This window comes from Oryza brachyantha, chromosome 4 (genome assembly GCF_000231095.2).
Source record: "Oryza brachyantha chromosome 4, ObraRS2, whole genome shotgun sequence".
Lineage (NCBI taxonomy): Eukaryota > Viridiplantae > Streptophyta > Magnoliopsida > Poales > Poaceae > Oryza > Oryza brachyantha.
In genome coordinates, this window is record NC_023166.2 from 15,647,699 (window position 1) to 15,768,198 (window position 120,500).

General features: G+C 43.0%; 18 protein-coding genes, 2 non-coding genes and 1 pseudogene across 24 annotated transcripts in view; 12 read left to right on the forward strand and 9 right to left on the reverse strand.

Moving 5' to 3' along the window:
• Nucleotides 1-1,144, reverse strand: part of LOC102703679 (probable plastid-lipid-associated protein 11, chloroplastic) — a 2,056-nt gene extending 912 nt beyond the window's left edge. Inside the window, exons 1-2 of the mRNA XM_015836048.2 lie at nucleotides 603-1,144; nucleotides 393-458 (exon numbers count right to left, since the gene is read on the reverse strand). Of these exons, the coding sequence (XP_015691534.2) occupies nucleotides 393-458; nucleotides 603-1,117 (581 nt within the window). The 5' untranslated portion in view covers nucleotides 1,118-1,144. The remainder of the gene's footprint in view (nucleotides 1-392; nucleotides 459-602) is intronic.
• Nucleotides 1,145-1,297: 153 nt separating this feature from the next.
• LOC102713265 (T-complex protein 1 subunit alpha) lies at nucleotides 1,298-7,194 on the forward strand. Its single transcript, XM_006652551.3, has 17 exons — nucleotides 1,298-1,464; nucleotides 1,593-1,657; nucleotides 2,044-2,133; nucleotides 2,225-2,311; nucleotides 2,407-2,466; nucleotides 2,563-2,613; nucleotides 2,694-2,789; nucleotides 3,527-3,592; nucleotides 3,997-4,214; nucleotides 4,434-4,530; nucleotides 4,942-5,028; nucleotides 5,241-5,375; nucleotides 5,468-5,572; nucleotides 6,009-6,137; nucleotides 6,217-6,320; nucleotides 6,614-6,704; nucleotides 6,792-7,194. The coding sequence occupies exons 1-17, from the start codon at nucleotides 1,392-1,394 to the stop codon at nucleotides 6,873-6,875; spliced, it is 1,638 nt and encodes a 545-aa protein (XP_006652614.1). The 5' UTR covers nucleotides 1,298-1,391; the 3' UTR covers nucleotides 6,876-7,194.
• Nucleotides 7,195-9,301: 2,107 nt separating this feature from the next.
• Nucleotides 9,302-16,087, forward strand: LOC102713540. The gene is made up of 9 exons (XM_040523231.1): nucleotides 9,302-9,572; nucleotides 9,665-9,777; nucleotides 9,905-10,098; nucleotides 10,302-10,625; nucleotides 10,731-10,736; nucleotides 14,541-14,779; nucleotides 14,878-14,990; nucleotides 15,077-15,270; nucleotides 15,382-16,087. Exons 1-9 carry the CDS (start codon nucleotides 9,410-9,412, stop codon nucleotides 15,734-15,736), a joined length of 1,701 nt encoding a protein of 566 aa, XP_040379165.1. The 5' UTR covers nucleotides 9,302-9,409; the 3' UTR covers nucleotides 15,737-16,087.
• A 4,047-nt stretch (nucleotides 16,088-20,134) lies between these two features.
• LOC102713818 (cyclin-P2-1) lies at nucleotides 20,135-21,435 on the forward strand. The gene has a single exon (XM_006652553.3). It carries the CDS (start codon nucleotides 20,500-20,502, stop codon nucleotides 21,175-21,177), a length of 678 nt encoding a protein of 225 aa, XP_006652616.2. The 5' UTR covers nucleotides 20,135-20,499; the 3' UTR covers nucleotides 21,178-21,435.
• Nucleotides 21,436-25,866: 4,431 nt separating this feature from the next.
• LOC121054203 (PE-PGRS family protein PE_PGRS17-like) lies at nucleotides 25,867-27,035 on the forward strand. Its single transcript, XM_040523232.1, has 3 exons — nucleotides 25,867-25,870; nucleotides 26,414-26,445; nucleotides 26,547-27,035. Exons 1-3 carry the CDS (start codon nucleotides 25,867-25,869, stop codon nucleotides 27,033-27,035), a joined length of 525 nt encoding a protein of 174 aa, XP_040379166.1.
• Nucleotides 27,036-29,844: 2,809 nt separating this feature from the next.
• Nucleotides 29,845-31,860, forward strand: LOC102714091. Its single transcript, XM_015836049.2, has 2 exons — nucleotides 29,845-29,989; nucleotides 30,100-31,860. Exons 1-2 carry the CDS (start codon nucleotides 29,966-29,968, stop codon nucleotides 31,708-31,710), a joined length of 1,635 nt encoding a protein of 544 aa, XP_015691535.2. The 5' UTR covers nucleotides 29,845-29,965; the 3' UTR covers nucleotides 31,711-31,860.
• A 1,395-nt stretch (nucleotides 31,861-33,255) lies between these two features.
• On the reverse strand, nucleotides 33,256-33,328 carry TRNAE-CUC. Its single transcript has one exon. It is a non-coding gene; the product is annotated as a tRNA-Glu (tRNA).
• Nucleotides 33,329-36,844: 3,516 nt separating this feature from the next.
• Nucleotides 36,845-38,225, forward strand: LOC102714368 (zinc finger protein ZAT1-like). The gene has a single exon (XM_006652555.3). It carries the CDS (start codon nucleotides 36,936-36,938, stop codon nucleotides 37,875-37,877), a length of 942 nt encoding a protein of 313 aa, XP_006652618.1. The 5' UTR covers nucleotides 36,845-36,935; the 3' UTR covers nucleotides 37,878-38,225.
• A 5,824-nt stretch (nucleotides 38,226-44,049) lies between these two features.
• LOC102704240 (protein TRIGALACTOSYLDIACYLGLYCEROL 1, chloroplastic) lies at nucleotides 44,050-45,439 on the forward strand. Its single transcript, XM_006653593.3, has one exon. It carries the CDS (start codon nucleotides 44,112-44,114, stop codon nucleotides 45,147-45,149), a length of 1,038 nt encoding a protein of 345 aa, XP_006653656.3. The 5' UTR covers nucleotides 44,050-44,111; the 3' UTR covers nucleotides 45,150-45,439.
• A 2,562-nt stretch (nucleotides 45,440-48,001) lies between these two features.
• On the reverse strand, nucleotides 48,002-49,514 carry LOC107304030 (acyl-acyl carrier protein thioesterase ATL4, chloroplastic-like). Its single transcript, XM_015836050.2, has 5 exons — nucleotides 49,222-49,514; nucleotides 48,993-49,093; nucleotides 48,789-48,898; nucleotides 48,546-48,641; nucleotides 48,002-48,109 (listed from the first exon to the last, which is right to left on the reverse strand). The coding sequence occupies exons 1-5, from the start codon at nucleotides 49,512-49,514 to the stop codon at nucleotides 48,002-48,004; spliced, it is 708 nt and encodes a 235-aa protein (XP_015691536.2).
• A 7,023-nt stretch (nucleotides 49,515-56,537) lies between these two features.
• LOC102714639 (acyl-acyl carrier protein thioesterase ATL3, chloroplastic-like) lies at nucleotides 56,538-58,422 on the reverse strand. Its single transcript, XM_006652556.3, has 5 exons — nucleotides 57,975-58,422; nucleotides 57,535-57,635; nucleotides 57,225-57,334; nucleotides 56,986-57,081; nucleotides 56,538-56,753 (listed from the first exon to the last, which is right to left on the reverse strand). Exons 1-5 carry the CDS (start codon nucleotides 58,229-58,231, stop codon nucleotides 56,637-56,639), a joined length of 681 nt encoding a protein of 226 aa, XP_006652619.2. The 5' UTR covers nucleotides 58,232-58,422; the 3' UTR covers nucleotides 56,538-56,636.
• A 2,761-nt stretch (nucleotides 58,423-61,183) lies between these two features.
• Nucleotides 61,184-63,432, reverse strand: LOC102704514 (probable pectinesterase 68). The gene is made up of 4 exons (XM_040523368.1): nucleotides 62,982-63,432; nucleotides 62,679-62,868; nucleotides 61,760-62,205; nucleotides 61,184-61,639 (listed from the first exon to the last, which is right to left on the reverse strand). Exons 1-4 carry the CDS (start codon nucleotides 63,251-63,253, stop codon nucleotides 61,486-61,488), a joined length of 1,062 nt encoding a protein of 353 aa, XP_040379302.1. The 5' UTR covers nucleotides 63,254-63,432; the 3' UTR covers nucleotides 61,184-61,485.
• Nucleotides 63,433-66,805: 3,373 nt separating this feature from the next.
• On the reverse strand, nucleotides 66,806-71,996 carry LOC102714912 (putative glucuronosyltransferase PGSIP8). 2 transcript variants are annotated; one of them, XM_006652557.3, is made up of 5 exons: nucleotides 71,470-71,996; nucleotides 69,371-69,626; nucleotides 68,475-68,676; nucleotides 68,258-68,405; nucleotides 66,806-67,766 (listed from the first exon to the last, which is right to left on the reverse strand). In XM_006652557.3, exons 1-5 carry the CDS (start codon nucleotides 71,751-71,753, stop codon nucleotides 67,229-67,231), a joined length of 1,428 nt encoding a protein of 475 aa, XP_006652620.2. In that variant the 5' UTR covers nucleotides 71,754-71,996; the 3' UTR covers nucleotides 66,806-67,228. The 2 variants fall into 2 exon arrangements, with proteins under 2 accessions (XP_006652620.2, XP_015691640.1); XM_015836154.1 differs by lacking the exon at nucleotides 71,470-71,996 and adding an exon at nucleotides 71,272-71,288.
• A 2,452-nt stretch (nucleotides 71,997-74,448) lies between these two features.
• LOC102704798 (probable trehalose-phosphate phosphatase 5) lies at nucleotides 74,449-78,247 on the reverse strand. 3 transcript variants are annotated; one of them, XM_015836306.1, is made up of 12 exons: nucleotides 78,198-78,247; nucleotides 76,958-77,046; nucleotides 76,492-76,864; nucleotides 76,270-76,410; nucleotides 76,106-76,177; nucleotides 75,902-76,000; nucleotides 75,534-75,590; nucleotides 75,300-75,401; nucleotides 75,154-75,231; nucleotides 74,920-75,060; nucleotides 74,734-74,826; nucleotides 74,449-74,624 (listed from the first exon to the last, which is right to left on the reverse strand). In XM_015836306.1, exons 3-12 carry the CDS (start codon nucleotides 76,744-76,746, stop codon nucleotides 74,565-74,567), a joined length of 1,098 nt encoding a protein of 365 aa, XP_015691792.1. In that variant the 5' UTR covers nucleotides 76,747-76,864; nucleotides 76,958-77,046; nucleotides 78,198-78,247; the 3' UTR covers nucleotides 74,449-74,564. The 3 variants fall into 3 exon arrangements, with proteins under 3 accessions (XP_015691792.1, XP_015691790.1, XP_015691791.1); XM_015836304.1 differs by having other exon boundaries at nucleotides 76,492-76,888; XM_015836305.1 differs by having other exon boundaries at nucleotides 76,492-76,888; nucleotides 78,190-78,237.
• Nucleotides 78,248-79,732: 1,485 nt separating this feature from the next.
• LOC102715200 (vesicle-associated protein 1-3-like) lies at nucleotides 79,733-83,539 on the forward strand. Of its 2 annotated transcripts, none has more exons than XM_006652558.2 (8): nucleotides 79,733-80,046; nucleotides 80,147-80,217; nucleotides 80,338-80,419; nucleotides 80,534-80,649; nucleotides 80,734-80,910; nucleotides 80,981-81,028; nucleotides 81,572-81,649; nucleotides 83,092-83,539. In XM_006652558.2, exons 1-8 carry the CDS (start codon nucleotides 79,998-80,000, stop codon nucleotides 83,203-83,205), a joined length of 735 nt encoding a protein of 244 aa, XP_006652621.1. In that variant the 5' UTR covers nucleotides 79,733-79,997; the 3' UTR covers nucleotides 83,206-83,539. The 2 variants fall into 2 exon arrangements, with proteins under 2 accessions (XP_006652621.1, XP_015691751.1); XM_015836265.1 differs by lacking the exon at nucleotides 83,092-83,539 and adding an exon at nucleotides 81,298-81,460 and having other exon boundaries at nucleotides 81,572-81,650.
• Nucleotides 83,540-83,747: 208 nt separating this feature from the next.
• On the reverse strand, nucleotides 83,748-84,798 carry LOC121054290. The gene has a single exon (XM_040523689.1). The coding sequence runs from the start codon at nucleotides 84,655-84,657 to the stop codon at nucleotides 83,965-83,967; it is 693 nt and encodes a 230-aa protein (XP_040379623.1). The 5' UTR covers nucleotides 84,658-84,798; the 3' UTR covers nucleotides 83,748-83,964.
• An 841-nt stretch (nucleotides 84,799-85,639) lies between these two features.
• On the forward strand, nucleotides 85,640-86,014 carry LOC102715474 (14 kDa proline-rich protein DC2.15-like). The gene has a single exon (XM_006652559.1). It carries the CDS (start codon nucleotides 85,640-85,642, stop codon nucleotides 86,012-86,014), a length of 375 nt encoding a protein of 124 aa, XP_006652622.1.
• Nucleotides 86,015-95,685: 9,671 nt separating this feature from the next.
• On the forward strand, nucleotides 95,686-97,454 carry LOC102715752 (14 kDa proline-rich protein DC2.15-like). The gene is made up of 3 exons (XM_006652560.2): nucleotides 95,686-96,152; nucleotides 96,750-96,949; nucleotides 97,024-97,454. The coding sequence occupies exons 1-3, from the start codon at nucleotides 95,761-95,763 to the stop codon at nucleotides 97,062-97,064; spliced, it is 633 nt and encodes a 210-aa protein (XP_006652623.1). The 5' UTR covers nucleotides 95,686-95,760; the 3' UTR covers nucleotides 97,065-97,454.
• A 5,434-nt stretch (nucleotides 97,455-102,888) lies between these two features.
• Nucleotides 102,889-103,459, reverse strand: LOC107304118. The gene is made up of 2 exons (XM_015836501.1): nucleotides 103,280-103,459; nucleotides 102,889-103,149 (listed from the first exon to the last, which is right to left on the reverse strand). Exons 1-2 carry the CDS (start codon nucleotides 103,457-103,459, stop codon nucleotides 102,889-102,891), a joined length of 441 nt encoding a protein of 146 aa, XP_015691987.1.
• Nucleotides 103,460-105,879: 2,420 nt separating this feature from the next.
• Nucleotides 105,880-117,198, forward strand: LOC102705068 (annotated as a pseudogene).
• LOC121054329 lies at nucleotides 107,422-107,560 on the forward strand. Its single transcript, XR_005811733.1, has one exon. It is a non-coding gene; the product is annotated as a small nucleolar RNA Z247 (small nucleolar RNA).
• Nucleotides 117,199-120,500: the final 3,302 nt, after the last annotated feature.

A 120,500-nucleotide genomic window follows, 5' to 3' on the forward strand; every position in this document is an offset into this window, starting at 1 on the left:
AAAGGGTGTCACAAGATAGATAATGGTTTGGCTGTGTGCCTGTGTATATCCATATGTGATTTCAACTCATCATCTAAAAGAGATAGACAATGCTTTGGCCATCTAATAACAACAAGAAAAATACTAGTAAATTGCTGGTTATGCGATGGTTATAGAATCGACTCATAATTTGATAACCACAATATAAATCACCAACTGCTAGAAACAATTACATTTCTTCAAAATTGTTCAAACAATGCATTGATTCAATTAATTGGCTCAAGATTTGATGAACATGATATAATCACGAAATGCTAGCAACGGTTTATCAAATCAAATTGTTCAAGTGCTTCAAGATACTATTTCAAGTGAATCGAATGCTGCTACTAACTGTTTGAATATCTTCCACTCACCATCCTTTCCCAAAGGGCGGAAAAGGGACCTCCCAATTGTTCCCTCTCAACACAGCGCGCGTAAACCTGCAACACGCAAACAGAAAATAGAGCAATCAGCAGTTGCTCCAATCACCACAAGCTCAACAAATGGTGATGGGTTTTTCTTTCTTTCTTTCTGAAAGAACAACGTATGATGATGTTAAGCCTAGACAAAAAGAAGAAGCATGCCTAAAATTGACTCGTTGGGGCGGCTGAATCTCGATGGAGCCGTTAACGACGAACGCGCCGGCGGGCGGGAAGGTGATCACGTTGTTGAGAGCACCACCGGGGACGTCGATTACCTGGAGCACATCGCCGGCGGCGGTGCGGAAGAAGGGGGCGTTGCGAACGATGAAGAGCTGCTCCTGCTCGGTGGTCCAGAGGAGGCGCCACGTACCGGAAAGCTTGTCGGCGTCGGAGACGGTGTCTGCTCCGGGCGCGGAGGCGGCGAGGGCGTCGATGCAGGAGACGATGTCCGGGAGGCGGGCGGGGTCGGACTGGGTGTCCAGGCCACGGCGTTGGTCGGCGATGAGGCGGAGGAGATCATCCTTCGCTGGCGGAGGGCGCGGGGCGCGGGAGGGGAAGAGGCCGCGGAGGAAGCCGGCGGCGGCAGGGGGCGGCGCGGGAGCGAGGCGTCGGTTGCCGCGCGGGAGCGGCGCGAGAATTTGCGCGGCTGCGTGCGAGTGGGAGACCAGTGGCGCCATGGGCGAGGATTTGGTTTGGGTGGTGGTGGCGGGGGACGGGAAGGAAGGGGGAGGCGAGCTCGCAGCCTTTTCGTTGTTTCCCGAGCATTTTGGGCCGGTCTGATGGGCTGGCCTCACTGAGGCCCATTTAGTCCCAGGTCCATTTCACAACCGCATCGAACCCTAACACCCGCCGCTGCTCCACCAAAACCCCCCCATTTGCAGGCGCCGAGCTCCTCCTCGAACTCTCGAGTGCTGCCTCCGCATTCGTCGCCCCGCCGCCGCCAGCGCCGCCATGGCGATCACCGCCCAGACCCCCGACATCCTCGGAGAGCGCCAGTCCGGCCAGGACGTCCGCACGCAGAACGGTAACCCGTCTCTTCCCCTCCTCCTCCCCGTCCCCCGGATTCCGTGAAGTCGCGGCGGGGTTTTGTAAGATCTAGTGGCTCGAGCCGCTGTCATGACGCACTGATTTGATTCCCCTCCCTGGTTGCAGTGGTGGCGTGCCAGGCGGTGGCCAACATCGTCAAGTCCTCGCTCGGGCCCGTCGGGCTGGACAAGGTACGGAGCTTCCGATTTGATCCACTTATTTGTGCATAGAGATTTGTTAGTATGTGTAAATGATGCAAACTTATAGGTTTTAAAATTGTGTGATCCGTGTGTTAGAATGACAGTATTTGTGTGAGATGCTCATGTGATCTAGTTGTAGACTTTGCAGTTCAGTCGTGCGGGTAGTTATTAGTATTATACGTGTTCAGCTAATTGCTAAGGTTGTTATGTTCTCGGAATAAAGTTCAATATCACTAGGCTTTGGATGAAATCATGAAACGACAACAGTGTGTTCTGTTAACTGAAATTGGTGAAGTCAGACTTAGATCAGTCTTGTACCTTGCAAGTAATTTTGAAAGGTTGTCTGGAATGATCTAATTTAGTGTATCTACTTGTAGATGCTGGTCGATGATATTGGTGATGTTACAATCACAAATGATGGGGCAACCATTTTGAGGATGTTGGAGGTTGAGCACCCAGCGGCAAAGGTGATGCCAAGCTGCTAAAAAACTGTCATCTCTTTTTTGCTCCTGATTGCTGTCTCATGCTTAACTTTTTTCTTTGTCCTGTTATTGTTAGGTTCTTGTGGAGTTGGCTGAGCTTCAAGACAGAGAGGTGGGAGATGGAACGACATCTGTTGTGATCATCGCCGCAGAATTGCTGAAGGTAATGAAATGGAGCTTTCTTGTTAGTTTTTTCTTCCCTGTGTATTTCCTACCATTCTATACATGCATTTATGATGTGCTGTTTCTTTTTACTAGAGGGGCAATGATCTTGTGAGAAACAAAATCCATCCAACATCTATTATCAGTGGCTACAGGGTGAGCTTTGTGATTTGCAGTACAATTTCAGATTTAGAATAAAGGCTTCAGCTGCAAGCCCAGTACTTAACATTTTTCACCATCATTTGCTACCAGCTTGCTATGCGTGAAGCCTGCAAGTATGTTGAAGAAAAATTGGCGGTCAAGGTAAGAGAATACTATCTGCTTAAAAAATAGCAGCAGATTGCTACTTGACACCTGACACTAGTATCTACCAACATTTTCAGGTTGATAAACTTGGAAAAGATTCTCTTATGAACTGTGCGAAAACAAGCATGTCCTCAAAGCTGATTAATAGTGACAGTAATTTCTTCGCAAATCTGGTTAAGTTCCTATTGCCATATCTTTACATTAGTAGTGTTAGCTATAAATTTGATTTCAGTGACATTTATTATATCTAATTAAATATGTATTCCCTCTGTTTTTTTTATTTGACGCTCTTGACCTTTGGATCTATATTTGAGTGTACTCAATTTTTTTGTGCAAATATGCAAATTATATGTCATGCTTAAAGTACTTTTAGTAATACATCATATCATAACAAAATAATTAATAATTATGTAAATTTTTTCAATAAGGCGAATAGTCAAACGTAGACCTAAAAGTCAACGGCGTTGAATTAAAAAAGATGCGGGGGGAGTAGTTGATACTCAATTATTTGTATGTATAAGGCCGCGTTTGGCAGCGCTGCTTATATACCCATATTCCCTCGTTTTTTGCGTGCACGCTTCCCGAACTGCTAAATGGTGTATTTTTTGCGAAAATTTTCTATAGGAAGTTTTAAAAATCATATTAATCCATTTTTAACTTTTTATAACTAATATTGAATTAATCATGTACTAATCTATTAGTACGTTTTTCGCGCCGGACTACTTCTCCCTAGATGAACGCAGCCTATGTAGTTCAATTTAACTTTTTTCCAAAACAGTTGGATCCTGAAATGCCTGCTTGTTATATGTAACAGTTTAATTATATTTGTAGCCAAATGTAGTCTTAATTCTTTTTCTGTGAACTTTGCTTTAAACTGTGCTGTATGATTGACTTGGCAGTTGTTTATTAGGTTGTCGATGCAGTTCAAGCTGTTAAGACCACAAACGCTAAGGGTGAAGTGAGGTATCCTATCAAGGTGAGTGAAGTGCTTGTCGTTCTAAACTTTGTTGTATTGTATGCAACTGTAATACAGTTAGTGAGACATCTTGAATAGTGCACTTGGTCTTGTTTGATTGTTCTTGTCTGCATGCACACATAGAACGTTAGTATGTTACAGACTCTTTGTTTGGGAGTTTTTCTTATTGTTTGGAAACTGTAGAATATTACACTTATTTGAAAGATTTTCTGTGTGCCCTTTTTTCTTTCCTCCTGGTTATAGTTATGTTTAACATATTGGGCACCTTGAGAGCTAATATATTTCAACTTAATGGTATTCTGTTTGTCCCTGGCTTTCATGTTAACCATTCCTATATGATTTGTTTTTTATCCTCAACAATTGAAACAAATTTGCTTGTGACTATAGCTTTATCTGATCTGCAGAGCATTAATATTTTGAAAGCCCATGGTAAAAGTGCTAAGGACAGTTACCTGCTGAATGGGTATGCGCTAAACACTGGCCGTGCAGCTCAAGGAATGCCTACTAGAGTAACCCCGGCTAGAATTGCATGTCTTGATTTTAACCTACAGAAGACAAAAATGCAAATGGGTGTTCAAGTTCTTGTAACTGATCCAAGGGAACTTGAGAAAATTCGTCAGAGGTACGTGCATTTTTTGTTTTGCAACGAATTATGATTCATTTCATTTTTTTACTTAATGAATCAGCAGTTTATGTCTTCTCTTATCTGATTTGCATATCACCCCTTCTGTTATTTGTGCTTGTTTTCTGTGCTTTTGTGAAATGTTGTTGGGTCTATCTGTAATTCATATTACAATTAAGGTCTCCGATAGTGAACTTAGCATCCTACTTTTCATGGCAGGGAATCTGACATAACAAAGGAGCGAATTGAGAAAATTCTGAAGGCTGGTGCTAATGTTGTATTGACCACTAAGGGGATTGATGATATGGCACTGAAGGTATGTTTTCAAATTCAAGTAGAAACATTGTGTTTTTTATTTAGGTATAAACTATTTATGCCTTTGGTTGGACTGGTAAGAGCACTGTTACTTAATATATACTGACATGCGCATTCCTGTGTTCGTGTTGTTGAGTGTGGTCGACTTGTATGTAGGGTGCACTATTGATTTTTCTTTCATATAATTGAATCTTTTTTTTTGTCCTCCAAACTGAGTTTCTGTTTAATTGTTTTAGTTGAATTTTTTTTAACTCTGAAGAGATCTGTTTCATGATTGAATTGATTTTGATTATTTCGAAAAGAGCTACTTGGTTTATGCGGTTTTATATGTTGATCTTTATATATATGACGTCTCCTTCTGGTGGCTGTTGCTAAATCTACTTTATGGCTGTTCAACAAAACATCATTTCAGTACTTTGTTGAGGCTGGAGCAATTGCAGTAAGGCGTGTGCGTAAGGAGGATTTGCGCCATGTCGCCAAGGCCACTGGTGCAACTATGGTATGCATCACATTTTGCTCTTTTAGTTGTTACAACTTTAGAATACATAAGTGATAAGTGTATACCTGTAAAATCTGGCCCATCTAGTGTGCAGATGACTTATAGAATTAATAAATGAAGCAACTTCACATGTGATGGACTATTTCTTCTAGTTCTAATATTAATGCTACACAAACTGTTTGGTGCTATCCTAATATGGTGGGAAATTGCAGGTAACTACATTTGCTGATATGGAAGGTGAAGAGACATTTGATTCATCATTCCTTGGACATGCTGATGAGGTTGTTGAGGAAAGAATTGCCGATGATGATGTAATTCTAGTTAAAGGCACCAAGAACACCAGCGCAGTATGCATTTTACTGTTCCAATCCAAATTTAATATTTTGTTTGACAAAACAGTGAGTTTTAGAGGGATCACAACTACGTTTTTTTAATGCAGGTCTCAATTATTCTTAGAGGCGCAAATGACTTCATGCTAGACGAAATTGACAGATCGTTGCATGACGCATTGTGCATCGTGAAGAGAACGCTGGAATCCAATATGGTAAAACCTTTTGCTGCCGATCCTTGACCTGTGGGTTCCCTGCAGTTGAATACAACATAAAGTTTACTGTCATATTAATATTTTGGGGGGTGCAAGAAAAAGATGTCTTTCTTTTTTTTTTCATTTGAGCATTGTTCTTGTCCTGTTACCGCATGAGACCTTATATTAAATTTTAACATGGGTTGCCTAGTTGTATTTAATGCGCCATCGAGGTTCTCTTTTATTTTGCTTGTGTTGTACAATGCTAAATGGCCATGATTTGCTGTTATATTTCATCACATGTTAAAATATGTACAAAAGCACTTGGAGTAATTCTATTTGGTGTCACTTGTTTTAGTCATTTATGCCTGCAGTAAATATTTCTTATTAGTCGTGAATGTAGTTCTGCCACCAATACTTTGGTGGCGCTTTGAACATGTATGTATTGGTCATGCAGGTAGTTGCTGGTGGTGGTGCAGTTGAAGCTGCATTGTCTGTATACTTGGAGAATCTTGCTACAACACTTGGATCCAGGGAACAGCTGGCTATTGCTGAATTTGCGGAATCTCTGTTAATCATACCAAAGGTTTCATCATTTGTGTTGTATTTGTATACATAATGGACAACATAACATATTAATGTGAAGCATGACCTTGTGATGGTAGGTTCTTTCTGTCAATGCTGCAAAAGATGCAACTGAGCTTGTGGCAAAGCTTAGGGCATATCATCATACTGCTCAAACAAAGGCTGATAAGCAGCATTTTTCAAGGTAATTGCAGAACTTCATTTGTATCTGAATGAGACGTGGTTGTTTATATTATGATCTTTGAAAACTTCAGGTGATGCATTTATTCTGGATTATTGAGAAGTTCTAGAGATATTTATATGATATTGTTAGCCAGCCATCTAGGAAAAGGAAGATTTAATGTGTTCCTGGATGTGTGTAATTCTACCTTTACATGTAGTCCTTTGGTGTACTGTAGTGTAATGCAAGCTACCATTTTAAGTTTCTGCTTTCAAGTTTTTTTTGGTCACAAGTAAATTTGCTTATGTTCACTGCAGCATGGGTCTTGACCTTTCAAAAGGTATCATTCGCAACAACCTTGAATACGGTGTCATTGAGCCAGCAATGAGTAAAGTGAAGATTATTCAGGTGTGCAATTAGCATGTCCTGTTATGATGTTTGACTGAAATGTGAGGCCTGTTACACTAATTCATGTATTTTTTTTTCCCCTTGCAGTTTGCCACCGAGGCGGCCATTACTATCCTGAGGATTGATGACATGATCAAACTTATGAAGGAAGAGAGCGGCAATGAAGAGTAGAGAGCATTGAGCCATTGACACTGCTATTTTTTGTGATCACGAGTGAGCTGTGTTATGGTGATTAGATCCCTAGAATGTTTGTAACGTTTTTGTTTCTCTTTGCTATAATTAGACATTCACTTAGAATACTGTACCAAGAGTTGGGAGTGATTGTGTATCCGTGTTGTGTTGATGCTATTTTGAAAGGACAGGTCACGGCTTACCCCCTTGCATAGTGTTGCGGGCAAATCGGTTCTGTTTTTAAACAGGGAGTAATGTCGCAAATGAAATTCATTCCGCGTTTGTTATCATCTGGGCAACTGATTAGCTCCCATGTCTCCATGTTAGCTTTGGTTTGAAGTGTGTTCAGTGCCATCCGAAATGGGTGCTTCGTGTTCATCCTCAGCACTTCACTCTGGTCTTGCGCTGCGGCCTAGAACTTGAGGCCCCTCGTAGTGGCCCGCTGCCTGAGAACCGCACCAGCAGCGTAAAATCGTGAAAATACGTCACACCATACGTGCCGTGCCGATTCACCGGGATCCACGAGCTGATGGCACAAATCAAGGGCGGACAAAACTGGATACCCACCCGGGCACTCCAGCGATTTTTGACCCGACCACAGTACTCAACGGCTGCACCCCCGCAGTTAACACTGCACGACGACTCGTGCAAGTTACACTTACACACACACACACACACACACACCGCCCCGTCGTCGTCCACACGCCGACATACATGCATGCACATCCATCCATCGATCGCTCGCTAAGTCGTCATCGTGAACGATTGACTGGCATCCGTGCATGGCACCCGGAGCCGAGCCCGCCGGCCAAGGCCCACGTTGGCGTCCGCCTAATTCTCGCTGAGGCTGAGCTAGCTGATGTAGAGAGGCCGGCCGGCCATCCCCGGCAAAGCTGCCCCGAATCGTGGTGTCTGCTCGCGGGTAACTGGCGGGCGATTGGCCGCTTTTGCTCGTCAGGACTCAGGAGTTGACCGGGACGAGATTGGCGGATTTGGGGATGCGGGGCGGTACTGATGCATGAAGCTCGAAGCGGTCCATCGGTTGACCCGCGCGGCGGGACAGAGAGAGGGGATTGCACTGATGAGCTAGGGGAGACGTCTCGGGATGCGCGTGCGGGCGTGTGTGCAGTGGCCCAACCGAAATAACGGCCAATCTCCTGTGCGCTTTTGACTTTCCAGGAGTAGGATAGCTCATGATGCAGAGATGCAAGTATCGTCGTCGTGCAAGTTATTGACAATGTTGTGCGCAGATTTTCGTCGTACAGTTTAGTATGTTAAATATTAGGGCAGTCTCAAAGAAACTTGTGCGTACGGGTTCATGTCACTTTAATAAACTAGCGAAGATACCGCCATCACAATATATAATGATGCGTTTAATTAATAATCCATATGTCCACATATGTAAGAGATTATGTTATTTTTAAAGAAGTTAAGAAACTAGCAGAAAGACAAATCATAGCACAAAAGGTGATAATTTAGTGAATAAGCAAGTACAAAAGGTGATAGTTGGAGGAATAACCTTATATATTTTGGGATAAATCTCTTACATATTTGGATGGAGGGACTATCTGTTTCAAAATATAAGCATTTCTGATATTTTAATCTTATACAAAAATATAAACATTTATATCAGTATTCATAATACTACTTGTCTCATTAATCACCTCCCATTCAAAATTATTCCTATTTCATCCCCATATACCCTCGTATTACCATTCATTCATCATTTATTAAGTAGCATCCTTGTTTTTTTTTCTCAACTTTAAACTCTGCTAAATAGTCCAGAAATGATTATATTTTAGGATAAATATAGGATGTTTTAGTTGCTTATCGACTACCGGAATTACTTATTTCCCTATAAAGTTTAGACAATAGCTTAAGGTTTACCGGTGCTAATTTGCTTGTCTTCCCATGTGATTTTGAGCCAAAGATGAGTCTCATGTATATCTAAGCCTTGCCCCTCTATCTCCCTTAAGCGCCACCTCATATGTCAGTATCATAACATGCATATATGTTTGTTAACTATGGTGTACTACATCTAATTACCAGCTAGAAATTAACCAAAGATGGGCTCCAGGCAATGGAGTGGCTTCACTAGCTTGCTAGATCTAGCCAGGCAGGCAGAAACTGAAAGCTAGCAATACCGGTAACTGCCATGGTCCCGATCGATCAAAATGAGGATTGGACAAGTGAATCACACACAAAAGGACCGGCCTACTACTACGTAAATAGCTAATTACTTTTCGATTGTGCTTAACATGTTGACCTAGCCATGTGCATAAGCATGGATATGGAACTGTCCAACAGAGCAAGCAACCAGAGAGATTTGTCTGCATATAAGCATGCATGCATGGAAAGATATGCTTACACTTACACAGCACATCGTCTGCTGCCTATAAATAGAACACCTCCTTTCCCTAGCTGCCACACACAGCCCACACCACCTCTCAACTGTTTGCATCCTCCCAATCCTTGCAAAGCAACAACAAACCTAGCAAGTTTAGCTGAGCACCTCTCAGTGAGCAATAGCAGCCATGGCTTCCAAGTTCCAGCTGATCTTCTCGACCTTCGTTGTCATTGCTGCTGTCACCTTGCTTCCACGTCCCTGCGCTTCCATTGAGTTCCACCGCAAGCTCTCCAGCTGGTCCAATGGCGGAGCCACGTGGTACGGCGCTGCTAATGGCGCCGGAAGCGATGGTAAATATGTAGTCATGAGACGAGTGTGTTCATCGAAAAGAGAGTATTTACGAATACCTCAGGTCTTAACAATGCCATGTCTGGATGTACAGGTGGTGCATGCGGGTACCAGGCTGCCGTCAACCAGGCGCCATTCTCGTCCATGATCGCCGCCGGCAGCCCTTCCATCTTCAAGTCCGGCCTGGGATGCGGCTCTTGCTACCAGGTGCATATACGGATAGAATATACACTGGGACGTGTAGCAGTAGCACAATAATTCAACGAACATACATGCATGCGTACGTATACGTGTGTCGACCTTACATTGGATATCTACAATTAATTTGTTGCAGGTGAAGTGCACTGGCAATAGCGCGTGCTCCGGCAACCCGGTGACTGTCGTCCTCACCGACGAGTGCCCCGGAGGCCCGTGCCTCGCCGAGCCAGTCCACTTCGACCTGAGCGGGACGGCGTTCGGTGCCATGGCGAATCCCGGCCAGGCCAACCAACTGCGCGGCGCCGGCGTCCTCCAAATCCAGTACAACCGGTAAGCATCTGCAGCAATTAACGTTAACGGCCAGTCGGCCAAGAGGCACAGCACATGCAGTTCACGGTTTCACGCAGCTTTTCCATGGACCACCGGGCACATGCACTGCTTCTCAGCTATAAACTGCCATGCAACTGTGCCCCTGATTCTTCTTCGTGTTGGCCTTTTCTTATGATCCGATCCAATATGCATGTGATGAACAGTGTGCCGTGCAACTGGGGCGGAGTCATGCTAACCTTCGTCGTGGACGCCGGCTCGAACCCCAACTACTTCGCCGTGCTCGTGAAGTACGAGAACGGAGACGGCGACCTCTCGGGCATGGACCTCATGCAGACCGGCGCCGGGGCTGCCTGGACGCCGATGCAGCAGTCGTGGGGAGCCGTCTGGAAGCTGAACGCCGGCTCGGCACTGCAGGCGCCGTTCTCCATCCGCCTCACGTCCAGCTCCGGCAAGACGCTCGTCGCCAGCAACGTCATCCCTGCTGGCTGGAAGCCCGGCGCGTCGTACACTTCGACGGTGAACTACTAGCGATCACAACTCACAAGCACTACCTGAACTTGCATGCATGCCTGCAGTGCATATATATGGGATCGATCATTCGTTGGTGCACCAACCGTGTGTGTTACAAGCAGTATGTCGTAAGTGTGTGAAATTAATAACGTCCGGCGAGATGTTGAGGAGGAGGCGCAGATGATTTAGTAGTTCTCCCCTCATCGCCGCATTACGTGTCAATGATTACCGTTATACGTGTTTAATGTGTGTATGATCAATTTGTAATGGCAGAACTGAGAAGATCTGTGCTTAAAAAACGAGCTATATATATTATTTCAGTTCACATCGTCTGTAATATAAGTATTGTATTGACTGTGTGCATACATGTTTCTCCTCATGTAACTTTTCCTATAGTTTGCAAACTAGTTTGGCTGTCCACAAAGACACACGTACGAGGTTTCCTAATTAAGCTTGCATTGCGACAAACCCGGCCCCCCGCATTGAAGGATGTAAAGTTGGGTAAAATTGGGAGTGGTTTTATATTATCCCGGTGAAGTTTTTTTTTAAAAAAAAATCGCACGAATATGATTGTAGTATAATGTGTAATTACAATTTAACTAGTACTTGTAACAGGTACTCATTCCGTCCAAAAATAATTTTATTTTTCACCGATCACATACATAACAATATAAAAGCAAAAAAGAATAGAATATCCTCCACTTTATCGAGTTATAATACAGTTACTCTTACTTTATCTATTTTTAATATATTTATTTCTTGCTTTTACAAACTTCAGTATAATGATTAATGAAAAATAAATTTATTTTAATATAAGCTATAATGGACAAAAAATAATCTTATTTTCGAACAGGGTAGTATATAATTAACTTATAAGTCTCATGCAAATAAAAAAAGTCCCATAACTTAGTGCTAGCTACATTGTAACTATATACTAGTTACATCATAATTACACTAATTATATTATAGTATAATAATATTTGAGTAATTGTAAGAAAAAATCATCCGGGTGATTTATAGCAAAACTGGTGGAAAATATAGGCCAAAACATGGTTTTAGTTTGAAGCTTGTGATTGAAAAAGTACTCTTTGATTCCCCCAACTGCAAAACCATTTACAGATACTCCCTCAACCCTCTCTCTCGGCGGTTTCATCATATGTGGCCCCTACGTGACTATCCAGTCATTAAACATAATTTAAAACATATATGGAACCCAAATGTAAGTCAATTCTATCTCTTCCTACAACCCTCCCTCTACCACTACATTGTCGTTGGATTGGTGAGCACGGTGAAGGTTGAGGTGGAGGAACCAAAAGATGACAAGAAGGGATAGGGGCAAGAGGAGCTCCCTGGTAGCTTTGTTGGACTCCCTCTCCTTACTTTCTCCATCTTGGCCAACCCAGGGCAAAGGAAGGGACCTTGATAGTGAGGAGGAATGACAGCTTCCCATAGGGCCACATTGTGGTGCCAACCGCCTCAAGCTCCCAAGAGCCATGACAGACGATCTCAGGATGGGAGAAGTGAGAATGCAAGCTGGTTGGTCGAGATCCAGCCAGTGTCCAGCCCCTACGTGTGAGATCGGTGGCAATACCGCAATCTTGCGGAAGTGCGACAACGGCTCGAGCACCTTTATGATATCCTCACCCCCTAAAGCATCATCCCCACCCTCCTTTCCTCTGCCTCCTCTGTCCGTTGGGCTCGTCAGTCACAACACGATATAGGCACATTGCCCTGGCGGCCGGCCCCTTTGACCACAACAGACCCCCCCTCCACCACCTTCTCCTACTCGATGAGAGTGTCAATGGTGCGGGAGCTTGACGAGGACATCGGTTGAGCCACCACTACTTCGCCATCCCTAGCCATGTCACCTCTGTCTACCTTTATCTCTCTTCGCTAAGATAGTGGAGAAAAGAGGGAGTCAAAGGGAGAAAAGAGAGAAGAGCGAAGGGGAGGGATAGGAGAGGGAGTATGCCATAAGGGTCTCACTTATTTTTATTTTCATAGTTGAGAGGTTTATACGTCATTTATGTTTATTCTTTTATAATGCCATGTAATCTTCACATCAATAAAATCACCAAGCCAAAGCGATATGTTGGCTCCATATAAGACAAAACCACTATCCAACCGCTAAGGGAGGTAAGATGACTTGATACTGATGGTTGAGGGCAAACTCTTTTAAACCGTCAAGGGTATATATATATATATATATATATATATATATATATATATATATATATATATATATATATATATATATATATATATATATATATATTCCTTAATTGTTGCCTACAATCTAAATAGTTTTGAAAAGTTTTGAAAATAATTAACATGGTAGATTGTTGTGTGATATATCAGCACACAATCATACAATATCAGATTTATCTTCTACAAGCTAAAACAAACAAATATGACTAAATTTGTTTACAATAATTAAAGTTTAATTTGTTCCTTTTGGTACAAGTTACAGAGATTAAATTTGGACATGTATGTTTATAGAGTGATATATCACGTATTAATCTGACATGTTCTTTCCAATAGTTGAGTGAGTTGTTTTACCCGATCTTGTGACTGGGGATAAGAACCGAATTCGGTCTATAAGTTGAGGAGTAAAAGTGGACTTTTGCCGCTTCCAATACTCCGGTCTATCCAAGGTAGACATGATGAGTTGATTCCAGCCCGTATTTGACGGGAGCCCACTAAGCCCAGTTGGCTCCTTCAAAAGAGCGACAAATTTGTGTTGGGCCTCGGCCTACATCCCTACCTCTCTATAAATAACCGCCCCGCCCGGCCACAACAACCAGTTTCCTCTAATTTCGCCGATGGCAACGCTGCCGAAGTAAACAAACGTGGTTCGCCCCCCCACGGCCCCACACCCACGGACCCACCGCGGCGGCGACTACAGGATGCGGCCGCTGCGCGATCGGCCGTCTGACCACGATCTCCTCGTAGCAGCATTGCCTTCCACTCGCACGCATCTGCGCGCCCGCCCCCCCCGCCCGCGCGGCTGGAGCCGAGAAGGAACGAGCCTCGCTATCAACGGCGCATTGCACGGGCGCTTAGTGTAGTTTCCAACGGTTCCGCGACCCAATCCCGATCGATACGATAAGCAGACCACTCCCGTTTCCTCACCCGCCTATGTGTGTGCACCGCACGTTTCGCGGCCGCTCCGGGGAATCTCTCTCGGGGGGATTACGTGCGTGCGCTCGCGGGCGGCAACGACTCAGTTGGTGTAGATGGGGAGAATTTCGTGCGTGACTTCGGTCGAGCGCAACCGTGCAACCGCAACGCTCAGCTCAGCTCAGCACGCGGCGCGAGACTCGGGTGAGATTGGGCCTTGCAGCCAGGTCCGCATCAACATCTCCCCGTAAAACGGCCCATTTCCTTATTCGGTCAAACTGCTTCTGCTAGTACCACTGTATATACAAAACATTCCACTGGCACGGCCGGGAATAATTATACTGGCTAGGCACGTTGCGCACGTATAACTCACGGTAAAGTCGTACATATTGCTGTAGGATTACGTGCAAATGATGAGAGGGTAGCCATTTGACAAACGTACGGATGACACAAGAGGTGAATGCATTTATACTATCAAATTGCAAATTCTTAAACTAAAGCACTCTTAACTAACACAACTACCTGCGTGAGGTTTCTTTATCCAGATTCTCGTGGCTGCTTGATCACCCCCTTCATGCAAGGACTGGCCGTTTCAGCTCAGTTGACCTCCGTAAGGTCCACATATATATGCTCTATCTCTCACTTATACAGTTGACACACATACATACAGGTTCAAGTTGCCACGTTCACCTCAATAATGCTTGGGTGCCACATAATTTGCTACCACGTTTGTGACCCCTAAGCCTGGCTATATATACCACCCATATCAATCATCTTGAAAATTACAAAGCAATCACTACTTAACGATCCTAACTAGCTCAGCCAAGAAAAATATTAATGGCAAACCACGCCACTTTCGTTTTAGCCATCCTCGTGGTAATACCGATCCTATGTCTCCCCATCTCTGGCTACGAGACTAATCCCAGCACGCCCTCGCGGCACAACTATACAGCCGGCGGCCGGAGCATACTGGCGTTGGACAGAGGATACGGCGGCTGGTCCTCCGGCGGCGCGACGTGGTACGGCGGGCCTCACGGCGATGGCAGCGAAGGTAAGTCGCAGTCAAGTCGTAGTACGAACTGCATGTGCGATTCTTTGACCTCCAGGCTCCAGCATAATACATTTGCATGTTGGTGAATCCCAATGCAGGCGGCGCGTGTGGTTACCAGAGCGCCGTCGGCCAGCGCCCGTTCTCGTCGATGATCGCCGCCGGCGGGCCCTCCCTATTCAAGGACGGCAAAGGCTGCGGCTCATGCTACCAAGTCAGTGTATTTAACTATTTATGCATTTTTAGTACCATTGACGTGCATGCAACGTGGACCACCACTAACTAACTAGATGTACACAGATTAAGTGCACCGGCAACCAGGCCTGCTCCGGCCGACCAGTGACAGTCGTGATCACCGACTCCTGCCCCGGCGGCGCATGCCTGAACGAGGCGGCGCACTTCGACATGAGTGGCACTGCCTTCGGCGCCATGGCCAACAGTGGCATGGGCGACCGCCTACGCTCCGCCGGAGTCCTCAATATCCAGTACAAGAGGTGCGCCGCCATTTGGTTCGCAAGAATGTTTCTTGTCACGCTGAAATGTGCAGACGTTTTACTGAATTAATTAACAATGCACAAGTGACGCCGGAGTTGTTTTCTTGCCAGGGTGCCGTGCATGTTTGGCATGAACGTGGCCTTCAAGGTGGACGCGGGGTCCAACCCGTACTACCTCGCCGTCCTGGTCCAGTACGCCAACGGCGACGGCGACCTCGCCGCGGTGCACATCATGGAGGGCGGCGGCAGGTCGTCCCAGAGAACCCGAGGCGGCAGGTGGACGGCGATGCAGCAGTCCTGGGGGGCCACGTGGCGCCTCAACTCCAACACCGGCCAGCCGCTGCGCGCGCCGTTCTCGATCCGGCTCACCTCGGGCTCCGGCAAGGTGCTCGTCGCCAACAACGTCATCCCCTCCGGGTGGCAGGCCGGGTCGACCTACCGCTCTGCCGTGAACTACGGCGCCTGATGCGTGCGGCGCCGTCGTGGTGTGACTGCCGCGTGTTTGTTTAGGTCTAGCGCCGCGATAGATTGAGATTCGCGAGGCAAAAGCTCGTCTCGTCGAAGTGACTTTGGTGCGTGTGTGTACGCGCGCGCGTCCGGGAATCGTGTGGTGGCCGGCCGTGGTAAAAGAGGAGGTTTGTTACTGTTAGGTGTTCGCATTGTGTGTTACTCCCTCCATGGCCGCTTTGCAGCTGTTTATAGCATGTCTATTGGTAAAAGACTTAACTGAATTCTGCTTCTGCATCGCCATTGCACCCGTTTTGATGCGTTGACACTCTGTTTCAGCAACCGACGCTTGCAATCTGTATGCGGTATCCTGTCCGATCCTTCAATTTTTCAAGATCCCTGCGTAATTCCGTATAGAATCAGCTTACATAAACCGGCGATTGATTTAGCCAAGACTAGGTGCGTGCGTCCGGGTGACCGACACGGTGAGTGACAACGAGCGTATGGCTGAAGCAGAGGAAGCTCACATAGCCCGCCCGCACCGCGCTGCACTTGCTGCCGAACAAGGTCTTTTTTTATCTTCACGGAAATCCCCGCGGGGCTGCCATGTCCAGGACGCCTCGCAGTCGCAGATAGGGGTAAAAACGGGTCGGCTATTTTCCGTCCGCGCGTCCGTCCAAATTAATTCGGGATAAATTTAGGTCAAATATTCGGGTATCCAAAAATTTACATGGATTCGGAGCCAAATCCGGGTTTTTTTAACGGATACGAGATTGGGTTCGGAAAGAGCATATCCGACAGATACGAATTAACCGGTATATAAGGCAGGTATTATCCGGATTACTATCCGGTTTAGCACATGTGCTGTTGAAAGTTGGAAAAGGTCCAGGCCCAATAGCCACATGTTCACCACATAGCCCATCCATAAACACGGTAGCACACAACACATGCAGTCAACACGCACGTACAGCCGCACAGCACTAAGGCACAACACGCACGGCCGCACGGCCACCACCACGGCCGCACACAACACAGCCCCGCTGCCGGCTGGCCTCCAGCCTGCCGCTCGGCCATCCTACCTGTCCCTCGCAGAGGTATGGAATAGCCCAAAAAAAAGGAAAAATAAATTTCTATACTGAATTAGATATATAGCTACGTCGATCTACTAACAAATAGCATTCAGTGTCCTAATGCAGTCGTATATCGATATGTACAAATGTTCAATAGCTATTATGAGTGTGGTATATATGGTTGTTAGACTTGATATTCATATAAATATTTGTACCTGTCAGTGACATGATCCGAATCCGATCGTAAAATATGGGTTATGATATAAAAAGAGAAAAATCCGACCGAACCCAACTCATTTTCATCCCTACTCGCAGATAATCTGCTTCCCGTGCGGCCGAGCGGCCCGCCATATCAAGCACGCCTCGACCTTGGCGTCCGGCCGGCCGTACGAATCCATGATTCACGATGCGGTGCCAGCGTAGTTTTGAGGGACCATTGCTTGCCCTTTGATTAAAAAGCAAAGAATATATTTTCAAATAAAAAATAACTTTTGAATGAAATTTTTATATATGTATTCTTGTTCTATAGCGATATAAAATCAAAGATCAAAAAATAAATTATGACGAAAAAGCTTAAAATAAACTCTAAATTTAAGGTTAAAAATTTAAGTTTTAACTAATAAACCTAACGAAAAAATAGAATGTCGGAGAGTCACGGCGCCCCATAGGCAGGGGGTAATAGATTAAGATCTATAGATCATTTCATAATTCTAATAAGCTCTTATATATTTTGAACTAGAAGATTTATATAATTTTAGCTCGTCCCTATTAGACTCAGCCCTTAAAATTTAAAGATCAACAAGCTGAGCTCACTATTATCACGGGTTAATTAGATTAATGCCATTATAAATTTACTAGTTTTGAAATATGCCATTACTATTTGATAAATTATAAGAATGCCATTATAATTTTAGAACTATTAGAAATATGCCACTCCATATCGTTTAAATGTATTTTTTTAAAAAAATTAGATCATATTGCCCCTATACTGTTCACTGGTCCTTAATATGTGCAAAGGGCAATATCGTCCAAGAATGATATATTTGAAATAGTTCTAAAATCATAATGACATACTTACATTTTATCAAATAGTAATGGTATATTTTAAAACTAGCAAATTTACAGTGGTATAAATCTAATTAACCCTATTATCACTCTACATAGGCGGACCGCGGAAATGTGCAATTGCTCCATGACAGCTTATTTGCCGTTTCCTCTGCTCATATGGGCCGCATCCCACAAGATGATTGATCGAACGGCTTTGATGTAAGCAAATTAGGTTCACGGACAACGGTAGCGAGTAGCGATTAAATCGGAAGGGTCTAACTGGAAATAAGATTAGTACATGGGTTTCTACGGAAAGAAATCCCCATCATGTACGACTATAATCTAAGGCCGGATTTTATTCATGATTTGGGCTGAATCTCGTTCATGTGTTATCTGGGCCCAATGGCAGACAGTCGAATTTATCCAAATCAGGAAGGACCACACGATAGTCCATTCTAATTCGAGGCCTTTCCCTATTCAAAATGACTGGACTATTTTTCTAGAACGTAAAAGGCCGAGAAAAATGGTCATTTACCGAACGTTCGGGCGTGCCCGTTTCACGCGACTGCTCGTTATTTTCTTTATTGTATGTTTTTTAAAGTTTATAGAGTAAAGTTTACATTATCAATGTATGTATATACAAAATTTTTATATTTGACTCAAATTCAGATTAGTTTCGACTTCTAATTTTAAATTCATATGTTTATATATCTATATTAAAAATCTATATGCCTGAAGTCTAAACTTAAAGTTTATACATGTAAAATATATATGTTTAAAGTAAATTTTATATGACTAAAGCCTATGAAATAGTCATCTTAATTTGAATTTATATATAGATATCAATTTATATTTAACTGGTTTTTAATATAAAGAAATTTAAGAGCTAAATTATAAAACTGTAGTGTAGCGAGGTTAGAGAATGTTGGTGGCAGTTTACTACTTCTTTTTACTTCTTTTATAGAAGTATAGATAAGCTACTTGTATACCATGAGACATCAATAACGAAGTCCAGTCAAGTTGAGGGGCACGATAACTTTGATCCATTATTATCAGAAAGCAAAGCAAAGTTCTGCTTTATTCTTGCAAGCTTTATGTGCATGCATATACCAACCAGACACCCTTTTACAGAAAAAAATAGTTCCTCACGAATGAAATAAATATACGGCGACTTGAATGACAACCTTTGGCAACTTCAATTATTTTAGATGAAGTAAGCTAGCTTACTGCAACTAAACCTCATCATTTTTGCAAGTAGCACGGCCGAGAGCAAGTTCAATAGTATAGCCAACTAGTAGCTCCAATTCATCTATAGTTAATCTAATAGTCAATTCATACAATAGTTATCTACAAAACATCAATACATGATCTCATATATTATACACATATTTTGTCTTGGAGTTCGTGTACAGCTGGCTACAAATTAGAGTAAGTTCAACAGTATAGCCAACTATTAGCTTTAATTTATCTATAGTCAATCTAATAGCCAATGCATACAATAGTTAGCTGTAAAACATCAATGTATGGTCTCACATGTCATACACACATTTTGTCTTAAAACCCGTGTGCAGCTGGCTATAAATTAGTAGTTCACCTCTCTTCTCTCTCCCCTCTCATCTCTTTAAAATATGCTTATAGTTGGCTTATAGTGCTATTGTACCTGCTCTATATAACTCACCTCTCTTTTTTCTCATCTTATCTCTTTAAAATATACTTATAACTGGCTTATTGTACCTGCTCTGAAATATGCCATTACTATTTAAAAACTATCAACAGATCTGTTTTTTTTAATCATCTCTGGATCTTCATGTCAACACCTCGATGCTGCTGTCCTGCGTGTTCCCTAGCACAGTATCCCCAATGATCAGCCAGCCTACTAAAATAGTGCAAATCTGTCGGTAGCGAGGCCACTCCTCCTGCAACTCCAAAAAATCGGTTGTTGCAACGCCGCAGCACTGTCGTCTCCTGCTGCGGTGCTGCCTCCATCGATCGGCGCTTTGACGTCTTAACGAAAATCGCCGTTACCATCATAATCATGAACTAGCTTATCAACCGGCAAGGAAACACTAAAAAAGATCAGAGGGATCGGTTTGTTCGCTTAGACTCAAGCCACGCGTCTTGCCGTGACATGAATGAGACGCTGTACCAGAACAGCAGGTAGCACGTACGCGGGAAAAGGTCGCGAATAGTTAAATCTGTACGGGTCGGCGGGCACCGACGCGATAATTCTGCCACTCCGCACTTGTTTTCCCCTCATAAATCCAGCCTCGTCGATCACGGATGCCACCCCCAACCGCGGTACCAGCCATCAATCAGATCTGTCCCTGGATGCGTTTGTCGTCCGCTTGATCATAAATTAGCTCGGGTGATCGACTCAATGGAAGCTGCGTGAAGGCTTCATCTCCGTGTTTCGATTTATTTTAGCCCCAGTTTGCCTGTACGTGCTGGGTTTTTTTTTATGCTGATATCTTTGTTCCTTTCTTCCTTCCCGCCATTGTTTATAGCTTCTTTTGCTCCTGCGCTTGCCGCCTCCTGGTGTATAAAGTGTGTGCATTTGTGTGAGAGTTCGGTGTGTAGTTTAAGTGCTATCAAGAACCAACCTTGTCGTTCGATAAGTTGATAGAGATCCCAGGCGAGGCCGCAATCACCAAGAGTTGTTCAGGAGATGGCTTCCAGTGAGCTGGCGTCGGAAATGTACGCGCTCCCGTGCGGCGATGATGGCACGACGGCGCTGTCGACGCCGGTGGTCGTCTCGGTCCTCGCGTCGCTGCTGGAGCGTCACATCGCCCGGAACGAGAGGGAGCTGGCGGCCGGACACCGGGAGGCGGCGGCGGCGGAAGGCGAGGCGGCGAGGAGGGCGCGCGCCTTCGACAGCGGCACGGTGCTGGACATGAGCCTGCGCGCGTTCCTGGAGCGGTTCTCCCGCTACGCGCACGTCTCGCCGCAGGTGTACGTCGTGGCGTACGCGTACCTGGACCGGCTGCGCCGCGGCGGCGACGCCGGCGTGCGCGTGGTGTCCGCCAACGCCCAGCGGCTGCTCACCACGGCCATCCTCGTCGCCTCCAAGTTCGTCGAGGACCGGAACTACAAGAACTCGTACTTCGCCGCGGTGGGCGGGCTGAGCGCCGCGGAGCTGAGCTCCCTGGAGCTGGACTTCCTCTTCCTGATGCAGTTCAAGCTCAACGTGAGCGTCAGCGTTTTCCAGAGCTACAGCCGGCACCTGCAGAGGGAGGTGAGCTACGGCGGCGGGTACCAGGTGGAGAGGTGCCTCAGGAAGGCCCTCGTCTCCTCCGGCGAGGCGCGGGCGCAGCAGAGGCAAGCGGCGGCGGCGGCTGCCCAGTAAAATGTCAGCTCCAGAGCAGCCATTTCGCGCGTGTTTCGTCACTTGCCGGCCACAAGCGGCCGGCGAGCACAGCAGCCGCACGATTTGATCGCCGCCAGCTGCTTCTTGAGAGGCCAGAAGGATCAAGATGTAAATAGTCATGATTTGCTCATGTATTTAGGACAGGAGTAATGCATTGCAACTGTTTCTTCGTGTCGTCACGACAGATCAGCTTTGCTTTCCGGCAGCTAACCAAATCACCACCCAATCTTTAAAACGCTAACGAAATCGATAGAGACAAGGTAGCAAATATGACACTATCGATTAACACTCCAACGCAAAAGGAAACGATGAGACTTTACCTTGACTCATGGTCCATACCAATGCCAAACAGAGCGCAGGTTTCTCTCTCTCTCGCAACATGCTGGTGTCGGTGCGTGTTAACATCATTATCAATTAAATCTTCAGATAAGTAAAACCTATTAGTACTACTCGACACGGTACAGCTTGCAAGCTGAAGCAACTCGGTTGCCCTCACTGCAGCGTCGTACGGCGACCCATACGGTACGGGAAAGGACTCCGTGCAGGTGCATGATCAGATTTTTCTGACAACGCAGATACCCTGGTCCATGGCCGAGGACTGAGCTCCTTGTCACCATTCGAAGACAGCATCTTTTGGCACAAATTACTGCTCCACCTCAGTCCCAAAATATCATAGCCAAGTTAAAAAATATTTGTTATTTAGCATAAAATTTGGTTAAATTTCTAAAATTTTTATAAGTAATTTTATGTTATAATAAATTTATAAAACCTAATAAGTTTATGATATTGGTTGCGCTCTTTTTATTCATATTATTGCACATGTTTTTCGAATTATTGAATGGTTTATTTTTAGCAAAAATATTCTATATAAAAGTTGACTATCTCATATTTCTAAAACAGATTTCCATTGTTTATGTCATAAAATAACTATCACAAAAATTAGATAATATTTCATCTTCATATAACAAAAGAATATAGCCACTGTGACAGTGTCTTTTTAAGGAGAATCTATTTATATGATTTATCTTGTACTTAAACTAAGCATTAAGAAATTATCAATGGTCGGAATTTTAGAAATTTGACCAAATCTTTTCGTAAATGACAAATAGAATATAGGATCACCTGTAATATTATAAAGTTTTTATTTTTAGCAATATTACATCATATTTTGGTAAAGCATATGATAAATGTATTGAGATTTGAAAACAAAGGCTTAAAAAAAGGAGAGATTTGAAAACAAAGAGACCAAATATATAAAGGTTTTTAAAAATTAGAGTGCATTATAGTATTAATAATTTTGTATAGGTATACATGAGGTGGCTAAAAATATTTATTTTGGGACTACCTACCGACAAGAGCCATGACAAAACGATAGTTCGTGCTTAGAGAATGGGAAGGTATCAGGCCCTAATTCTGACGAGATGGCATTGTCCAGATACAGGAAACTACTCCTACGTAGCAGCAGCTCTGAGCTCTGGGCGACGGGCTGAGTTCCCGTCGAATTACGGTGGCGAGGGGGTACCGGGATGTCGACGACGGGTGGCAGCGCGGTCGACCCAACTCCAGAGGCACGCGCTAGCTGCGATCCCACCACGGCCCAATTTTTTGGTGGTACGTTCATGGGAATACAGTACTAGCCCAACTAATCGCGGCACGCCGGTGGAGATCACGTTTCGGCCCATATATCTTCGGCACGAGGGTGGGAATTCCGTTCTGGGCCGGTCGATCGATCAGCAGGTTGACAGTTTGACACGGGCTAAGCCTGGTCTTCTCGCAGTAGTTCAACTTATCGATTCCATTGACCCTTTCTCAGAGTGTGGGATTAATAGTTGTATTATCCATCTAGAAAGTTGATTTTTTTATAGAAATCTTGCAAATGTTGTATTCTCCAAATGGATAATAGGTCATACGTGTACACCAATGCAAACCCAAAGTTTTCTATAGCATGATAGCGGTTCCATATTCGTCAAATGTTTAGATCTCAACCCTGTCGAGAACACTCTAAAATTTATCCAATTACATTTTAAAGCAACTAATAATATGCACGCACTAATACTATGGCCCATAATATATTTGATAATGTATTATAAAATAATCTTCAAATGTAAAGTGCTCGATTATAAAATATAGTTTATCATGAGTAACTCACATGGTAGTACATGAACGACTATTTGCAAGAGTAACAACTAGACGTGGTAATGAAAAATATGATAATTACTCTATTTGCTAAAAAATGTCAATAGTTAACTCTACCATGTATGACTCAACTAATGCCCTAGCACCATATTTAACATGTCAACGATCATCACATAGTACCCACCAATGGCTCGGGCCTTTTCTTTTAAAAAAAATAAGTGATAGTTGTTGGTTACAAATTCGTAAACAAGCATTTTTTGTATTACAAAATTTAAATTTTTGCGGTTTGGCTTCATATTCTACATTGCATATAAATAATTTCATCATTACCTATCAGTTAAGAACATGTTTATACATGATATTTTTTGTACTTTTCTAGTAAGATCTATTTCTTTCTTTGGTTTGACCAAATTCCTATTGTTTCTCTTGATACTTGTGCAATATAAAGCTATCCAGGTGAGACGACGCACTCTGAAAGATATATCTTGATATATGGAGATAATCTGTACTTATAATTTATTTATATTCATCGAAAAACTTAGACGTATTGAAAATTATTTTTTCTTAAACTTAAAAAGGGAGGAAAATATCGTCCAAAAAAGATAACGGGATTGTAGTTATAAGCAATCTCTTGTCTAGATGTGTGTGTCGAGGTGACGATGATGGCGGGTTGGACAACGATGTTACGTAATGGTCGAACTTGGATAGGTGAGTGTACGCGATGCTGCTGCTGATGATGACGACACCGACTCCCTTGCCGACGACGCCGTGTGGCGTGACTGCGATGATGATCGGTGGAACTCGGTCGTCCCGTTATCATTAGCGGGAGCGACTCACGTCTACGCGTTACGCATTATTACTAATCGGCTCAACAGTAAACAATAGGTGTGCAAGAACTGTTGGAAGGAGTTTACGTCGGGGGTGTATTTTCTTGAGCACGACAAGTGCAACTTCAACGAGGATGAAGACGACGAGGAGACGGATCGATAGCTAAAATCGTGTCAACTTCACCAAAGGCTGAGTGTGAGGAGAATCTGGTACCAGCCGTCTGGTTAAAGGGAAGCGCTCGTGTCGCACGAAGTGCGTGAGAATTGATTCGTCACTGACACCGTTAGCTTGCACGTTTGGGGAAAATAGTAACTGGCCAATTGTATGGTGCTGCTCTCGTCCTCAAAGCTATCTTAGTGAGATGTCAGTCAGTCAGTACAAGTATCAACATGGGATCGATTAAAGTTTGATAGCATATTAAGCACACTTGTGCATCACTACCATATCAATAATTATGTCTTCTCATATATTAAAGTTTAAAGATATATAGTTGATTATTTTTTGTTTCATAAAATGACTTATTTTCTAAATTAATATGTTTATTAATATATTTTGATGTATGTGAATGATAAGGTTCAAAGACTTTTGCTTCATTTCTAGATAAGAGGTGTAATCTTGATTTTTTTTATTAAAATTTATTCTGTATACTACTACGATATAAATATGCTTTACATTGTATTTAGTTATAATTATTGATCATAAATCTCATCCATATTAGTATTTTAATGTCATATTGTCATTGGTTATGGGAGAAGACTCTCCTCAACTATCCAAAGTGAAACCAACTAGAAATGCTAAAATATTCTTCTAGTGTATCATCTGATTAATCTTGTCTTTATAAAATAGGGGTACATGTTTTTATAGACTGGTAATCCCTTGTGTAGTTACAAGAATGCCCTTGAGTGGTTACACAAAAGGTAGAGTGATATTTTGGTAATCTATACGGTATCTCGGGACCAACTTGTGAGCTGTCACCAGCCCTTAAACGTTGGTCCCCAGGTATCTTGAGGAAATATCCCGTGACGTCGTAATGAACACTTCATCTCGTTCTTTCTCGAGTTGTATTCCATGTGTTCCGCTTCGTTTTGTGTAAAGTGCCTAGATAGTAAACATGTTGCACAATACCTACGAGGGACACACGTATATATTACAACATGCTAATGGTGCATGTTCACCCAACTCATGGTGCACATACATCACAATTCGTAACTAGCAAGTCGAGTACTCCAATATGCTATAAGCCGAATGTTCCAATATGCTATGAGTCGAACACTACAATATGTTAAGAGTCGAATACTCTAATAGGCATATCGAGCGCTTGGGTCGAATAAGGGTAAGGTGACCCCTGTACCAACAGTTACTATGGGATCTGCAGACTCGGGAGCGATTCAAGCAATTCATTACTGCACATTAGACTCGTTTTTTTTTTATTTTACTTATATTTATGAGTCAAAATTTAATTTAATTTTAATTTTAAAGTTGATTTTGGGTTCTTATCGTACTTTATTTTTTAACATTTACTTTTAGATCGCTAAGAACATATATATAAAAGTTCTATTCACAAATTATTTTTTGTTTACAAATATGTTGTTTGATTTTTTCTAAAAAAAGCAAAATAAGACCCATGGGTCAAAGCACGTGTGTTAGTGAATGATCCCATGATGATGTCACGGCCGCATGCAATAGTGAATCCATATACAAGCCATGGGTAAGCAAATTAGGGTTTATGTTTTTATGGAGATCACCGAAACCGCCTCATGTAGCACGATTATTGCAGTTTTTAACGGTTTTACGTAATGATGATTGTGCTTTTCGTAGCGGTAGCCACCGCAGTTTTGCAAACCCTACAACTTTTTGGAAACATCCTTACAAACCTTAAATTTTTATGTATAAATTTAAAAGTATTAGATAAATTATAGCACTTAACTACAAAATAGTAATAATTGATCTAATAGGTTAAACCTCTGGCTCCATCATTGGCCACAGGGGTGGAGTGGCCTTGTGATCTCCACGATGTATTCCATCCGGCAAATTAAATTTCACATGGATAGGGACATATAGTTGGGCCTCCATGCGACTAAGTCGATGTTTTTTTGGTTGATGAAAGATGAACGATAAAATATTATCTGAATTTTTCTAGTATCTTACTCTATTTTATATGGGACATTTGCACATTTGATCCTACTTTGAAGGCTAACTATGGATCTGGCCCTCTTTTTTTAACTGTAAATTTGAATCTCTTTTTCAAAAGTGAAGCAGCCGTCTGTGCCATTAGGATTTAGGGTAAATGAAATAAAAAATTAAATTTTAATTCTGAATGGACTATTCTGCCCCTCAGTTATATCTTCCATCCCTTGTCTCCAAACTCACTGTCTCAACGATAGATCTGGAGCCGGTCGAGGTGGGCTGTGGGAGGAGGCGGCGTCGGTCTGTGGCTTGAGCAGGCGGCGCCGTCCGGCTGTGGGGGAGGAGCCGGCGGCGTCGGGCTATCGGGCGTTGGGCCGTGGGGGAGGCGGCGGCCAGCTGTGGGGGAGGAGGTGGCGGCGTCCACGTCGAGCAGTGGGGGAAGAGCACTGCTGAGGAGGGGTTGGAGGGAGGGCGGTGCCGGCGGGGTGGAGGGAGTAGGCGGCGCCGGCAGGGCCGCCCTCGCCGGCATCCTGGAGCGCGTCGCGATGCGCAACGACGCGGCTGCGGTCATGGCTGCGCCCGCGGAGTTGGCCGCCGCGTCGGCGTTCCGGGCGACGACCAAGCCCGACATCTCGATTCGCGCGTACGCTGCTGCTGCTTCCCCGGCTGTGACTCCTGTTGCTGCTGCTTCCCCGGCTGTGACTCCTGCTGCTGCGGCAGGAACTACTGCGACGCCATGCCTCTGATGCTGCTGTCGCTTCGGCGAGCCGCCGCCCTATCGCGAACAAACGAGGCGTACAAATGGGGCATATGGTCTCATGATCAACTAACAGAACGATTTTGACCAACTAATATGTAGTTGCAGTTACACACAACAAGATTATCTCCTTTATTAGTTCTTGGAATATCTAATGGGAAACATGCAACTTAACTCAGTTTGAACTTTATTGTCAAAAAAAGAGAATAATTTCAGTTCAAATTTATCAAAATTAATTTTATATATGTCAAACTAACCTCAAATCTATCAAATAAATACCAAATTTCGAATTTTGTTAATTTAAGTTCAAATTATTGAGATCTGAAATTATATACATCAAATTAACCTCAAATCTATCAAATAAATACCAAATTTCGAAACATATTAAAATTATATATATCAAACTAATCTCAAATCTATCAAATAAATACCAAATTTCGAATTTTGTTAATTTAAGTTCAAATTTTCGGATTTAAAATTATATATATCAAATTAACCTCAAATCTATCAAATAAAAATCAAATTTCGAAGCATATTAAAATTATATATATCAAACTAATCTCAAATCTGTCAAATAAATAACAAATTTTGAATTACATTAATTTAAGTTCAAATTTATCGAATTTGAAATTATATATATCAAACTAACATCAAACCTACCAAATATATTTCAATCTTTCTTCCAATGTTTCTAAATAAATATTTACGTATATTTTCTAAAAGTTAACATATAATAGGGTCAAAAGAGTAAGGGCAAATCGGTCAAATCATTCACCATTTAACACCGTTAAATGCACTTCATAGAGCAGCAGTGTCACTCTGCTGCTTCATTTTTAAAAAAGAGGTTAAATCTACAAAGCTGAAAAAGAAGGGTCAAATCCGTAGATCGACTTCAAAGTAGCGTCAGATATGCAATTGCCTTATTTTATACTATAAGACGTTTTGAATATGACTAGATTCATATATTGATCAGTGTATATTGTTTGTAAATATGTATAGATTTATTAGGATAATATGAATCTAACGATGCTAGAAAGCATTCTATTTAGACATGGAGTTAGTTTTTAATAGTTTAAATGAAATTAACTGTTATATCATAAAATTAAGAATCTACTTTATGAAGTTAAGATGGTAAACTTCTATGTATATTTTTTTTTAAAATGTATCATTTAACTGATCAGGGAGTGTCCTTACAAAAATCTAGAAGTAACCTGACTCAAAAGAACACAGCTTAAGTAGATAGATCGTTAGCTAAGCAATCAAACAAGGAATACCGTATTCTTCACGTCAAATGAGAGGAGAGAATTCGGATAGGGCGGTTTGGGTGTAAGCGGGCTGACCTTTTAATAAAATTGTCTTATAAATGGGTTCGCGGGTTGATCCAGCTATACCATACTCAGTCCGCCAATTTTTAAGGATCAAACAATTCATGTTATCATGTCCTCATGCGTTAATTGTTGACTTCCAAAACCATCAATGCGTCGAGTATGTACGTATGTATAGGTATTGAAGATAAATATAGAACATTACAACAGGGCAAGATAATACAATTACTCTACGTAAAAATACGATCTTAAAAAAAATCCGGTAGAATACTCCTGTTTGGTTGCTCCGTACAACACCGGCAAGGGATGGGAATGGACTGTAGTGGAATATGAAGGGTTGGTTGTTAATTCTATTTATATAGCAGTAAAAAATTTTAATGGGCTTTTGAACGAGTGGTTGGTGGCCTATGTGTCGTGTAAGTACGGAGCAAATATCCATCATGGATCGCTAATTAATTTTGAGTCTTTTTTTTTCCTTTTGTTTTCGAATACTCGAGCGATACCGTATCGGTGGAGGTAGACAAATTAACTGCCGTATCGGTGCATCATTGTTCCAACTAAATGCCAAAGAGCATTTTTCTCATTCTTAAGAAGATATCACGAGGTATCACTGTTTTCTATGTAATATTTGGTAGCTTGATAACAAGAGATACTAAATTTTATATAGAAAATAATGATACTTCATGGTATCTTATCTAGAATGGGAAAAATGCTCTCTCTAAAAAAAATGTCCCATTCCTGTCCTACCTTGGTTGCGTCCTACCTTGGTTGCAAATACATGGAATACTTACGTTGTGTTTAGTTCCCAAAAAATTTTGGGAGACAAGTCACATCGACGCTTACGTTCACATTTAAAGTATTAAACGTAGTTTAATTATAAAATAAATTTCAGATTCCGTCTGAAAACCACGAGATGAATTTTTTTAGTCTAATTAATTCTGCATTAGCATATGTTGGTTCTTGTAGCACTTATGACTAATCATGTACTAATTAGGCTCAAAAGATTTGTCTCACGATTTCTCCCATAACTGCGTAATTAGTTTTAATGTTTATGTATATTTAATGCTTCATTTATATGTCAAAAAATTTGATGCGATGTTTTTGGAAAAGATTTTAGAAACTAAATAGGTCTTATATCGATATTGTCAAATTCACTTTGGATTTATTTCTATCTATTTGACTACTATTTGATGTGTGACAACTGACAAGTAAATAAGCGCACGTGCACTTCCGATGAAGAAGGAAAACAAACTCCTACGTATTGTCAGAGACCATCCATGCATTGGAGTCATTGGACGAACATGATTGGTGGGCCGGGCCCTTGACTTTGAGATTCAAAGATAGGAAGTTTCTTCTCACTTACAAACGTTGCCACTTGTCACAAGCTAAACCGGTCAATGCACCGCGAAACACGCCTGTGAGAGCTATATGTGTCTAAGGACGTGCAGCTATGGCGACGTTTGTAAATTTAGATGCTTGCTTTGGACCACAAGGAGAGCTCGCGTAATGCTGCGATCGTGATAGCGGAGGTGCGCGCTTGGAGGCGCCTCCATCTCCTTCGATACCGCCGCTCGGCGAACCAAAGCACGCGTGCATGTGTGAATCTCCACCGTCTTTGGTACTTAGTCCGTTATTATCATCTATATGCCTCGCACCAAAAATTGATTTGATTTTTCGTCGAGACATGTTGACATTGTCATTTCCATACGCCGGTTGCATCTTCTGGAGCATCATGGCAAGATGCAGCCATCGCCGTCGCCACCTCGGGCATCGGCGCCGCCGGCGCCGAAGGCGTCAGTGTACAAGCACTTCTGCAGAGTCTGCAATAAGGGCTTCAAATGCGGAAGCGCGCTTGGCGGCCACATGAGGGCTCATGGTGTCGGCGACGGCGACGGGTTAGGTGTTGATGATGACGGCGACGACGACGACTCCCTCGGCGATGATCGGTGGAACTCGGGTGTCCCGTCATCATCAGCAGGAGCGACTCACGTCTACGCGTTGCGCACCAAACCTAACCGGCTCACCAGGAGCCGCCAGGTGTGCAAGAACTGCGGGAAGGAGTTCACGTCGTGGGAGCATTTTCTTGAGCACGGAAAGTGCAACTCCGGCGAGGATGAGGACGATGAGGAGCCAGATCGATCGTTGCAATCGTGGTCACCAGAGGCCAAGGGTGAGGAGAATCCGGGACCATCCACTGGCTGGTCAAAAGGGAAGCGATCGCGTCGTGCCAAGAGCGTGGGAATTGATTCGTCACCACCCGCCTCAGCTTGCATGGCCGGGGAGGAAGAGGATCTAGCCAATTGCTTAGTACTACTCTCGTCGTCAAAGCTACCTCAGCCAGGCATCAGTCAGGCCCAACCAGAACCAGAGTCGTCTGTTTCAGGGAGTAAGGAATACAATACGCCAATGTCGTGCATGGAACCGGCGTTCAATACAGTGATGATGTTGTTGCCGTCACCGACGTCAGTACAATACGTCTCGCCCACCGCTCGTGGCATGTTCGAGTGCAAGGCATGTAAAAAGGTTTTTTCATCGCACCAAGCTCTCGGAGGCCACCGTGCTAGCCACAAGAAAGTGAAGGGCTGCTTCGCTGCCAGGCTAGACAGCAACATTACTGAACCACCACAGCACTCGGGGGTGGCTCATGCCAATACGAATGCAACTTTTGATGCCAGTAACACGGACGGAGATGCAAACGCCGGCACGAGCGAGGCCGCGGCAGAACTGTCGATGGCCATCGTGCCGATGGAACCACCGGTCGCGGCGCTGGCCGCTGCACCGTTGAAGAAGAAGGGCAAGATGCATGAGTGCTCCGTCTGCCACCGCCTGTTCACCTCCGGGCAGGCACTTGGAGGCCACAAACGGTGCCACTGGCTCACCTCGAACTCAGCAGACCATGCCAGCTCAATCGCCAACCTCCCTCCTCTACCACCGGCCGACGACCTGATCGGCGCATCCTGCCACCCGCTCCATTTCCGGCCAATGATGAACGCGCCGGAGCCCGCTCTCAACCTCGGCATCGCGGCGAACCCTTCACCGCTGGCATCGAGATCCAAGGTCGGCGGCAGCTCCTTACATCCCGACGCGACACCACCAGTCGCGTCGCCGACGACGGTACCCCATCGGGACAAGGCTACCGCCATAACTGGCAGCCAGAACGCCAAAGACGCGGTGGGGTTAAGCGTCGTGGCAGAGGACGAGGCGGACAGTACCACCGTGAAGAGAGCGAGGCTCCGCGATCTCAAGGACGTGAGCATGGCTGGGGAGACTACGCCGTGGCTGCAGGTCGGCATTGGATCCTCGTCCCGCGGAAGTGGTGACGATAATGACAGGCAGTGAGCTGCGTATTACTCAGTACATATATCTTAATGCGTTTGCAACTGCTTTGCCATCTGACATTTTGGGATTTTGTTTTTTGCACTTTAGATTTGTATAGTTTTTTTTTTCTTTTTGGGAGAAGTATATATTTTTCACACGAGGAGGTGTTGGAGGTGATTGTATTTGTAAAAAAAATAATTTATAAATAAAACTTTTATATATGTATTCATGTCTATCTAAAAGTCAAGGTAGATTACTACTAACTTTGTCCCTAAATGTTTGATACCGTTGACTTTTTTATACGCATTTGACTATTCGTTTTATTAAAAAAATTTATCAAATATATAAAGTTATATATATGCATAAAGATATATTAACAATACACGAAATGATATAAAAATAATTCATAATTAAGTTTGAATTAGATGAACGGTCAAACATATATAAAAAAGTCAACAGTGTTAAACATTTAGGGATGGAGGGAATACTATACATGCAACCATAGATCAATCAAAGGAGTGATCGTTGATATGCACTGCAACGATTGATAAATCTAAGTCGTACAATGGGGTCGTATGCATAACAATTTTGAAAAAATAAACTACAATGAAAAATCACAAAATATACTCTAAATTTACACTTGAAAATTTAAATTTTATTTTATAAGCATAACTATAAACGAAAAAATAAGACTGACGCTAATATATTCGCTCCATCTCATAACTCATAAGAGCATTGACTTTTGGCATTACGTATAACGACTCGTTCCATTAAAAATATTTGTTATGGCTTATTAATAGAAATACAAAAAACTATATGTATGCTTAGGATTTCTTTAATAACAAAATTAACATCATTTTTAGAAGAGAGTATAATTATGAAAACTACTCCATCTGATAAAAATATTTGTCGTTAGGACAAATAATCAAACTTCTAAAATTCTGACAATCAAATATATGTTACAGTAAATTTACAAAATCTAAGAAATTAATGATATAATGATAATACTTTTTATAGAGAAATTTTATAAGTTTGATCAAATCTTGTACTAAACGATAAATGTTTTTGACCAGATGTATTATAAGTAATGGTTCAAGTTATTTAGTTCAATCAGGACAATAAAGTAAATTTCAAATTTTTAAATAAGGTGAGTGGTCAAATACAAAAATTATCATAGTTGGAGTACAACAGAGCTTCAGTAATGAAATATTTCAAACTATTTAGTATAAAACATGACAATAAATAAATATTAATTTTTCTTAACTAAAATGAGTGGTCAACGGGGCTGGATTGGTCGCGGGTGGACACGCAGCTCGGAGGCGAAGCCGAGGCAGCAGTGCTAGAGCAGGTACAATAGCAGATTATAAGCTAGCTATAAACATATTTTAAAGAGATAAGAGGTGAGCTACTAATTTGTGCGGACGCAGCGGCGGCGCCCATACGGGCAGCGAGGAGAGGCGAGATCCCGACGAGCAATGAGCGGTTGCAGGGCTCCATATTTAAGTTTGAAAATTTAAATTGCATCAAATTTCTTCGGAAAAATGAGATATGGCTTTTGTAAAAAAATTCCGTTGCCGGGACTCGAACCCGGGTCTCTCGGGTGAGAGCCGAGTATCCTAACCAGCTAGACTACAACGGATTCCTGTTTCATGATGAAAATACACATTATATTTCGAGTTAAGGAGCCCGTGCGACAGCGCTGCAGAGAGATGCACCACACCAGAACTCGGTATCCACTTAATTCACTTCTTTGCTTCACGTAGCGAACAGCAGCTAGCTGCCTGCTCGTAAAAGCTTGATGGCGTACGTACACGGTTCTCGTCAGCGCATTGGGCTGGAGGAGCCGGCGGCCCGGCGCTCGGCGCGTACGTGCACCCGCGAGATCATCAGACGACGACGCAAGATACGGGGCGCCGCTTGACGCGATCGCTCCACCTCGTCTCCAATTCGAGGCGAGGCGAGCCAGGCACAGGCACAGCGACGCGAGGCACGCGACGCTGACTTCTTCCGTTATCCTTTCTGACCCAATCCCGTCCTCTCCTCGCCTGATGCTGATCATCAGTGATGGAGGACGAGCTCCCGACCTCCCCGTCCATCCAAGGTTTTGCTGAGGCCCTATTTAGTTTTTAAAAATTTTTCTCCCAAAACATTACATCGAAACGCAGCCTGAATCCAAGGAGTGGCCATTACTGCAGCGGCGCGCCGGTGTAGCTCTCGTCGTCGTCGTTGCCCCGCGGTTTCGGTTCATTTGCTCCGATCGCTGCACGCACGCTCTTTCCGAGAAAGCCCGAGAGGACGTGTGTGGACGTGTCGCATCCGCGCGCGTCTTGTTCCTGGTAAAAGTCCGTTCCTAGCTCAACAGTCCTGCTGCACGGAAAGCCTTGGTCCTTTGGATCCTCGACGCGACTGCAAGTTTACAGGGTGTGCCAGTAGTGACAACGACCGGAGCACTGGACAGAATCGCAGCGCATATGATTTGTACTCGTCCGTAAGATTTTGTTCGTTCTCCCCTGAAATAAAAAGTAAGAAGATGATACTAAAATACTTGGTCACTTGGTAGTTTGCCGTACAGAAAGTAACTAATACTTCTACGTAAATATTAATTGGCACATAACAAGTGTAGTATTCTAGTTTAAAATGTTACATATAATGCTGTATTTATTATGAGATGGACGGTAAAAAATGTTACCTCTCGGTCACACATACTACACTGCTATACGGGAGAATACTACCTGTTACTTCAACTTTTTTTTTTTTGCAAAGTTACTACTCCGTATTACGTTTCATTTTACATAGCTTTTTTACTATCATTGAAAAATATCTCAAGATACAAAAATTTAAATTTTTAGTATCTTGAGAAGTCAAAATACAATGTACCTTATCCTTAATGTATCATACTTTTCGCATTAAAAAGATAGTACCTTGAGATATTTTTTGAGATATTTTTTAAAAGATGATAAAAAAGCTCCATTTTACAGGAGGATACAATTGTGCTTCAACTGCAGGCCCAAGGAAATGAAAATGAGAACACCACCACATGTTTTGTAAGTATTCAGAGCTATAATCACTTCGATATCATATCGGGATGATGATTCCAATGAATACTCCCAAAGGTTGGAGATAGGCATCCAGAGCAGAACAAGGACAGGGACAGCAGCAGGGACAGCAGCAAGATGACAGAAAAAAGAAGGTGATTGATAGGGGAAAAAAACTACACGCTCCCGAAGAGAACGAGAAGAAGCAGGGAAACCAACACGCTGCTGGACTTGGCCTATGATCTCATCGCCTGCCACGCTGCCTCGTATTCAGAAGGGAAGCCAGCCGATCCCCCTTGACTTGTACCGTACCTGTACTAGCACAGTACTAGCCGAACCAGAGTTTTTTTTATTTTTTTTATAAAAAACAAATAGCATATTTATAAATAAAAAATAGTTTGTAAATAAAAATTTTACATATGTATTGTAGGCGATCTAAAAACAAATACTGAAAAATAAACTATGATTAAAAAACTCAAATTCAACTCCAAATTTAAAGTCCAAAATTTAATTTTTGGCATATAAGCATATCTGCATAGGTAGAAGCTAAAAAAGCTACTAATAAGTGAAATGGAAATATCTGCCGAATTAATACTCCACAGTACACACCAAGTTTCCAATACGGCACCGAACTATAATAAACCATATAAAATTTGTCAAAAAATAAATAATTTGAACTGGGTGAGGTTGACGGCAATCGTTTGGAAACCCTGCTTCACCGACGCACATGTTAGATGCCATGCATTGGCAGCACCAGCACAGTAGCACACAACTCGCATGACAGCACTAGGGAGTAAGAGTAAACGAAATGCTTGATCAGCAATGCTGCTGGATACTTGGTTGACACTACTCGATAATAGCAGTACTAACTAAGATCCTGAGTGGGCTAGCTAGCTAGCTAGCTTATTAGCTGGTAGGTGTTTAGTCGGGGGTGAATGGCCATCATGTACATAAATCTGCCCGCACCTAATGCGTACCCGTCATTAACCAGAGGGATCCCTAAAGCGGTTAGTTGGAAAGGCTCGCTCGCAGATGCTTTGCTTGCTTGCCTGCCATTCCAGTGCTTAGGCCCTCACGAGCATGGCGCATGCGCCCTGGTGGTCAAAACCGGCAGGAAGATAATGTGAAGGGGAGGTCACGAGTAATTCCAGGGGAGGTTCGCAGCAAGGTGAGGTTGCATTTGGATGGGCATGAATTGTGACTTGTGAGTGATCAGCTGATGCCTGATGGAGATATGCATGCATGCCGGCCGTTCAGGCTTTGTGGGTAAGCAACTAACGTGCTGCTAATGAGGGATTAAAACTTTGCCTAGACCGTATCGAGATCTTTTGTTCCCACGATATGACCCAGATCTTTTTTTTTTTTAATGAGAAAGGTGTAGAAACAGTGGTGCATTGCAAGTTACTCGTGGTTTTAGATCCCCCACGGTCCAAGCCACTCTCTGCACACACTTTGTTCTCCCTGGTCTACCCATCTTCCCAACCTTCTTGGCGCATACTCCTTGTTCCCATCCTACTCTGAACCCCCCTGTGCAAACATATCTCACCCAACTTTACTGAACGCCTGCACTACACCAAGGTGGACTTGTCAACCCTGGGATGATAAGGATAAAAAAAAATAGTGGTTTAACAAGGCAAACCTATATTAAACAGATCCATAAAAAGGGCAATTTGACAACCGGGCATCTCCCAGTACAGTAATTTTGCAGAGGTCTTGCATCAATATTGCATTGAGAGTAGGGAACATGCCTCAGTGCCTCACATAGAAAGCTTTATGGTATACACGCAAAAGCCATTTCTGTATGGTAGCAAATGATTTTTTTTAATTAGGACTAATTTTGATCACCAAAACACCACTACTAAAAACTAGTCACATTGGACCACATGATGATACATGGCAACACATTAGACTCGTTTCATCGAAAAGAACAATAGACGCATTCCATTTCAACAATTAACTAAGAGCATCTTCGGAATAACAATTAGCTAAATATGATGAAAATACAATCACTCAAGAGTCAAGAATACAACGAGTCTACCACCAAAAAATATTTTTTGGAGGAAAAATAATAAACGAGAGGAAGATGGCAGTTCCGCTCTATTCTAACTTCCCCACGGAAGCAGCGGTCTCATCTCTCTCCGTTTCCTCTGAAAGCTCGTATTTTTAGCTCCCCTGAGCTCTGTGCCTCATCAAGCTCTCCAAGCTCTCGCCATGGCCAAGAACACATGCAAGCTCTGCTCCCGCCGCTTCGGCAGCCCGCGCGCCCTCGCCGGCCACATGCGCTCCCACTCAGTTGCAGCCACGAGGTCGCAGATCTCCTCGACGTCCTCCGCGTCCACCTCCATCGCGGTCGGCGACGACGAGGGCGGCGGCGGCGATGCCAAGAAGCAGAAGCCCACCGTCCAGGGGTACGTGCTGCGGGAGAAGCCCAAGAGAAGGGTCCGCCTCGCCGAGTCCGACTTCTCGGATCGCGAGAGCGAGACGGACTACTACTCCTCGCCTCCTGGCAAGCGCGCGAACATCGGATCGGGCGATGGCGAGCAGGTGAGCTCGGTGTCCGACGCCGCCACGTCGGAGGAGGACGTCGCGCTGTCCCTCATGATGCTCTCCCGCGACTCCTGGCCAGGCCCGCCGCCGTCCTACCGCTCCCACGGTGCCGGCTACGACGACGGGAGCGATCGTGGTGATGCACCCCCGGCGGACGCGGCCGCGCAGAAGCGGACGCGGTTCCAGTGCCCGGCGTGCAAGAAGGTGTTCCGATCGTACCAGGCCCTCGGCGGGCATCGCGCGAGCCACATGCGCGGCGGCAGGGGCGGCTGCTGCGCTCCTCCGCCTAACCCTCCTCCTTCTCCCGCGACGCCTCTCCAGCCATTGCCGGAGTGCGACGGCGGCGAGGAGGAAGATGCGAAGCCGCAGCCTCACGAGTGTCCCCACTGCTTCCGCGTGTTCGCGTCCGGGCAAGCTCTGGGCGGCCACAAGCGGTCACAACTCTGCTCAGCCGCGGCGGCGGCGGCCGCCGCGGCATCGGGCGCTGATCTTCCTGCCACAATTAAAAGCAACAGTTTCATTGATCTGAACCTCCCGGCGCCGTTCGACGACGTGGAGCTCTCCGCCGTTTCAGATCCTTTCCTCTCCTCGAAGCCAGGTTCTTGAAAGCAAGCATAGCATCAGAGAGCGATGCTGTGCGCTCTCTCCGTTCGGTTGATTCAACGAAGATGGTTCGAGCTATGGATTCAAGAGAAAGACCTGCTGCTTAACCAAGCAGCCGAAAAGGTAAAGCAAATATCATAAAAGGAGACATCTTTGCTTTGGTAGTTTTTTTGCTCAGTTGTTTCGTTCATTCAGCTACAAAAATTGCTTGATGCTGTCCTCCATTCTGTTCTGTCTTTTTGTTTGTTTCAAGCTACCGAACAGTGTACATTGGGGCAACTAGCAGAGCTAGCTCTTGATCATAATCTAGCATGAAATTATTCCCAAAAAAAGCACAGGAGAAAGATTATAGCTGAACTGTTGCTTTCTGTTGCAGTCTCCAGCTGTTCTTGCTCCAACTGTCCATAGTACGGGACTTGGCCAAACAATTGGCAAGATTGTAAGCGGTAGAGTAGAAAAGAAAAGCAACAAAATGACAGTACCAATGCAGGATCAGCCTAGGCCCTAGTGTTCATGGTTACATCCACATGCAGGTGCAGCACACAGGCATTCTGCTCCTGCTTTTCTCTCCTCCTGCTTCCTCTTCACTGCTGCTGCCACTACACTTCACTACCCACCACCACCATCTGCCTGCCTGCCTGCTGCTGCCGTCCGGCCGTCCCCTTCTCTTCTCATGCTGGGAAGCAAGCAAAAAAAAAAAGAAGGCTCGTACTTCGCCTGGGCCATTTTGTCCGTCTCTGGCTGGCTCTGCTGCTCCATTCATTCCTCTCACTGTCAGGTGGGTCCCACATGTGCGTCACAAACGTATTCGCTGGATCCTAACAAACCGTCCGTCAAGGCAACTAATGGAACAGAATTTATGTTCTTAAAGTATATAAGCGTGTAACGCTACAAAAAAATTGCAATTAGAAATTCCGTAGAGAATTATTTGGATCTCGATGGACAGTTTGTGTGGCTTCAGCAGCAAAACTGAGCTCGATTTTGCAGGAGCTGCTCTCCACGTTTGGAGGGGCGGGTAGTTATAAGCATGGCCCACAGCTCGTGTCCACGTGGGACCCTTTTTCCTCCTCTAACTGGGCCCACCAGGATTGCATCGGCGTGTCAGTGGCCACTGACTTCTCGGGTGTGGGCGTTACTGACTCAGGGTGGGATTAGCACGACGATTAGCGCAGTTAATCAGGGGGTTAACCCGCGGTTAACGGACATGCTGTGAAGACGGCCGGGCAATCGTACTTCTCTAGCCTGTTTTGGGGGCGCGCATCCCGAGGCGGATCTCGCGGCGTAATCGGTTGGTCCACGGAGAAGCAGGACGGAGCCAGGTATGACACATGGGCCCACCGTCTCTCCTTGTGCCCGTGTCATCGTCCTCGTACTCCCACCCCGTGTGGCCGTAGCGCGGGGAGGCGCCAGTCTCACGTGGCGACACGTGGTGGCCCATCGGATCATGGTTGGACGGCCGCGATCGGGTGGTGCTTAACCGCTTAACCCTACACTTTCTTTTTTTTTTTTTCAGACGAGGCAGGTGATCTTCCCTCGTCGCCCTCGCGCACTCTCTGTTTGTACTTTTCTTGCTGCTGTTAACCCGCACCTAAAATTACTTATCTTAGCGAAAAGCGGAATTCGTACCAGAAGCATTCGGTATCAAGAAGTTACGGGGAGAGTGGCAGCTCAGGAAAGAATCGCTGAAAAGTACCACAAGTGTATTTTGGCTCTGTTTTTGTTTTTCTTCACTTTTGCTGGGCGATGGGGTCACTAGCACGCAAGACTTTCGTGAGCTGAGGAGAGAACCCTTCCAGGTAAGCCAGCACGCAGTCCATGCACCATGTCATGGTTCACGCCATAGCCGTCCCATCCCCGGCTAGAATTTCCCCCCGCCTTTGGAGTTTGGACCGACTGGCCTCCCACTGGCACCCAAAAGGTGACGGCCATCCACCCAAAACTCGCTGCACTACACGATCTTATCCTTCTCACGGTTTCTCTTCCAGTGGCAAACCGGTTAAGTTGCAGGATAAGCGACGTGACGGTAAATCCGGCGATGGTAACCGCCCGCAGTGGCTGCGGCTCTCTTGACTGTTCCGCGCACCGCGCGGCAGGCAATGCGAATGGGTAAAATTGGCTACGTAGTAGCGTGTTCCTTGGGTGGTCTGGCTTACGCACCGGCGTAGCTTCACCACCGTCCGTTCTGCACTTGCATTCGCATGCATGGTGCGGTGTTGTTCGTGTGCGCCTTGAGAAAGTTCAGAACTTCAGATACCTGTATCACGCTTAGCCGGTATATGGAGAGTCCTGACGCAGATTTTTAATTTGGTTTTTGGGCAAGAACGAGATCGAAAAGAGTATCTAAAGCAGTAGATCGAGCTGTGCACGCTCCCGTGAGTTGGATGAGTACGTACGAGTGTAATCGTTTACTTCTCCGGTATCCTTGTCTTCTGGAAAGGCCGAGGTGTACAATAAATACCCACAGCTAGCTAGCTCGCGAGGCCCTGCCGACGATCGGGCATATGCGTATGATGGACTTTGTTGTACTGCTATATACTCCATCGGCACGGAGGCGTACGCATCAATGGGCTCCTCCACGGATGCATATATACATATCCTGAATTCTTCAAGGTTTGGTTGGTGGAGCTAGTGCCGCCAGACTGTTGAGGGGCTACTGTTTGTAGGACTGAAAGAGCCGCGGCACGTAGGATTCTTGCTTGCTTCTGCAGCCAAGCCGGCCCTCTCCCCAATCTTCATCCTCTAGATCTCAATATCTCGCGATCAAGTGATCAACTGGAGCGAGCTTGGATTCGCTCATCAATATCATACCCGGGCAAATTTAAATTTTCAACTTTAAATCTATAGTTGATTTTGAGGATTTATCACCGAAATTTGTTTTTAGCTTCAGCTTCTAGATTGCTATGAACATGGATATAAAAGTTTTATTCACATATTATTTTCCACTTGTAAATATGTTGTTTGGCCTTTTCGTCTAAACCCCTTAAAAATATATACTTAAGAGAATGACATAGTTCTATCTGCTATGTGCAAAAGAGAACACACAAGGATCAAAGGCAAAAGGCACCTTTATGGGGGCTAATTGAGAAACTTGGCTTGTAAGACATTACGTGTATGCCCCGTTTAGGTTGTGTTCTTCTATATAGCATATTCTCATCTTTCTGCTCGGTTTTTACACGCACGTTTTCCAAATTATTAAACAATATGTTTTTTATAAAAAGTATATAAAAATTCATAGTTACTTTTTAAGTAGATTTTTAATTTTATAGTGATAATTCCATTATTTTTACCATTAAATAGATTAAAAACAGATAATCAAGCATCTTTTATCATTCATTAACAAAAAAACATAATTTTAGTGGTATCGAAGCTGCTTAAATAAATATTTGTTATTGCATGTTATCGTTTTTTAACAGTTCCACTGGAAGCTTGAAGCTGAACTTCTGGTTTCTAAAGTCAAATATCAACAAACCGAACATATTAGATGGAGATTTTTAGTGGTGGGAGTTGATAACATATTACTCCTCTCTTCCAAAATAACTACATTATTCATCATCCGACATATATCAATACAAAGCTAAAAGACTAAAATACCCATCATCTTAACTAAAATACCCATCATCTTATCAAATCCAATGCAATTGTCCTCCACTTTATCTAGCTGTAATATATTTATTCTACACTTCACAAACTCTAATGTAATGATTGTTCAAAGATAGATTTATTTTTGAACAAAAAAAGATGGAAAGAACATGATCTATGTTGGGACAGAGGGTGCATGGCAGAGTATAAAAACATCAACAGGGCGATGTCACATCCAACGAATCCATAGGTTGGCAAAACATAGTAGAAAACTAATTAAATAATAATAGTCAGTGGAAACAATGTGGAGGTAGCGTCGTACCCTGTTCTGAGAATTAGTGTTCCTATCCTAAAAAGCGATGCAGGGACATTTTTATAAGACCTCCCATAAGTAATTTGCCACATTTTCTGACCCAATTGACCTTTATACATTGGCTCCTGTTGGATGTTGTTACCTACCCTATCACAAATGAGCCACCACCAACCATAGTTTCCTCATGCATGGGAGCTCTGGTTGCTACCTTTACCTCGGCCATCACCTCCTCTCCGCGAGAGAGGCATAAAGGCTATGGTCATTACTTTCTCAGCTACCGCAAAGATGAGCTCATCTTAGTAGGGGAGTCATGACCTCGTGAGAGCTACATCGGACGTGGATTTGTAGCAATGGTGTAGGAGCTGTCTCATCTTCATTGACATCCATCTTCACACTACCAAGGTGACGAGTAACTCACAATAGGGGATAAATGAGAGTTGTGAGACACTAGATCTACGATGATGGGTATGGGAACTCTAGCGAAGGCACAAAGGCTACAAAGAAGATGAGATGACATGGCTCAAAGGTGGCGAGCACATTGGCATGGAACGGAGTAAGTGACGCACATGGGCAAATAGGGGATGGGTCGTGTTCATCCACACCTAGGAGATGAAATGGAGTTTAAGTAGCTAGAGGATAATTTAGGTATTCTACTAAATCCATTTTTGTCCAATTTTTCTAGATTTAGCTATAGAACGTAATATGAGATATTTTTTGGAGATGTTGTTAAGTCAGGAACCAAAGAACCTGGTCTTAACCTACTACATACATTAGCCTCGATAGTACACATACGGAGTAATGTATCATGGAGAAATAACAATTAAGTGGACACCATCTTCTCTGAAAGGATTATCCTTTTCACGGGTAGCCAAAAAGCTAACCTTCCGCTCAAGCTCGCAATTGATTAATCCGACATCTCATGCTCGCAAGCATATAAACAGTGGATATATTCCAGCGGGGCAAACCTGTAAGTTAGCCAATGCCAGTGATCCCTGTGCTGTTTGTTTTCTAGCTAGTAGGTGGATATTTCCAAAATTTTGGAATATGTCAAGCATATTTGCTCACTTTGCCCATAAAGGCTCAACTGATGCCATGCCGAAAGGAGATAGCTTGTTCTACATTATTGCCACAACGCCACAGAACAGGAAAGCACACAGCAGAGGCATGTAGTAGCATCTATGAGAAGAGTGAAGCAAAAAAAGGATCTGTAAGAGAAGAAAACATAGGGAGAATCAGTTTGTTTTTTTACTTGTCCGTTAGCCATTAGCCCCTTCTTTTAGCCACTCACAAAATAGAAAAAAAGAGGCTCGTGTTTTTGCAGAGGCCAGAACCCACAAGTCGACTAGATTGCCGATCAAGATCAACTGCTGAGAAGCCATGTACGTACCTGTACTTGCTCAACAGGATTACAGATTTGCAGTGTCCGTACTAATTAGCTTAGCATCGACCACTGGCGCAAGCAGTTGAGCTTGAGCATGGCAACTAACGCACGTGCGACTCTGCCCTGGCAAGCCATTGTTGAGGTAGTAGCCACAGGATCTTCACTAAGTTTTCATGTACGAGACTGTACGTGAATGTACACACGTTTCAGGTTGAATTTTGCATCATGCATGTAAGGATCAATTTGCAGGCAAACGAAATTTATTAATGGTCATGGAGGCTTATACCGTGTGTTAATGGTCTTGTGGCCCGGATCGGGTGGCTGCATGTGCGCGCGTTCCGTATGTGTTAGTTTGTGATTAGTTGCTGTACCGCTATTTTTCAGAAAATGGATTAAAACCCATTCTCTCCATTCAAACGGATGTACGCACCCAAAGTTGCTGTACAGCCAATAGATTTCATGGTTCCATTTTTTTACCGTGAGCCCTGGCACATTTGCACAACCCTAATTAGAACATAGAAAATATATTTTTTGAAATAGGGAACGTACATTTTTAACGTAATACTCTATAACAAAATTACCAGATAGAACCTCAGCCCTATTGTCACCTCTATGTATGGTCGGTAATGAGCTAAAAATTGAAAACTGGTAATCACCACCAAATTAACTGAACATGGATCAGAGTTGTGTTCAGGCGTTTACTGACAGAGGATTACCAGACTAACTGAAGGTAAATAGATTGCAGTACAGAACGTAATAGTGCAATTTGTCACATATTGGGCCTTGGCCCAGTGATCTCTTCGCCCGAGTGCACAGAACGAAAGCCCAAGAGGCGCGTCCGTCGTGGCCCAAAAGCCCACAAGGACAGCACTTACCTTCCCTCAGCACGACGCAATTCCCCATCACCTCCGACCCACCCACCCACCCATCCACAGTGCCACCGTCCCGATCTCCGGCCACCGTCATGCCGCCCTCCGGCGCGGGCGCCGCCTTCCTCCTCCGTCCAATACCCGCCACGACCCACCCTCTCATCAGATTATCCGGTGCCGGCGCCGTCGTCGCCGTGAACCACAAGCCCCACCTGTTTTTCCGTCTCCACCAGTCGCGCCGCCGCCTGCCCGTGCCCCGCCTCTCCCTCACCCCGGCCCCCACCAGTAGCAACAATTCTCCGCCCTCGCCTCCGCCTGCGTCACCGGATCCCCCGCCCCCTCCCTTCTCCGGGTGGTCCCCGCCGCGCGCGATCTGGCGGGGGCTCTCGGCGCTGCTTCTCGCGGGGCAGGTCTTCCACCGCGTCCTCACGGGCCGCGTCCACCGCCGGAACCTCCTCGCGCAGCTCCGCCGCGTCGGCCCCGGGAGCGCGGGGGTCTCGCTCCTCACCGCCGCCTTCGTCGGAATGGCCTTCACCATCCAGTTCGTGCGCGAGTTCACCCGCCTCGGCCTTCACCGATCCGTCGGCGGCGTCCTCGCACTCGCGCTCTCCCGCGAGCTCTCCCCCGTCGTCACCGCCGTCGTCGCCGCTGGCCGAGTCGGCTCCGCATTTGCTGCCGAGCTCGGGACCATGCAGGTTTCCGAGCAGACTGACACCCTCCGCGTCCTTGGTGCGCAGCCCGTCGACTACCTCGTGGTTCCTCGTGTCCTCGCTTGTGTGCTTGCCTTGCCCGTGCTAACCCTCATGAGCTTCGCGCTGGGTCTCGCGTCCTCAGCATTTTTAGCTGATTCGATCTTCGGTGTGAGCACCAGCATCATCCTGGAGTCAGCACGAAGGGCGCTGAGGCCATGGGACTTGATCAGCTCCTTGCTAAAGTCTCAAGTGTTTGGAGCCATTATTGCAGTTGTGAGCTGTGCCTGGGGTGTCACAACACATGGAGGAGCCAAGGGTGTTGGCGAGTCCACCACATCCGCAGTGGTCGTTTCTTTAGTTGGGATTTTCGTTGCGGATTTCGCTCTCTCATGCTTGTTCTTCCAGGGTGCTGGTGACTCACTCAAATACGCAATGGGTTGAGGCAGAGACACAGACACAGCAGAGGAACCTTTTGGTTTCATCGCAGCATAGTGTAGTGTACATTGACATGTATGGTGTAGCGGATTCAAACTGGCACAATTTCAGCATCAGCCACTGTCAGGTGAAATGAATATGTTCGTATGGCATCCATTGGAAGTCAATGCTATGCTTTTTGTGTGGAGAAGTGTTGTGCTAAACTTTTGCTCAACTTTTTGCATCTTTTCGTGTATAACATTAATATTACTTGAGAAAAGGAAATAACACTATTGGTGTCCAATTCGGCTTTCTAATGAAATGTAAAAATAAATCTAATGCTCCATTAGTTCATTTTAAGACCAGCTTAAGCTGCACCCTGTAAGATACAGATTGATTGGGGTGGTTTTTAGAGAAAATCACAGAATATTTTTGACCAAGGGAGCACATAGGTTTCATAACCTTGGTTCTATTAAGAATGCAAAGCAGCAGTACTTTTGCCCAACAAATCTGTGAATACACAAATTGGACAATAATGTTTGTTGATGCGAACAGCGGTTTGTCTGACTTTCAGTGTGAGCTGACAAGTGTAACAGAAGTATTAGATACATGAACATGGCAAGCAAGACCATTACTGATAGTAGACCATGAATCTGGGCTCTATATATCATGATATTTCATTATTATGATGACATGCATTCAGGAGCCCTGTTACATGCACAAGATAGGCAGGTCATGTGGAGCATCTGAGGTGAATCCATACCTTATTGACAGTATCTCAATCATGTGTTCCTCTTTTATTATTGCACCTTTGATTTGCACGAGCTTCACTTCATCCCTTGCTGGGTAAAAAAACTTTGTGAAATTTTCTGATATGCTGTTAGCAGATATGAATCTGACTGGATCAATTTGGTATTTTGTTGGGACGGTTAACTTTATGTAAGCTATAATTGTATTTGCATGCCCAACACATTTATCCGTATCTATATTTTGGACCTAGTTAGCTTTATGCATTGAAATAATTGAGGAACACAGTTTCGTTTTCAACATGGGACTATAGTACCTAAATTTGGAAGGAATTTGGAAGGTATGGATACTTGTTCTGGACCTGGTACCGTACATTTAGAGATGCAAAGTACTTTAGATTTGACTTTGAAAAAGCCATTCCATTGTCTATGGATGTGACCGAGTCTTCAGTAATGCCAAGGCCTCAAGTTTTTTGCCATGACCTGATACAACTTGAACTGTGGAAAATAAGAAATCATGTGAATCTGAATGGATAGCGTTTTTATATATCCTAACCTTTTTAGATGTAATATACTATAGATAGTGTTGTTGATAACACCGTACTTCATATAATCATCCAAATGTATTTCCTTACTGATGAGCAATTATTAGTAATATCCTTGTTACGTGAAAACAATTGAAGAGAGATAATTTCTACTAATAGCCTTATGTTGGATGCAGTAGTCACAGCTTGAAGCGGGCAGGACGTAGATGCTACTTTTACACGGCACTGCTGGACGCATTTCCAACCGAGGTTCGTGGCTGGAGTTGGATTTCCATCATGTGTGCCCCAGGCCGAGGGTAGAAGTGGCTGACCCGAGGAACGATGGGATGCCAATCTGCTGCGTGGTGAATTCACTATCAGCGCCACTGTATAGAATTGACCGTGGTTGAATTGTTGGGTTGATCATAATGATCAGGTTCTTCAACATACCTCGTAGATTTTCAATCTAATGTTTGTGAAGCACACACTTCTCAATTTTCTAACCACTGACTTGAGTAATGATTTGGCATTAAAACTGTCATGTTCTCAATTGAATTTTGACTTCTGAATTTGGTGTTTGAACTGGCGAGTTGATGCACCTATGACAGGTGTAGACCATGTTCAGTTTCTGAAAAGCACAGCCAATCCAGAAACTCAAGCACGCAGGAAATGTGTTACTAGTGTTTCTTAATGTTTCAGCTTGTTATCATTACCTGACAGAAGTTTGTTGTGCTACTATATTGATGTGACCTTTTTAGATTAAGTTTGTTGTGGTACTATATTGACGTGACCTTTTTAGATGAAAAAGATTTGTATTGTCGTATGGTAGAAATAGTCAAGAGTCAGACAGCCTTGGTTTTTTCCTCTCTTGCTGTTGCTTGTATTCTCGTCTAGCCGCACTTGCGTCTGCGGGTTCACCTGCTGAAGTGCTCATACTTGTTCCGTTATTATATCATGAAGGTGTTTGAGATAGCTGGGATTGAAGAATTTAAGGATTATTTAATTTTTATAGCCATTTGATTGCGATTGAATAAAATCTTGTTTTAGAAATGTAAGATGATAACTTTTTTTTTTAAAAAAAAACTTTTGTATGAAATAGTAGCTTCAAAAAATGTGTCCGTCAAAAATCGAAAATCGAAAATTTGATTAGAACGAAGTTTTATCTATTATGTGCCACCTCCACAAATACAAGGATCAATTTCTTTTATATGCACTCAAACAAAAATATCCTTATATGTTTGGACATGGAGGTAGTACTTAAGTATAGTCCACGGTGATACATGATAATACACAGCATTTCACTTGGTTGATATGCAATCATGCAACTGTAAAATCCAAGACCTGATGCAATGGAAGTTAAAATTTTTATCCTGGAATGCCCATAGGAATGGACGAAGCTGCTGAACAGGTGCACAATTGTTGTGCGTGTATACATCTCGTCCGCACATAATGGGCTCACGGCTCGCCGGTCAGCCCTAACTAGCTTATTCATTCTTTATTTGCTATAAATTATAACTTTCGTGTAAAAAATGTAATCAAATAATTGTTGTACACCGGTAGAGCACACGCTTCGTCCATTTAGGTCTTGTCACGGCAGCACCCAAGACGTTTAGGATAAGAAGAACTGATGTAACTTTGACGACAGTTCAGGGAACACGCGAGTTGGTCGGTAGTTGTTGTTGAGGCAAACAGCGGTTGCTTTGGCATCCACTACGAGCTGGGAGAAGCAGCAGTAAAAATCAGCGTGTGTGAGATCAATCAATAACCATCCATAGTAGTTTCATTTTTTTTATATTATAAAATTTTCTAAGTTTGTCTATATTAATCCATGTATGAATATATATGTTTTGTATATGTTTTTAGGTTTATCAGCGTACATATAAGTATAAGAGCATTTTTTCTATCCTTGAAGAGGTACAAACCACTATTTTCTATGTAAAATTTGGTATAACAAATTTTATATAGAAAACCGTAGTATATAAGATATCAAGAGGTATCAAATTTTACATAGAAAACAGTGGTACTTTCTGATAACTTATAAAATTGCTCTAAATGTAATAAATAACAGAAAATCTTATAATACGATGGAACGAAAGGGAGTATCTAAAATAAACATTGACAATGAATTAGAGGTAGACGCACTAGCACTGTACCTTATGATCTGGCAGCGTCTCGATCAAATGTTCGACGATTATCCTTACACCTTTGATCTCCACGACCTTTATCTTCACGACGAACCTATCACCCTTCTGGAAATCACCCAGGGCAAATTTTTGTCAGATTTGTGGGGTCACCACAAAAAGGTGAAATCGGTCGAAGTTTGGGACATGTCCAAAAACAAGAAGCTACAAAGAACCAGAAGAAGATTCAGTAGTATCGAATATAATGGAGCATACCCTTAAGGGCGTGTAGAACTTGAGGTTCAGTTCTGAAAGAGCCAGAGCGTTGCCCGTCGACGTCCAGTAGTCGACGCCAATGCCGACATCTTCGAGGAAAATGTCACGGCCTGATCATACATGAACGCAGGCAGGGCTCAGATTATAACTGGCATGAAGGCCTAATTCAGTTACTTGTTGATCGGAGATGCTATGGAGGCTTACCACTGTGGATGTAGCTAGCGTAGATGGCGTTGTTGACGACGCCGTACTCGTCAAGCTCGTCGTCCTGGACCGTCATCTCGACCTCGTAAAACTTGTCCTTCCTGAGAGATTTCACCAACACCACCAAAACAATATTAACATTAGACCTTATACTATAATTGCACATCGCAGGAAATAAATGATTAATGGTATAGATTAGCGAAATGATCTCGGTAGAGGAATCAAGGACCTTAAGCCGTTGCTGGTGTGCTGTTTTGGTGCGTTCTTGGCGGGAGCGTGATCCCGCAGCAGCTGCGTCGGGGCAGCAACGGGGGCATCCTGGAGCAGGCAGGATTTCGCAGCATCGACGACAATGGGAGAGCCATGGGCCGGGCGGCGGGTTGTGGGGTAGGCGTACGCCGTGACCCTGCCGAGCCTCGCCGGCCGGCGGCCGAGTGGCAGCACGCGGTGGCCGGAGCCGGGGCGGGCGACGACGCTGGCACGGGCCGGGAGGCAGTGGCTGCTGCACAGCTGCTGCTGCATTGTGAATTCGAGTATCGCTAGCGCTGCTATGTACTCAAGGCTAGCTTAGCTTCCGATCGCCGTCTGAACTGCGTACGTAGAGCCTGATCAGTGATCACTCTGCAATAATCCACGAGTGCTGATGGAGCGATCGTTGTGATCGATGTGTCCCTCGTTGGCGGTGCATGCATGGCGCTTATATAGGTGATCATTCGGCGGACAGAAAATGGGCATGTGGATAGATATTCAACTCCGCTCACGTAGTTTTGCAACGGACAGTCCAATTCGGTGTGTGAGAGAGCTAAAGCTAGGTGATTGTACCGTTCTTCTACCCGGAAAGTCTGAGTTTGCATGCATATGCGGTTTTGCGTTGAAGACTATTCGGTTGTATGAAGCCAGCAACGCGCGCTGGATTTTACTTTTCGTTTGCTCCTCGGACCAGTCAGGCGCATCACCATCTTTTCACATTTAAGTACGTTTATAAACCAAAATTTAATTTTTCAACTTTATATTTAAAGTTGATTTTGAATTTTTTAACTTTATAGTCTTTACTTTTAAATCGCTAAAAATATGTATATACAATTTTTTTTAACAAATCATTTTTTAAAATATGTCATTTGTGTTTTTCCTACAAAAGTCAAACGATCACCCCCACAGTCAGCATGAGACGATGGCAGGGGAAACTATTTTAATACATGGAGGAGATGTGTGTCCCCTAGTTTATTTAAAAGCCATATAAATACAACATACAAGCATTAATGATTTTCTTTTAAAAAATGATAACACTAATACAACATACAAATACCACTCTTGAAAATCTTACATCCAAACTCAATTCACACATTTAGATATAAAAAAGTCATATCCAGCGTATTAATATTAGTGCTACTATTTACACCCAATTTACCTTTTTTTCCCTGAGCGTGTAGGTCAAATTTAAACGTATTTCTTGTGAAGTGATAAATGTCACTATGATCTACATTATCAAAAAAAATCAGATTTTTTTACAACTATTTACATTGAATTTGGGAGGAAAGAAAAAAGGTAAACAAGCGATATCCCCTTGAGACCTCGAGGGAGTAAAATCTATTCCGATGACGGCAGATGCTGAGCCGAATATGAAGTGTTTCTTTTCCTAGAGGGACGTTTCCACGTTTTATCCATATCACCTAAAAAGTAATAAAGCATTCTAATTAAAAATCGGTAAGATCGATTAATATGTACTGTATATTGTAAGACATAAGTTCCAATTCTCAGCTTACACTATTATAAAAAAATAAATAATAAATATAACTACATATCTAATATAACATTTTTTAATCTATATAGATCAAATTTGTTTTAAATGGTTGTAGAGTGGTATATCGCATATCGGTATAACAATTTTGTTAAATTCTTTTGCTGATCTTTTTTCGGATGACATATAGAAATAAGAGGACGTCCCATGAAAATTCAAGACTTTCCTGATCAGAGCAGCAGTGGCACGTTTCATGACTACCGAGATAGGTCCCGGCTGGGCCGTCGTTTGTGTGGCGCACCCAACAAAGTGACGGCCTACGGCCTTTGGGGTCACGGCCTCGCGGAATGGCCATCGATGTTAGGGCTAATATGATATTATGGTGATAAATGATCATAGTTGGCTAGTTGTTCCATTAAAATACTGTTATTTCTGTAGTGTTTGATTATCAAACTGGGACCATGTCCGTACGATATGTGAATCGTACTTAATTAGGTTGTATTAGTTTGATCTTTTTGGAAATAGTTTGCATAGCCGCAGATTCCAATTAGCAATTGATGAAGAACCTTATCTACTATATTAATAAACTAATAGGAAATATTGCCACCATTGCTCTCAGGTCTAGAAAACCCCACATTAATCAAAAATAAAAAATAGATTTTGATTAGTAAAACAAATTCGGATTAAAAATTTGAAAACAGCTAATATTACATGAAAATTCCATGTAGAAGTACATTTTAGAAACATACAAAATTTTGGTTTAAAATAAGTAATATTAAGAAAAAGAGCCGACGTAGAAATATAATTTAAAAGTATCAAAAATTTAGTTAAAAATAAATATTATGTGGAAAAGAGTTTACATAGGAGCATAGTTCAGGATCCAAGTAGAAATACAAGCTGGGAATAAAAAACTAAAACAAATAAAATGAGAGTCCACGTAGAAATACAATCTAAAAATCTTAAATTTGGATTAAAATTCAAATCACGATAAGAACCCATGTATAAAAGCGATTTAGGAAACTATGAGATTTGCATAAAATAAAAAAATAATTAATGTTTAGGGAAGAGTCCATGTAGAAAGAATTTATAAACATCTAAATTTTGGATTAAAAATAACTAATATGAAGTGAAAAGGTCCACTTAGAACAATAAGTTAGCAGTATCTAAAATTTTTATTAAAAAGTTAATATTATAGAGAAGAAAATTTATGAAGGGGTACACTTTCTAAATACTTTAAATTGAACTATGAATATATAATATTAAGAGAAAAGTTCAAAGAAAAATACAATTAGAAATATCTTAAAATTTGGGATAAACTAATTATTATTGAAAATAGAGTTCAGGTATGAGTGTAGTTTCGAAATATTCTAAATGTGATAACAAACAAGTACTATTGAGATAAGGGTCCATATCTTTACCTATATTAACTGAATCCTGTTCCAGAAACCCCACATTAATCCTATAAGGTAAAAATAGTTTGAAATTCTCATGTTAAAAATAGTTACCCTATATTTCTTTCCCAAGGGACGAACATATAAGCGCAATCATAATAATTCATCTGCACCATACTGAATTACTCCGTCCATTCCTCAACGAAGATTATATTTTGGTACTACCTTCATTTTATATCGTGAGATATTTTAGCTATATTTAAATTCATATATGATTAATATATATTAGTGTTATATATATGTCTAAATTTATTAATATCTATATAAATTTAGATAATACTTAAAAAAACCTTATCATGTGAAACAGTAGTAGAAAGTTAATCCAATACGATGCACGTGTTACATATATCAATCACATATTCTGGTATTTACATATTTTAGTCACAGCACCATTCGTCACAAACTGACAACCATATTATGTTAACTGTCTAGTGACGGTTTAGCAGGTATAATAGCAGGCTATACGTCAGCTATAAAAATATTAAAGAGATAAGAGATGAGAGAGAGCAGTGAACTATTAAATATTAAAGAGATAAGAGACGAGATATAGCAGGCTATACTATTCGAACTATCACATGGGCAAAATTCAAGGAAAAGTGGTGTGTTATTGTAGGTTGACCTAGTATTATATGAATTCAAGCACACAGGAATAGCTTCGCGCGGCAATGTGACTCTTAATTGGTCTAGCGCAGTTATCGCTTTCGTCTGACGCAACCTACGCCCAAATCTGCATTATTCCATTGTTAAAGTGCTTAATCAGTTAATCGGTAGCCAGGTTCTGACAGGAGTAGCATGCACTTTGACAGTAACGGAGAGTTTTCAAAGTCCATTCATATTTTCATGCATGTTATTGTGGATTTCAAAGGAAAATGCCGATATACGCACGTAAGCCATCTTTGTCTCAAAAACGAGCAGAAGCAGTCCCTTCGTTTGCTAACTCTAGCCATTTTTTTCCTCTTCAAAGAAAAGCTCTACCTGTGTTCGCATAGGTGTACACGCAGTGTGTGCGTGCGTCAGAGGCCGTCATGTTGGACCAACCAGCTCCTCCGACCGTCGGATCAGCCGTCCCGACGATCGGTTGATCTGGACCGTTAGATGGAGCTGAACCGACGGCTTGGATAACGTCCACGCGCGAGCCGCGAATGCACCAGCCAGGTTGGTTCCCGTTCCGATGTCAATATGATGGCTGCTCTATAATGCCACATACAAAGGGCTCTAATTGTCGTCTCTATTGCTGTATACTCGCTGACGTGAAAGAGAAACGATAGGAGAGAAAAAATTGGTTATTTTGCATAGAGTCAACAAAACATCGACTCTTGGCACATACAACAAGGAGATAACCATAAAATCTACTTGGTACGTGTACTGACTCTAATTAGAGAGGCTGACCAGATGGAATACAAACGAGGAATTAATTAGTCTAAAATCAACTTAAGAGACTGTACTTTGTACGAGGAGTTTTTTTCTGCTGACTTGGGGTTGAGATAAACTCCATAATATACTCTATCATTAAACATGTCCTAAGTCTTCGTCTCGAGCTTTTTATATTTATCCCACTGGAAGGTGATTGTCGGAATGTTTGTAAATAAAAAAAATAATTTATGAATATAATATATATATATATATATATAGTGATCTAAGAGCTAAGATTTAAAAAATAGAATACGATAAAAACCTTAAAATTTACTTAAATTTAAAGTTAAAAATTTAAATATTGATTAATAAGTATAAACAGAAATGAAAAATATGGGTGGATTTTTTAAGTAATAGGAATTTGATAAATTATGAAAATGTACTGGGGTTAAATAAAGAATATTTTAGTTTTTTAATTTTACATATGTATATATGAAATATGAAGTATATTAACGATGAAGTGTTTGTTTTACTGATGGAGAGGTTGCTTGGCTACCAGCACGGCTTAGGTATCCGCGCCCGCGCCGTGATTGCGTGAACGGTGAAACGTCGTCCCCTCCCACCGGTCCGGTTCAACGTAGGGCGCCGCACGCACGAGCACGAAGGCGAACGCACGCAGGCAACCATGGACTGCATCCGGGAGACTGGTCCCCATCGGCGGGCGGAACCGGAGACGCGAGCGGCAGGCAAGAGGGCGGTGTCATCTGCAGGGAAGGCGCATGCGCGGACGCGCGCGCGAGACTGCGAGCGAGACCGACCGAGCGAGCGAGCGCATGCGGCGCGCCAGCCATGCCCGCGGCCCGGCCGGTTCTGCCGCGTGCGCCTCCCTCCACCGGCTTCCTCCTGCTCGCTCACTCCATGCTGCTGCTACGCCGCCCGCATGTAGATAGCTCTCGCTCGCGTCGGGAGACCGCGCCGGCGCCGATGTTACCCGGAGCGACTTCGTTCCCGGTTACTGGTGATCTCTTGATCAAGAGATGTTGCCCGCCCGGACCCAATTCCAGGCTCACAGTGGTTTGGTCCATTGCGAAATCCGACTTTAAAACAAACAAGATCTTCCGAGTGCGGCGGACCTTGAATTTCTTCCTTTCCGGAGAGTGGGCATTACAATTCTGCTAGTAATTAATTAAGGAAGGGATAAAAAGGCATTAACCTTTTTTTTTTGCAGTCAAGGCTATTGGAAAGCATCTCTCCCCGGCGCGCTACGTGTTATTGAACGAGGTGTGTCCATTTAAGTGCTCTCTCTTCTTATAGTTTAATCTGGTGGATTTGTCCGCGTAATTTTGTTCCATATATTGCCACGTAAGCATTTTGATGATGCTATCTGTGTATCGAGCCATTATGAGCAAACCAGTGAATAATCTAATCATTAAGTTAAGGGCTCCGAAACGTAGTACTGAAAAAACCAAAAGACAGGATTTTGGTAGGATTGTCAGTGTAAACAGATGATGGTAAAACATGGAAATATATATACAACTGGTTGTTTGAATAGGCTGCATGACAAACAGAGGAATCGGACGAGAGAAATACACGGAATTTTTTTTAAGAAGTTAGAACTCTTACTAAGTTTTCTCCGTAATCTACATGTATTCTAACAAAAAAAAAATATGCGTATATTGTGTCATATTCTTTTAGGAGTTTCATGGGATTTGAGAAACGATAATCATTTGTTCAAAGGGCCATATAGGAAAAAAATTATATAATTTGAATCCCAAGAAAATATCTACGCAAATCCTTTGATTCAAGTAGGCACTAAATGTTTGGTGATTTGGAAATTAATGTACAAATGTTGAAATGAAATGAAAGCCTAAAAATTTAATAAAGTTAGGCTCTCATCGTGTTTTGTTGTTGCAATACTTATAAGCTAAAATTTAAATTTTAAAATTTATTAATTATGGTTTTTCATCATGCTTTATTTTATAACTTTTGTTGTCAAGTCACTGTGAATACGTATATTAAAATTTTACCTAAAACTATAGGTTGTTTTTTGTTTGCAAGAACACGATTTCATTTTTTTCTTCTAGACAACGAAACAATAGGAGCCATGGATTTTTTTTTGGGAGATATTTTCATTTCATTGGGACTTTATAATACTTGTTATTTTAGAAAGACTAAGATGAACGTCGCCGAAACCAACGATGCCACCGCCACGGAAACCACGACTATCACAGCTGAAGCCTAAAAACCCACGACAATTGTGCTCCACCAAACGGCATTTCAGGCCTCCATGATAACACAAACCTTGGCTGAGATCAAATTTTTAAAACTTTGACTATGAATAAGTTTTAAGATATCTACTTTAGAAACATTGCGACTATATCTTATAGATTAATTCTAAAATATACTTTAATAAAAACATATATTTATTGGTTTTTTAATATATTATAATAGAAAATAGTGGTCAAAGATATTCTTTTTCGAGATCGTGCCCGACAAATATTATGAACGGGAGGAAGCAATAGTTGATCGGTGAACATTCACGGATTCACTCCATCGCAACCGTTTTACCCTGTCTACAGTTGGACGCTTAGAACTGAAAGGGTTCAGAAACTTCAGATCTCCTATGCATAGAACTTGAGCCCTCGCCTGATTGAGGCGCGGGCCTCACATAAGATATCTGACGTAGCACAGAAAGAACCGGCGCTTATCAGGCCCCACCCCAAGTTTTCGTATTAGATCCATGAGCATATATTACACATTCGTCTTTTCGCTTATATTTATAAGCTAAATTTTAAATTTTAAATTTAGAGTTAATTTGGAGTTCTTTCACCGTAGTTTATTTTCGCTAAGGTCATATATATACAAATTTTATAAATTATTTTTAAAAAATACGTCATTTGAAAAAGTCAAATGATGACCTCCATAGTCATTCAAAGTTTTTGCCGAAGTGGACGATCAATTATTCAAACATTGGAATGTGTGATCACTCCAAGAAAATAATAAAAAAAGATTCATTAGACTTATCACAGCTTAGAAATATCCGTGAAGTCAAATGCTTCAATCAATTGGTTTAAGCGTTCTTATGACAATGCGTATAGTCGCCTAACTGCTTCCTTCAGAAGTGAAGAGCTGCAGCTTGGACAGAAACTCTGAAGGTATACGGGTGGGGCGGTAGTCTTTGTTCAAACAAACCGCTGTTGCCTTCCCTTCCAAAACGGGCTGTTGGGAGAAGCAGAATATGGAAAATTGTGACGTATGGAATGTTTACTTTTAAGAGCAGTCGCACAGGAAATCCTGACCAATTTGTAACTGAACTAACAATTTGATTTCATAAGTTAGTACTATTGATGACATTATGCCATTGTTGATTGTTGCTTAGATTTGTTGCGAACATGATTGAATTTTAACCCCTTTACCTATTCTAAAATTTGTAATTATTTGTTCTGCGTACCTCATGATTAGGCAACTTTTCAATGAAGTGCTCGAATATCATCCTTATACCTTTTGTGCTTGCAAGCCTGACCTTGACGACAAACTTGTCACCACTCTGAAAGTCCAAAAGAAACAAAAGGAGAGGTTAGCCCCAAATGAGCCTATGATACCTTGATATTTCAAGTTTGATCTGTTACTAGGTTATCACACCAACTTTTTTCAGTTCTAGTTTTTGTGTGATTTGGGCAAGGGTATTACTCTCAAAGGAGCGAAGTACTTGAGGTGCAGTTCAGAGAGGGCCAGCGACTCACCACCTCGTGCAACTGCATCTGCACTTATTCCTACACTTTCAAGTAGCTCATGACGACCTGCTCATTTTTTAAAAAAAATGCAGACTGGATTTTATCAGAACCAAACAATGTTAGTCACTAGTCACATTATTATAATCAAATTCGTTCGGCAAAAAATTATAATCAGATTCTTGAAGTGCCATCCGAATCATGTAACTGACGTATATAATATATATGAGATGTTATTTTTCATTTCGCATTGGCAGAACAGAACTCACCATGTTGGCAGTAACTAGCATAGATGGCATTGTTGACAACTCCATATTGGTCAAGTTCATAGTCACGCACCTTCATCTCCACCTCGAAAAACTGATCCATCCTAAAAATATCAAGGACTAACAACAATGTCATATACAGGGAATCATCCAGGATCACAGATAAGTTGAACAAGCAAGGTAATTTATCATGGTATCATCCTATATATAAAGAGATCATATACAAAAAGTTGTAGCTAAAGATGACACATAGTTCGGCATTACCATGCACAATTGCACATCACATAAGCGTTGAAGGCATAAAATTGGCATTTCCCCTAATTAACACCAGCCAGACAGTAGAACATTACAGTACTCAGTACACCACCACAGTTTTAGCTCTTCCTCGGATTCCATGAACAGAAATGAAAGGAAATTCGAAGAGTAAGGGGATAAGTGTGGACCTCAAGCCGGCCTGGGGGCTGGCGGAATGCGCGGAGACAGAGAGGGGGCGGCATGTGCGCCGGATGGCGGGGTGAGCGAGCGCCGGCCGGCGGTGAGGCGAAGGGCGGCAGGCCACCGGCCGGCTCGGCCGGGGAGCTCCGGCGTGGATCGGCGAGAGGGCCGTGGGGACGAGGCGCCATATCTGGGGGTGCATTGCGCTGCTGCGGCGGAGGGGACTGGTGCGGCGGCGGCAGCGTGCCAACGTGGCCTTACGCATCTGGAGGCAGCCACCCAACCCTCATTGATGCCAAATCGCCAGCTCTGCTGGTCGACTCTCTCCGAACCAAACGCAATATACCAAATCCCTGAGCCCCTCGACACGTCCGACGCAGCGCCGCCCTGGCCTCGTCCGTTCCTCCGCGGCCGTGACGGCAAAGTTCGCGGGCAGTGCTGTCGAAGGACTTCACCGAGGCGCGGTCAATCTCCAGATACTCGCCAGGGTTTCCAAAAAACCGTTTTACAGGCCGAAATCGTGCCCGGGAGGTTTGGCGAAAATCAGCGTTTATCACGTGGAAAACACACAAATTCGACCAAAGATATTAATTCAAGCATAGGAAAACCCGAATTTTTCGGTTGGAACAAGAGGCTGGTAATATCAAAGATAATGTACATGTACATGAGTACATCTAAGGAAGTACATTACGAGATATTATAAAAACCTTTTTGATCCCAGAGAAAAATAATTTTTCCATAATGGAGTCTAAAAATGAGGACATTCCTCAAGTTTCTAGCGAGGAAAATAAAATACTAATAAATGAATTCTTAAAAAAAGAGGTCAAACGAGCTATTAAATGGAACGCTCTGGGTCCAGTATTTTGGGAGACCATAAAAGAGGACTTAATGACCGTGTTTAATGACTTCTACAAAGAAGTGTTGCCGCTGCATAGTTTGAATTTTGTTACCATAACATTTTTATCCAAACAAAACGATGCTTAGCAAAGTGTTGCCGCTGCATTCAGGAGTATGTCCGCTGAACGCGAGTTTCAAGATTTTCACGAAGGTAATGGCTAATAGGATAGCTCTAGTAACTCAAAAAGTCATTAGACCTTCACATATAGTATTTTTACCAGAAAGAAACATAATGGAAGGTATGGTTATTTTACATGAAACAATTCATGAAATACATAAGAAGAAGAATGATGGGGTAAACCTTAAACTTGACTTTGAAAAAGCTTATGATAAAGTAGACTGGATGTTTCTACAGTAGACGTTGAGAATGAAAGGCTTCTCGCCACTATGGTGTCGGTGGATAGATAAGATTGTTAGAGGGGGCAGTGTAGCAGTTAAGGTGAATGATGAGGCTAGAAACTTCTTTCAAACAAAAAAAAAGCTTAAGACAAGGGGATCCGTTATGACCAATTCTATTTAATTTGGTAGCTGATATGTTGGCAATCCTAGTTACAAGGGCAAATGAACGAAGGAGCTTTCATGAGGTGATACCACATCTAATAGACAATGAGATGTCTATGTTACAATATACAGATGATACAATCATCTTTATGGAACATGATTTAGAAGAAGACAAAAACCTCAAACTTGTACTAAGTACATTCGAGAAGTTATCAGGTCTAAAGATCAACTTTCACAAGAGTGAGTTGTTCTGTTCTGTTAGGGTTAAGAAAGTGGAGAAAGAGTATGTTATGTTGTTTGGCTGTGGTTCTGGTATGTATCCCTTTAGATATCTAGGGATCCCAATGCATCACAAAAAAATATCAAAAAAAGACTGGCTCACAATCGAAAAGAGAACTCGGAAAAAATGAGTAATTGGAAAGAAAAGCATCTATATAGCGGGTGGTAGATTAGTGTTGATAAACTTGGTGCTTAGTAATGTGGCTATGTTCATGCTTTCTTTTTTTGAGATACCTAAAGGAATTCTGGAGGTCACATTTCTTTTGGCAATGTGAAGAGCGTAAGAAGTAGTATAGGCTGGCAAAGTGGAGCAAGCCAAAGGAACTTGAGGGCTTTAGGATACAGAACCTAGAACTACAAAACAAATGCATGCTAAGCAAATGGTTATACAAAACAAATATAAGAAGAAACGAAAAGACGAGGCTGGTTATATGCAAAAGTTTAAATATATTTTGTGTACGTGGTTGACAATATATATTTACCTACAAATTTTAAGATCAACATAAATAATTGAGTAAAACTCACCATTGGTCTTTTTAAAACTTGTCCTCAAAGTATTACTTAGGTATCTAAACTCTCAGAATACAAACACTTAAATTCGTTTAATTTATTCTCATATAAAATTGATGTTCCCGAGAAGCCCCCTGACAGCCGGAGTGACATGCCAATTGATTTGAAGTCCACGTGGCACATGAGAGATGGGTTTGAAATTTCGGTTTAAGAGTTTGGATTTACCAAAAGTGGGTCAATGAAGAAAATGCCACTAAACAAAAATAATCGGATTTTTTTATTATCAAATTTACTTGAACAATATAGAAAAATGATTGAAAGTTCCATTCAAAATCTTCTAAACCCCATTGTTTTCCAATTCTAAAATGTTAAACCTCGACAGATGATAGTTTTATGCAACAGTTACCATAATTTATGGGCTATTGGATCGAGAAGCGTAGTGTGCTATCTTAAGAGAGCTTTATAAACATGGACTCGGGTATTCCTAAATCATGTCAATAGTCCCAGGACAAGGAATGCGGTCCGGTGACTACTTCTATCTTCTCCATAAAACACGGTTTCTTTTATATAAAGTCATAGAGATATGATATTTGACATGTAGGGCCATCGTTCATGGGCACATATATAAGCCACTATGTCCCTCTAACTTTTAGGTCAGAGAATGTTGTTTCACTTCATAAATCCTTGTATATAAGATTAAGTGTTCCTTTGATTTATAAAAAAATAAAAAGAACTGACAGATTTGGGTCATATTTGAAACAAAGGATTGAAGCCCAAAGACTCATACAAAACTCCTATGGCATAGCTTAAGAGAAACAGATTTCGGAAGTTAGCATGATGTTTAACCTCGTGGAGACTTTCATGAAAGTCATTACCTCTCATCTAATTTATATATTTTTTCTACGGTTCATGGTTATTCATACATCTAATATATTTAAAATGCTCTATTTTACACTTGTATTCTTGTTAAGATTCTATGTTTTCTTTATTCCAACGTTTTCGCAATCTCGCTAGTCAAATGTGGGTATAAATGAATAATAAATTCAGTTTTATACACTGTTCAGTTCACATAGGTACATGTTTACGTGCAAAAAGCATTGGAACAGTGTATATATAGCTACTGTGGATCTTGTAAATACAGCCGTGTTTCTACCAGTTAACCTTGGAAGCCGGATGTGGCAAAATGAATGAACGAATGAATCTACTATACTGCACTAATCAATTCAATACTTCATATACATGTTGTCTATATCGTGCTGTTCTATTGTTCGCGTTTGCTGTACGAACTAAATGTACGTCTTGTAAATCAACTGTGACGCCGAAAAACCGGCTTCAGACGTCAGGTGTGAGCCAGTGGAATCCATTGACGAAGCTCTTGCCGAGGAAGGGGCGGGCGGCGAAGTAGTCGAGCTCCCGCGCCCACGGCACGCCGTGCACGGCGTCCGCGCCGGGGCCCCAATTCCTGTACATCCCGAAGAACGCCGTCCTGCATGCACACCGGCGACAACAACATCTGCAGGAGTTAGCTGGCTGGGAAACGAGCAGATTACACAATTTCTTTTGATCGAGTTGGTGATTAGGCTAGCTGAAGCGCCAGTACACGTACATGCTCTTGTTGCTGGCGTGGTCCCAGTCGTCCCAGCCGCCGGGGGCGATGACGCTGTCGAAGTAGGTGTAGGCGTAGACGATCCGCGAGTACTGGCCCATGGCTCGGCCGACGTAGAGGCGGCCGGTGCCGGTGACCCGGCAGTTGACGAAGGCGAAGCCGGTGCGCTCGCACGGGTCATGCCGCCCCTGCGCCGCCACCGAGCCGAACCGCTGCGCCGTGGAGTGCAGCTCGCAGTCCTTGTAGAGGGTGCGGCCGTTGCCGAAGATGAAGTCGATGGAGCCCTCGATGTAGCAGTCGCGGAAGTAGTGCCGTCCAGCGTCGTCGCAGAGCGTGTCCTGCGCGCCGTAGAACCCGCAGCCGAAGAAGAAGGCCTTGTCGCCGGAGATGCGGAACGCCACCGCCTGCCAACCCTGCATGCCGGGCATTGGTGCCGGAGCCGTGTTCTGCCAAGCCATAGGAATACACGAACCCAGCGTCAGCATGCACTGTCAAATTACGCATGCCGAAATCCACTGAAAAAGAAAAAAAAAAGCGTAGGACGGCCGTGTCGATGAGGCTGCAGTGCAGCCTCTCTTCCCCCCCGTAGCCGAACGAAAGAATCCATCTGCGCCCTCTGCCTGCTCCAAGAACACCCGAAAATACATCTCTGTACAAACGGATTCAAAATCTCAAAAGAACAAGGGTACACAGAGAAGAGACGCGCGGGCATGCAGCGTTTGCAAGATGTGGCTCGTGACACTGAAGGGTTTTTTTGTCACTTTGTCTGCCTCTGCCTCTGCCACGGGCACTGCGCGCGCTGCACCGCATCTCCCTGTGCGTCTTGTGAGTCGCGTACGACGTTGGCTCTCGGCTGCCGGGTCCATGCACGGACCACTGGGCTTAATGCACGGCATGGCGAACGGTGGTGCTTGCTCACCTTGAAGCTGATGTTCTTAGCAGTGAAATAGTTAGCGAGAACGGTTACAGAGGCGGTGTTGTAGGTGCGGAGCTGCTGCCCGTCGGGGCCGCGGTCGCTCGCCCTGTCGTGCCACTCCACCACCGTCACGTCGCGCCCTGCGCCCTGGAACGTGATGTACGGCTTCGACGCCGGCACCACCACCTTCTCTCTGCACGCACACGTACAACACGCACCACCCCCAACGAAACAGCATCAGAAAACGGTGCGAACTCGATCGGCACACGCATGCGTGCATGAGGTATACAGAGCTAGCTAGCTTACATGTAGACCCCTGCGTTGATCTGCATGATGACGCGCACGGTGTTGTTCTCCGGCACGGAGTCGATGGCCTGCTGGATGGAGAGGAAGTCGCCGCCGCCGATGGCGTCGACCACGATCCGCCGCACGCCAGCCGGGTGCCTGTACTGGTGGTGCCCGCGCCTCGGGAGCCCGCACGGCGCCGGCACCGCCTGGCACGCCAGCATCGGCAGGAGGCTCGCGAGCGTCGCCAACGCCAACGACGCCATCACCACCATCACCCGCGCACGAGCCATCCTCGGTTGCGTACGTGTATCCCCCTGCACGATCAATCACTCGATCCGAAGCGTGACGACGTACGTTTTCGCTCGACCGTCCGTCCGCGTGCGACGGTGTGCCCTGTCACTCTAGCTTTCCACTACACTCGATCTCCTCTACCCCAACCTCTCTGTCTCTCTCTTCACATGCATGCAGAATATGTGGTGAGGTGAAGGTGAGAGACTGGGACTGAGAGCAGGGGCTCGGAATTTATAGGGCTGTGAGGTGGGAGAAAGAAGCTCAGAAGCTAGCTACCGTGCAAATAATGGAGGAGGAGAACGCTCCAAGAGCTACATAGCCAGCTGCTGGCCGATTTGGAGTTTCTGCCTTGGTCGGACGCCAATGCAACGGTCATGCATATGCAGCTTGCTAGCATGGCTTTCGATCCCTACCTGCCTAGCATTCACCTGGTAGTTTAGCTAATAAAGCTTGGGTAACGTATATAATTCGATCTGCACTAACGTTTAAATTAGAGAAGGCGTCCATATTTTTTTAAGGCTTTTTTACCGTTATTAAAAAATATCTTAAGTTACCAAAATATTTAATGCAAAATTTAGATATCTCAAAACACATTGCACCTTGAAGTACTTTTTACACCGGAAAATATGACACCTTAAGTTACTATTTTAATGATGTTAAAAACCTTTTTTTTAAGACTGACTAGCCGGCAATTTACATCAACAACGTATATAAACCTGCCGGTTTCGCAGACGCATCGAACACGTATATACTTGGTCTGTTTCGCTGATGCCAGGTTAATTACCTGCTCTTTAGTTGTTTTTTTAACTCCTTATTTTGGTACAGAACAATTGCAACATATGGAGTTAAATCTATCTCGCCGATAATGTCGTAGCTCAGCTGGCTTTTGTATATCCCACGTACAATCTTCATCCCGTATTCGGTTTTCCCGTACCATTATCATCTTGTATAGGAGTACGTGTAGACACACCAAAACCCAAGTCACGTCACGTATCCAGCATTGCATCAAAATATGTGTTGGGCATATATACCAGCTTTTCCGAATCCCTAGACGCGAGCGCGCGCGATGGTCCTGATGTACCGTGGGCCAAGATCGGATGGAGACACAGCGCGTAAATGGGTTGGAGCGTACATGTCATGAGAGCATGCATGCACGTCGGGCCAGCCATAGGATTGGTCGGTTCCCTTCGCTGCAAATTATGCCGTGAAACCCTTTGGCTAGATTACAAACGGGAACACAAAACTAAAATCACGCTCGGTTACTGCCAATCTCTCGATGCAGAGCCACCGCTACGCTCGAAATAGAACAGTACGACCCCTCTGCTACCTTCATATCGTCTAGCTGCAGGCTTTTTTTTAACAGTCACAGCATGATACTCCGATCCTACAACACACAAGGTACTGTATAATAGTATATCACATCTATACTAATGGAACAAGATTAATTAATTAATTAGCTGCCTGTCTGCAGGTGTACGAGAAGGATTAAGTTTAAAGAGTAAACTAATGCAGGAAGGAATGATCCAAGAATTAGCGTACAGAGGCATCACGCCGCGCCCATGCGTTGCACTGCACATGCAGAGCACGTTGTATGTACTGCGTCTGTGCATGCAGCTAGCGTTGGCGTTGGGAGGCGCGCGGCACGCCGGCCGGCACGGTGTACCCCGCCGCAAGTAGTAAAGTCGAGGCCCTTTGGGTCGATCCGTCCATCTATCTATCCATCCATCCATTCTCTTTGTAGCGGCAAGTAGACGAGGGTTTGCAGCGTTAAAAGGCTAAACCTTTTCGTCTCTGATCCTTGTTCTCTTCTGTGTTATGGGCGCCTTCTCATTGCTAATTGCATTATCTGCTGCTGGACGATAACAAATTGAGGACCACATGGTGTTTTGTAAAAAGCAGCGGCTAGGTACAGTATGTACCGCTAGTATGTACACAGTACACTGAGAAAGCGAGAATAAACAGTTGTCTTTTAGGTTGGGATCCATCTCTCCTTTTACGCCTTTTTCCAGTGCAAAATTCAGAGACGGAAAGGCACCATCGGATCGGCAGCTCGGCTTTGTGATAGACCCGTTTCCCTGTACACGTTCCCAAGCTCCTGGTAGTATATTCAGCCATTGTTCATCGCTGAATGCCAAACGCATCGATCGGCGGCGTCGCTGCACTAGCTTCTGCAGAGTATAGGCGCTGGCTGGCCGTTCTGGAACAACTGCGTTCCAGTTCAGAGAAGAAGAACGTTACGTTTTCGTCGTGGTCAGAGACTTCACAGACGAACCGTCGATGCAGGTGGAAGCGAGGAACTTGGAGGAGAGCGAGCAGCAGAGAGCCAGACATACTCCCCGACTCCCTGTGCCGTTCTCTCGGCAACGGTCACTTTACGTTTTCGCCTTTACATGCGGGCGCGATCTTTGTAGCGTAGCAGGGCGTCCCCTTGCGAAAGCCTGGAGAAGAAAAGACGGGTTTTAAACGTTGGAAAGTGTCGGGGCGGCGAGGTAGGCGAGAGAACGACGCGTCGGAGAAGCGGCGGTCTCTCTGAGAAAGAAACAAATTCCCAAGGAGGTGCGGCGCCGGCCCACGCCGCGATCTCATCTCCTCGTCCCGAGTTGATGAGTGGTAGCCCAGAGTGCTGGTGGGACCCGTGAGAAATATTCCGTTTATAGCCTGAGGAGAACACGGATGTGCGGGTTTCCTTTTTTTTAAAAAAAAACTATTTACTTCCGCCTGAAAACTTATTTCGCAAAATAGACTTCTGCAAAACTTAATACACAGGACAATTTCTCGATGTCAAGGTTCAACCTCCTGATATCTACAATTTCACCCCTTAACCCGTGGTAGCCTAGATATGTCACCAACAATTTTATCTCTTGACCCGTGGTAACTAGATATGATGTTATGATGTCGTTGACATGTCAAGAGTTAGTGCTAGAAAGACTTTGGTCCTCGGCACTAAAGAAAACGTATTGATTTTGGAAGTTAGAGGGGTGTATTTAAAAAAATAAGTATTCAAAGAGCTAAACTATATAAAAAAAATATGGTGAGGCTTCTACAATTGATCTTTTTTGCGCACTTTGAAATAAATTTGGCGTATGGTTAAATTTTTTACATAAACTCAACTAATAAGGGTTTCCACAATGCTCTTTGGATCTCACAATCAAAGGAAACTTACCTTCCATAGTGATTTTGTGGGGGAAAAACACTTGAATAAAATACATCCACTTCAACATATTTTCCCCCTTCACATCCCAATCAACAAATAAAATATAGTGCAATTTAGACACAAACTGTGAACATAAGGGGTCATCTTTTGAGTTTTTAAAAGAAAAGGCAACACAAGATACTTTTAAAAAATAATTTACGAATACAACTTTTATATACGTGTTCATAACGATCTAAGATCTAAAATCCAAGGTCGTAAGATAAACTTCAGTAAAAAACCTCAAAATTAAATCTAAATTTAAGATTAAAATTTTGAATTTCTAACCTTAAATTTAGGATTAATTTTGAGGTTATTTCACCAAAATTTATTTTACAGTATTAACTTTTAGATCGCTTGCAAATGTCATTTAATTGTTTCCATGAAAACCCAAACAACCACCTCAAGGATGCTACTAGAATGATAATTCTAGTAATGTTTTTACAATTTTATAGTAGTATTTATCCAATAACCATTTAAACCAGTGACAAATTTACAATTACCCAAAAAATTAATCTATAATTTTCCTCAGCGGTTCCACAGCCAACACCTACACCCACACACAAACATCAAACTAATGCCCACCGTCCTTTGCCCTGTATGTCTAATGTCACCTACGAAATTAAGACAAGCACGGGCTCCAAAGGTTTCAGATGGTGTTAAAGGTGCAACTGTAGTTTCATCTGCGTTGTTTTACTTGTACAACTGAATTGGGCATCAGAATTGCCAATGTAAATCGGAATTAGCTGATGAAATTCAATGACATGCATCTGCAATACACACCTCAATAAAGCTTCGTGAACTGGGCTGTCTGGTTAGGCTCACCAAGTCTGAATGCATCCCTTTCAATCAAGATCTGCAAGGAGCTCATTGTCCTAACCAAAGATCCCCAAATCACGGGCGCGCAGCAAAATGCGTAGGCAAACACTGCCAGGGCCCTTACAACACCGTTCAAATACCATGGGAATGCCATCACAAAGAGTGCACCGATGATCCCAAACCATGTTGAGAGGACCGCAAGGGGATGGAGGAGGAAGACATTGATCACAATCGAAGAAAAAGAGAAAGCACCAAGCAAATATAGTGGCCAGCCTAGTAGCGGATGTACCGTCCGTGGGATCAGGAAGAAGGGAATGGTGTAAGCTGCAACTATGGACCATGCTGCTACTACTCTGAGCGTTGTGAGCAAAACAATAGTACTTTTCTCCATTCTTCTGTTGTAACACATCTTTGACAAACTAGGTCGTGCAACCCGGGTGACTGCAATGACTCCAATATATAGTAGAGCCTGGATTAATATAACCGGTACCTCTGATGAATACCTGTTTTGCATCAAGTTTACATATAGTCAGGAAAGGCACCACTCTGCTTAAGAAATTAAGGTGCGACAACATGAAAACAAAAGAAATACTGTTATATGCTTCATTATCCTTAAAAAAAAAGACAGATGGTTGAGACTCTGCAACCCCTACTTCATGGAACTTTATCCTAACAAAAAAAGAAGCACAATACTTCCTTGCCTCGTGCAACTTTATTCTAAAATATCATGATAGCGACAGTCTTTATACATCTTCATTCTAAAGAAGATAGAAAGCAATTCCCAAAGGGCATTTCACCAATCACATCAGTGCACATGATACGCTATTACGGATGATATTACCATACATGCTAACACATTTTGTATATCTTAATGCCTCTTATCCAAATTTTTTTTGTATATCTAGCAATGCATTAGTGAATGATTCTATTAACATCAGAATTCAAGCATGCACATAAATTCATGAAAGACAAAATATCAGAGTAAACCACTCACCCTAAGTTTTCACGGCGTTGTTCATGCCAAGAAAGACCCAAAGGTAAAACTGGCCAAGACCACCAATACCATGGCTTAAACCAAGGAGCGCTAGGAAATGTAATCACGCTGTTTGGCCCACATGGAATGCTCCAGCGGAGTTTCAAATCTGACCAGATACACCATTAGTCTAGGGAAAAATGTGTGAACATACAGAAATACTTCTATTGATACTCACAATAGTAAGATGCATCCATTTGATAGCCTAATGGAAGGCGATAAGTTCCATCAAGTTTGGTACCATTAGCTGGTGGATGGAACATTGGTTGATCAAGCAAGTGTGGAAAATAGCTAGCAAGGAAGCCCTGATCTGCACCATCTGGGTTTTCACGCCCAACAGCTAGCTCATGTAGCATGTTCTTAAAAACATCCATTGAGGGCTGAAAACAAAAATTAACAAAAAACCATTCATGTGGACATAAATATGAATATCTAGGTTCATTTGATGAACATTAGATAGTTCTGGACTAGAGAAAATTCTGTTGATTAATAACTGGTTAGTATGGCAAAAAAATCATTATCTTAAAGTAATGGGAAAAACTAATTTTAAGTGCACGAAGAGTTTTCATAACCATTTTGAATTTGCCTACTGCAGAACTGCTAGAACATTGTGCCAAAATAAAACAGCAATAGGCCTGCAAACTAGATATGTTTAGATTTAAGTATTGTAGAATATTAGTATGATATCCATGCCCCGAAAACACATCTGTGCTTTGAGAAAGGCCAACAGAAAGGTAAAGTAGAATATTAAAGGAAAAACATATTAGATATAAGCTTGCAGCTTCTAAAACCATGCTGAATTTCAGGTATAAGAATTGCAGTAAACAAACTGGCAACAAAACTGCATAGGTCTTTTAATTAAAGAAAAATGAAGGATTATTTATCAAAAGGCATTAGATCACCCCTAATATGAAGTACTAGACAAAATAGAATGCCTTTGTAGATGCAAAGGTCTAAAGCAGTCCGACTCGTAGTCATTCCTAATAATGAAGAAGAGATTATGTTTTCCTTACATAGTGAAGTTACAAGAACTTCGCAGGAGTAAGGAGGCACTCACATAGTAAGTGATCTTACCTGAAGAACAAAGAGGCCTGTGTGGAAGATACAAGGGTTAATGAAGACAGCGCAGAACTGGCCACACTGAAATAATTCATCAGTGTTCTGGAGGAAAATATTGTCAGAGTCTAGCATAACAACTCGGTCGTAGGAAACTAAGCTCCATGCATACAGCTTGTTCAGAGTATGCTTGAATCGCATGTTGAAGTTCTCTTGTTTTTCATAAGGATTCTTCAAATTGTCCACAGAGACCACCTTCAGACCATCATCTTTCCTAAAGAAACAGTTGGAGATGCATAAATACTAAATGAATCAAGACCATACAAGACAAAAAGGCAGTATTTCAGCTGAAGGAAAATATTTCTAGTAAGAATAATTGCATGCTAATTCTGCCAGTAACTGAAGTTTTCAAATGATAAATTGAAATCAGTTTTCATTTTTCCCCCTGAAAGATGCACGTGTTATTACCCCATTTATTGCCTCATTGGTTCCATCTATAGTGCCACTGTTATTCTTGCAAGGTACTTACAGGTTACAACATCACTAATGTTCTCTAGTTTTGCAAAGCACTTCCATTTTTGTTCCTCCATGATTAATTAAATTTCATTAGTGCCAATACATAATATTATACAGTTGTGCTAGTTATGTGACTCAATAATGGTTAAGCTTCCTGGACCAACATGGGGGTACCTACTTCAACTAAACATATACACATATTAAATTGAATATCCATTTATAAACTCAACAATTAAAAATGCTCAATCTGGCCAGCACTTGGAGATAGTATATTCTCAGAACAGGGAGGAAAAGTTGGACCACTAGGATACAAAGAAAGCTGACAAATTCTACAGAACAAAGCTAGCATTGTCTGTAACTGTAAATTCTTAGGCAACAGCCAACAAGTCATAACACGAACAAAGGCCCTGTTTGATTCAGGTTAGGATTATTATAATCTGGCTTATTAAGAGTAAGCTGAAACAAACAGATAGATTATTGTAACAGATTATTATAATCTAGAGCCTAGATTACTACAATTTGATAAGTCCATCCAAAGGTGTTTTTTCTTAGATTATTGGGTGGCTTTAGACCCACTGCCCTTGGATACTTTAAAATAATTGTATACATTTATCATTTTTTTCTATTTTAGCTTATAATAATCCAGTTTACAATAATCTGACTTAATAATCTAGATTACAATAATCCGTAGCTGAAACAGACAGGGCCAAAATCAACAAAGGTCAACATCCACATGTGGTCAGTTATATGAGGGCTCACATGCTAGTCCAACTGGAATATTGAAAATAGAACAATGAGTCACAATCGGCAAACTGCTAAGTAGAATAATCGGCAGTGGAAATTAGCAGGTCAAGTATCATAACTTTTGAGTAAATATCTAACAAAGGCCAAATCAGTAGTCCAAAAGAAAAACCGTTCCATGATAAAGCTTAGGCAATAGGCTAAATGCATTTCTGCAGCTACTTGAGGTCGAATTAGCAGCACAAATATTACAACTTATCAACAAATATCTCACAATCAGGACGCGCAATTTCTCTCAACAACCTTCAATGCCTCTAGAGTACAAAGTCAACATGAACCGAGTAAAAGTTATAGGAGACCATTTATGAACAGGCGAGCAACATCTTAGCCGATCCGCAAGTAAGAAATTTCAGAGAAAAATACAGTAAAAAGAGGGGGGGGGGGTAATAACGAAAAAACAAGCTTAAGAGGAGGTAACAAACGAAAATCAAATAATTTGATACGAACAGGGAAGAAGAGATTATGGTCATTTACGTTGCGCAAATAACCAAACGAATTCACAGGAATCAGCAAAGGAAGGTGATCCCAAAAAAAAAGCATTGAGCTACGGCAAAAACTTTGCACTAAGCGGCCATAAATTTGCAGCAAACCACAAAACATACATGAAGTAATCCCCAGCATGTGAAAACAAAAAACAGAGCTGGATCAGACCCCAATTCAAATACACCAAAGTACAAATCGAACATCTACAAGGGAGTAAAATTTGGATCATCACCCACCGATCCAAGCTAAAAGACAACAGGGAGGCCAGCCAGTGGCCGGAGAGTGACAGAGAAAAGAGATAGAGATGGGGGGCTTACAGCGCCTGGACCCAGCGCGGCGGGACATCGAGGGAGGCGATCACGACGCGGTCTGCGTCCGCTCCGAGCCTCCCCAGAGATCGCATCATGACGCGCGTGGCCACGTAGAACTCGTAGTCCCGGGGGGTGCCCATGTACAACATCCCCGCGTACGCGTGGCGGCGCGGAGCCACCGCCACCGCGGCCTCACGCGCCCCCTCCGCCGCCGCCGCCACCGCCACCGCGACCACCAACCCCACGACGGCCCACCACATGTCTACGCACCGGCCGCAGGCCCGCCCCATCCCGCCGGAGCAAACCCCTCCTGCCCTGGCCCCTCCTCCTAGATCTGCCTACGCGCGGGGGCGCTAGTCGGCTGGGGCAGGGGAGCTCGGCGGGGAATGGCCGGAGACGTCGGCCGCGCCGGTGAGCTGCCCCGGGGTGGTGGAATCTCTCTTCCTTTTGGTAGTATAATCCACGGCTCAAGGAGAGTGGGAAGGCTGGAGACTTGTGGAGGGAGAGCAGTAGAAGGAAGAGACGCGAGACTCGCCAGTGAATGAATAGAGGAAAGGTTTAGATATAATTCTTCTCGTTTCAGATAAATGCAACTTTTAAAACCTTAATTATTATAATAATTTTAAATATATAGTATAAAGATACTAAATACTTTAATAATATTTATTTATTTTAATTTTAATAAAAAGTCATGATAATATAGGTTTAAAGGACAAATGACAAAAACTATTAAGCTGGAGGGTACGTCATGATGCATTTTCATTGGACTAAATTAGTTGAAGCCGTGTCTTCAGAGTTCAGAGGCTTCGTACAAATTTTGGTTTGATTTCAGCGCAAAATGGCCAAACGTTCAAACGGCTTTGACTCAAATTCGTACGAAGAAATGTTTAGATGGACTTGACTCGGTTTGAGAATTCACTTAATATCAACCGTCGGTTTTAACGTTTGGCTTTCGTCCAGGTCAAAGAAGTCAGACTCGTTTTGGGCCGAGATGGGCCGGGCCTGAGCAATTCTGTGGAGCCAAATTTATTTCTTATATAAACTAGATTGTGAACTGTAACAGTCGTTTGTCGTAACTTTATGAGCTTTCATGCATTATCTCTAATGAATTTTGTACAGAAAAATATTAAATCTATAAATAATACCATAATTTATCATGATGTATAAATTCATCCAGAAAATACTTAATGACAGATGGGCTCGAATATTTTTAGTGCCTAAGCATACTCAATATTGGATTTATTTGATTCTTTTTATAAATAAAAATGTTGGTTTCAACACACCACCGTCTTTTAGCTTAAAGCTTATGCTTGTAAGCCAAAATTTAAATGTTTAATATTAAATTTGAAGTTAATTTTGAGGTTTTTTATTGCGGTTTATTTTTTCAGCTTTGGTTTTAGAACGTCATGAACACGTAAATAAAATTTTTATTCATAAATTATTTTTTATTTATAAATATGCTATTTGTCTTTTTCCACCGACCAACCAAAATATGACCCACGTAATATAGATTTCATGTTTGGTTCAAAAGATTCCATGATCTCTGCCAGCTTTTATGGATAGGATGAAGGCGCCATGGGCACGGTGGCCACATCATCAGCAAACTGATGTAACCAGTTCACGAAATTTCGGAATCATACCCCACGGCCACAATTTAGCTAGAGAAATGGAGATTGAGGACTAGCTTCTTTTAACTAGGCTATTTCACAGCTTTTATGGTACACTTTTTAAAGTCCTAAACGGTAGAAGTTTATTATATGTAGATTAGATTTTCAATTTATATAAATTAATTTATTGTTTTACTATGTATAAAAAATAGATAATATTTTATTAGGAAAGGAACACAAGCCATGTCGCCGTCTGCAACCGACCAATGAACATCGTTTTATCTTTTCTTTTTAAGTTTTACCATAACTACATCTTATTTATTCTAAGGAAGATAAAATTATTTTAGGACGGAGGAGAAAGTATCAATTGCAAAGCAAAAATGAAAGAGCGGGGAGTAGGGATGGCAATGGATCGGGTTTGATGTGGGTAGAGCAATTACCCGTCCGCCAATTCGACGGTTGCGGGTAAAATTTTCTACCCGTACTCGTACCCCGAGTAAAATATGATACACGTACCTACCCATCAGGTACCGGGCAGGTATCAGATACCCGTCGGGTCTATCATTTCACATATCAATAGCATATCAAAATAACCATTTCAACATATACAACAAACTAAACATACCGCTCATAATACAATATTGCACCACATATAAAAAGTTCAATAAATACAATAATTGCTCGTAATAAAATATTACAACAAATACAACAAACTAATCATAGCAGTAATAATAGCACATAGCACATTATCTGAGGTTCATATTTAACTATTCAAGATTGCATCACATATCAAAAGTTTAAGACATAAGTCACATCAAAATTTTAAGCTAAAAGGGAGTACACCACAAATATTATTACATAACTAACATAATAAGGTTTTAGCCAAAATTCAATACGTGGGCTATGTTCGGGTACCCGACGGGTTACTCACAGGTGAAAAAAAATACCCGCGCCCGTACCCGTGTTGATTCGGGTCAGATACGGGTACAACCTACGGGTAAAAAAATTGTACCTATACCTGTTTCCGTCGGCTAGCCAGCGGGTACCAGGTATCCAGCGGGTACCCGGTACCCGTATCCAAATTGCGTCCCTAGCGTGGTTAGGGGTTGACATTTAGCAAATCCTGGAATACCTAATCAAGATGGCGACTAATGAAAAAAATATCGGGACAAGCGCAGTGCTGGAATACTTGTGAAACTTTGCACAGAGATTCTTCACATCTTCTGTACTCAAAGATTCTTCACTTCTTCTGAAGTGAAAGTCTCGTAAGAAAGAATCTGTCCATGATGAAAATAAAAGGATCTGAAGTGAAAGTTTCGTAAGAAGGAATATGTCTATGATGAAAATAAAAGGACTGGAATAGAATCGACTGGTTCTTTGCAACTATGGGAGCTAAACTACCCATATCCACGTCAGGCCGCTGTAAAAATCATCGCCCCGGGAATGCTAAATAGCTAACGTCAGTCATCCAACTAAAACTGATTGGTGGAGCTGTCAATCTTCAGAAGTTGATTGCTCCTTCAGTCTCACCAAGGAACTGAGAAATTCCATCACCTACATGGCAATTGTTAAGTGAAATGACAAAATCAATTTCTAGTTGACTAGGCATAATCAGTAGTACTACAGCAAAAATGTTAAGCATGAGAGGAAGAAGGATCATTACTTCTGATGGGTCTTTCAGCCTGAAAAAGGCTTCAGTCTTCTTTGGCACATGTGAGACAAGAATCCCACATCCATTCTTTCGCTCACGGAGCACCTGATAATATCAGAAAGAGAAAAGAACTGAGTTCACTAACGTCCAGAGAGGATGTAGTTGAAATGCGTCATGCTATTTCTGAAGAAAGGGGACCTTGAATGCATCTTCGTCTGTTTTATCATCCCCAATATAGATAGGAAGAACATTTTCAGAATCATCAAACCCGAGTGAATGAAGCAAAAACTCGACCGCCTTTCCCTTGTCCCAGTTGATCGTTGGACGAACCTCTAAAACCTGAATAATAGGATCGTACCTGTGTTAGCACACAAGTGATGCATCACCACCCATCAGGAACAGTTTGCAACAGTGTCTTTCTAATCTTTCTACCTTCCGTCCACTTGATACTTTCAGGCTAGGAAAATCTTGTAGAACATTGTTGACAACCTGTGCGACCAACTTCCAGTTCTGAAGACAAGCATGTGAAAATTATGAGAAGCTTGCAATTGCTGCAAGGGAGAATGTTCCATATCTACCTTCTTGTCGACATTGCGATAATGCACAGACACACAAAATTTGTTGTTCTCAACCGTTGCACCCTTAATTGCTTTAGTGACCTCTATCAGAGATTTGGAAACCTACCGTACAAAGGCACATTAGTGTATAGCATTTTACATATCACCCATTCAAATGTTATAGCTTACTAATTGCATTGCTTTTTATTTAAAAAGAGGACTAATTGCGTCCTGTTGGTTGAAAACAAACATTACCTCAGTTATCATAGTCAAGAACTCACTTGCAGGTTGAAAAAGTTTGGCTTCTCTGGTCTGCAATAAAGAGCTCACCAGTCACCAATTTTTTGATAGGAGACAAGAAGGAACTTGCATGCAATTGAATCCAGTGACCATAAAAATAAGAGCTTTTTTTATTATTCTTAAAAAAGTATCTCAAGATACCACACATTTTAGTGTAAAAAGGGTGGTACCTTGAGGTACCAAAAATTTGTTCTAAAATTCTTGGTACCTTGAGATACTTTTAAAGGATAGTAAAAAAACCCCAAAAATAAAGAAAGAAACTAGGCAAACATGTAGATTCATGCCTGAAACCTAAAACGATCCTACAAGCTACAACTACTCACCTCTTTTGTTGTACTGTCTGAATCTGCAGTAGATGCTAGGATGTCCATACCATGACTTCCAGCGTAGTAGATCTCAGTCAGCTTGACAAAATCAAACACCTGGGCATGGCATGGAGAGGCCAGCATCAAACATCAAATATTCCATACTAACATAATTGTCATACTGAAACATGAAGACCAGTGCATGAAAAAAAAAATCCATACCTTATCACGGGATCTCCCGCTAACTATTGCTGTAGGGAAGTGCTTTGCAACATTTTTCACGGTAGCACGCATCTGAAGGAAGTATTCAGATTAAGAATATTAATTAATAAGTTGCACATACATAAAGCAATGTTCAATACATATTTCATCTTCATCTGGCTTACCTCAGGGGACATGAATGCCTTCTCTGGATCATTCACAATTGGAGAAAGTGTGCCATCATAGTCCAAGAACAACACAATCTTCTTGTTTTGCGCACTAGCTACAATTTGGTCAAAGGAACATATCGCAGAAGGGCAAATCGACTGATATGAAAGATAAACATATAAAATTCTATGTAGATAACACACAAAATAACTAAAAACTGAAAGAAACATTCAACTTACTGCCCGAGAGTTGTCCGTAGAATCTTCATCAGAAGAACCTGAGTCCATCTTTGCATTTTCACGGTTCGATGATGTCGTCATTGCACCGAGAAGTCCATCAACGACTTCAACAAGTTCACGCTTACTGATGTATGTCACACTCAACGCAGAACATGGATGCTTCTTGGATGTAAACAAACATGGCATCAGATTTGAAGGTAATGCCAACACTGACTGGCTTTTACTCATGAGAGGCAAGCAGTTGCTCGTATCCATATCCACTGCCAAAATGAGGTGGAATAGGCCTTCTTCAACTAGATTTAACCCACGGTCTTGTCAATAAAAAACCACTTCTTGAGTGTTTTTTTTTCTTGTTGTAGGCGCGCGGACAGTTCTTTAACAGAAAGTTAGCATAGATCTAAAAAAATAAGCAAGGTAATATTACCACCCAACGAGAAGCAAACTACTTTACAATCACAAAACTTACCTTCATGTACTCCGGTTCAAGAGTGCATGTGCATCAGAAAAGTGACAACCATATAGAAAAAGGCCATGTAATCCACCCTTCTCATATACCTGATCATATAGCATTGTAAGAGGCATGCTTCCGTCATTTAGCTAGAAAATCTCAAAATACAAAATGAGTTACATGACATCATGCATACATGGAGCAAACTCATAATGTCGTCTGGCCAACGGGATGGTCTTTGCACCCAGATTAATCCCACAAAAATGTAATTACGCTACATCAGTGTCCTTGTCATTGAGGAAAGAATGAAAACAACATAATGGTCGGCATAGTAAATACTTTGATCTCAACGCTTTGGTTCGAATTTTTATCTTGTGGGCAGAAAAGTTTATCTCAACGTTTTGATGAGATGGCCATGCTTATAGCAAAATATAATCATTTTCTTCAAATAAAGAGCAAGGTAAAAACGTGCACCGATGCATTGACACTTTGCAGAACCAATATATATATATATATATATATATATATATATATATATATATATATATATATCTGTTGCTTCGAATAATCTGAAAATGTCATGTCATTTACCAGAAGGATTTAGTTATAACCAATGCAATGCCAACTGTCCACGGTGATAGGCTACCAGAGAAAGCAAGTAATCAGTAACTAGCTTTGATCTTTGATCATTAACCCTTAATGACATGGTGGGTACGCCTAACTTCTCTTTTGCCGAGTGAATTATGAAGGCATCTAAGTTGGCTTGCATTGCATTGCTGCAAACATTGATTCTACAAACTAATCAGGCATAATTTCTGTAAATCCAATCCGACAGGTACGATAATGTAATGAAATTATTCTTTTAAAAGAAAAAAAGAATCTAAACATCAGGAATATCCATCAGAAAAATAGATAGGACATGCATCGAGTCTATCATGGAATAAATACGTCATGTTAGTTAATCAAGTTCTGAAAACAGAAGGATCGACAAGATTCACCTTCGTATCAGCACATCACGGAGTATACCAAGAAAGGTGATTACAAAATGGACGTTTTTTTAACAGTATATATATAAAAAATCCAAATCTAAATATTTGCACCTGGATATTAAATACCATGGGAGCGGGGGAAAAAAAGACGGCCAGTGGAGACGACATCGAATCCCCTCGTTTATAAATCGATTGAGAACTCGCGCGAGAAAAGATTGAAAAATTACAAATAAAAAAAGGGTAAAAGGGAATGAGAGAAACCTGCACACCTTGGCGAAGAATTTGAGATCGATGTGTTGCAGCAGGAAGGAGAGAGGAGAGGAGAATACAGACGGTCGCGTGTATATATAGGGAGAACGGAGGGGTATAGTGGGAATTTGCAGCTTTCAACTCGGCCTGGAATACGACGACCCACGAATGCATATAGTTTTGGGCTACTTGGACCTTTCGTTTCATGCCATGCACTGGGCCAGCACGTCGTGGGCCACCGCACGGCCCAAATACTGAACTTAAGAGCAAGGGACGAGCACAATTGGGTTCTCAGTTTTTCTGACACGAAGGCCGCCTTCGGCGACGCTAATAACCTACTGGATTCTCTTTTATGTCAGTTTCTTAAACTGCTCAATGATATATTTTTTAAAAAAATTTATAGAAAAGTTACTTTAAAATACCATGTTAATCTATTTTTAAATTTTTTATATTTAACTAGCTGAATGACTATGCTTTGTAAAGGATAAAAACATATTATGTTATTCCTATTCTTAGAATACATAGAAAAATACTTTTCATGAAATATATGACCATATTTTTTATATAGGAAATATCCATATTAATTTGATTTTACGTGGATATTTATCTAGATTTGATTGATTTTTAATATTACGATGTTAAGTAGGTAAATTGTAAACATGTAATGGGAGTAGGTGATGGTATCAGATTCACTAACACCACCACTAGAGACTTTTATAATAGTAGAGATAATTAATTAATCATGTACTAATATATTAATACGTTTTATGTGTCGGATAACTTACCCCAAAACTACCTAAGCCGAATGTGGCCGAAATGATAGATGAAATCATGAAATAATTGTGACGTGGATAAAACTAAATGAGTGAAACAAAAAAAGTGGGAGTGTCTGTATGGGTCGTTGGACCTTCTGCCGCTGCGATTTCTGGTAAATTCAGTCGACATCTAAACAAGCCCAAACAATTTCATGCTCGGGCATAGTTTTGGAGGCTGATATCTCAACAATAATTGATTGCCCAACCACTACCGAATGTGCACTTTTGAGATAGGAAGGAAACAAAACTCAGGAATATCAAGTAGCTGAATGTTTCAGGTTTCAGCTGCAAAGGCAGTTGAGGAGGCCTTTAGTTAGGCTTGCTCTACCGTACTCTTACCAAATCTTGGATTGCCCAGTTCTAGCTACAGGATATCTTATCTTCTGGGGAGGTTGCTTGACAATGATGCTGGTTCAGAGCAGAGAACTAAAAATGCACTTCGCAGATGAAAATTTTAGCAACAAAAATTTGCAACAAAAGAGTGCCTGCTGTGATTTCTATAAACTTATCCACTACTCGGTTAACTGAATTAAACTGCATCCTAAAAAAAATTTCCTGGACAACTTCTATACTCCCAGAGCTGAAAGCCTGATACCCAGGAAAATCCAGAGGAATCGCATCAGCAACGTTGATGTGGCATCCAACGAATGCGATTGGACTGGAAGTTTTGCAATTACGACGACGAGCCTTCTAACCCTAGCTTTTAATATGATAATATTGCCGCGTCGATCCCACAACAAAGCCAGGCCAATATCCTATTCCTCCGATGGCCGAGCTGCTCCCAGGGAATCCAGATCACCATCTGCTCATCATGCCATCGCCCATTTGTTCGTATACTTTACTTCAAGAGGCAGCAACCGCTTAGCCACTTCCCGCGCCGCGCCGTCCAGGTCACACTGGTTCTTTCGAAACGGAAAAAAAAAAGAGGGGGAGCAAAAGTTCGAATCTTTTCAGCTGTTGCTGCTCCTTTCTCGCTTGCTCGATCGCTCTCTGATCATCGGAGCCATGAGTAATAGGCTGCTTCGTGTGCATCCTTCCGAGCTCAAGATCCCCTGTAAGTGCTTTTCCTCTTGATTTTGGAAGCGGTTTCTTGATGCTTCTCTGTAATTGATTTTTTCTCTTCCTGATTTCTTGATGCCCGTGGGCTGATAAAGATGAGGTCAAGAGGAAGAGGTCTTGCTGCATGCAACTGACGAACAGGACCGACCAGTGCGTGGCATTCAAGGTGAAAATTGCTACCCTGTTCTTTCTTCTCGCTCTGTGCTGATGCTGTTATGATGCACTGCACCGGGGGGTTTTGGAGGAAGGGTGACGGGTTTCATTCTGCAAAACTGCCAATCCGTAGGTGAAAACGACGAACCCAAGGAAGTACTCTGTAAGGCACGCCTGCGGTATACTGCTGCCCCGGAGCTCGTGCGATATCACAGGTGAGGTTTTGCTAAACTGCTTCACATGAACACTGTGCCTTGCTCGACTTGCTGATCGGTCGGTCTGCTTTATTTCTCCTCGTCGTTACTGAAAATTGTGAAAAATTGGTGCAGTTACAATGCAGGCTCCCCATGAGGTGCTATCCGATTACCATTGCAGGGACAAGTTCCTCGTGCAGAGCGTGGTGGTTGGACATAGGGCGACCATGAGAGACTTTGCCCCTGAATTGGTAAGTTCTTGTAGCTCTCTCTGTTCATGGATATATCTAGCCGGGGTTGTCCATCATCAATAGCTGATGTTGCTGTGGTTGTAGTTCGCCAAGGTGCCAGGCAGGGTGATCGAGGAGTTCAAGCTGCGAGTAGTGTATGTTGCTGCTAATCCTCCCTCTCCAGTGCCTGAGGAGGAAGAGGAAGAGGAAGAGGAAGAGGATGCGTCCCCTAGGTCAGAGGTCACGAGCTATGAAGTGAAAATATCGCCAGCGTTTGATGCTGTAAGTGAATTTCCATTGGTGTTAGCTTGGTGCCACAGAGAAAACAATATCATGTATGTTCCCTTCTCAGGTATCCACACGCACATATACATCTGAAGCCAAAGTTTCATCTGCTGAGGTTAAGTCCTTTCTAGTTCTCTTGGTTAAATTATCCTTCCCATATACTTTTGTCCCACATTTCTGAAGGAAAAATAGTCACTGAGATAAGTGATACATAGTCTTGCTGGTTGCATTGGCATTTGGATTTAACTCTTTCCATGGATTTTTTTTCTTAAGAAAAAAAAACACACTGCACATGATGACATGAATCAAGGTCCGATCTTCGGTTTAATTTTTTTTTATCCCTGAAGTATTTTACCTCAAAACCTTGTCATACTTCTCCTGCAGAATGAGACTCTTGATGTCACTATCAAAAGTTCAGTAGTCAACTTCTTTCTTCTTCAGTTTGTTTTATCTGGGCAAATAAGTGGTACCTTGTTTGGTACCGTGCCATTGTCAGTACAGCCGTATGGAACCTAAAACAAAGAACCGCAGTGTATAATCTTGTTTGGTAGGTTGAGACAATACTATTCAATGAGTGACTCATAAATTTTATGCGGTAAACTGAGGTTTTAATCAATCAGTATGCTCTGGCTTATTTATATTGCATATGGCTGTTCAGGATGCCTCTGTAGAATCAGCAGTGGATACAGAGAGAGAATATTCAGTAGAAGAAAATCAGAAGCTTCAGCAACAGATGGTAAGGTTTCCCACTTTATGGGGGAGTACTACTTAATTTCAACATAGCACTGTTGGTGACAAGATCACATGCAACTTTATCTTTTTCTTATGCTTATAAGTTAAAAATTAAATTTAAATTTTAAATTTTAAGTTAATTTTTGGGTTTTCACGGTAGTTTATTTTTTTAGCCTTAGCTTATATATCACTAAGAACACGTACATAAAAAATTTATTCTCAAATTATTTTTCGTTTGCAAATATAACATGACTTTTATTCTTGTATGTAATATTCTCTTAATAGTTTAGCATTTCAGTTTTCCTTAAATAAAATTTACCCTGATTATGCATTAGGCAACAAATAAGTAGTATTTGAACTGAATATATTTTTTCTACCTAAAATCTGAATTGAATTCAGCAAAAATGATGTGAAATCAACCAAATATCTGGCTGCAAGGTAAATTCTTCTTTTGAGTTACATAAAACTACCGAGTCTTTAGCGCAAAATTATTGGAACAGGAAATTGACTCCAGTAAACCGTTGAATTCACTCGAAGAGCAAGTGCAGTGGCACTTGCCAGATAGCAGCATTTATGGAACAATTGGGGCATGCATTTGACATTTGGTTATAGATTATAAATAGGGTCACATGGTGACATGGACCCAGTTAAGTTTGTTGGCAAACAAAAGTAGGTAAATGCTTTAACAAGCTCTAAGTTCTTCAGTCTACATGAAGGAAACGTTTGGGTTATTGAGCTACAGTGGTCGACAATCTGGTGTTGCAATAATTCTCTTCTTTGTATTTTCTCCGTTGAAAAATTTAATGGTGCGCTGGTAGTGGTAGGCATATAAGGACAAAACTGAATTTGACATTTCTCTTCCCAAGATCAAAATATTAAAATGTATTACTGAATATGACATAACATAGTACTATAAACCTGGAGAGAGGTACAGGGGCAAGGGCTATGTTCTTTTAGCTAAATTGTTCTCGACTTTTGCTTTATGCTTCTCAAACTGTTAACGTTGTATTTTTTTTACAAATTTTCTATATACATGTCTATCATCATCTTCCATCTTGGTGGAGTAGATTTTCAATTTTATATTAACTAATTTCATAGTTTATACTATTACATAGCCATTAGAAAATTAGATAATCTTTTATCGTAAAAAGAACGTAGCCTAATACTAATTAAGATAAATTTGTACAGAACCTATGTCCAAATTCATAGTATCACACCGTGTCACATAAAGTAATAGATTTTAATATTTTGAGACAGTGGTTGTACGAGAATTCCAATTACATACGCTTACGGTTTATGAACTATTATTCCCTTAATCAATTACTTGATGAGCAACTCTACTGTACATACTTTTAAATTGACACGTGATAATCTCAACTGTAACACGCCTTTTTTCTAAGTGATTACTGTCATATATCTGAATATTTGAATTTAACCTTGCTTCAGGAGCTGCTTAGGGCAGCAAGGTCATCTCAGCAGGGCTTCTCAGTAATGTTTGTGCTGCTAGTCTTCATGTCGTCTGTCTGCATTGGGCACTTGATGAAGCAAATCAAGGTTTAGCGACATATATATGCAGAAGGCTGATAATTTCCCATCTCAGCTGCCTATGACAGACAACAGGGCAGTAGAGTATGCATAGAAAAGATTCAATAGGTTGTAAATTTTCAGATACAAGATAGCTATTTGCACTTTATTCATGTAAAGTAGATTATACTTCATAATTATAGCTTATGTGTCATGTAAATTATGCTCCTACTTCTTAACTTGTGATCTGTAATGCCACAGTTGATAAGGGAAATATAGTTTCTCTGTTTCTTTAAAACAGCAGGATTCCTATGCAAGAAAGCTGTAACATGATCAGGCATATATATTAATCTATTTAAGACAATGTTTACTTCAGATATATAATCGGCCTAATCTTTTCGCTTATACTTATCAGCAAAAATTTGAATTTTTAATTTTAAATTTGGAGTAGATTTTAAAGTTTCTTCGTAGCAGTTTATTTTCCAGTCATGCCTTTTAGATCGACAAGAACACGTATATAAAATAAAAAAATCATTTACAAATATATCGTTCGTTCGATTTTTTCTTGAACAGCCCAAATAATCACCCCTAATACGTTAGTATTTCTGTATGCAGTATTGGTCAACTGTAGAATAACAATGTGCCATTGATTTACTTCTTACAATGAACTACTCATAAAATTACTCAAGAAGTCTACTGTCTAAATATCAGACAAAAAACAAGAAGTCTACTGACATCAGTCTGTACGAGGTCACAACGAGATGAACAGCGGAATCGAAAGGGGAACACATCCGCCTACGTCGGAACAACGTAAACGCTGTGGTGAGCCACCAAAGCAAACTCAATAGCCACCCCGACCGCGAGCGCGACCACGGCCACGGCGCCGGCTGCACCGCAGCAAGCAGCGCTCCACCTCCATCCGCGCCGCCGAGTGGCGCTCCTTGTCGCAGCCGCCGGCGCCGGCTTGTGTCCGGGCTTGCGCTCGTCACTGAACGTGCCGCCGACAGTCGTTTCCACGGCCCCGCGCTCGACGTCGGACGTCGCCCCGCGGCCGCCGGTGACCTCGACCCCGCAGCAGGACTCGGTGCACGAGCACTCGGACCCCGACCCCGAGCCGGCCGCCTCCGACGGCTGCTCCTCTTCGGCCGGTGCCGCGTCGCCGCGCCGCGCCCACTGGTCGAACGCGCCCTTGAGGACGGCGAAGCGCGCCTCGGCCTCCGCCAGGTGATCCGGCAGCGCGCCGCCGTGGCACTCCCTCTCCGCGGCGATGAGGTTCCGGAGGAAGTCGGCCCTGGCCTGAATCTCCGCGAAGAGGCTGCCGTCCACCACGTCGCGCCGCCGCGGGCGTGAGGACATCGCGTCGGCGAGGCATGTGTTCAGTTCCCCGAGCTTCCTCTCCACGACGGGGTTGGGACGCGGGCGCTGCGCCTGCGCCTGCGCCTCCGCCGCCGGTGGCCTCTCCATCTCCACGTCCACGGCCACGTCCATGCGCGCACGCACCCTCGCGATCGATCGATCGGTCGAGCAGTAGTAGTGGGTGGTTTTTGCGTTGGTTTGAGCGGCTGGGTGTGATGCGAGCGAAGGGCTTTGACGCGAGGGAGGCGTTGCGACCCCTCGCCGAAACGGGCGCGCTTCGGTAACCGCAAGCGGCCGTGCCGTCTGCGTGAACGTGATTTGATTGATTGCATCGTGACGTGTGCCGCGTGGAGACGAGCGCGTGGTGGAGTATTTCCCAGTAGAGCCACTGCAATTCTCGATGAGGCCGAATGTAATATAGAGATGTTCAGGCCTCATGGGCTAGTGACGCTAGTCCGCGTTGTAAAGTAGCCCGGGTCAACTATAGAGGTAGAGAGATGTTGGGCCTTTTCTGGGCTGAAATCTTGCATGTTTCAGTTCACCAGTTACATCAAGCTAACAAGCATCCAAAAACCAGAACCGAAATATGGGCTGGTAAGTTGCCTGGAAAGTTCAAGCAAGCTAGCATCTTGTGATTCCTCCCGCTTTGGTTCCAGTTACATGTCGTATTCCCTTCCGTGATCTATCGATCGATCACGCCAAAACATTCTTAGTTAAATCGGGTTTTCCGCCATTGGTGCATGTTACGAGGTACAGTGCAGTTTCGCCATACGCCAAGATCTTGTGCTAAACTATCGTCAATCACCGAACGGAAACAAACCTCGACATGTTCCAGAAACGCAGCATCTTGGTCACCATAATGTGCCACTGCAACAAAATATATTCAAGCATCAAGCCAATCCAGATCAACCTGCAATCACCCTCACATGCATCCTCGCTCACGACTTCACTAAATTATCAATTATCGTCCATCCAGAGTTGCACCAAGATTTCTCCTATAAATACTCAAGCATCAAACACCATCAAATCATCACAAGCGCACTAAGAGATCGAGTAATCAGGAGCTCTTGATTAATCGCTCGTCAGCTTAGTTGCGCGTGGTCCGGCAGCAGCAATGGCAGGCAATGCCTCGATCGCGCTGTTCCTCGCCGTCAGCCTGGCGGTGGTCTCGCTGGCCAGTGCCTGCGGCGGCCGCTGCCCGCCGACGCCCACCCCGACGCCGGTGGCGTCCGGCAGGTGCCCCCGCGACGCGCTGAAGCTGGGCGTGTGCGCCAACGTGCTGGGCCTGATCAAGGCCAAGGTGGGCGTGCCGCCGGCGGAGCCGTGCTGCCCGCTGCTGGATGGCCTCGTCGACCTTGAGGCGGCGGCGTGCCTCTGCACGGCGATCAGGGGCAACGTCCTCGGCATCAACCTCAACCTCCCCGTCGACCTCAGCCTCATCCTCAACTACTGCGGCAAGCGCGTGCCCACCGGCTTCAAGTGCCTCTAAGCACTTCCGGCGGCAGCGCTATTGCAAATTTGTTCTGCTGCTGGCTAATTTATCTTGACTGTTTGTTTGGTTGGCTACGTACCGTGCTAGCTCTTGCTTGCGACGGTTTCCGTGCATGCATGCATGGGTCAACGACAAATATGCTGCGTGTGCACCTAGCATATTGCACGTCCCATGCAGCCTACTCGATTTTCCGCGTTTCCATTCACCTCATGTGTGAGTCCTCACATGATCTGTTGAATATTCATTTGGATTACAAATAAAATAAAATTCATTTTGTTTGGAATGCTCAAGGTTTGTACGCAAATTTTGATGTTTAGGACGAAATTTAGTCAGTTTTTGGAACTTTGACTACCAATATTTTCTCAAATACTAAGTTTAATTTAATACAAAATAAATGGTCGGAGGAGGCGACGTCAACAACATGACAGGTGTCTCCCATTTCATTGGTGACATGGATTTTTTTGAAAAAAAAAACATATATGAGATTTTACTACCAAGACTCAAAATAATTTATAAAAACCTAGTCACGCGTAAAGTATCATTCATGTTTTATCATCTAATAATAATAAAAATATCAATCATAAAAAATTTAAATAAGACAAAAAAAATCAAAGATTATATTCAAAAACTGAAAAGTGAATTTATTTTGGAACGAGAAATACATGTTAGAGCAAGTATGCTGAGCAAGATCCTTCAAATGTTGCACTCTCTAAAGCGATCAACAGAGAGAATGATGGACACGATAAAGATAAAATGGTTGTTCCATCTCTGGTAGATACTGGTTCTATTTGTAAATATTTTTTCTTACGTATATGTCCCCTTTTTAGAAAATTTTTTATAAATAGGTCCTCAGCGTCATTGGCATTAGCACCGTCCTTCTCGGGGGCTAAGTTTGTCGAGACCACGGCGCCACTGACGTTGGCATCGAGATATTGGACCACGGCGCCACTGACGTTGGGCTGAGCTAAAAGGTCCATTTTTTGTTAAAGTTTTTTTCAGGGTCTATTTATGATTAAAGTTTTTTGAAAGGGCTATAAGTTAAAAATTCCAGTAGCCTTACTAGTAATACTTGTGCTTTGCTTGAGAGGATTTGTGAAGTAGACGATATGTAAGAAGAAACACACAGTGTGGACGGAGCTTCATATCCACGGATGATATGGAACTTATATACTATTTAGTTCGGATGGCATCCCGTTCTCTAGTTTCTATTGAAAAATAAACCTGCTAAGGAGTGCAGGGTTGTAGGCATGGTGCAACATGTTAACTCATGTGGTGAAGCAAGAAGAAGACCCACACGGAGTGGCCTACTGCCCTATTCGTCCACCCCGGGCTGGAAACTTGCACAGGTGCGCACTCACGGCCGGCACACCGTGACTTGGGCTATCATGTCGGTTTCCGGTAGATTTTGCAGGTACGTGGCAAATACGCGGCCATCCTTGGGTAGATAGTTGGTGGATTTATCGGTTGAATCAACGCGTCGACGGATCTGTTGTCATGGTGAAAACACTTTGTAGCACATTTTTATGTATATATGAACAACATATTTATAAATAAAAATAATTTAGATATAATTTTTTATACGTGTTCTTAATGATTTATTTAATAGTCAAGGCTAAAAAATAAACTACGTTAAAAAACTCTAAAATCAATTCTAAATATAAGATTAAAAATTTAAATTTTGGTTTATAATTATAAGCCAAAAGCGAATGAATCCGGTGTAAAACAACGCGCTTACGGTAGCCGCAGCGTAGTTAGCCGCGCCCATACACAGTACGTCTGGTAAGTGGTGGCCATGTGAATTGGCGGCGTGCGCCTGCCTCTCGGCGGGGGTACGTGTGATGCACGTATGGACTCTCGATCATAACAAGTTTGTTTTTCGTAGCGATCATTGATGCCGTGACCGATAGGCAAGCAGGAGAATCCAAAGAAATTCGCCGTACGTAGCCGACTGCAAAACGCATATCAGCTCAAATTATTGTAACGTCCGGACTCCAAAATCCGCATCAGCTCTACGGACTCATATTCGCATGATATCGAGCGTATACTTTCGTTCTCGCTTCGTGTAAAAGATTAACCCAGAGGTACGGGTACTATGGTTACACTAAGACTTATTATAAGCAGACCCGTACTTATATTTTTAAGGTGATACTAAATCACTACAACATATCCACTTCTAAGTCATATGGACCAAACTCATACTACTAACGTGTAGAACCGACTAATGCGAATTTTAGAGTCGGGGTGTTATAGTTGGCCCACGTGACTCATAAGTAGATGTGTAGTGATGGTTTAGTACCACATTGAAAGTTTAGTTGAGTGATGGTCTATTTATAATAAGCCTTGATGCTTCAACCATATTATCTTCGGATTAACTTTTTTACATAAAGCGAGGAAGGTAAGCGAGATACATGCTAGAAAAATCTGAAAAGTACAAAGCGATAACTGAAATTATGATCACTATCCTCCAAATAATTGTCGATCCCTGGTACTGTGGATCCTTCCCACTGCAACCGATCTGTCGAAACACGCTTTAGGCCTGGTTTAGTTTCTAATTTTTTTTAAAAAAATTACATCAAATGATTAGCCATAAGTGCTACAGTAACCAACATGTGCTAATGATAGATTAATTAGGCTCAAAAGATTCGTCTCGCGATTTCTAGGCTAGTCGTGAAATTCGTTTTTTTCATTTATGTCTGAAACCCATTTCAACATCCGGTCAAACGTTGAATGTGATGTTTTTGTCAAAAAATTTTGACAACTAAACACCACTTAGCCTCCCGTCGCCCACGGCAACGATACCACTGTGGTACGGTACGTGCAGCGCATCAGATCTCGTCGAAGCGTACGTCCACACCCGTGAGTCCGTGACCGGCCGGCCGGCCGCGCGACGCTGTTTGTGCCGTGCCGGTGAAAGCGACGACGTTGCACGCGACACGGCCTCTTGATTTACGCCAGATATTTCTGGTCGTGTCGTACGTGTGGCTTATACTACTACCGACTGGGACGCGCTAACTGTTCCAACCCTACGTGCAAATGCAACGGGCTCCAATCTGTGGGCTGCCGTTGGGCCACACACCCAGATCCAATAGCTGGAAATTAATTAAAACGTGATGGCCACGAACCGACAGACGGGCATATATGCATGTATACTTCGTACAATCGTACTCGTAGATCTGTAACCCAGTTCCATCCCGTTTTACAACCACTGGCTATAGAGATCGATCTAAATTGACAATGCAAAGGAGTCTGAATATATAATTTAATTGCAAGATGGCCGTGCAGTCAAGCAGGGGCGTAAGGCCAGTACATCCTCGTATGATTGTCCTCAACCTACCGCCTTTGATATTTTTCATTTTAGTCATCATATTTTTTTATAATTTAAATGTAAGTACATAAATTTACAGCGAACGCTCTCAAATTCATAAAAAAGGCAAGGTTACTGTACCTGGCAAAGATAGCGGTAGTAGGCCCCGTTCCGCCGTTCGGATGAGAGGATAAGTTAACTTATGGGTTGTTACGGAAAACGGAATAATAAATTAGCACATAATTCATTATTATTAATTATTAAAAAATATAAAATAAATTAATATGATTTTTTAAAAATAATTTTTCTATAGAAATTTTTTTAAAAAATATAATGTTTAGCAGTTTAGGAAGCGTGTGTGCGGAAAACAAGTGAGGCTTAGTTAACTAGCCCTAATCCAAACGGGGCTGTAGTGTAGTACTATGTATTTTTATAAATATATCAAATATTTTATTTAAAACTTCGTTGAGATATATTTATCAATTTAAACATGATATATGATATACACTATTATATATTTGATAGTTCTAATTTTACCACTATAAAATTCTCTTATATAAACTATCGGTGTACATAATCTAGATGTAGTATAATAAAATCCGTTTCATTAGATACTGAATGCTCGTAGTATTACGAGGGTACAATTAAAAAATCTTAAAAAACCAACCCCACCCCACCCTCCCCGAGCGTCTCTCTTTCCCTCTCCCTCAATCTCGGTGAGGAGGCCGCCACCGATGACCAGACTTCTATGTCTTCACCAACCACATGGCGCACCGCCCGTTGTTAATTGAACGGCTTTGCTGATGAGCGGCGACATCAGTCCCCTCTCTCTCCTTCATCGTTGTGACTAGGAGTTGCAGAACCGAGGTCGCCACCGCCAGGAGCTGTGCGACCTCGTCTTCATTTTCCTCCTCTTGTCGACTGTTGTACCTCCACTTCTCCTTTGCCAGCCACCGCGTGCGGTATATACGCAGATCTAGCCAATTAATGGCCGCCAATGCCTCTCCCTCCTCTTGCGAACTTATTAGATCCGGCTGCATGAACTACCTCTCGTTCACGACGATGCAGATCAGGTGAGAGCTCGACGACAACGGTGATGGACTGATGGCGGAAAGGCATATTCACCAACGCGGGGTGGATTCGTGAGTTCATGCGTGCGGATGGGTAAGGTGATGCGCTTATCAACATCTCAGTCGAGTTGAAGTAGAATCTATATATTATGTAGCGAGCTTGACTGCTTGAGGCACTTTGAGGCAGTACTAGGCACAAAACTGTCAAGAACATGCAGCCTAAATTGGCAGGCACTTTCACTACCAGCAACCGAAACAACAGACCTGGATGATAGATTCACAGAGGAGGAAGTATTAAAGGCAATCCAGAGTTCACCAACAGATAAGGCCCCGGGGCCGGATGGTTTCACGGGAGCTTTCTACAGATCATGCTGGGAAATAATAAAGGTGGACATTATGGAAATGTTCCATAGTTTTTACAACCATGCGGTGGGAAATCTAGGAAGCCTCAACAGGGCAAGCATCAAACTACTCCCAAAGAAAAATGAGACAAACTCAATTCAGGACTTCAGGCCAATAAGCCTAATACATTCGGTGGCAAAGCTGATAACAAAGTATTGGCACTCCGGTTATCAAAACACATACACAAACTGGTTTCGAGCGCTCAAAGCGCATTCATCAAAGGAAGGTGTATTCAGGATAATTACCTTTATGTCAGGAACCTCATAACAACCCTGCACAGCCAGAGGAAGCCAAGTCTCTTTTTTAAGCTGGACATAGCAAAGGCTTTCGATTCAGTATCCTAGGAATATCTACTAGAGATGATGTAGTATAGAGGGTTCAGCACCAGATGGCAAAATTGGATTACCCAGCTGCTGTCAACATCGTCGTCTAAGGTACTAGTTAATGGATGTGAAGGACAATCTATTCTGCATCGAAGGGGGCTGAGACACGGCGACCCAATATCCCCATACCTCTTCATTTTAGCTATAGAACCACTGCAAAGGCTGCTTGCGATTGCTACTGAGCAGGGCAGGCTGACCCCAATTGGAACAAGGACGGCAAAATTCAGGATATCCCTGTACGCCGATGATGCAGCGATTTTTCTAAAGCCAACAAAGAAGATGTACAGTACTTGCTACACATCCTGGAAAATTTTGGGCAAGCAACAGGCTTAAAGGTAAACTTACAGAAGAGTTCGGTAACCACCATTCAATGCCAAAACCTGAACATACAGGAGATACTACAAAATTTCACCGGGCAGACAGTAAGTTTCCCGATGACGTATCTTGGACTGCCGCTGCTAGCTGGAGCTATCAGAAAGGGACACATACAGCACGTCAAAGATCGAATAAAAGCAAGGCTAGCCGGCTGGAAAGGAAAATGGATAACGCAAGCTGGGAGAAGACAGCTAGTAGCCTCAGTACTGTCATCAATTCCGGTTTATCTATTAACAGTGATCAAATCACCCAAAGACTTCATAAAGGACGTGGACAAGATTAGAAGGAAGTTTCTTTGGGCGGGCGACAATGATCTAACAGGAGGGAAATGCAAGGTTAATTGGGAGGAGGTGTGCTGTCCAAAGAAATTTGGGGGATTAGGAATAATCAATCTAGAGAAATTTGCAAGAGCACTTCGGCTGCGTTGGCAATGGTACAAATGGACAGACCAAGAGAAACCTTGGACGGGGATGGAATTGCCAATAGATAGCACGGATGCGAGTCTTTTCAGTGCACTAACAAAAGTGCATATAGGAGATGGCAGAAGAACAAACTTTTGGACGGACAACTGGTTGGGCCATACAACTATCAGGGATATAGCCCCCAAAATTTTCGCGGGTTGCAAGGAAAAACGATTGACAGTGAGAGAAGCTTTGACACATGACAAATGGGTGCACAGTATAGCGCAGAACCTAAACTCGGAATTGGTGGGAGAGTATTTCTGCATCTGGGAGCAATTGCAAAACAGAATAGATATTAATACGATTTTTACAGAAAATGTACAAGACAGCATTCACTGGAAAACCTCGGTGCATGGCCAGTACTCAGCCAAGTCAGCATATATGGCCCAATTCGCAGGCAGAGAATACACGAGGCAGGCGCGACTAATATGGAAATCCTGGGCACCATCAAAATGTAAAACAATGATGTGGCTACTGCTGCTGCAGAACAGGATGTGGACCGCGGACCGGCTACAAGTGAGAGGATGACCAAACTGTTATTTTTACCAGATGTGCTACAGAAATTTAGAAACAACTAATCACCTCTTCAAGGACTGCATCTCAACCAAATGAATATGGGGACAGGTGATGACCAAGTTGAACCAAATAGGTGTTGATAGCGAAGGAATGGCTGATGTGTTGGAATACTGGGAAACACGATCTTGTATAAATGGAAATATTCGGCAAAAGGCCTAAATTCGTTATTCCTATTTGTTAATTGGAAAATTTGGACAGAACGTAACAGGAGAGTGTTCCAGATAAAGGAGCTACAGTTGGGAGAAATCGTAACACGGATCATGAAAAAGATAAATGTATGGAAGGCCTGTGGAGCAAAATATCTAGCAAAAACAGGACCTTAAAATCGATGTAAAGGGGTGGGCATGCAAACAGTGTGCACGGCTTGTATAAGATCTTGTATTTAAACATGCTTCTCTTCTCTTCTTAATATAGCACCAGCGTCAGCTGGCTTTGGTTTAAAAAAAAAAAAAGCTTGACTGCTTGAGCAAATTCTACCCAATAACGGGTCAAGAGACTACTCGTCACAAAAAAATACCGTATATAGCTAGGCTAACGTGGGTGCAGCCTGACCCATGGCAAGCTGGCAGCAAAAGCCAAACCGAGAGTTTCGTCCACCTGGACCAAGAGTGCTGTGCATACCTGATCACCGGCCGATATCTAGAGAATAGAGAGTTCCTCTTCCACACGGTAGCACTGCTACTGTGCAGCCCGTGAGCTCGCGCGCGACTGACACTTCGCTTTCGGTCCACGGTGCGCGAGCACTTCTGTGGTGACCAGCGCTCGCCCGAGGCCGAGCTGGCGATGATGCTGACGTGTGTGTGCTCCAGAGACGGCCGCCGCGGGCCGCTGGCTAAGCTCCCAATGCAAGCCAACCTCTCACCTGCCAGCTGGCACTTCCACATGGCTTCTTGTGCCTAGCTATAGGCCGTATCATTTGCCAAAAAAAAAAAGGCGGTATCATTTTCTCTCTCTCTATACTACAAATTAGAAAGGTTTCAATTTGATTGCAATGCGTGCTTCGTCGAATTGTTCAGAAATGTTGGGAAGTGCGGAATGACATGCTTTACTTATGCGTCTGTACTTTTTTTAGAGCATCAAAAGTAAATGCATCCTTAAGTAGGTATCATATCTTTTCTCCTTATGATCTTAATAGTTATAAAAATATAAAAATAGTAAAGTACACTTTAATTGGGTCATCTTGTATTACATGATTTTTACACTGGATCATCCTTAAATCTATCTTTTTTAACTTTGAACAGGATAATTTTATCATTATTACGGTTTGGATGCCTTAACAATTTGTCTCCCTATATTTAATCTCCATTTCGGTATAGATATATGAAATTCACATATATAAGAGTTTACTACTGGACCAAATCCAACGTATTTGAGGTTGTTGCTGTGTATGAGAAAAATCATTAGGGTAAGTAACTCAAACCGCGAAAACAAACTTACTCGGCCTAAAGTGAAAAGATGAGTACTATAAAGGTGACCTGAGCAAAACTTGGATGATAAATAGTGGCCTGGCCCAAAGTGAAATTTACTCTACAGAAATTCACAATATAGATCAATGTGTGATATATAACTCAACAGCCATATAAGTTTATTAAAATATGCATTCAAATAACATACAAGTATGCATTCAAATAGTATGCACAATATTTAGAGTCATATTTTTTTTCAAAAAAAAACTTGTATAAATTTAATTTAAAGTTCTGTTAAGTGATATATTACATATTGTCATATTGATCTATCTTATTAATTTTTATAGCTATTTAAATAACATACAAAACAAGGGATATCCTATTAATTAAGGGACACAAAACCATCTCCCGTATGGCCGCTGTGACCAGTGCTGAAGTACACTAGTATAACGATTGTATAGTGATTAATATAGTAGTGTAAAATGTGCGGGTAAAGCTAATTTTTGAAGTTATTGTCAAAATGTAAGATTTTCCGATCATTATAGTGTAGTTTGCAGATTAAACTAATGCTAGACACAATGGGTGTGTTTGTCTGTTAATCATTTTGCAGCTGCCATAATTAAGTAGCGTAAGATTTGGGTAGAGGTGGTCATGTGTATCGTCCAAATGTCCAATACATGATAATATGCTATATGTGCAAATACCTCAAGCCTTTGATGCTACGTAGATACTCTAGTCTAGAAAGCTATGTTTAATTTGTCAAACAACACAGCAGGACACACTATGTATTTAAAGAAGCGCAAATTTCACTTTGGACCATCTTTTATTATCTAAGTTTCACATTTTATCCTTCTTAAATCTATCTTTTCTACTTTGGACAAGGTACATTTGCCACGTACATTTATGGTTTGGACCATTCCAAATAATTTTTATAGCCATGTCTAACCCCTTTCAGCAAATATATGTACTACACGTAGATATGAGTTCACCGGTATACCGTGCTGATATGTTTACGAGGTAATTGATGTGTATTCAAAAATTGTTCAAGGTGATCCAAACCATGACAATGGTGAATTTACACAGTCCAAAGTAAAAAAAAAGATATATTTAAATGTGATCCAAAATGAATATATACAACACATGAAGTGCAATTACTCTTTAAAGAATGTAAATGTGCATAGCTCTTAATTATTAATATGTAGATATATATAATTTATCATGTTTGCCAAATCTCTAACTTGAATCCTCCAATTTTGACATATTCTTAAGTTGTATATACTAACTACTATTTATATCTACCTAAAAATCTAGTAGCCTCAGCGTTTTATTTATGCTTATGCTTATAAGTCAAATTTTGAATTTTAACCTTAAATTTAGAGTTGATTTTGAAAATTTTTGCTGTTGTTTATTTTTTAGTCTTTACTTTATACTATATATCTAAGAACATATATACGAATTGTATTTAAAAATTATTTTTTATTTGTAAATATGTTATTTGGTTTTTTCGAACCAATGGATGATCCTTCAAACAAATAGGAGATACAAGCAATTAATGCAACCATAATTCAATGAACAAGTTAGCTAAATATGTAGACACAAACACAGTAACCACAGTGGAGAGGGATTAGGGTATACAGGGGGCTATCCTTCTATAAATACATGCACATAGCCCCCTCTCTAGACCACCCCATCTCTTCCAAGCTCTAGCTATCTCATCAGATACCTTAGCATATAGCCATATATACCCTTAATTAAGGATAAGAGCCATGGCATCCGGGAAGGTCCTCGTTCTTCTCTTGGGCATCAACCTCCTCTTCTTCACGACGGCCAATGCCTGCGGCTGCGCATGCGGCAAATGCCCGACCCCCACGCCCCCGGCCCTGCCGCCGCCGCCGCCGCCTCCAACCCCGACCCCGACTCCGTCGTCCCACGGCAAGTGCCCCGTGAACACGCTCAAGTTCGGCGCATGCGCCGACGTGCTGGGCGCCATCAGCGGCGAGGTCGGCCAGGTGCCGGCCGAGCCGTGCTGCAGCCTCATCGACGGCCTCGCCGACCTCGAGGCCGCCGTCTGCCTCTGCACGGCGCTCAAGGCCAACGTGCTCGGCATCGTCGTCAACATCCCGGTGAAGCTGAGCCTCCTCGTCAACTACTGTGGCAAGTGCGTCCCCAGTGGCTACACCTGCGCTTAAACGAATTAAACCTGATGCATTGCCGCCGCCGCCGCCGCCTGTGCAATTGCATGCATGCATAGCTAGCAATTCTTTTGTCCCACACGTTCCACTGCGGTTCTGCAAACTAGTAGAACCGTTCCAGACGATCGAGTACATGCACTTGTTGGTTCGTCTTGTTTGGCAAATTTGCTATTGGTTTGATCATTTGTTTTTCAAAGGTTGTAATCTGTTGGAGTCATTAATCGTGTATATGTAATTTATAGCACGAATTTGAAACTTGTGATTCGTTAATATATTCACTCGTTATCGTCCTGTCTTTGGGAGCAAATTCAATAAAGGCATCTCAGGTAATATTCTTGTACTGTCGCTTTCATGAGCTCCGTTTCATTTAGACGATTATGTTGCTTTAATTTATCATTGATTCGGTAGCACTTGAGTTTCATGAGATTTATTTTTTAAGAAAACAAAACAATGTTATTGTAACTTTCCTATCAATTGCCTGGAAATTGGACTCCATCAATCGATCTAGCCATAGCATCACAATCAAACGTCCAAGGTGTTATATATCTTCAACCTTGGATCAGGGGAGGCTGGGAGGGGTCAAGCCGTCAAGGATGGAGAAGAAATGAGAGGGAAGAGACTGATAGGGCGGGGCGCGCTGGCACGGTTGCTGGCTTTCTATTGCTGGTGATGAGGGCATCACTCCTATGGATATACACCAGGATCCTCGTGATGTTATGCAAGGTCCAATTAATCGAGCTCGTGCACGGAATTGAATTTATAGGTGAGCTCATTCTTAAGCATTTAGCCGTGTATTTTTCAAAATAGATTGTTACCTAATACTTTTATTATGCTTAGGAATCAAGGAGAGGACCATGAAACGCTTGAAGATGGGCTAGGAGGTGAACAAAGGCCGACATCTAGTTGGGGGCTCGATTTAATTCACGCTCAAGTCCATCTCAGAGTCTAGGGCAACCAACACTAAAACGGTCGCCCGGGTCTCATTCAGACTCCGTTTTGACATTCTACCTATGACATTTTCAACCGATTTAGTCTCACGTCGAGATTCTTTCTATATTAACGACCGTCAAAATAAGATGTCGTTCAGATTTTGACAGGGCGCTGCATCGCCATCTTTTGGGCCTTTGGATCGTGTACCGAGTTGGAGTCTAACAGGGACACGTTCAAGGGTCCTTGGCCAGTAGACGTCATTGAGTTAGGTTAGGTTTTACTTAGATTATTTCCGCCGTTGCAGTTTCACCGATAGGTCAACTGTGGAACCCCAACTTCAAGAGATTAATCATTCATCTATAATTGAGTTACAATTTTCTAAGTTCTTGTGTTCTTCGATTCGTAAGTAGGGATTAGCTTGCTTAGCAAGGTCAACTGGGCAATGCACGATTAATAACCAAACGAGACGTGGTGTTGCGATTGCCGGTTTGGATCATGTAGATCAGAAGCTAGATCAACATGTGTCTCATCTCCATCCAATTCAATAGAGTTATCAAATCCCGACGAAAGATCAGGCAATACCGTTGCCATCAGTTGGTGAGCTAGGAGCTAGCACGCTAGGGTGGAGAAGTTGGTGCCGGAATTGATGAGGATGACGGTGGTGAAGCAAATCTAATGGAGATGAGGAAGGAGTTCGAATGAGGGTGGGGAGAGGTGGGGACCAAGGAGGGACTGACCAATGCCAATGCCAACGAGCCCTTGCTGCCTGCGTTGCACCACAAGTGTTGCTGCGTTGGGAGTATAGTAAAAAACGTTGGACTAATAAATGATCCAGTCACCTCTCGGTTCAATGGTCCGGCGGTCAAACCGTGGTTCAATAAGTTTATATATAATGTATGTTTATTCTTTAGCAAAGACACTGTAAGGTAGGATTGTTAGAAGCCAAGACTCCTAAATTAAGCACACACCGAAGGATCGAGTCCTCCCATGTGCCTATCCGGTCCAACCAGGCTGGTTTGTTTCCTGTTTATAAGGAAACCGGTTGGTTCAAGCGGTCATAACGGTTTGAATACATGTAGTCTTTTAAATGAATCAAAACGTGAAAACCTCTGGTTTCAGTTTTTTCCGATCAAACCATCAGTCCTGTTCGGTCTTTTCTGCTATGGTTAGGAGAACAGCAACAGTGACTGAATCAGGTTAGTTCTTTAGCACGAATCTTAAAGTGATCATAGTCATTAATAAATTGATCGATGGGCTAGGCCTTTTTCAGACAATTGATCAATATATGCTCCCATGTTACTATGATTTACATGAATGGTATGTATTAATTATATGAGCAATTTTACAGTTCATAAGAAGGTACCAAGAGATATACCTCTTGGTACCTGAGTACTACGAGGTACCAAATTTTGCACTAAAATTTTGGTACCTCAGTATCTACTTAAGGATCGTAAAATTACTCTAATTATATATTCTAGTACGTCATCAATATAATATTATCCTGCTATTTCGATATACCTAAATTTTGATCGATGTATATTGGTCGTGTATATGTCTAGATTTGTATCATGAAACAGAAATAGTATTTATTTCTGCATTAAATGTACTATAAATACTGTATACAAGCAGAAAATGTATACTACAGTCGATTAGTATAGGGAAATGACTAAACGGCAGGGGACACCGGGATTTCTAGCTAGTAGTGGGCTGAAAGTATACGTTCGTTCAAATGTCAATCATTGGAGAATCTTACAGTTTGGTAACCACCATCAGAATCATTATTCTTCTGAATAGGAAGAACACATTATTTATGCATCATTTAATCATCAAAGTTTTGTACTCCACATGGTAACGGAAGAAACAAATCGCAAGCTATTAAAGGAGGAAAGCTGGGACCCTGAGTTGCCAACTTGCCATATCACCGACTGTCAAATTAGGGAAAATTTAACAAATTCCATTGACAAACACTAATTCTATGAAATACCGTCGACTAGTGACGACTTCTACAAAATATTATCGTATAACCGAATTTGTCTAAAAAAATATCATTGTCGTTCGGTTTCCGTCAATGTTTCTCTGTTAAGTGATATAATATGAACAACATATTTAACAATAAAAATGAATAAAACCTAAATGACGATATCATTTCTCCGACAAAATCATTTATACAATGACGTTTTATATGTCAATGATATTTTTTAGGTTTAGACATTTATTAATAACATCTTAAATTTAGAAGGTAACGAGTTAAGCAGACGTTTCTCCATCTGATAAGCTCACGTGGTTTGCTCGAACACCTGGTAACATCTGCGACAAACTTGGCAGGACCCATGACCCAACAACTAACCTACTCATAATGCATTTGACTGATACTACCTGGTATGTGTTTATGCATACCTTCTTTTCGTTTCTATGGATACTTATAAGACAAAATTTTAATTTTTAATTTTAAACTTAGATTTAATTTTGATGGTTTTCTTCACCGAAGTTTATTTTTCAGTCTTGGTTTTTGAATCAATAAGTATACCATGTAAAAATTTTAGTTATAATTTTTTCTTTGTAAATATGCCAAATGCAAATATATTGGCTCCTATCGTTTCACTTTTTGAAGAAATAAGCGAAAACACGTTTTTACAAACGAAAAATAATTTACAGATAAAACTATTATATAAGTGTCAATAAAGTTCAAACGATCACTCCACAGTGAATTAATCTTTGTAGCATATGGCTACTTTTTTTTTTAATATTGATATGATGCTCCTGCATGCCTAAAAGAAGCGGCCATCCGACAAATGTGCTACAAGCTCCCGATTCCCCTCGGTATATATACGCCATACTGTGTTCCTCCTAATTCATTAGTTATGAATTTCCATAAGCTTATGTCGCACAGTTACAATATATTTTGGTGTGCCATTTTGAGAGAATTGAGGTATCGAGTCTGTGGGCGCCCACAAGCACAAGAAAGTTTCTTCCCCGTGACTGGGATTGGCCCACGTTGATACAAGGGAGACGTGGCCCGATCTAGCGTCGACGGCCTCACGACGGTCATGTCCGACACCAACACCGACGACCCCGTGATTCAGTGGTGATGGCCTGGGACTATCGACTAGCGTTTCTATTTCTCCTTTTCTTTTATATTTTCTAGAAAAAAATTGCAACCAGACATATGTGTTCGCTTGAAAAAAAACCGGATTTTTACATGAGATTTGTTTCTGTCTAACAAAAAATATATCAAGATATCGGTATTTCATGATACTAAATTTTTTTTTACTATTGGATCTAACTGAGTAGGATTGGTATGGTTAGATTTAACGATCAGAAACAATTTGGTAATATAAAGTACCGATACCTCGAGATATTTTTCGTTGGACTAGAACAAATCTCTTCTTAGAGGCAGCCAGGCGGGTGATTTTACATACCACTGGTGACGTACGCACGCCTCCCCCGTGCTCTACATACGGCCTATGCCGCTATGCGTGGAGCCCCCCTCTCGCACACCGTCGACGACGATCCCCTCGCCGCGGTGACATCAAGACCTTTACGTACGCGGATTCCCAAACTCTACCGGTGTTCCCCCTTCCTACGGCCCTGCCCGGGCCGGGCGTTTCGCTTTACATACACCTACGACGCCGGGGAAAGCTTCGAACAGAGCAAGAAGAGTTCCTCTGCCCCCTCCGACGGCACGCTGGAGCCCGGCCCTGATCGACGGGCCTGCGAGTGCGAGGTGCACCGGCATTGTGTTTTGCTTGGATCTTGGGTTGGGATGTCTGTCTTTTCTGAAGCAGCCAGTTGCTCCTGCCCATCGCAATTGCCTTAATTTTCTAGCCGGCTGTTGGCAAGATTGAGGTGGAGGGGGGGACATTCTTGGGAGGATATATTGAGATACTTGACACAATATTGGACTCGTGTGTGGCACTGTGGCCTGTGCCCCCGATGCACATGGATCTCGGGTTCACAACTTTTAACTAGAACTACCGCTCTCTGCTTGGTTGTTGCAGAAACCGAAGCTCGTTTCTGCACGCTTTTGTCAGGTCAACGACGATTTTCCATGGAGAGCATGTAGTTGTGTTTTCTTTGGCTGACAAGCAGAGTAGTGGTATTATAGTAGTTGTAGTTGTGCTTGCTTGCTTCTGGTGCAGAACTGAAAATACAATCTTCCTAAGATGTTAAACTGGGATAGTAGTAGTAGTAGTACTGAGCTTGGGGATTTGAAGCGTGTGCATTCTTTAGTCCCACGACGACACAGGGGCGTCAAGCAGGGCACCGTGACTTGCGGAGAGCATGCTCAGGAGGAACAAGCTCGGCGTGCATGGGTACGTACTGTTGTGTTCACTTGAAGCAAGTTCCAACCCAAGATTACCAGGTTCGATGGCGAGTTTTGCACGAGGCCAACAGTGTGCTCTTGTGAAGACTCGCTCGCTGTCTTGCAGGGTGTTGGATTTGTGGCTACCTCACTTAGTGCTCGTTGTATGGATCGATGCTGCCTAGGGGCCAACCGAGTTTTCTTTCGATGCCAAGAAGTCAAGAAGAGTAGCCAGTGGATTGAACAAAGTGCACACAGCACTCCCAGGTAAGCACTGCAAAATGCAGGATACAAAGCATGCATGCCATATTGCCATGCACGGCCGGAAATCTCGGCTAGGATGAGGCTGATCAACGAGAGGTTTGTTCCCAACGTACACCGCTGCTCCACGTGTGAGAGGTCAACGTGAGAATTCGGCAAAAGTTAGAGCCGATGTTCAACTGATAACTGCAGCATTGATGACCATTCCCACCAGCGTTCTGGCGGCGTGATTTTGTCTGTAAGAGTACTGTAATATGTCGCCGGCTTGGCCCCTACTCGAATTCATGCTCTTTCCGGCCTCAGTTACGTACACACATGTACGTAATAAACACCAGCATCACATCATTGATCGAGCGCATACATTGGGCATGAATTCACATGTCACGTTGTCTCATCTCCCTACGTACCTATATATCGATCTAGCTACAGTGCTACGTATGCATCATAGCTAATTCCCATTTCCCAATCCAAATTAGTAGCTATTTAGCTTTTTGTTTCAGTTTACAAATTTGTAGCGTGACAGTGCATGAGTAATTTTTTTTAGTATTCTTTACCCCAAAACAGCCAAGGGCCCATGGGATGAAGCTACTAAATAAACCCCATGATTGCTGGAATGGGCCGAACAATTATGTCGCCCGGAATATATAAAGCATGAGATGAAAATGCTATATTTCATATCAGGATTGTCTTATTGAATTGCATATGTGCATGCATCGATCATACGCTATTTGAAATAAGGCTACAATAATAACTGGTATGGTGTGTGTACATACTAGAATTGTAGCTGGATATAATAACAAAAAATAAGAACTGCTGAAGAGATCTATTACTGGCAAATCTTATTAATGTGTAGGATGCATACAAAAGATTATTTTTTTCTATATTATTTTGCATATAATCAGAACTCATCTAGATCAATTTATAGTTCCCACACAGCTATCAAAGGTGCAAGCACAATTTCTAGACTGCAGAGAGCTTTCTACAGTACTATTCTACAATTAATTTGTGTATAGCAGCATTAATTAGAAAATTGGAAATAAGAACCAATAAGCAAGATCCGCAAACACATAGGGAGCCGGGAGCGAGACCTGAGCCTGCACCAGAATTAGGGCTAGCTTGAACACTCATATACATAGATCACTTCAGTTGCATATTAGTAAGATCATCAGGTAGCTAGACACAGAGAATGCCACAAAACGACATACTCGTCAGTTGTGAGAGGGGGGATGGGTTCTAGGGCCAGCGTAATCCAGATGAAACGCTGTGTCCTCCCTTCGCTGCTGATGAGAGAGCCGCTTCGAAACCCTAACGGCAATCGAAGTCTGAACGGCACCTGGTGATGCCATTGTCACCCCCTCCTCCGGTTTTGCATCCTCTCTAGCCGCCATGTGACCATCCATGCTACTTGATAAATCCTTCTTCAGCTGGTTTGTTGGATCAGAACCATGAAGCTTCATGCTTGCCGCATCCTACGCAAGTGAGAAACACATGCATGGAATAAGCTTAGTTAGAATAACCAAAGAAATTAAGATCAGATCAGTTAAGATTCTGAGACCAAGTTACGTACTGATCCTTCAGTTTACTACGTACTGCACCAACCTTGTATGGAGTAGGATGTGACGACGGTTTGATCGAGCTAACCCTGCCACGGGCACGAACGCGACGCGCCTCGCATGAGCTGACGAAGAGAGCAAAGAAGAGGACGACGAGGAGAGCTGTGACAGCGGTGGTGAGCTTAAGCTGCCTCTTGGGGGCCAGAGGAGAGCTCAAGCAAGACATGGCACGCACACGATCGCGTACGTAGTAGCTAGCTAGTGAGATAATCTGCGAGAAGAAGTGGATATGAAGGGAGACATGAGGTGGTATAGATCGTAGTGCAGTGATAGCCAATTGCAAGGAGCTGCGAGCGTGCGAGGAGGAAGAGAGAAGGGCCACACGGAGGGGTTGCCGTTGGGAATATATACAAGCAGAAAGTTGCATGGGTTAAGCCCAATGGTTTCTTAAAAGTTGTTCTTGGTACAGTACTAGTAGTATTTGTTTCCCAAGTTCTATGACACATCAAGCTATGCTACGTACATTGTCTTTGTTTTTTTGTGTACGAACGGTGAGAAGGCCGAGAAGACCTATATCTAAATGTGTCCGGGAAATGGACAAGAGTTGTGATTTACTCCACTCATTATACAGTACTTTTAAGTGGGGATTAGCGCCCCGAAGGATGTAATTAAGCAAATGTTTCATCCAGCCTGCTCATGATGGCTGAAAAGTTGGTTCACTTTTACCCCTCTGTAACTACATGATGAACTACTGCTGAACACAGAAAGGTGCACCTTCTTTCCTTCTTTCATAGTAGTAATTCACAAACTAGTCTCCAGCTAGTCCCACTAGCAAGGATGCAAGTTTGGAAAGAAATCCTGCATACTGCCAGTACAATTCTGTACGAGCATTGCATGCATGAATGGACCGGAATTCGGGAAGCATGCAGAGCACTGCTACCAGTGATACCACCAATTCGCCACCCGGTTCAGTTCACCGGCCCCATCTGATTCAATTCTAGACCGTCGGAGCTGGGGGAATAATTAATCACTCTTAAAAATAACATTAACATATTTATTATTGGACCCACATGTCATAAGTACGTGAGAATCCATGTGTCATAAACAGCAGGTGACAAATATATTATGTATCATTTCTAAAAGTAGAAAAAAGTTAAATGCCCCCGGAGCTAAGAGGCTGGGTAGGAGCACATTGTGTTGGGGGCGCAGCACGCCAGGCCATATTGCCATGCGATCCGTGGAAGGGGAGAGAGCGACGAGTTCGCGCGCGTGGGGATTTGCGTTTCGTTCGCGAGGGAGGTTTTCGCGTGGCGGAGTGTGGCGAGTGCGAGAGATGTCGGGTAAAGCCGCCGCAGCGCCCCGTTCCCACCGTCTCCGTTGTCCCCACGGCGGGCGTACACACGTACGGGCGCCCGTCGCTACCGGCTACACGTATCACGTATATATATACCCATATGGATTCGGGCATGTGCAAATCGGTTTGGCCTATATAAAACCCGAATCAGGCCTGGAAAAAGCCCCAAGCCCGAGTCCATGATTTAAGAGAAAAACAAAGCCCCGGTCTGATCCCGGACTTTTTTAGGTTTTTCATAGTTTCCAGGCTTCGGGATAGAATATCTAAACCCGGACGACATATTTGGGGCATTTGAAGTACTCGATGAGCGAACGGCCAAGTTTCTGGGCCGAGAGAGGCCCAGCCGGTTAGACCAGGCTGGTAGTAGTAGTATCGTCCCGGTATGCCCATTATGATTGAATTGACGCCTTCGTGGCCTGCTGGCTGTAGCTTCCGTGATCGGAAATAAGGTTTTGTCGCCTCTGCTCATTTACGTCAGTTTAAGTGCTGAATGTTTTATGGTTCCTGCTATCTCTGTATTCAGGGATTTATTTTGTGTGAAATACTCCAAGCATGTGACCATCTCAATGTCCATGGTTTATCTCGGTTTGTAGTGTAATTAACTAATTGGTACCAAACGGACGGTGTCTGGATTTTCTTTTAATGACTATTCACGGAAGCAACCGATTCTCTCTATTATGTTTCAGCTCTTTCTTTTGGTTTCCTCCTGAGGACGACGTAAAACCTTTCTTAATCTCTCGAAAAAAATTCATTTGAGTACATCTATTTCTCCTACATCTGTTTTGTATGTTTTTCTTGCGGTCTATTCAAACAATATTTCCCCCATGTTTGTTTTGCAGTTATAATCATATCAAAATTCTATTTTGTTTATTCCTACATTTTTCACCTTGGTGTTTGGAAGAAACACTAACACTTGAAACTCTTGATATTTTAGGGTAGAGTTAAAAGTCAAAAGCTAAGCAGAGATGGGGAAGGGATGGCGAGAGGGAAGGAGTACGCTTTCTAGTCTTTTTTATGTTGCACGCATCTATTATGGACCATGGCAGCGCGGTAGAGAGTAGAGAAATCGAACGTACCACCACGGCACCACCACCGCCATGGCAACGCATGCCGGCACTGCAAGAGGCAAGAGAGAGAGAGAGAGTCGACTCAGCCGAGACGTTTGGGCACAAGGCTTGCTGCTTCTTCTCCCACCTCCCGCGCCCTGTTCACGCAGGCGCGGACCAATTAATCTCGCGATTGATGAGAGGGGGGATCGAGGGGCCGGCACAGGAGCATGCGCGAGTTGGTAGATGGGGGTGGTACCCTTCAATGCCGCCGTCATAGAGCCGCTGCTTTGGCCGGAGGATAAGGGCGGCGGCTGCGGGGGGCTGGTGGTGGAGCCGACGTCGGTGCTGGACTGCAGGGGGAGTCCGAGCCCGCCCAACTCCACATCGACGTTGTCTTCGTCCCATGGTGGCGACGCGGCGGATTCTATTTCTACAGGCATGGCGGCGGTTTCGGAGAACAGCGCCGCCGCCGCTGAAGCCGCCAAATGGGCGGCTCCCGACGAGCACGGGGGCGGCGGCGGTGGGAGTAAAGAGGAATGGAGCGGTGGCGAGCTACCGCCCATACCCGCGGCCGTGGATGTGGGCTTCGTCGGGGAGGAGAGCTGGGATGCCATGTTCAGCGACGCCGCGGCGACGGCCGGCCAGGAGCAGACATTTTTGAACTGGATCATGGCTGCCCCTGGCGACATGGAGGCCCAGGCGCCGGGGCTCCCGCAGCAGTAGCTTCTCGCCAATGTCGCCGGGTTTGGGTTCCAGGTCGGGGACCCTCTCGGGTTCCCGCTGCAGCATCACCCCAGTGGCGTCGCCTCGCCGGCCGCGTTCGCCTCCGACCTGTCCTACTCTGGCGGGAGGTGGCTGACAAGCAGCAGCGATAGCAACGGCATGGCCACCTCCACTTTCGGTCTCCTGTCACCCGGAACGGCTCTCCAGCCACCGGCGGCGACTACCGTTCCTTTCCACGACGGCACTGACATAAAGCCCCCTCTCCTTGGCTTGCCATCGCCCTGGCTACTCCCCAACCAGCATCAGGCCACACCTGTTAGATATATCACATGTAAGCCTGGATATGTTCGGTGAATTATCTCCTGTTAGCTGTTAAGATAAGGCAATGTAATCTAAGGTTAGTTGAAGATATATTTAGACAAACTATCCTTATCTTGTAAACCACGGTGCAGGTTGTTTGCACCCCATATAAATTCATGCGAACGCACCCAAGAGGAGGTGACGATCGCTTCCTGCACTCTGAAATTCTTCATGGTATCAGAGCCTTTCCTCCTTTCAATCCAATCTATCTAACCGAAGCTTCATGGCGAGCACGTCCCAATCTCTGGCTGGTGGCTTTCTTGGAGGGATCACGGTCACGGAGAAGCTGAACAAAGGAAATTACCTGATCTGGAAAGTCCAGGTCCTTGCGGTGATTAGAGGAGCACGGCTAGACGGCTACCTCACCGGCGCCACACGCAAGCCCTCGGTGACCATCATCACCAAGCAAGATGAGAAAGAAGTTGAAGTCCCCAATCCAGCACTCAGCGAATGGATCGCAAATGATCAACAGGTACTAGGCTATCTGTTTACCACCATAAGTAGAGATGTTCTCACCCAGGTGGCGATGTGCGGGACTGCTGCCGCGCTTTGGAGCGCAGTCGAAGGGATGTTCTCCTCGGCGACAAGAACATGCTCCATCAACACCAAGATTGCACTGCACTGACAAACACAAAGAAGGGCAACCTCAGCGTTGCCGAATACGTTGGCAAAATGCGGGCACTAGCTGCGACCTCCGGCAAACCTGTCGACGAAGAGGATCTAATCTCGTATATTATTGCGGGATTGGATGAAGACTTTGAACCCATAATCTCATCTTTGGTTTCAAAGTCCGAACACGTGAGCCTAGGAGAGGCTTACTCTCAACTGCTCAGCTTTGAGCAGCGCATGAAACTTCGCCAGGAACACTCGGTGAATCTCGCTCACAAAGGGTGAGGCCGTGGACAACAGCAACAAGGCAGAGGCCGTGGCAACCAAGGCAGCCAGCAGCAGCAACAGCGTGGCCGTGGCGACTACAATCGCGGAAGAGGGCGCAACAACACCGGCAATACCTCCTATCAGCGACAAAGTGGAAGTAACGTCGACAACCGCCCCAAGTGCCAGCTGTGTTACAAACGAGGACATACTGTCATCGACTGCTGGTATAGGTATGATGAAGACTTTGTACCTGATGAAAAATATGCAGGAACAACTGCCTCGTATGGTACAGACTCCAATTGGTACGTGGACACGGGTGCTATGGACCATATCACAGGCGAACTTGAAAAGCTAACCATTCAGGACAAGTGCAAGGGCCAAGATCAGGTGCAAACCGTGAATGGTGCAGGTATGGTAATCACTCACATTGGTCGTTCAATTGTTAACACCCCATCTCAGCCCCTGCACTTGAATAATATTCTATATGTTCCAAATACAAATAAGAATTTAATCTCTGCATATCGTCTGATGGTTGATAATTCAGCGTTCCTTGAATTGTACCCTAAATATTTCTCTCTCAAGGACCAGGTCACGAGGGAGACGCTACTTAGAGGGCGCTGTCTTGGACGGCTATTTCCGCTTCCATCTTTATCCTCTCCAGCTCGCCGGGACAAGGAAGCTCTAGCCGCCACCACTCTATCTCTTGATCAGTGGCACTGCCGCCTTGGTCATCCATCATATGCTATCGTCGAAAAAGTTGTTCGCAATCATGCTTTACCAGTGTCTTCTGAGTCCAATAAAGTGTTGGTGTGTGATGCTTGCCAACAAGGCAAAAGTCATCAACTACCATTCCCAAAGTCTTCTAGTACTGTTTTTAGTTCTCCCTTAGAATTAGTTTACTCAGATGTCTATGTTAGTTTTATTGATGCTTTCAGTCGTTATACTTGGATTTATTTTCTTAAGCATAAATCTGAAGTTTTTAAAAGTTCCAAGAGTTCCAGAACCTTGTTGAACGTGTGTTTAATAGAAAAATCTCAGCCATGCGGACCGATTGGGGTGGCGAGTATCAAAAGTTGAATTCCTTCTTCAACAGAATAGGCATATCCCATCATGTGTCTTGCCCTCATACACATCAACAGACTGGCTCAGCTGAACGAAAACATCGACACATCGTCGACGTTGGTCTCACGCTCCTAGCTCATGCATCCTTGCCTCTAAAATTTTGGGATGAGGCTTATCAATCTGCTGTTTATTTAATTAATCACACACCCACTAAAGTTCTTGGCTTGTCCTCTTCTCTTGAACGCCTGTTCAACCAAACCCCTGACTATCGCGCTCTCCGAACCTTCGGGTGTGCATGTTGGCCTAATCTCAGGCCTTATAACAATCATAAAATGCAATTTCGCTCTAAGCGCTGCACCTTCCTTGGCTACAGCCCTATTCACAAAGGTTTCTGATGCTTGGATTCATCCACTGGTCGCATATATATTTCCCGCGACATTGTCTTTGATGAGTCCGTTTTTCCCTTTGCCGAACTAAATCCCAATGCTGGCTCTCATCTCCGCAAAGAAATTAATCTTTTACCGGCTGATATGATTGGTTCTGGGGCTGTTCAGTTGGATGATCATGTGAGTTATTATCCTGTAAATCCTGCTAACCTGTCTTTTGCAGAAATTCCAGCTCAAACAGACCCAGTACACAGCACCGCCACAGCAAATAACGATGGCACGGTCGAAGCAACTGTGGATTTTGATGCAAGCCCCGCGGACGCGATCTCCAATGCTTCTCCGGCAGACCACCATACAGCCGACACCCTCTCTGATGCACAGGACAACTTCAGTACCCCGTCACCTCCATCTGCCGGACAGGACGATGGCTCTGCTCCTGCGTCGCCGGTCGCGCCACGGTCGGCATCACCAGCGCCGGGATCCTCTGTGCACGGGGGCGACACACAGCCAGTTCAACGCCCAATCACCCGGCTTCAAAGAGGTATCAAAAAAGAAAAATTATATACAGATGGTACCATTAAGTATGGTTTTCTTACCACAACCGGAGAACCTAGAGATTTAGCTGAGGCTTTACATGATACAAACTGGAAAAATGCTATGGATGCAGAATTTGCAGCTCTTCTACACAATAAACTTGGCACCTAGTTCCTTCACAAAAAGGAAAGAATATTATAGATTGTAAATGGGTCTATAAGATTAAAAGAAAACAAGATGGCAGTCTAGACAGGTATAAGGCTTGGCTAGCTGCTAAAGGCTTCAAACAAAGGTACAGCATAGACTATGAGGACACCTTTAGTCCCGTTGTTAAAGCTGCTACTATCAGACTCGTTTTGTCTATTGCTGTTTCTAAAGGCTGGACCTTAAGACAGCTAGATGTACATAATACTTTTCTTCATGGAATACTAGAGGAAGAAGTCTACATGAAGCAACCACACGGGTATGAAGACAAGGTAAAACCGGATTATATCTGCAAGCTTGATAAAGCCTTATATGGCCTGAAACAGGCACCCAGAGCATGGTATGTCAAGTTGAGTCAAAAGCTACAACAGCTTGGATTTCAGGGATCCAAGGCAGATACTTCACTGTTCTTTTATAATAAGCAGGGACTAACAATTTTTGTGCTCATTTATGTTGATGACATAATTGTTGCTAGTTCAAGGCAGGATGTAGTCCCAGCTTTGTTGAAGGATCTTGAGAAAGAATTTTCCTTGAAAGATTTCGGAGACCTGCATTACTTTCTGGGCATATAAGTGAGTAAGATATCTAATGGCATTATTCTTACTCAAGAAAAATATGCTACTGACCTATTAAAGCGAGTTGGTATGGCTGACTGCAAACCTGTAAGTGCACCTCTGTGTACTAGTGAAAAACTCACCTTGCAGGAAGACGAATTGTTGGGTCCCAACGATGCTTCAAATTATGGAAGCGTGGTTGGAGCACTTTAGTATCTCACCCTGACAAGGCCAGACATTGCCTTCCCAGTAAACAAGGTTTGTCAATTTTTGCATGCTCCCACTATAGTTCATTGGGCTGCTGTGAAAAGGATATTAAGGTATCTAAAACAGTGCACTAGCCTTGGTTTAAAAATCAAGAAGTCAAGATCTATGCTTGTAAGTGGGTATTCTGATGCAGATTGGGCAGGCAATGTGGATGATAAAAGGTCCATAGGAGGTTTTGCGGTATTTCTAGGAGATAATTTGGTTTCCTGGAATGCAAAGAAACAAGCTACAATGTTCAGATCTAGCATTGAGTCAGAATATAAAGCACTAGCAAATGCTACAGTAGAAATTATGTGGATACAAATGTTGCTAGCCGAATTGGACATACAGAGTCCTCCAATGGCGAGATTATGGTGCGATAATCTTGGAGCTAAATATGTCGTCTAATCCTGTTTTTCATGCTAGGACTAAACATATTGAAGTTGATTATCACTTTGTACGAGAGAGAGTACAACGAAAATTGCTTGAGGTAGACTTTGTGCCTACGAGAGATCAAATAGCTGATGGATTCACAAAAGCCTTGCCTGTAAAACAGTTAGAGAATTTTAAGTACAATCTCAATCTAGGTAGGTTGTGATTGAGGGGGAGTGTTAGATATATCACATGTAAGCATGGATATGTTCGGTGAATTATCTCCTGTTAGCTGTTAAGATAAGACAATGTAATCTAAGGTTAGTTGGAGATATATTTAGCTAAACTATCCTTATCTTGTAAACCACGGTGCAGGTTGTTTGCACCCCATATAAATACGTGCGAACGCACCCAAGAGGAGGTGACGATCGCTTCCTGCACTCTGAAATTCTTCACCGGTCTCCACCTTGTTCATCCTGCTCTACTCTTTCTCCGACCACCAACAACGTCCACTTCTCGAGCCACCGCCGAAGCGCCACCACTCCGTGCCCGACAATCTCTTCGTCATCCACAACCAGCCGCAGCCGCAGCCATCGTCGTCTCAATGTCTCCCTTTCCCGTCACTACATGGCACGACACCCTTCCACCTCCAGCCTTCGCTGCAATCGTCGCGCAACGCGATGAAGACAACCGCGGCGGTGTCGCAGCAGCAACACCTCCTGGACGAGCTTGCGGCGGCGGCGAAGGCAGCTGAAGTCGGCAACTCCATCGGCGAGCGAGAGATATTGGCGCGTCTCAATCAGCAACTTCCCCCAATTGGGAAGCCTTTCCTTCACTCCGCCTCCTACCTGAAGGACGCCCTTCTCCTTGCGCTCGCCGACGGCCACCATGCCACCACTCGTCTCACGTCCCTGCTCGACGTCGCCCTCAAGCTCGCTGCTTACAAATCCTTCTCGGACCTCTCTCCCGTGCTCTAGTTTGCCAACTTCATGGTGACCCAGACGCTTCTGGATGAGATTGCCAGCACAACTGTGTCTTGTATCAGCATCATTGATTTCGACCTTGGTGTCGGTGGCCAGTGGGCTTCGTTCTTGCAGGAGCTTGCTCACCGCTGTGACACTGGGGTGTGTCCTTGCCGATGTTGAAGCTCACAACCTTCGTCTCAGCCACCTCCCACTACCCGCTTGAGCTGCGTCTAACTCGAGATAACCTCTCACAGTTTGCTGCTGACCTTGGCATTCCATTTGAATTCAATGCTATAAATCTTGACGCATTTGATCCTGTGGAACTCATTGCTCCAATAGCTGATGAGGTTGTTGCCGTTGCTCAGCACGCACTCCACTCCTAGCTATGCTTCAGTTGGTAAAACAGCTTGCTTCGAAGATTTTGGTTGCTACTGACCATGGTGGTGATCGGAGTGACCTTCCATTTTTGCAGCACTTCTTGAGTTGCTTAGAGCAAGTCTAATAAGGTCCAGTCAGCAGGCTAAATAGTTGTCCACGTTATAAAAATCCCAGGTGGAGGGGAGAGAACATAGGAGAGAGAAACAAGCGGACGGTGTATGAGACGCCGGGCGAAATCACAGTGTACGAGGAGATATCGCCCGTTCCCAGCCCGATGCGGGTGACTCAACAGTCGCCGTCTTCCTCCTCTCGATCCCCTGCGCCACACCTCCATTGCCCGCGAAATCTCCCTCCGCCTCCCGCCAAATCGATCCCACACGCGCCAAATCGAAGATTAAAGCCTCAAATACGTGCCTAAATCACATCCAGTTGCCCCCTCCAAACCCTAGCCTCACCGAACCCGCCGCCAGTACCTCGACGACATGCCTCGGCAGTCCAGGAGGACCTCTGCGCCTGCGCTGAGTGCTCAAGTTGTTCTGACCCTGGGAGATCAAGCTGTTCCGTCGCCGGCTATGGTTGGACCTAGCTCCTGGTGCCCACCACAGCAGCCTGTGATGTCCTCCGCTGCACCATACTAGCTCACCGGGTTACATCACCCGAGCATGGCTGCCTTGACCGCTCAAGGCCCAGCTTGTTGGGGACCGCCTGGGGTTGGTGCATCTGTGAATCATGCGCCCATTGCTGACAATCTTGAGGACTCCGATCTGCAAGTATGGTATGTGTTCTTTGTTTCTTACTTATTTAATCTTTGTTGCAGCCCTATTCGCATGATCTAAAGCATGGTAAGTAGTAGTAATTTACATGAGTAGTTTTTTACAGTTTTATTTATACACTTGTACTGATGTTGTAGTTCGTTAGTGACTACTACTCATATATTTATTTTACAGTGACTCATGTAGTAGTACTGTAGAGTAAAAAAACAATAGGCTCTTTGTTGTCTTATTTTTTTCATTTTCAAGGATGCAGCTTGCCGACAGTGTATTTTTTTTACACATGAGTAAAAGCTAATTTAAGTAGTTTGTGATGCTTTTTATTGATTTGGTGTATAATTTTTTTAACAGGGGCTCAAATTCTCACCCACCCGGTGGATTTGTTAACTTTTTGAGTAATGGTAACTCATCACAGCCCATCAATCTTGGTGATGATACTAGTGATGGTGATTATACTAGATCTGAAAAGCGCCTACTATGGACAAAAGAGGAGGATCTTAGATTGGTGAGATTTTTTTAAAGATTTTTTCTTTTGCATGGTAGCCTTCATGTGTTACACTGTTAGCATATCTATAAACATCATTTGTTGATATTGTAGGTCAGTGCTTGGATACATAATTCAAATGATCCAATCCAAGCAAACTACAAGAAGAACGATCAATACTGGAAAGATGTTACCGCTGTCTTCAATAGGACCACCCCTAAAAACCGTACAAGACAAGTCAAGCAAGTCAAAGATCACTTTGCGAGAATTAAAAAGAGGGTTGCATGGTTTTGTGGTAATTGGAAGGAAGCTAATGCTTTGTGTGGTAGTGGTGAATCTGATGTAGATTTAATGAAAAGGGCACTTGATAGTTACGAAGAAGATCACAAAAAAGATGGTCCATTCATGTTTAGGCATTGTTGGGAGTACCTTAGAAAGGAACCAAAATAGGATGCCTATTTAGAGCGCCTTGAACAGCTTGAGCCGGAGAATAGAAAATTCTGTGAGTCAGATGTGGGGCAGCATTTCTCTCTAGATGAGGCAAGAGATGAACGGCCAATAGGGGGCAAGCAAGCCAAGGAGAAACAGAAAAGAAAAAGAAAAGATGAAGCTTGTATAATAGATCTCGAAGATGAGCTGCATAAGTTTGTAGAAGCTCAAAATACAGCTAATGAAGGTCGTAAAGAGATGCTAGAGACTCAAAGGCGTGTGTCTAGCGAGAAGCTTGAAGCTCGAAAGCTTGCGTACCTTGCAACAAAAGAGCAAAAAGAATCAGCCATGTTAGAAACCTATAGATCATTGATGATGCAAGACACAACCGTCATGTCTGAAGATGTGAGATCTGAGCATGTGCTAGCGTTGAGGTGTTTCAGAGAGAAGTTATTCGGCAAAAGTGACTAAGATATTTTGCATTCTTCTCTATTTAAGTTTGGCAAAACTGAATAAGGTATAGAATACAAGTTGAATTTGCTCTCTGTTACATACATAGTCAGCAATCTAATTTACTGCAGTACAGATAATCATGTAGTCAACAATCTAATTTACTGCAGTACAGTAATCATGTAGTCAACAATCTAATTTACTGCAGTACAGTAATCATGTAGTCAACAATCTAATTTACTGCAATACAGATAATCATGTACTCAATAGTCCAATTTACTGCAGTACAAATAACTACTTCTACTCTACTCATCTCTGTACACAGTCTTCCAATCCCATCTTCCTCTCATATTCTTGCTCAGCCATCCAACCATGTCAGATTTAGCTTTCTCCTCTGATGATTCTGATGAACTAGACCCTTCAAAAGTGATTGAAGAGTGTGTTGCTGAGCAGAGTGTCCTAGACTCCTTTGCTAGTAGTTTTGCAGTGAAGATCAACGCTGCATTATCTATTGGGGTCTCCCAGCGACAGTATGCTGCAAGGAAGAGCATCCGAAGAGATCATGTGGGTGCTCATCAGCGTCTTATGGAGGATTACTTCGCTGAAGAACCATTGTATCCTGAAAGTATGTTCCGTACTAGATTCCGTATGAATAAACATCTCTTCCTACGCATTGTGAACGCACTTGGTCAATGGTCTCCCTATTTCACTTATAGGGCAGACTGTGCCAGTCGAATAGGATTGTCACCACTACAAAAGTGTACTGCAGCAATGCGCATGTTAGCATATGGCACCCCTGTAGATGCGTTAGATGAGTACTTTAAGATTGGAAAGTGCACTGCATTAGAATGCTTGGACAAGTTTGCACAGGGGGTGATTGAAGAGTTTGGTGGGAAATACTTGCGACGCCCCACACGAGACGATGTTGAGCGTATACTTCAAGTTAATGAGTCTCGTGGATTCCCCGGAATGCTAGGAAGCATAGATTGTATGCACTGGCGCTGGGAGAAGTGTCCTTTAGCATGGAGAGGGCAATTCACCCGTGGTGATTATGTAGTACCAACAATGGTCCTAGAAGCTGTTGCTTCCCAAGATCTTCATATTTGGCATGATTTCTTTGGAATTGCTGGGTCAAATAATGACCTTAATGTGTTGAACAATTCCCCACTATTTTTTGATGTATTGAAAGGAGAAGCACCTCAAGTGCAGTTTTCAGTCAATGGGAATGAGTATAGCACAGGTTACTACCTTGCTGATGGTATATATCCAGAGTGAGCCGCCTTCATGAAAACTATACCACTTCCTCAAATAGAAAAGCATAAGTTGTTTGCCAAGTATCAAGAAGGGGCAAGGAAAGATGTCGAGCGTGCTTTTGGAGTATTGCAGTCCCGGTTTAGCATTGTTCGCCGTCCTTCTCGACTATGGGAGAGAAAGAGTGTTGGGAGAATCATGCAATCTTGTGTGATTCTCCACAATATGATAGTTGAAGATGAGATAGAGGATGCTAACATTCACATTGACTTGAATGAGAATCCGGGAGCATCCTTTGATCTACCCCCTGAAGTGAATATTGGTGGTAATCTGTGCTTTGCTGATGTGATGCGTAGAAAAGCTACTATCCATGCTCGTCCACAACATACCAAACTTAAAAATGATTTGATTGAGCACATTTGGCATAGGTTTGGAAATAGACATGGCAACTAATCATGGTAGGTTACTTATATATGCACATGGTTTTATTATTTCCCCATTAACGTAGGCATCAATGTGATATCCTATATGTATTTTAGGGCCTTGGTGATGATATGGTGTCTCGTGATTGCATTGGGTGTTACTACTGCAGGTATGTGTTCTTTACTGAACCTGCATGCTCCTTCATACTATACTGTTTACTCAACCTGTATATTGACATTTTGTAAGTTTGCGCAGACAAATATTATTTACACATGTTTTTGTTTCTTTTTTTTATACAGCGACCCGAAGGTTATTCATGCAAAATGGGCTACCTGTTTCTTTGGACCGAAGATGGTAGCAATGAGTGTTATCCCTTTATTGTTGTTTAGATTAATAATTAGTGGCTTCATTTTGAAGGATTTATTTGGTAGTACTTTTGGTTAATGCTTTAAGATTTCTATAATGCTTAATTAGTGGTATCATGGACTTATGGTCCTGCGTGCCATCAATTCAACGTAACTGTTATCAAGATGTTGAAATAAACCATGTTGCTAGTAAGATTTTTATTTTTTATGGATTTTATATTGTGTTGCTTGATATATGACCACACAGATATAGACCACAGTTGATCATGTGCACATATAAGCACTAAATAGCTATATATTTAATGTTGCTATTTTCTTAACCAGTCTAATAGCTAAGCCATTATATAGTCTAATAGCTAAGTCATTACATGAGCTGGCTGTATTGCTGGCTTCATGTGAAATGGCACTTGTATTTAGCCAGCAATCATTAGCCTTGCTCTTACAGTCTTGTATGTGTCTTCTTGAATCAATTGATGCTGCTGGCACTGATGCGGATGCTGCCAGTAAGATCGAGAGGTTTCTTATTCAGCCCAGAGTGGAAGATGCAGTTCTTGGGCGGTGTAGAGCTGACAAAGCGATCGCTTGGCGATCAATGCTGGCATCGGCAGGGTTTGCACCACAACCACTCAGCAACCTTGCCGAGGCCCAGGCTGACTGCCTCTTGAAGAGGGTGCAGGTCCAAGGCTTCCATGTGGAGAAGCTTGGAGCAGGCCTTGTACTCTATTGGTAGTGTGGTGTCCCACATGTCATCTTGTTCCGGCGGTTGGATTGCTCCTTCGGTATGCTCTCGCATCTGAACTGCTTTGCTCCGTTCCTTGTTCTCTCCAGATCATACTAGTACTAGTACAGCTACAAGCTCAATTCCAAGTTATTGCCCCCATTGCACTCGATGGGTGCAGGCAGCGGTGACGCGCAGTGTTGCGTAGGGCAGCGTGTGTACAGGCAGGATTGGCAGGCGCAGGCGAGGACAGGTAGCCCGTGGTTGGAGGGCCGCTCTGATTTCGTGCATGCCGAGCAGCAGTAGGGCTGTAGGGGTGAGCTCAGCTGGTCAGGCGCCCAGGGACCAGCCTTGCTCGATGCTGGTGGCCCTGCTCTTGTCAGCTCAGCCATAGACCGATTAAAAATTAAAAAAGAGTCATGTGAAAAATAAAAATTACAAAATATAAAAATCAAAATTAATGTCGAGATAAGACTCCAGGTAGAAATACAATTTAGGAAAAAACTAGAATTTGGATTCAAAACTAAAATTAATCATAATGGGGAAATATTTTTCTACGTGCAGGAGATCGAAGGGGTCCTTCCATAGCAACCTCCCAACCTGTCACTCTGCACTTGAGTCTTGAGACATCGCGAGCGGGCGCCTCTCTCGATGTCTCTCACTCGCTCCATGTGTTCCTCTTGCGATCTTAGACTAGCTGTTTACTTGTAGCCAAGTTCATTAGTACTGGCTATGGCTAGAAATTAACGCAGCGAGAAAGGCTAGAAGCTGTGTGCTACCGGTGAGAGATTGGCACCAACATTTAGAGAGCGAGTTTTACTTCCATCATTCTTTTTATATCTCGAGATACCGGTACCTCGTTTTTTACCATTAAATCTAGCTAAGTAGGATGTGTACTGTTAGATTCAACGATTAGAAACGATTTAGCACCACGAGGTACCGATACCTTAAGATACAAAAGAAAAGATGAAAGTAAAACTCTTAGATAGCACGTATTAGCGTCGAAGTGATGTGAATATAAAGAGTCTTATGTTTTGGCTTACATTAAACGTAATCGAGACAACGTAGATAATTAAAAAATAATTTATAAGTGATACTTTTATATACATGTTTTTAGCGATCTAAGCAAAGAGTAACAAATAAACTATGATAAAAAAAACTCACATCAACTCTAAGTTTAAGTTTTAATTTAATTTTGGTTTAAAGTATAAACGAAAAGACGAGACTGGCAGTTGGAACAAGACTCTGAAATGAACAAGCTAAAAAATATAATCAAAACATTTAGAGCAGGTACAATAGTAGACTATAAGCCAGCTATAAACATATTTTAAAGAGAGAAGATAGGAGAGAGAGAAGAGATTTGTAGCTAGCTACAAGGCAGACTCTAACACACAATATGTGTATGACAGATGAGACCAAGTATTAATAATATAGTATATGTTTTGTAGGTAACTACTATATTAATTGACTATATATGATTTAGAGTCAGTAGTTGAATATACTATTAAACTTGCTATTAAAGTAGCAATGCAGAGGTATATATACTGCATAATAAAATTAACAAACAAGTCAAACACCAAAAGTTATGCACACAACACAAGTTTTACCTATGTGTAGTGCAGAGCAGTGGCAACTGGCAAGCACTACCTCCCTGCAGGTTACCTCTCAGAGAAGCTGCTTTCATGCATGGCGCTTTTGCTTCCGATGAACTGAACGATTCATGAACTGATTTTGAGCTGCTGAACAACTGAGAGGAAAACTGAGAGCAGATCAATCGGTGCATTGTATTGCATGCACTGTCTTGACCTGAAGAAATTAAGCAAGAGATCGAGAGGCGAGACATTTACATGCAAGTTAAAGACAAGCACTTGCCGTCGCACCAGTCGTTCCACCGGCGTTAATTTTCTCGGTGTTTCTGTATGCTTGGCATTGGCAATTGGCACAGTCTACTCTCCAAACAACATATTTACAGAAAAAAAATAATTTACAAATAAAAAATTTATATATGTATTTCTGTCGATTTAAAAACTAAGACGAAAAATAAACTATAATAAAAAATCTTAAATTTAACTTTAAATTTTAGCTTTTGTCATAGAACGGTGTGGATTAAGTAGGGGAGATAAGGGTGGCTGCAAGTGGGGGGTGGATGGCTGGCTTGCTCAGAGCCGCCGCCTCTTGAGATCTACGGAGCCACGTAGTCTTCAGTTAGCCACAACCTGGAGATGAGATGACCGAGGAGCTAGCTGATGATGAGGCGGTGTGATTGCGAGAGACAGGGAGCTCATGGCCCTTTAATTAGGTTAATTAGGTGGTATTTAGATGGAGAAAGTTTTTAAAAGAAGTGTCACGTCAAATGTTTGATCGAATGTCGGAAGAGATTTTTGGACATGGATGAAAAAACGAATTTCACGGCTAGCCTAGAAACTACGAGACGAATTTTTTGAGCCTAATTAATCCATCGTTAGCACATATTGGTTATTGTAGCACTTATGGCTAAACATGGGCTAATTAGGCTCAAAAGATTCGTCTCAAGATTTTTTCTATAACTGTGCAATTAGTTTTTTGGTTCATCTATATTTAATACTTTATTTATGTGTCAAAAAATTCGATGTAATGTTTTTGGAAAAAAAATTTGGGAACTAAACGAGGCTCTAGTTTAGACGTAGTACTGCTTACTATGTAAATTAATCTAAAGTGTGGTTTGACTTGTTCCCATGTTAAGCCATCGATCGATCACCCAGTACAAATGAAGACTAGCTAAGCAAACACTTACTACATCGATCACCCATTCACTCAGTTTAATATAAAATATTTTAGGTATATATTATATAACTAAACCATAGATGAGCTAAATATAAGAGATTTTAGTAATATAAATATATAACTAAAACATAGATTTTAGTTATATATCTATGGTTTAGTCATATATGTATAATATACAAAATGATATGTAAGATAAAATTGTTTTAAATGATCATCCAAATAAAGATATAGGTAACTAAAATTAGATGAGCTGTTGGGACATATATGAGCTAGCTCGATGCCTCGATTCAGTAATAGCTCGCTGGCATTAAGATAGCTCAGATAAGATACACGCGATCTGCAAACGATGGTCAAGTGAAGAGGGCAGCAAATCGCACGGCAACAACGCAGAAAAGATGATACCCTAATGCGTATCCAGCTAGATCATAGCGTGCTTTGCCGATGGCGATCAGGAGGGGAAGGGGTCGGAGTCTTGCTTCCTTTCATTAACAAGGCTGCCGGTCTGTCAAAGCAATAATACAGGCTTTTTTTTTAAAAAAAAATCTCCAGGA

What these genes read in the sequence shown, in the direction of transcription:
- LOC102715474 (XM_006652559.1), top strand. Translation starts at nt 85,640, where the DNA reads ATGGCAGGCAATGCCTCGATCGCGCTGTTCCTCGCCGTCAGCCTGGCG.
- LOC102704798 (XM_015836306.1), bottom strand. Translation starts at nt 76,746, where the DNA reads ATGGATACGAGCAACTGCTTGCCTCTCATGAGTAAAAGCCAGTCAGTG. An exon ending in GCGGGAGATCCCGTGATAAG is followed by an intron (nt 76,001 to 76,105) that starts GTATGGATTTTT and finishes TGCCATGCCCAG; the next exon opens with GTGTTTGATTTTGTCAAGCT. An exon ending in TCTTGACTATGATAACTGAG is followed by an intron (nt 75,402 to 75,533) that starts GTAATGTTTGTT and finishes TTTGTACGGTAG; the next exon opens with GTTTCCAAATCTCTGATAGA.
- LOC102715200 (XM_006652558.2), top strand. Translation starts at nt 79,998, where the DNA reads ATGAGTAATAGGCTGCTTCGTGTGCATCCTTCCGAGCTCAAGATCCCC. An exon ending in TATCGCCAGCGTTTGATGCT is followed by an intron (nt 80,911 to 80,980) that starts GTAAGTGAATTT and finishes TTCCCTTCTCAG; the next exon opens with GTATCCACACGCACATATAC. An exon ending in CCAAAGTTTCATCTGCTGAG is followed by an intron (nt 81,029 to 81,571) that starts GTTAAGTCCTTT and finishes ATGGCTGTTCAG; the next exon opens with GATGCCTCTGTAGAATCAGC.
- LOC107304030 (XM_015836050.2), bottom strand. Translation starts at nt 49,514, where the DNA reads ATGCAGCAGCAGCTGTGCAGCAGCCACTGCCTCCCGGCCCGTGCCAGC. An exon ending in CGCTAGCTACATCCACAGTG is followed by an intron (nt 48,899 to 48,992) that starts GTAAGCCTCCAT and finishes ATGTATGATCAG; the next exon opens with GCCGTGACATTTTCCTCGAA. An exon ending in AGTTCTACACGCCCTTAAGG is followed by an intron (nt 48,642 to 48,788) that starts GTATGCTCCATT and finishes GGTGATTTCCAG; the next exon opens with AAGGGTGATAGGTTCGTCGT.
- LOC121054290 (XM_040523689.1), bottom strand. Translation starts at nt 84,657, where the DNA reads ATGGACGTGGCCGTGGACGTGGAGATGGAGAGGCCACCGGCGGCGGAG.
- LOC102713540 (XM_040523231.1), top strand. Translation starts at nt 9,410, where the DNA reads ATGGCTTCCAAGTTCCAGCTGATCTTCTCGACCTTCGTTGTCATTGCT. An exon ending in GCTGCGGCTCATGCTACCAA is followed by an intron (nt 14,991 to 15,076) that starts GTCAGTGTATTT and finishes AGATGTACACAG; the next exon opens with ATTAAGTGCACCGGCAACCA. An exon ending in CTCAATATCCAGTACAAGAG is followed by an intron (nt 15,271 to 15,381) that starts GTGCGCCGCCAT and finishes TTTTCTTGCCAG; the next exon opens with GGTGCCGTGCATGTTTGGCA.
- LOC102714091 (XM_015836049.2), top strand. Translation starts at nt 29,966, where the DNA reads ATGTGTGAATCTCCACCGTCTTTG. An exon ending in GTGAATCTCCACCGTCTTTG is followed by an intron (nt 29,990 to 30,099) that starts GTACTTAGTCCG and finishes CATCTTCTGGAG; the next exon opens with CATCATGGCAAGATGCAGCC.
- LOC102713818 (XM_006652553.3), top strand. Translation starts at nt 20,500, where the DNA reads ATGGCTTCCAGTGAGCTGGCGTCGGAAATGTACGCGCTCCCGTGCGGC.
- LOC102704514 (XM_040523368.1), bottom strand. Translation starts at nt 63,253, where the DNA reads ATGGCTCGTGCGCGGGTGATGGTGGTGATGGCGTCGTTGGCGTTGGCG. An exon ending in ATCAACGCAGGGGTCTACAT is followed by an intron (nt 62,869 to 62,981) that starts GTAAGCTAGCTA and finishes GTGTGCGTGCAG; the next exon opens with AGAGAAGGTGGTGGTGCCGG. An exon ending in CTAAGAACATCAGCTTCAAG is followed by an intron (nt 62,206 to 62,678) that starts GTGAGCAAGCAC and finishes ATGGCTTGGCAG; the next exon opens with AACACGGCTCCGGCACCAAT.
- LOC102704240 (XM_006653593.3), top strand. Translation starts at nt 44,112, where the DNA reads ATGCCGCCCTCCGGCGCGGGCGCCGCCTTCCTCCTCCGTCCAATACCC.
- LOC102714912 (XM_006652557.3), bottom strand. Translation starts at nt 71,753, where the DNA reads ATGGGGCGGGCCTGCGGCCGGTGCGTAGACATGTGGTGGGCCGTCGTG. An exon ending in CCGCGCTGGGTCCAGGCGCT is followed by an intron (nt 69,627 to 71,469) that starts GTAAGCCCCCCA and finishes CTGTTTCTTTAG; the next exon opens with GAAAGATGATGGTCTGAAGG. An exon ending in CAGGCCTCTTTGTTCTTCAG is followed by an intron (nt 68,677 to 69,370) that starts GTAAGATCACTT and finishes TTTTGTTTTCAG; the next exon opens with CCCTCAATGGATGTTTTTAA.
- LOC121054203 (XM_040523232.1), top strand. An exon ending in CTGTGCCATTAGGATTTAGG is followed by an intron (nt 26,446 to 26,546) that starts GTAAATGAAATA and finishes TCTCAACGATAG; the next exon opens with ATCTGGAGCCGGTCGAGGTG.
- LOC102714368 (XM_006652555.3), top strand. Translation starts at nt 36,936, where the DNA reads ATGGCCAAGAACACATGCAAGCTCTGCTCCCGCCGCTTCGGCAGCCCG.
- LOC102714639 (XM_006652556.3), bottom strand. Translation starts at nt 58,231, where the DNA reads ATGCGTAAGGCCACGTTGGCACGCTGCCGCCGCCGCACCAGTCCCCTC. An exon ending in TGCTAGTTACTGCCAACATG is followed by an intron (nt 57,335 to 57,534) that starts GTGAGTTCTGTT and finishes AAAAATGAGCAG; the next exon opens with GTCGTCATGAGCTACTTGAA. An exon ending in AGTACTTCGCTCCTTTGAGA is followed by an intron (nt 57,082 to 57,224) that starts GTAATACCCTTG and finishes TTGGACTTTCAG; the next exon opens with AGTGGTGACAAGTTTGTCGT.
- LOC102713265 (XM_006652551.3), top strand. Translation starts at nt 1,392, where the DNA reads ATGGCGATCACCGCCCAGACCCCCGACATCCTCGGAGAGCGCCAGTCC. An exon ending in GTAATTTCTTCGCAAATCTG is followed by an intron (nt 2,790 to 3,526) that starts GTTAAGTTCCTA and finishes GTTGTTTATTAG; the next exon opens with GTTGTCGATGCAGTTCAAGC. An exon ending in TTGATGATATGGCACTGAAG is followed by an intron (nt 4,531 to 4,941) that starts GTATGTTTTCAA and finishes ACATCATTTCAG; the next exon opens with TACTTTGTTGAGGCTGGAGC.
- LOC107304118 (XM_015836501.1), bottom strand. Translation starts at nt 103,459, where the DNA reads ATGTCTTGCTTGAGCTCTCCTCTGGCCCCCAAGAGGCAGCTTAAGCTC. An exon ending in CACATCCTACTCCATACAAG is followed by an intron (nt 103,150 to 103,279) that starts GTTGGTGCAGTA and finishes TCACTTGCGTAG; the next exon opens with GATGCGGCAAGCATGAAGCT.
- LOC102715752 (XM_006652560.2), top strand. Translation starts at nt 95,761, where the DNA reads ATGGCATCCGGGAAGGTCCTCGTTCTTCTCTTGGGCATCAACCTCCTC. An exon ending in CTCGTCAACTACTGTGGCAA is followed by an intron (nt 96,153 to 96,749) that starts GTGCGTCCCCAG and finishes ACCTTGGATCAG; the next exon opens with GGGAGGCTGGGAGGGGTCAA. An exon ending in GCACGGAATTGAATTTATAG is followed by an intron (nt 96,950 to 97,023) that starts GTGAGCTCATTC and finishes TATTATGCTTAG; the next exon opens with GAATCAAGGAGAGGACCATG.